Here is a 122,052-nt window from a genome sequence, read left to right as displayed (position 1 = left end):
CAAATCCTTTGTACATAGTTTGAGCTAGAATCGTCCCTGATGAAATTGCCAGTTGATGAAATTAGGACCATATAAAGCACTATACATGCAACCTATACTCGAGTATATAGATTATTTGTAAAGAGCCTTCAGTAATACACACAGCCAAGGTAATCTTGTTTTTGTGTGTCAAATTACGAATACAACTGAATGTGAGGAATATGCAAAACGTGTTTACACTTCAAATACGTTACGAGAGAAGTTCATTATGTTTATGATTCCCTTGTGGAACAGATGAGTCACTCAAGGTTTTTCTCTCCTGGCAAAATAGTTTCTCTGTAAAGTTTATTACAAGCTTTGCTGTGTTCAACACACAATGTGACCGTGATGTGCTGCTGGATGTGGATTCAGGCCTGTCCTTGAGTGGGTGGATAACGAGATGAAGCGTTTGCAAGGATGTCGGATCTGCTCCAGTGATTTCCTCCAGTGACATATTGCGCTCGTAAGCCGCACACAGTGTGTCTCGCCATCATCATTCCCTTTCATTTGCTTGTGTTTTGATCAGTTTCCTGTCAGTTTTTCAGTGAGGTGTTGGTTGGTGATAAGTGGACGGTTACTCTGCAGAGCCTGGTACCTGACTTGACAGGATCTAGCTGGATCACCCATCGTTCTCTAGTTTCTGTTTTCCAAGCTACTTCACGTTACTACTTTACAGCAGCACGCAAGCACAGTCCAAAGCTAGAAGAGGCATTTAGAGGTAAAGCCGAGTTGCTGTATTAACTGGCCCTTGACGTCAGCGCAGCACAATGCAAAGAACTGATGTTCTTTCTGAAGGGGATAGTAGGTATCAGCTTGCAAAGTAAAGCAATACAAGTGCATAGAAGAAAATTCTCTTTAAATAAGTGCTTGAAATTGGCTTTTTCCTTGTGCATATACGCCTTTTTTACAGGAACAGCAGCTGAACCAGCAGCCCACAGAGGGAGGAGCTGTCTGGTTAACCGATGAGGTCAGATGCTCCTGCCCCTCACCTCCTCCCCCTCCTCTCAGGCACAGAGTTGAAGTAGCGGTGGACGACACACTGGAGGAAGAAGATGAGTGAGGGTCACGGTAAGGTGGCAGGCTTTAAGGTCAGGTCGCTCACTGAGGAGAACAGTGTGCACCCAGGAGTCAGAGTTACAGTGCATATATTACCCTGATGCATCATCTGTTGTGAGGAAACACAGTCAAATACCTCCGATGTTTCCATTGTGGTGATCTGATGTTTTTTTATGTGTATGTTTGTGCAGCAGATGGTGCTATTGTGCAGTGCTAAATACATCCCATCAGGTAAAGATTTTCAACAGCTGTTAGTACAATGGAAATTAAAAACACTTATTATGAATATATAATATGCTGGAGTCTTTGTTTGCCTGCATCTCTGATATCTGTTTGTTTATTCGAACCAACTGTGACGACCCCTCCTTCCCACTAGGGGTGTGTGTCCTGGTTGCATGTCTTTCAGGATGTTGATCAGCAGCTAATGAGCCACACCTGAGCCTGATGTGGTGACGGCTCTATAAATCCACAGCTCAACAAGGATCGGCCCCTCTCCTCTCTGACTCTTGTTTGGATGACACGGCTGCTTATTTGGCTTTTTGTTTAGTTTAGTTATTTGTCCTTAAATAAATGTATATTTATTACTTTTTCCACTCGTCTTGTCTCCCTTTTGTTACAGCCTTGGGGCGGGGTTGTGACACAACTCATACTAATATTAGTATCACTATAATTAAATGAAAAGGAGTTAATCGCCACAGCATGGTGAAGGCTCAATCCAATGCAAGGATGCAACACTATCAAACACTAAAACCATAGAACTGGAAAAACCTGCTATAGTGACTGATAACTTAATAATACAGGAATTAAACCCAACTAACAACTGCATGTTAAGTTATGAATGTTTCCTGATGCTTTTAAAGATGTGTCCGCATCATTTGTAAATATTGCAGTCCAAAAAATTCTATTTAAAATTGTGATTAAAAAAAATGCCGATTTAATCAATTGGTGAAGTGAGGACGCGCTCATGCAAATTAGTGGCACACACACACCATACAGCCATATTTAGATTTGATCAACAATGTGTTTGATTTTACAGTTGAAATAGTTACTTAAGCCATTGTATTAGGAAAGTAGAGAGGTCAAAGAGAAAGCTATCAGGATTAGCGAACACATATTGTATCGCCTCGTCACATGATCAAATGGAGACTTTGGCCATTGGACAACATCAACGTACATATTACCCAGAAATCATCATCACATCTGTGTATATGACAAAGAATATCGTTTTTTTTCTTTTCGTTTAACTGTCAATTGGAATTAATCACAAGGCCCCATTCTCTTCTCAACACATTGTTTGAGGGCCCGCCTCTCTCTACAGGCCCCCTCCCCCGACCCACTGGCCCCAGTGCAGCTGCACTGTCTTTGTCTGTATTTAAGCCGCTGGTGCTGATTGAGGTAAGTGTGACATTGCAGATGTTCAGCCAGAAATGTTGGGCTTTGGATGCAAGATCATTCACCACAGTTACACTGTTATGTCCCGCAATCACATCATGTCATTTGTTTCCTTTTTTATTTTCTGATGCCATCTTTGCATCTTTACACGAGGGGTGGATATTTCACAGCTCTGAACCAAAGTGCACACATCATCGTATTCACTGTCTGAGAACTCATTGAAAACATTTTTACCCTGCACATCAGTCAAAACCCTGGGCAGGGCCGGCAGTGCAGAGTGTAAGAACTCCCTACGTGAGTTTATAAGATTATATGTAGCGTTCATCGCCTGTTTCCACATTCAAATACAGATCCAAATGATTGTAATTCACACAATGATTCCGCATGCGTAGGTGTTTTAACTCAGACAAGGACTATAGCTCTTTCTATCCAGCTGTTCTGTACCGTAGGTCAGGTTTAATCTTTTGGCAGCTTTGTATTGGAGATTAGATGGACAAACCTGTGTCCAAAATCCTATTACACCTAAATAAATCATGAGCGAAAAAGGAGCTGAATGTCTAAATGCATTATGGTCCCAAATCCTAATCAGTCATGAATGCTCTTTTCCAAATGCCTACCGTACATTTTACAAGGTACAACACTACAGGAGGATGAGTTATACGTTAACGAGTAACTACCTTACACCACTTTAAGAGAGACCCCATCACATTCACCACATTTGAGCTCAGCTGTGTCGTAAAATCCTTTGTCTATTCCCTAAGAACACTGTGGTAAATGACATGCTGATTATACTTGCTGAAAGCTGAAGTGTTCACCAGAGTTGTCTTGTGCAACTATGCGAAGAGTGTGAATGCAGACTAAACACCCCAATAGCTGTGTGCAGTTTAAAGACAGTGCTAGTTTTGTTTGACTCATACAATGCGTCTACAATAAAAATAAGCCTTTCACCTTGGTGTTTTTTTAATCTTTGACAATATTTATGTTGCAGGCAGGTTGCACATTTTTATCGCATTGTCAAATAAATTACATGGCTTACAAAAATCCCTTATGTAGACTAATTAGCCAGTTAATTACAAAAGATGGAATCGCTGCTCAGGTGTCCCTCAGGGCACAGTTCTCTGAATATTAACACTGATTGTCTGACATGTAATTAGCCGCGCTCGTATCACTTCAATAACCTTCGATAACCCACCTATTGTGGCAGCTGTGACTGTTTTGACAAAGTGTGCAAGCCGTGTAGATGATGTTGATGCGTGCCAAGTGTTAATACTAATATTTAAAATACTTTAGGCGATACATTTTTAAGTATATGTGTATTACTCAGTATTGGGCAGCTTTTTTTTACTATCAGTGTTTCTACAACGTCATTACACATTCAGAGTGCTAAGCACCAAGCAGCTCTTTGGTCATGTGTCTGTTCTAAGCATGTGTGTGTGTGTGTGTGTGTGTGTGTGTCCATGACCACACCCCAGCTGCCCTGAAAGAAAGTGTGCGCTTCAGCATGTTCCATTGACCAAAGCAGTACTGCAAGCCTTTGCACATCCACAGTTCCAGAACGCCTAATAGAACAACAGACGCGGACTGCGGCGCAGCGGCCTCCTATCTCAGACCCTCCCCCATCTCCATCCAACACCATCACCCCTCCCCTCTCCTCTCCCCCGACCCCCCCAAACAAATACTCCCATGTAGTTCAGTGTGAAAGAGTCACGTGGCCTTTGGCCCAGCAGCTCAAGTGCATTTGTTCTGTGCCGATTGTTTTAAAGGATTTTGCCTCCATCAACAGAAAAGTGGAGGGGATAACTTTTTGGAATTCAGCCTAGGGCTTCCTCTTTGACGTTTCGCTCACTCCTGGCTTGCACTCTCTCTCTCTCACTCTTTCCCTGAGGAAAGGCTGATACTTAAGAGGGTTGATTTATCCTGAGGAATTCAGGTAAGATGATGCCGGGTTCTTCTGTTAATTGCTGAAGCCACTTGGATGGCAAGAATGTGGAGTAAATGAAATAAAGTAGAATGCATATCATGGCTTAATGAGTGTGTGCTTCACTGGTGGGCCGAGAGGACCTTCACCATGTGATTTTGCATTAGCGTCACTTAGATTTGTTGTTTTGTTCAAAATCTGAAGTATTACAACATTATCCCTCTCGGATTCTTTTTACTTACTTCATGATGCACAGGACCATGTGCCGAACTTTAATTTGAGATTTGTCTGGCTCCTGTCATGTGATAAATGGTGTTCAGACCCTCCACCTGGTTTACACGATGTTTGACATGCCTTACTGTGAAATGCTGATTTATTTGGCTGGGGTCATATCACTGTGTTTAGATTATGGCTATTTATAGTCAGTGCAGCTGCATACATGTAGGGGACCGGGGTTTAACTTGTTTATATTTCTAATTCACCCCAATTTAACCCCATTGTTTTTTGTTTATGCTACTGTCATTGTCCGCGTTTTAAAACCCTCTTCAATATTTAATTAATTTGTATCAACCGTCACCGTCTTCCAAAGAATAGTGAGTTATGTGTGGGTTGACTGGTGTTCGTATGGATATTTTCTGATTTCTGGATTCATGTGGTTGGACCAGGAAATGAACATACTTGGCTTGTTTAACTGCAGTATAAAAAAACATGTTCAAACAAAGAGAAAGAGAGAGAGAGCACATGTTGCTATGAGCTGATTGTATTGTGGATGGTATGATTACTCTGCTCAGCAGCTCTCATGATCAGTTCTGTGCTTTGGTGTTACAGCTACCTGCGTAGTACAGACAAGCTGATATGCATATTTATATACTTTTATACATACACATTGCTCTGACATCCTCATGTATCTTTGAGTCTAGTCCTGGAGGGTAAATCAATCCTTTAGGCCATTCCTGTCTCCGTAATCCATTTCCTACTTACTAAACATTAAAACCAAAGCAATCCTTGTTTTATAAAATGACTGTATTGACTCCCATCTTCTTCTCTTTTTGCACAGTGCTTGAGCCTTAAACGCTGTCATAGTGTCACTCATGATGCACAGCTTCATGGGAGGGGGCCTATTTTGTGCCATCGTGGGGAACATCCTGTTGGTGGTCTCCACAGCCACAGACTACTGGATGCAGTACCGTCTGTCTGGCAGCTTTGCCCATCAGGGCCTTTGGAGGTACTGCATGTCTGGCAAGTGTTACATGCAAACTGACAGCATTGGTAAGTGGGAAAATATCTTATTTGGACACCTAAATATTCCCTTGGGTCTCCCTGAGGCACAGCAACTCACACTATAGTCTAGGTTTACTTATCTGAATACACTGGTGATTATAACGAGTGTCTTAGTTCAAATCCAAAAGTTCAAATCCAAAAGTTCTTGAGGTGACGACAGCAACAATAGTGAAAGAAATATGGACAAATATCTTTCACCTAAAGGAACAGTGTGTAACATTTCTGGGGAGGTATTGATAGAAATGGAATATAATGTGTTTTCTTGTATTACTTTAAAATGAGCCGTTTATATTTACATACGGAGTGGGTCCCCTTCATGGAGCCGGCCGCCATGTTTCTACAATAGCCCAGAATGGACAAACCAAATAGAAGGCTGTAGACAGGGAAATTTGCGTTTTCCCCGTCTGTCACCCTAATTCTTCGACACGCTTGGCACACGGGAGAAGTTTAAGTTGGTTGCACTATATAACCACAGCAAGATTGGCGCCAAATCCTAAACTCTACTAGACCTTTAACAAGCCAAGCTAGCTGTGTTCAGTCGTTGTGCTTTGAGCTAGATGCTAATGTTGGCACCCTAACATGGTCACAATGACAATGCTAACATGGTGATGCTAACCAGGTGTAATGTTTACCATGTTCACCAAGTTAGTTTAGCGTGTAGCATGCTACAATGCTAATTAGCTCTAAATACAAATAACAGATGAGGCTGATGGGAATGTCATTCGTTTTGCAGGTATTTGGTTAAAAAAACAAAGTTACATTTTGGCCTGATGATGGCACGAGAGGAAAAATTTGTGGATCCCCAAAGTCATAAGGATGCATTGTCTGGAAACCATCAATTTATATGGAGAATGTTAAAGAAAACCATCCTATAGTTGCAGATATTTTATGCACCAAAGTTGTGGACTGATCAATTGACAGACCCTTGATTGATACGATTATCAAAGTTGTACTTCAAATTGTTCTTGAGTAAATTCACTTCCCTGTGCAACTTGACTAGTTGACGACAGTGAACTGTAAATTTCACTTTATACGTATACCTTTACTGTTTTCTGATTGCTTGGCTACAAACAGCATGACATGGCTACTGTGTCCGGCAGTGCACTGAAACAATTTTCAAGTTCAAAGGCAAAAGTTACGTGGAATAAAATGTCTGACTTCCAGTTTAAGGGGTCAATAGAAATATTAGGAAATAGATTCCATTCCAGCCAATTTTCTAATGACATTGAGTGCTTTTTGGTATAAAAACGGTTCATATCAAATGAAAGGTTTATATGTTTTTATTTATCTTCCTGCACATATATTTATAGTATGTTCTCTCCCTTGTTTTACTCGTCCTCAGCCTACTGGAATGCCACTCGTGCTTTCATGATCCTCTCTGCCATGTCATGCTTAGCTGGCATCATCGCAGGAATCCTCTCCTTTGCCCACTTCTCGGGCTTTGAGAGGTTCAACCGCTCATTTGCTGCTGGGATCATGTTCTTTGTTTCAAGTGAGTTCTGTATACAGGGGATTCAGATTCATTCGGACGCTCTGCTATAGATGAAATAGCAACCAAATGGCGTCTAATCATTTTGTTTTTTATATCACATCTGCCATAAATTACATTTTGTATTTGTTGAATTTTCATATCATGTAAATCCCAGCTTTATAGCAGGTACCTCGTGACTTCCAACTAAGATGATCTTTACTATCACAAATATTTGTTTTAATATGTGCCACTCTCTGTCCACCACGCCAGCTCTCTTTGTTCTGCTTGCAATGGCCATTTACACTGGAGTGACTGTGAACTTCCTGGGCAAGCGCTTTGGTGACTGGCGCTTCTCTTGGTCCTACATACTAGGCTGGGTGGCTCTGCTCATGACCTTCTTTGCAGGTTTGTTAAATAAAAGTGTGCAGCCGAGTTCGGTGTAACTACTTCTTGCTGACAGGAAGCAAAATCTGTTGTGAATATGTGAATATTATACACAGTTATCGCAGACCATGGAAAAAAGTGAACATTCCAAATTCGTTCAACAGTTCTGTCAAATCTAAAAAAAACAAAAATCATGATAACACCAATACAATGCTTTCACAGGAACATTTTCATTTTCTTGAAATTTTATGTACAGAAATTCCTCAGTTAGTACAGCTCATCTCATCAGATTTGCACTCATTAAAATGTCCACTATACATTTTCAATCGAACATTTATTCACACCATTGACTTGTACTTGATGTGTCCGTGGTAATTAAACGCCATTTGACTTGTGTTTTGTTTTGCAGGTATATTCTACATGTGTGCCTACAGAATGCATGAGTGCAGAAGAGTGGCTGGCCCACGTTAAACTAAACAGGAGATAACGTGTCAAGGGTGCAAAGGATATCAATTCCCATTGCAAAATAGAGAATTTACTGTAAAATAATAAAATTTGGAATTTTGCAAATGCACAAAACATGTCCTATGGTTTTTTCATAAAATAATCTATGATTGTTTGGTATGGAAAGCAACCCAGTCCCGTTGAGCACGATTCGATCCCTCTTAGAAACAAACATTTTTGTGGCCAAGTAACCAGCAAGGTCTAGATGTGAGACATTGTCTCGTAAATGATTCTGGTATACATCATTAGATATGTGCATATTGTATGGACATGTATTTTACTCGTTTCTAATGCTTGCGGGCTGAATTTCTAATCCTGAAACAGTGAGTGCATGCTGCCTGAAAATTGACTTTTTGCTTGTGCAGTGGAAAGAGGAGGAGGAAAAGTAGAAGATGATGGGATCAATACAGGTGTTGAAGGTGCTAAGCAGCAATGTGTAGTGCCTCCATTTCGGGCTCTCACCCTGGAAGTAACCCAGTAAATGAGAGAAGTTGTATGGCAGCACACAAATGAGAAACACAGCTAGAGTCCCCAAGGCCATGCCAATGGCCTTCTGCCTCTGCATCCGGGATATCCTGGGGCGGCTGTACAGGATCATAATGCAGCGCAAGTAGCAGAAAACACAAATTAGAAGAGGTGCGAGGCAGAGCACAAAGAAAAACTCCAAGCGTACAGGGAGGAGGATCTCCAACTGCTTGTCAGTAAAGTTCTCATAGCAGACTTTGGAGTTGTTGGCGACGGATGGGTGGTGCTGGGTGATGAAAGTGATGCTGCAGTGTGCGGCCGAAATGAGCCAAATAGCAGCACTGATGACTATCGCGTACACAGGTTTGAGCAGCCGATGATAAGCGACGGGGAAAGCTACACCGATGTAGCGAACCACGCTGACCGCCATCAGCAGCAGGGAGCTGGTGTAGATCGTGGAGAAGAACGTGAAGGAGGTGATGGAGCACAGTAAGATTGGCAAATGCCATTGCATGCCTGACGCTGCCTCGTGCATCTTGAGAGGCAGGGTGATCAAAAAGAGCAGGTCAGAGACAGTCAGGTTGAGCAGCAGGATGTCTGTTGGAAGAGGCCTGGAGTGGATCTTAACGCTGAAGGCGTAGAGAGCCAGGAGGTTGGCCGGCAGGCCTATGAGGAAGGAAATGATGTAAACTGAGAGAATGATCTCACTCCACACCATTGACTCCATTGCCCTAAACCAGAGGAAGTAAACAAACAATCAAAATGATAAAATAACAGAGACAGGTGGTTCAAGTCTACAGATTATCTTGGACCAGTGACAATAAAGGTAAATCAGTGAAGTTTTATTTGGTCCAAATAAGAAGCATTCAGCTTGTTTCTGATACATAATGAACAGAGGTTATTAGGGAATATAAAACATCTTTTAACAACCTGATAATCTTAAAGTCACACAATTGGAATCTGCCATCAATTCAAAACTGATTGAGAGGTATTAACTGCACATATACAGTCGGTAATAGTGACTGTGCACCGACACAATGATTACATTTGGTGCAGTTGTGGGTTTATTTACACCAGCAATTACTCCATGTGGTCAAACACTTTACTGACTGAAAAGAAGTGAAATCACCATCTTTAGGTTTCTCTCAGCGATCTTGTAGATCATTGCAGTACCTCGTGTGTTTGCAGGTGACTTTTATTGTATATGAGATTTAATAAAGCCAGTTAGGAAATGGCTTTTCGTGACTCCGATCACAGAACAATCAAGAACACCAGATGTGTGAATTTCAAAAAGCATCTGCAATGTTAGGTTTGATAAATAAACATATTCACTTACCTACAAGTAGAAGTTTTCAAAATGTTAAGGATAAAAAAGCGTTTATAGCTCCTGAGTTCAAAGATGAGCTGATATAAAGTGTTATAAGACGGTTCCAGCCCCAGTACGACTCGCTGCTCTCCCCTTTTTTATGCTGAACATTTTGCAGACACCAATTGGTTAATATTTCCTGAAATGCAAAACTCACGCTCATGTTGACTTTCATATCGGGTATGTTGATAAAGCACTTCCTCCCACTAGGTCTCTGCAGGAATAAACTCTGACATAATTACGTTTGGATTTCACCAAGCAATAAGCCTGCATTTGTTCAAAGTTACGCCTACACCACAAACTCAGAGCATCAATTCAGTTAATAAAATGATTCTTCCACACAGACATTCAATTTAGGACGTCCTTTTTTTCTTCCATAGTGACGTCATTGCCAGAAAGAAATCGAAGAAATCTTTCCGCAGCAGAACGTAGAATATTAGACGTGTATTCCGACCCGACAGCAGATCTGTTTTCTGTTGCTTGGGAACGGCTTGCATGTTGGTTTCCTCTTACACTATTTACATTAGCATCAGTTACCACCGCAGCGGAAACAAACATGGACCCCTTTATGTTTAAAAGTGTCACAGGCACTACTGTGTATGTGCGTTTGTTTACAAGTCAATACGGATGAAAAGTTCAAATCTGAAAATATATACTGTACAACTCAAGTCTGACGAAACGGTTTAATAGGAAACTACGCAGCACACAAATGTGGCACCAATCAGTTGTTTTATTCAATGCAGTTAAGTGGGGCTGTAACCTACTATGTGAGAGCAGCAGCAGATGCCCTCTGATCAGCAGCAGTCATCTGTGTTGCAATACACACTCTGTGGGAAGCCAGAAGTAAAGTTTTAATAACTCTCAATGCATGAGCAATACAACAACAGAACAAAAACCTAGAAAGATTGGGAAATGACACTTAAGATTTGATCATCAGTCACATTCACCGCACCTCGGCCTGTGGCTGTGCTGTGTCTTTTCTCTGGGGGGCTGCTACGTATATCTGCTGTAACCCTCTGCTCATTTGGTCCACAAATTGATTCTCATAAACACAGGAAAGTCTGTCCACCTCAGGGTTACTCCCACGTCTGCATGGTCTCGATTGGGCGTCCTCATCTTGTGATCTGATGGCAATGTTATATCAGTACACAAAGACAAATGTGTGTGCTGATATTGAGAATAAATGAGTTTACTTACATTTGTTCTTGTCGGACATTGTCCGGTGAACTTCGTAGCCTTAAAAAGAAAAAAAGATGTGATTTGAATTCAGCAAATTTGAAATAAATCGTTCTCAAGTATAAATTCCAGTTTCATCCCTGAAAAGGACACCAGTGTTGCACACAAAGCCCGATGTCGGTGCTCTATGGGTAATATGATAACCATAAAAAAATATGAATCATAGCAGAGTGAAGTCTACCAACCTGTTTCCAGAATGTTTTCTGTAAATGAAAATCGCACACCCAAACAGCAAACCAATCACTGGGAGCATTAAAGCTGACATCAAAGAGACTGCAAATGGAAAACAGCTTGATTAGTACACATGATCTCGTCTGCTTTTGAGTGTATAGTTTGGGAAACGGCAAACAGTAACTTACATGTTTTGGAGAAGTGTACAGACAGCTGTTTGGTGTCTCTGCCCAGAGAGTTTGTGGCTGTGCAAGATATGTTCGATTGCCTTTGAGCTGGCCCATACATTTCCCCAGAGACGACTTTTTTTGTATTTGCGGAAACAATGCTGAAGGAGGATGGAAGAGTGGCATTTCCATCAACGGTCCAGTGTATAGTGGCATTAGGGGAGGCCTCAGCCTGGCAGACACACTTTAGAACTTCCCCTGTCAGGTGACAGGAGGACTCGGGCAGGATTACTGGGGCATCTAGAAAGATGGAAAGTTATTCAAAGTAATCAAACCTCTCTGACATCTTGAATTTGCTGCAGCTGGTGGATTATAACTAATATTGGGATGTTCTTGTGCTTTACGCGAGTATTTCCATTTTATGCTATTTTTCAGAGGGAAATATTTCACTTTTTACTCCATTACATTCATCTGAAAGCTTTATACTTGTGGCAAATTCAGCTTGTTTATAAAAAAAATTAATTAACTATTAAATGATGATGTATTATTGTGGATTCAGCAACCCAACAATAAATAAAGTAATTAAATTGTCGAAAAATACATCATAATGAGTATACCTTTGTATGTTTAGATGAAAATACTTTTGTGCTTTAAATTAAGAAAGATTTTGAAAGCAGGACTTTTACTTGGAACAGAGTATTTTACACTGTAGGAGTTTCCTCCTCTCACTTTATTTCAGCACAGAGAACCTACGCCTCACATTTTGTCAGCAGTGGCGATGGAAGGGCCTAACTTTAGTCATGTAAGATTCCATAAAGTTATTTTCCCGGCATTATGAAGTTTAGTGTTCCAAGATTAAGATTAGAGTAAAGTTTTTATCATTGCCTTCTATGTGTATATTATTAATTTTTTTTATTACAATTTCTGAAGCCACTACATGAATTGATGGTTCTCATCGAGACAAAAACCCTGCCCTAAAAAATAGAAAATAAAATAAACTTCAGCGAGACATAAGTGCCATCTTTGAGCAATGTTTTGGCTACAGAGCATGCTTTTGTAATGGCTGACTCACATGCAAGGTGCTGCTGCTTGTTAAGTGTTACTGGTGGTGTGAATGTTTATCTCTGTATTCCCGCATTAAATTAAGATTATATCAGTCAATTCTGAGGAAATAGAGGATAGTTGTTGTTTTTTTTACATTGAACATCCAGATCCACCCAGTGGGACTTCCCCGTGCCGATGTCGTTGTCGGCGATGCAGCAGATAGACGTGTCTCTCATGATGTCGTTGAAGGGCCTTTTTCTCTCGGTTGAAGTTATTTCGTTGTTCTGACCCATCTGTCTTTTGAGCCATATGTACGTGTGCGGTTGTGGGTTACAGTCAGCCGCACACTCCACGGTGACGCTGCCACCCTCCACTATCGGCCCCTTTTCCAGTGTCAGGGTCACAATCACAGGTCCATCTGTGGACACAGGAAGTTATAACATACAGTAAAATAGTAAACCCTGGCAAGAAAATGTAGTTTCCGTCATTCATTGTGTTTTGAACGGGTAAACAACTGTATCACTTACATAAAATGTTGAGTGCTATTTGTTGACTTTCTGTGGTGAAGGTTCTGAACTTCGCAGAACACCACATTTTGCTGTTATGCATTTCATATGTGGCTGGTCCGCGAAGGGTCTTTGTGTACCACCATTGGCCCTGCACGTTCTCACTGAAGGCCGTTGAAGTGGATTTGTTTAGAAATGGACTTGTGTTCCAGTGAAGGGATGGAGGTGAGAAAGGGCAGGAGTACTTAATGCTGCAGTTAGCCTGGAACATTTTACCATCCACCATTTGCTTCTGAATGGAGATTATGGGAGCTGCTCTCTCTGGAAGTCAAAGCAAAGTGTTAACAGAACGAAAATAGGAAAATATAAAAAAATTCTAGATGAACAACCGTGTACAGAAATGTGCTATGTGAAGAATACATTGACCACAGCTTGTTGAGGTGAAGTGTTCAGGATTAGTAACTGTGTAGCTCTCAACTGTAGTCAGCATCTTAATAATGTGGAAATGCATGTTCAAGTATTAAGGGCCCATAATGGCAACACAACTGTCTTGTTAAGATGGTTTAGCTGCAGTGAACTGAGGTGCAGTAGTGTTTCCTGGACTCTGTAATAAAATGTTATGAGTTAGGAAGAATTGCTGTTTTTTTTCATGGTACTCCTGCATCGTACAGTATATTTTGTATTAACCTGAAAACCGCTGAATTTTGATTTTTTTTGCATTCAGGCTTGGATTTCCTAAATTCAGTTCAAGTTTACAAATACTTACTTACCAACAATGATAGTTACAGGTTGGTGATAGAATGTCTGAGCTGGTTTGGAGTCTGGGTTGATCCAAACGTAAACGATAAGGTTGTTGTCTGCTTTCTGTACATTAGAAATCATCAGGGTGCAGTTGCCCTCTGCAGCTTTACCCAGCACTGAGGTGCGTCCTCTGAACCGGTGGTCCACTTTAGTTGGGTTGCGCCCGTCATACACCACAGGATAATGTATGTTATGGTACTGGTACCAGGCGACCCGAGAATGAGATTGTGTCTGACATGGCACCTCAACACAGCTCCCCTCCACAGCGGTAACTGTTGTGGGCACAGTGATGATCCAGCTTCTCGCCTGCTGGAGCATTGACAGGCCTTTGTGGGGTCAGAGGAGGCGGGCGAGAGGGGAAGTAGAGGAGACAACATTAGTTGTGGTTGTTCTGTTTTTGTGACGCTATTTTTGGAGACGAATGAGAAATTTAAATGCGTGACGCGACTGAATGTTCTTTTGCACGGAAAGATGTTACTGTCCGAGTCCATTAACCACAAAGCTAAACCACAAAGTGTTTAGAGCTGTTAGAACATACCAGAGCGACTTCTCGGAAACAACGTTTTCACCTTTTTTCTTATATGCATTGCAAATATGGTGTTTATGTATGGCAGTATTTTTTTTACAATATCCGGAAAGCTGTAAATCATTTTTTATTGAGTATAAAATATTATCCAGTAACGTACGTTACACAATTAGGACTTTTTGTTTCAGGTCGTGACAAGTAGGCTGAAGTCCACTCAAAAGAAAGGATACTACAACAGTGTTCTAATAATAATCTTAGTGAAAATGAAGGGTCGGTATTTTCTATATTAATTTGTTTTATTTAGGCCAAACTCTCAGAAATTAGGTATCGTAAGATGACTCTAATATTTGAAATATTAGCATATTGCATTATCTTCTCATGTTGAAGATGTTACTCAGAAACAAGAACAGAGATACAAACACATGAAGTAAAATATTACCAGCAAACAAGCTTAGCAGCCGAGGCAGATGAGCAGTCCCCATGAAGAGAATCAGCTTTTCACCGCCTTGATTTCAGAAACACAGCAACTGGAACAAATGTTACTCAAATTAGGTTTTTGAGAATTAAAAAAAAAGTCGCTGGATTCATATTTGTCTTTGATAAATATCAATATAAATATATATTGATAAGAGCGCTTACCTCGCAAGATGAGCTGCTGCCTGAATGTGTCTCCAATGGCTCACTAATGTGTTACTGTGCACAAGTCTACCTTTTTACCACAACCCCAATCCCCTCCTCATCCCCTCTGTTCTGTTCAGTTTCAAACAGGAAACTTGCTGAGCTCATTTAAAGCAGTCAGCCTGAGCGGTGAGATCGCCTGAAAGAGAGGCTTCTCTTCTCCTGTTTTCTAAAATCTGGCGTACGAGACACTTCACACCTCTTGTTGTACAGTACAAGTTTAAAACACAGTAGCAAGGGCAAGCTTTAAAATGTGTGTTTAATACAAAATTGAAGATCGATGGAAACGTTCGGCTTACATACACGACATGGTCCTGAAGAAGAATGTAGACTGTTACTTTTGCAAAAACCAAACAAAAATACATATTCACGATTGCACTTTCTTTGTGCTCAAATAGCTACACACACACTTCAGTTTGAACAAAAAAAGAAATGTTGACAATAATACAGTTAAACAAAACATGGCACACTGCTAAATAAATGTGAAACAGCAGAGCTTCTCCTTCAATTTACACATGGCGACATCATTATATGAGTGGAAAATAAAGGTGAATATGCAGCATTTTATATTATCAAGCATTAAGTAAAAACTGTTCATCATCAATATTATCATTGTTATTATGCACTTTAATGCGATCAAAATATCTGCAGTGACAAAAAGCCTGTCAAGATCTTAAAAACTCCATAAACTTAAAAACAAAGGAACATAATACCACAATCAAAATGTCCATATCACAGCTGACGAACAAGAAAACATACATTTAAGAGAGGAAGACATTCGGAATATTTTTCAAAACTTGACACAGCAATATAGACCTGTGATCTATTCATGCATAGCACGCTTGTCTTTAAATTTAACCTGAGCATATTCACTTTCCACCTCTTTCTGCACATTTCTGGGCTCCATGTTGTACAGACTTCCCATCTCCAGTGCGTTGCTCACGAACCCTCTGAGCGTGCCTCCCTCCGTGCACATCTCGTCCTGCAGATAGGAGCTACCGGGCTGATGCACGTGCATCGAGTCTTCTGCCTTCTTCTTCTTGCTCTTGGTCCTGCAGTTCACAGTAGCGTAAATCACGCCTTTGCCTTCGTCGTTCGCCTTCTCTGAGCGTTTGCGGGCTCCTTCTGCGTTGTTTGGTCCAGAGCTCGGCAAGGTGGTGCTGTTCGGCCCGGAGGTAGTTGCAGGGTGGGCGACATCTGCGCGAGTCAGTGCATCGTTGTTGACATAAATGTCCTCTTCTGCTGCGTTTGGTACCTATGCAATTAAAGAGAAAACATCAGTGGCACACATACTCCGCGAATCCGCTTTTATTACGTAAAGCAGAAAACTGCCTGGCTCTAAGAGTACCTCATTTCCTTCTCCACTTGCTAGAAGATGGCTCACAGTAACTGGGCCGGTGTCACCGGTGCACTGACGCTTCAGACGTTCATGGTGAGTCTTCTGAGCCCTGGAGAATACAGTAGAGCATTTACCTTACAGTTACATGTGTATATTTGACATGAAACCCATTCTATGTGTGGCTCTGGATTTATCGAATACAAAGGCAAAGTTCATTATCTACATATTTTGTCTGTAGTCAACAGATGTTAATATATAACACATTTAATTCCACTGGCAATTTGATGACAATAATCTATTGCTTGTGGACCTCAGGACCTGGTCCACTCATACTGTAACTCAAACATGTAATGTTACATTAGTTCTGATGGATGAAGACCCAAACAAACGCTGCACAGTGTCAGTATTGTATACATGGGCCAAGTAAAAGTTACAATAACTGTATGAATACCTGTTAACAAACAGCAGAACACATACTAGTACAAGTAGAGCGACAGCGATGGCGATGAAAACTGGCAACACCACTCGGTCTGAAACGTACAAGGAACAATAAAAGATCAGCATAAAGAAGTAACTCAGACAAGAGAGATACTTGTTGTGGTAAAACCTTGGAATGCCGTAAAAATAATTCAGCTTGATGTGTTGTAAGGCCCACTTCAGTTCACATGAAACACACTGCGAAGTAAAAACCTCTCTTTTATCACGAAAGAAATATGGTTTGAGTCATTTAAAAAGTTATGTAAACATACTAAATAGGATGAAGTGGGGTGTTTTAACACCTTCAATAGTCACACCAGATATTTCCACACACTCACCCAAACACCCTTGAAATGTGTGAAATTGATCAAATAACGTCATAGCTTTAAAAAAATAGTCTTTTCTAGTGAGGCTCTCTTCTCTCTCTGTTTGTGGTCCCGGCCCATTTGTAATAATAAATAATAATAAATAATAATAAATAATAATAAATAATAATAAATAATAATAAATAATAATAAATAATAATAAATAATAATAAATAATAATAAATAATAATAAATAATAATAAATAATAATTAATAATAATAAATAATAATAAATAATAATAAATAATAATAAATAATAATAAATAGCGCCTTTATTCTTCATGAGCGAGTATCCCTGTCCCACTAGCTGCTGTGTTCTGCAATAAGATGACTACTTTCAAGCCTTGCACCTCTTGAAAAAAAGGAAGAAATGGGTGGCACCACAAACCTCGCTACTAAGTTAAGAAGGTGACACGGAAACTGATGGTAAAGTTGCAGACACGACAGCCAATAAAGAGAAGTAACGCCAGCATTAAGGCTTCTACAAGAACGCCCTGGCCCTTACCTCCGAACTGAAGACATACATGGTTTCATTTAAGAGCTTACACCAGTAAAGCATTGTTGAAAACGCAGTGCACTACAGTGTGCATATATGTAGTCATTAGCTGAATTTAAAAAAAGTTCACCAGAATATCTAGAAATTCGTACGGCTTCCATCTTACCAATAACATTGACAGTCAGTGCACAGAATACAGACCTTGACTTTGAGCAGATGTCTGAGCCTCAAGGCTGTAGACATAAAATCGTTGAGTTGCAGATCCCAGAGAGTTGGAGCTGTGGCAGAGCAAGGTGGAAAGATCCTTCTCCTGCGGTCCATTCACAGTGATGGTGCTCCACAGACCTGTGTCATTTAGAGGCTCATTGCTCATTACAAGCTTGTCAGAGTGATTGACAGGTGACCCATCCAAATACCAGAGTAAAGTGGGAGAAGGATTTCCCACAGTCCTGCAGGAACAGTTGAGCTGGTCTGCAGCTTTGATGCAGTCAGATGAGGACAGGATCTGAGGAGCAACTGCAATGCATTTAGAGAAGACAGACAAGTTTAGTCTCAAGTCATTTAGGTTAGGTTAGTTTTACCTGTAAGTACAAGTAACATTTGTTAATTTGCCGATGTATTTATATCATTTCGTCACATTTTTTCTTCTATACAGATGAGGGGCTCCGGTAACATGAACTCAATTTGCCAAATTGATATAAAACAAATAGTAAAAAAAAAATATATATATATATATATATAATGTTAATTAGAAAGCGATCACAGAGGGACGGACTGACACTGTGGTGTCTTTGGGTGAATCTGAAAAATGAAGAATAAATAATTTGTATAATTTATAGATGTAATATAATCTGATATTGTATTGAAACAAAGGCAGATTCAGTCACGAGAGAGAGCGAGAGAGAGAGGGAGAGAGAGAGAGAGGGAGAGAGAGCGAGAGAGAGAGAGAGAGAGAGAGAGAGAGGGAGAGAGAGAGAGAGAGCGAGAGAGCACACTTCATGAAACCTCAATTTCGAGCTCCCCTACTAGAATTTCATGGAGCATATTTAAATGGTTGTTGCTGTTTCCCAAAGTGACAATTTTGACCTTTAACCTGGAGCTGCAACTAACTATTATTTTCATTATCAATTAATCTGTAAATTACTGTTACGATCAATCCATTAATGGTTTAGTAAATGTAGGAAAACTGTGAAAAACTACATTTTGAACAAGATTTAACAAAAGTCTAAAAAGCTAAAAGACAAGATCATTTCAATTAAAATATGAGGATGAGATGAATGAGGATAAATGAACTCACATGAGATATCAGCTGTTAAACTTGTACTACCAGCTGACTCAGTGCTGCCATCTTGTTTGTTGTAGGTGGCCGTACAGGAGATTGTCTTTCCATGATGGTTTTGAGAGGCAGTGAAGGTCATAACAGAGGTCTTGGCTTTAGTTTTGTCCTGATTCTCCTGCAGTGTCTCCACACTCTCACCCAGGACGGGGGTCCATGTCAGAGCTGGAGGAGGAGACAGACAGGGAGCTGGAGCAGAGCACGTCAAACTCACTGAGGTTCCCTCCTTCTCCTTCAGCGCTGACGGAGTCAGAGTCGGTCTGGGAGGAACATCTGGTGAGAAGGTACATTTGAATCAGTCACGAAACAATCAGTTCTCCATTTTGTTTACGATTTGACAAATGCAACGAATGCAAAACAAGGTCAGAGCAGTTCTACAAGAGAAATGAACGAGTGAAATGTAAGTAAACAGTCTTTAATACCTGTGACTGAAATAGAGATTTGATCAGGAAAAGTATATTTCAGGCCTTTGTCACATTCCAGCCTGAGGAAATAGTTGTTGCTGTCAGCAGGTTGCATGTTGTTCAGGGTTGTGGTGCAGTCTTTTCTTCTCAGGTCTCCTCTCAGTTCTCCATTCTTTGTACTTGTTTGTGGATTACTGCTGTCAAACACATGAGTCCTCTGAAAATTCATCCATAATGCTCTACATGTGTTATCTAAGTGTGATTCATATTGGTCCGTTATCTCAAAGGAGCAGGGGATGGTCACACAGGATCCTCTCAGAACCTCTATAGTCTGCGGCATAGACACCTTAAACTCTCTACACAGGGCACCTGAAACACAAGAAACACATCTTCAACAAGAACAAGTGAATAATACTTTACAGTCATGAGGACTTTTACTGTTTGGTTGCCTTGCTAAAATCTTACCACTATACCTTATTCTAGAATGAATCCAAAATGATGAATGTAAAGATTCTGCTTTGTTCCCACAGTGTTTATTTTTCTCGATGTTTAGATTAAATAAATTATTCAGCCATCAGATTCAAGTTTTAAGAAAAAGGCAGCAGAACACTTTTGCAGCTCACTGGGTTCTTCATTTGCTGCATGTATTACAGATACTGTTGTACTGCGGTGTGAAGAAGTAACTCAGACAAGAGAGATACTTGTTGTGGTAAAACCTTGGAATGCCGTAAAAATAATTCAGCTTGATGTGTTGTAAGGCCCACTTCAGTTCATATGAAACACACTGCGAAGTAAAAACCTCTCTTTTATCACGAAAGAAGTATGGTTTGAGTCATTTAAAAAGTTATGTAAACATACTAAATAGGATGAAGTGGGGTGTTTTAACACCTTCAATAGTCACACCAGATATTTCCACACACTCACCCAAACACCCTTGAAATGTGTGAAATTTATCAAATAACGTCATAGCTTTAAAAAAACAGTCTTTTCTAGTGAGACTCTCTCCTCTCTCTGTTTGTGGTCCCGGCCCATTTGTAATAATAAATAATAATAAATAATAATAAATAGCGCCTTTATTCTTCATGAGCGAGTATCCCTGTCCCACTAGCTGCTGTGTTCTGCAATAAGATGACGTACTTTCAAGCCTTGCACCTCTTGAAAAAAAGGAAGAAATGGGCGGCACCACAAACCTCGCTACTAAGTTAAGAAGGTGACACGGAAACTGATGGTAAAGTTGCAGACACGACAGCCAATAAAGAGAAGTAACGCCAGCATTAAGGCTTCTACAAGAACGCCCTGGCCCTTACCTCCGAACTGAAGACATACATGGTTTCATTTAAGAGCTTACACCAGTAAAGCATTGTTGAAAACGCAGTGCACTACAGTGTGCATATATGTAGTCATTAGCTGAATTAAAAAAAAGTTCACCAGAATATCTAGAAATTCGTACGGCTTCCATCTTACCAATAACATTGACAGTCAGTGCACAGAATACAGACCTTGACTTTGAGCAGATGTCTGAGCCTCAAGGCTGTAGACATAAAATCGTTGAGTTGCAGATCCCAGAGAGTTGGAGCTGCGGCAGAGCAAGGTGGAAAGATCCTTCTCCTGCGGTCCATTCACAGTGATGGTGCTCCACAGACCTGTGTCATTTAGAGGCTCATTGCTCATTACAAGCTTGTCAGAGTGATTGACAGGTGACCCATCCAAATACCAGAGTAAAGTGGGAGAAGGATTTCCCACAGTCCTGCAGGAACAGTTGAGCTGGTCTGCAGCTTTGATGCAGTCAGATGAGGACAGGATCTGAGGAGCAACTGCAATGCATTTAGAGAAGACAGACAAGTTTAGTCTCAAGTCATTTAGGTTAGGTTAGTTTTACCTGTAAGTACAAGTAACATTTGTTAATTTGCCGATGTATTTATATCATTTCGTCACATTTTTTCTTCTATACAGATGAGGGGCTCCGGTAACATGAACTCAATTTGCCAAATGTATATAAAACAAATAGTAAAAAAAAAAAAGATATATATATATATATATATTATGTTAATTAGAAAGCGATCACAGAGGGACGGACTGACACTGTGGTGTATTTGGGTGAATCTGAAAAATGAAGAATAAATAATTTGTATAATTTATAGATGTAATATAATCTGATATTGTATTGAAACAAAGGCAGATTCAGTCATGAGAGAGAGCGAGAGAGAGAGGGAGAGAGAGAGAGAGAGAGAGAGAGGGAGAGAGAGAGAGAGAGAGAGAGAGAGAGAGAGAGAGAGAGAGAGAGAGAGCGAGAGAGAGAGCAAGAGAGAGCGAGAGAGAGAGAGAGAGAGCACACTTCATGAAACCTCAATTTCGAGCTCCCCTACTAGAATTTCATGGAGCATATTTAAATGGCTGTTGCTGTTTCCCAAAGTGACAATTTTGACCTTTAACCTGGAGCTGCAACTAACTATTATTTTCATTATCAATTAATCTGTAAATTACTGTTACGATCAATCCATTAATGGTTTAGTAAATGTAGGAAAACTGTGAAAAACTACATTTTGAACAAGATTTAACAAAAGTCTAAAAAGCTAAAAGACAAGATCATTTCAATTAAAATATGAGGATGAGATGAATGAGGACAAATGAACTCACATGAGATATCAGCTGTTAAACTTGCACTAACAGCTGACTCAGTGCTGCCATCTTGTTTGTTGTAGGTGGCCGTACAGGAGATTGTCTTTCCATGATGGTTTTGAGAGGCAGTGAAGGTCATAACAGAGGTATTGGCTTTAGTTTTGTCCTGATTCTCCTGCAGTGTCTCCACACTCTCACCCAGGACGGGGGTCCATGTCAGAGCTGGAGGAGGAGACAGACAGGGAGCTGGAGCAGAGCACGTCAAACTCACTGAGGTTCCCTCCTTCACCTTCAGCGCTGACGGAGTCAGAGTCGGTCTGGGAGGAACATCTGGTGAGAAGGTACATTTGAATCAGTCACGAAACAATCAGTTCTCCATTTTGTTTACGATTTGACAAATGCAACGAATGCAAAACAAGGTCAGAGCAGTTCTACAAGAGAAATGAACGAGTGAAATGTAAGTAAACAGTCTTTAATACCTACATGTGACTGAAATAGAGATTTGATCAGGAAAAGTATATTTCAGGCCTTTGTCACATTCCAGCCTGAGGAAATAGTTGTTGCTGTCAGCAGGTTGCATGTTGTTCAGGGTTGTGGTGCAGTCTTTTCTTCTCAGGTCTCCTCTCAGTTCTCCATTCTTTGTACTTGTTTGTGGATTACTGCTGTCAAACACAACAGTCCTCTGAAAATTCATCCATAATGCTCTACATGTGTTATCTAAGTGTGATTCATATTGGTCCGTTATCTCAAAGGAGCAGGGGATGGTCACACAGGATCCTCTCAGAACCTCTATAGTCTGCGGCATAGACACCTTAAACTCTCCACACAGGGCACCTGAAACACAAGAAACACATCTTCAACAAGAACAAGTGAATAATACTTTACAGTCATGAGGACTTTTACTGTTTGGTTGCCTTGCTAAAATCTTACCACTATACCTTATTCTTAGAATAAATCCAAAATGATGAATGTAAAGATTGTGCTTTGTTCCCACAGTGTTGATTTTTCTCGATGTTTAGATTAAATACATTATTCAGCCATCAGATTCAAGTTTTAAGAAAAAGGCAGCAGAAGACTTTTGCAGCTCACTGGGTTCTTCATTTGCTGCATGTATTACAGATACTGTTGTACTGCGGTGTGAATACTTGACTAACATTGTGTAGTGATAGTTTTTGATCATTTTTAATACTCAATGATTCAATATGTGAATGAACTTCCGCTCACCTTGCAGCAGAGAACCAATGAGAAGGAGAGTCAGAGCTGCAGCCATCTTTGTGTGTCAGGAGAGTCAGAAACTCTGGAGATTACACAGGAAACAGTTCACTTGTTCGAGCATTTCATCCCGAATTAACGATTTAAAGATTATTTAAGATTTTTAGAGGAAGGTTTATTAAAGAGGCAACTATTGAACACAATATTTGCAGAGGTTTCTGATGGAGAAATGTTTTGCTGAGCTTGTATTTGTTTTTGATCTTTATCAATGTGAAGACTGTACATGATTCTGAGACAATGAAACTAAACTGAATTCAATTATTTTTGGTGTGTCAACACAATCACACAATTGAACAATTAAGTTAAACATTACTAATTCTTTTTTTTTTTTTACAATTTTGCCAGGCTTTTATGAAAGCTGCTGATGGAGATATTCAACAAAAGAGTAATCCTGGTTTAGTGTTTCGACTGAGTGTGAGAGAAACACAAATAATTGTTTGTTATGCTTTAATATTCAGTTCATCTTGCAACAACATGCTGCTATTTATAACTTGTAAGAAGAAATGATGATGAAATGGAAAAACAGGAAGATAATTGCTGAAAGCAAAACCGACAAACAGTTTATTTTTTATTATATGTACTAATATCTTTTGTTTTAGGCAAATCTTTTCAACAGTAACAATGTCCAAAACCACAACCAAATGACGGATTAAAAGTTTCAAAGTTTTGAATAGAAGTTTTGCCCCTTTTGACAAATTTATATAAATTTTTACTTTTGAAATTGTTCATTGTTCTAAAGTTTATTTACTGAATGTTTACGTCTTTAGTGTTTAGTATTTTACTTGAAGTCAGTTTTGATGATTTATATTTGTCATAGAAAGATATGATGACTTACATTTTCTTCAGGTCTTTCGTGCAGATAGATGGAAGATGTGTAGAGAAGTGAAGTTCCTTAAAAGTTGTGCTGCTTTTTCAAACAACAGCAAGACTTGAAAATGAGGAAGTCACTAAAGGGCGCATGGGTGCGACTATGAAATGTACTTATTTATCAGAAATGATTTTAGACAGTCCCACATTTTTTCTAAACCGAGCTTTTACTTTACCCACAAATATATTCTTTTTTTTATCCAAATATTGAATCTTTTTGCCTAAAATGAAACAAAATGTTTGCATGACCAACATGGTCAAGGGAATTTCTGCAAATGATTAAAACACAACAAAAACCTATAATGAGCCTTTATTGTCAAAGCAATTTGCACAGATATTATAAAACATTAACATATTCAAACTATATACTGAAATCACACCAATTAGACTGATAGTATAATCTACAGACTGACCAGTACATCTGGATGGAGAAGGCGATGACATATACTCAATTAACTTTCCCATGATAATTAACATGATCATAAAACAGTAGAGATCTTGCAGCTATGTAAGTTATTAAATTGCTTAAAAAAATATGGTGATAGCAAATTCATCCTCAGTCAAATTCAATTCAACACAAAAGTCGAATATGATTTCATGCAACACTTAATGACATTATTTTTAAAGCGAAGCTGCATCCAAGAGAACATCAGTAATGCAAAGTTAAAGACAATACAGGACTGTTAATTATTCTCATGTATGAGAGGGAAACAGTGATACAACATGTTACGATGTGAAACAGTCAAACTCAACAGCCCTACATGAACCTCAGAATGTGAGAGAAGAGTTCACCCAGTTCAGTCGTTTGCTGTGTTGATGACATACCTATGTGCTGTACCTTTAAGAGACAAAATACAATACAAAATATAATGGAATTATATGGAAATATAATACAGCACGAAACAAAAACACCCCCAAAAACTACACCAAGAACAAAAACACCACCAACTCAAAAGTGACAACAAAGTAAACTGAATACCTCTGTGATCCAGTTTCAGTGATACTTTAACAGTGTAGCCCCACAGAGCTAGCATCTCTAGTATTTATTGCAGTGCTATGTTGCATTGCTTTGTGTATCTGCTCATGTTACTGTGTTATTGTGTACTGTGATTACACTAAAACATAAATATATGCCATGTTGGAGTACCTGTCGAAGTGTAATGAATTCCAGGAAATATTTCTGTGTAGTCGCCGAATAATCATCAAGGCACTTAGTGGACGATGTCACCGTCATTTTGTAATGACTCTACACTACTGAGACTGGTCTGTTTGATCCAATGCTATGTAAACCGTGTTCTCTTCATCTGGCTTCACGTTCTTTCTTTATTTCCTATGAAGAAAATCCTTAGAAGGAGATGTACATCTCCTCAGTCAAAATGTATTTTCTGTTCTTTATAAAACTACTCTTGATCAACAGAACCTCAAACATTTAAGAAAGTATTTAAATGACATTGTTTGAAGCCCAACCGCCCGTAGAATATTGATTTAATAGCGCTCAGATCACAAATCACACGTTTGTCTCAATAAATGAAATACAGAAATCCTTCAGTCACGTTATTTGATGATTATGAAGATCAGTGGATGTTTACGAAGATCAGTGGATGTTTACAGAGTCATCTTGAACTTTGGGCAATGACATCATACTCTGGAGATCTGTCTCTGGGATCCAATGACATGTAAGTTTGGTCCACTTCTTTTGGCTTCACTCTCTTTCTGGATTTCCTTTGAGGACAACAAAGAAAAATCCATATATGTAAATAAATATATATTTTGTTTTCTAAAAGCAGCACTGTTCTTCCATCAATAGAGCTTTCATTACAAAAAGTACAATCCAGTGAAATCACATACCAAAGGAACGCCATGCAGACTGTGTACAAGACGTTCACACTGAGAGATACACCAGCAACAGCCAAGAGAAGAACTCCACTGTACGGTCCACAATGTTGATCTGAACCTGTCATGAGAAATAACACAACACTCGACATATCATATCCCTGTTCAAGTGTTTCATTCATTCAACAGTGGTTCAGTAGCTGTGTTTTAGCCACTCATCCCCATTCATACCACAGGGCAGCTGTAAATACTTCAGTCAGGACACTTCAAGGTTTTAATCAGGTGTTGCAACCCCAACGTTCACTTTAGTTTGGTAAATAGAAAGACACGTCATTTCTAATATCAGTACTGCTGCATGTCAGGGTCACATTACTGCCCTCTGGTACTGGACCAGAGGGACGGACTGTCACAATTGTGTCTTTGGGTGAATCTGAAAAATGAAGAATAAATAATTTGTGTAATTTTTAGAAGTAATATAATCTGGTATTTGTTTTGAAACAAAGGCAGATTGTGTCAAACTTCTTCTTGTAAAGTTTGAATGCTGACACCTTTTTGAAAATTGTCCCTTTTTTTCTTGTTCTTGGGGATCCTACCCACTGCACTTTGATTACTCAGCACGAGATAAAGCTTGGTGCAGAATCATTGGAGAGAGAGCGAGAGAGCACAGTTCTGCCTTTTGTAAACTGACTTGGTTCATCGTGGAATAACCCACTGAAGGCTGCAGACAACCTTAAATGTGCTGCAGGATAAAAACTGAATTGTGAAAAATTGTTCCAATACTTCCTTCTGAAGTGCAGTGGAGAAATCTATCACCAACATCATATATTTTGCACAACTTTAAAATCTTGTTTGTGCTTTACAATTTGCATATTAATTTGTATAAGCTGCAACACAGTGGAAGTGCAGAAACAGCAGTAGGAGAGCTTTAAATTAGACTTCAGCAGCACAAAAGAAGAGAATGTTAAATGAAGGTTATGTAATGTAAGACAAATCAGAAAAATGCCCGTCAGAATGTTCCAGAGGCTGAGAAAGCGTCTTCAAATGAATCAATTGCATTAAAACTATTAATCCTTGATCCAAATTGTTGACAATTATTATTTTGTCAGTTGACTAATGGATTAACCGACAAATTATTTCAGCCCTGATTCAAACTAAGTCAAAGAAGCTAAAAGACAAGATCATTTCAATTAAAATATCTATAATTACAATGAATGAGGACAAATGAACTCACATGAGATATCAGCTGTTAAACTTGTACTAACAGCTGACTCAGTGCTGCCATCTTGTTTGTTGTAGGTGGCCGTACAGGAGATTGTCTTTCCATGATGGTTTTGAGAGGCAGTGAAGGTCATAACAGAGGTCTTGGCTTTAGTTTTGTTCTGATTCTCCTGCAGTGTCTCCACACTCTCACCCAGGACGGGGGTCCATGTCAGAGCTGGAGGAGGAGACAGACAGGGAGCTGGAGCAGAGCGCGTCAAACTCACTGAGGTTCCCTCCTTCTCCTTCAGCGCTGACGGAGTCAGTGTCGGTCTGGGAGGAACATCTGGTGAGAAGGTACATTTGAATCAGTCACGAAACAATCAGTTCTCCATTTTGTTTACGATTTTACAAATGCAACGAATGCAAAACAAGGTCAGAGCAGTTCTACAAGAGAAATGAACGAGTGAAATGTAAGTAAACAGTCTTTAATACCTGTGAATGAAATAGAGATTTGATCAGCAATAAAATTAATTTGCAGGCCTTTGTCACATTCCAGCCTGAGGAAATAGTTGTTGCTGTCAGCAGGTTGCATGTTGTTCAGGGTTGTGGTGCAGTCTTTTCTTCTCAGGTCTCCTCTCAGTTCTCCATTATTTGTACTTGTTTGTGGATTACTGCTGTCAAACACAACAATGTTTTGATAATTAATCCACATTACTCTACATGGGTTTTCTAAGTGTGATTCATATTGGTCCTGTATCTCAAAGGAGCAGGGGATGGTCACACAGGATCCTCTCAGAACCTCTATAGTCTGCGGCATAGACACCTTAAACTCTCCACACAGGGCACCTGAAACACAAGAAACACATCTTCAACAAGAACAAGTGAATAATACTTTACAGTCATGAGGACTTTTACTGTTTGGTTGCCTTGCTAAAATCTTACCACTATACCTTATTCTAGAATGAATCCAAAATGATGAATGTAAAGATTCTGCTTTGTTCCCACAGTGTTTATTTTTCTCGATGTTTAGATTAAATACATTATTCAGCCATCAGATTCAAGTTTTAAGAAAAAGGCAGCAGAAGACTTTTGCAGCTCACTGAGTTCTTCATTTGCTGCATGTATTACAGATACTGTTGTACTGCGGTGTGAATACTTGACTAACGTTGTGTAGTGATAGTTTTTGATCATTTTTAATACTCAATGATTCAATATGTGAATGAACTTCCGCTCACCTTGCAGCAGAGAACCAATGAGAAGGAGAGTCAGAGCTGCAGCCATCTTTGTGTGTCAGGAGAGTCAGAAACTCTGGAGATTACACAGGAAACAGTTCACTTGTTCGAGCATTTCATCCCGAATTAACGATTTAAAGATTATTTAAGATTTTTAGAGGAAGGTTTATTAAAGAGGCAACTATTGAACACAATATTTGCAGAGGTTTCTGATGGAGAAATGTTTTGCTGAGCTTGTATTTGTTTTTGATCTTCATCAATGTGAAGACTGTACATGATTCTAAGACAATGAAACTAAACTGAATTCAATTATTTTTGGTGTGTCAACACAATCACACAATTGAACAATTAAGTTAAACATTACTAATTCTTTTTTTTTTTTTTACAATTTTGCCAGGCTTTTATGAAAGCTGCTGATGGAGATATTCAACAAAAGAGTAATCCTGGTTTAGTGTTTCGACTGAGAGTGAGAGAAACACAAATAATTGTTTGTTATGCTTTAATATTCAGTTCATCTTGCAACAACATGCTGCTATTTATAACTTGTAAGAAGAAATGATGATGAAATGGAAAAACAGGAAGCTAATTGCTGAAAGCAAAACCGACAAACAGTTAATTCTTTTATTATATGTACTAATATCTTTTGTTTTAGGCAAATCTTTTCAACAGTAACAATGTCCAAAACCACAACCAAATGACGGATTAAAAGTTTCAAAGTTTTGAATAGAAGTTTTGCCCCTTTTGACAAATTTATATAAATTTTTACTTTTGAAATTGTTCATTGTTCTAAAGTTTATTTACTTAATGTTTACGTCTTTAGTGTTTAGTATTTTACTTGAAGTCAGTTTTGATGATTTATATTTGTCATAGAAAGATATGATGACTTACATTTTCTTCAGGTCTTTCGTGCAGATAGATGGAAGATGTGTAGAGAAGTGAAGTTCCTTAAAAGTTGTGCTGCTTTTTCAAACAGCAAGACTTGAAAATGAGGAAGTCACTAAAGGGCGCATGGGTGCGACTATGAAATGTACTTATTTATCAGAAATGATTTTAGACAGTCCCACATTTTTTCTAAACCGAGCTTTTACTTTACCCACAAATATATTCTTTTTTTTATCCAAATATTGAATCTTTTTGCCTAAAATGAAACAAAATGTTTGCATGACCAACATGGTCAAGGGAATTTCTGCAAATGATTAAAACACAACAAAAACCTATAATGAGCCTTTATTGTCAAAGCAATTTGCACAGATATTATAAAACATTAACATATTCAAACTATATACTGAAATCACACCAATTAGACTGATAGTATAATCTACAGACTGACCAGTACATCTGGATGGAGAAGGCGATGACATATACTCAATTAACTTTCCCATGATAATTAACATGATCATAAAACAGTAGAGATCTTGCAGCTATGTAAGTTATTAAATTGCTTAAAAAAATATGGTGATAGCAAATTCATCCTCAGTCAAATTCAATTCAACACAAAAGTCGAATATGATTTCATGCAACACTTAATGACATTATTTTTAAAGCGAAGCTGCATCCAAGAGAACATCAGTAATGCAAAGTTAAAGACAATACAGGACTGTTAATTATTCTCATGTATGAGAGGGAAACAGTGATACAACATGTTACGATGTGAAACAGTCAAACTCAACAGCCCTACAGGAACCTCAGAATGTGAGAGAAGAGTTCACCCAGTTCAGTCGTTTGCTGTGTTGATGACATACCTATGTACTGTACCTTTAAGAGACAAAATACACCTGGAAATATAATACAGCACGAAACAAAAACACCCCCAGAAACTACACCAAGAACAAAAACACCACCAACTCAAAAGTGACAACAAAGTAAACTGAATACCTCTGTGATCCAGTTTCAGTGATACTTTAACAGTGTAGCCCCACAGAGCTAGCATCTCTAGTATTTATTGCAGTGCTATGTTGCATTGCTTTGTGTATCTGCTCATGTTACTGTGTTATTGTGTACTGTGATTACACTAAAACATAAATATATGCCATGTTGGAGTACCTGTCGAAGTGTAATGAATTCCAGGAAATATTTCTGTGTAGTCGCCGAATTATCATCAAGGCACTTAGTGGACGATGTCACCGTCATTTTGTAATGACTCTACACTACTGAGACTGGTCTGTTTGATCCAATGATATATGTAAACCGTGTTCTCTTCATCTGGCTTCACGTTCTGTCTTTATTTCCTATGAAGAAAGTCCTTAGAAGGAGATGTACATCTCCTCAGTCAAAATGTATTTTCTGTTCTTTATAAAACTACTCTTGATCAACAGAACCTCAAACATTTAAGAAAGTATTTAAATGACATTGTTTGAAGCCCAACCGCTCGTAGAATATTGATTTAATAGCTCTCATATCACAAATCACACGTTTGTCTCAATAAATGAAATACAGAAATCCTTCAGTCACGTTATTTGATGATTATGAAGAGTCATCTTGAACTTTGGGCAATGACATCATACTCTGGAGATCTGTCTCTGGGATCCAATGACATGTAAGTTTGGTCCACTTCTTTTGGCGTCACTCTCTTTCTGGATTTCCTTTGAGGACAACAAAGAAAAATCCATATATGTAAATAAATATATATTTTGTTTTCTAAAAGCAGCACTGTTCTTCCATCAATAGAGCTTTCATTACAAAAAGTACAATCCAGTGAAATCACACACCAAAGGAACGCCATGCAGACTGTGTACAAGACGTTCACACTGAGAGATACACCAGCAACAGCCAAGAGAAGAACTCCACTGTACGGTCCACAATGTCCACAGACTACGATTGTTATAATAAGTGTACAGAAGATTGTAAAGCCCTCTGAAGCAAACATGTGATTTGTGATTGTGGGCTCCCTGTCCCTCCTTTTCCCCACCTTATGTGAGGTTATTACCCAACAAAGCTGATGAAGGAAGAAATAACTATTAACTAATGCTGAAGGTGAAAGTGACAAACATACAGTGTTTTTTTATTAATTTATCTTCTTTGTATTTACAAAGCATTTATAAACGAATATGTTCAATGGTAACAATGTCCAAAAGCTCAATCGAATGTCGGCTTAAATGTTTTGCATTTGAATATAATTAATTTCTTTACTTCCTACTTTTAAAATTGTTTATTAATCTAAAGTTTTTTGAATTTTACATTATTTTCAAACGCAATTTTGATGATTTAATGTGTCATATAAGACGTTGTGATGACTTACATTTTCTTCAGGTCTTTTGAGCAGATAGATAAAAGATGTGTAGAGAAGTGAAGTTCCTTAAAGGTTGTGCTGCTTTTTTATAACAACCTGCAAGACTTAAAAATGAGGAAGCCACTGTGACTTTACATACTTAAAATTTTACTTATTTTTAATAAAAATGTATTCATTATTTTGTGAATTTATAATAAATTGAAAGTGTTAAACACTGGTTTCGGACAGGAGTTAGTCCACTCACAGAGCGGTGAGACTATATAGAGTCATTATTTCTGCTAAAGTTGAATGAACAACAATAACCTTGATGCGCAGAGGTAGTCGGAAACATTCACGGTGTACCAAGCTGTTACCTACCTGATAGCAAACAGTAGAGCGCATATCAGCGCTGCCGTTAGAACAGCAACTGTCACGATGAAGAATGTCAACGTAACTCGACCTGAACAATCAGTTTGAGAGAGAACGGAAGAACGTGAAGGTTAGTCAGAAGCATTCATATACTATTTTGAGGAAGTACATTTTGGACGCAAGTGAAGATTGATGTGTTGTTTTGGGGGGTGTATTAAACACAAAAGCGTAATTATAATGGCTCTGTTTTGAGGTGTTACATCATGTATAATGTAGTTTATAAAAGTATTATAGAAGAGAATATTTAATGAACACAAAATCCAAGAAATAGCACAAGTGAATAATTTACAGTATTTTTGTTGTTTAGTCTTAGTAGTAAGCAGTGTAGGTTGAAACAGACTGTGATGTTGTCGTAAATGCTTGACTGTTATTTGTAATAAATGTGTTTGTTGTTCTGTTGTGCAAATCTATCACAGACTTGATGGATCAATATTCTAGAAGCTGAAACCAAGAGTGAGTCATGTCCCCTCCACGTGTCTCCCCTCCACTACAAGGCAGTCAGTCTAAAATTCAACAAATCAAAAGCACTAAATAGAGGTATTATACATAACAGATATAGAGAATGTGGCACTGGGTTCCAGATCAAGTTAATTTCAAGTAATCCTGATAGTTTCCGACTTTTCATTAAGACTTGTTTTCAGCACAGAATACAGACCTTGACTTTGAGCAGATGTCTGAGCCTCAAGGCTGTAGACATAAAATCGTTGAGTTGCAGATCCCAGAGAGTTGGAGCTGCAGCAGAGCAAGGTGGAAAGATCCTTCTCCTGCGGTCCATTCACAGTGATGGTGCTCCACAGACCTGTGTCATTTAGAGGCTCATTGCTCATTACAAGCTTGTCAGAGTGATTGACAGGTGACCCATCCAAATACCAGAGTAAAGTGGGAGAAGGATTTCCCACAGTCCTGCAGGAACAGTTGAGCTGGTCTGCAGCTTTGATGCAGTCAGATGAGGACAGGATCTGAGGAGCAACTGCAATGCATTTAGAGAAGACAGACAAGTTTAGTCTCAAGTCATTTAGGTTAGGTTAGTTTTACCTGTAAGTACAAGTAACATTTGTTAATTTGCCGATGTATTTATATCATTTCGTCACATTTTTTCCTTCTATACAGATGAGGGGCTCTGGTAACATTAACTCAATTTGCCAAATTTATATAAAACAAATAGTAAAAAAAAGAATATATATATATATATATATATATATATATATATATATATATTATGTTAATTAGAAAGCGATCACAGAGGGACGGACTGACACTGTGGTGTCTTTGTAATATAATCTGATATTGTATTGAAACAAATGCAGATTCAGTCACGAGAGAGAGCGAGAGAGAGAGGGAGAGAGAGAGAGAGAGAGAGGGAGAGAGAGAGAGAGAGGGAGAGAGAGAGAGAGAGAGAGAGGGAGAGAGAGAGAGAGAGAGAGCACACTTCATGAAACCTCAATTTCGAGCTCCCCTACTAGAATTTCATGGAGCATATTTAAATGGCTGTTGCTGTTTCCCAAAGTGACAATTTTGACCTTTAACCTGGAGCTGCAACTAACTATTATTTTCATTATTAATTAATCTGTAAATTACTGTTACGATCAATCCATTAATGGTTTAGTAAATGTAGGAAAACTGTGAAAAACTACATTTTGAACAAGATTTAACAAAAGTCTAAAAAGCTAAAAGACAAGATCATTTCAATTAAAATATGAGGATGAGATGAATGAGGATAAATGAACTCACATGAGATATCAGCTGTTAAACTTGTACTACCAGCTGACTCAGTGCTGCCATCTTGTTTGTTGTAGGTGGCCGTACAGGAGATTGTCTTTCCATGATGGTTTTGAGAGGCAGTGAAGGTCATAACAGAGGTCTTGGCTTTAGTTTTGTCCTGATTCTCCTGCAGTGTCTCCACACTCTCACCCAGGACGGGGGTCCATGTCAGAGCTGGAGGAGGAGACAGACAGGGAGCTGGAGCAGAGCACGTCAAACTCACTGAGGTTCCCTCCTTCTCCTTCAGCGCTGACGGAGTCAGAGTCGGTCTGGGAGGAACATCTGGTGAGAAGGTACATTTGAATCAGTCACGAAACAATCAGTTCTCCATTTTGTTTACGATTTGACAAATGCAACGAATGCAAAACAAGGTCAGAGCAGTTCTACAAGAGAAATGAACGAGTGAAATGTAAGTAAACAGTCTTTAATACCTGTGACTGAAATAGAGATTAGATCAGCAAAAAAATTATAAGTCAGGCCTTTGTCACATTTCAGCCTGAGGAAATAGTTGTTGCTGTCAGCAGGTTGCATGTTGTTCAGGGTTGTGGTGCAGTCTTTTCTTCTCAGGTCTCCTCTCAGTTCTCCATTCTTTGTACTTGTTTGTGGATTACTGCTGTCAAACACAACAGTCCTCTGAAAATTCATCCATAATGCTCTACATGGGTAATCTAAGTGTGATTCATATTCGTCCGGTATCTCAAAGGAGCAGGGGATGGTCACACAGGATCCTCTCAGAACCTCTATAGTCTGCGGCATAGACACCTTAAACTCTCCACACAGGGCACCTGAAACACAAGAAACACATCTTCAACAAGAACAAGTGAATAATACTTTACAGTCATGAGGACTTTTACTGTTTGGTTGCCTTGCTAAAATCTTACCACTGTACCTTATTCTAGAATGAATCCAAAATGATGAATGTAAAGATTCTGCTTTGTTCCCACAGTGTTTATTTTTCTCGATGTTTAGATTAAATACATTATTCAGCCATCAGATTCAAGTTTTAAGAAAAAGGCAGCAGAAGACTTTTGCAGCTCACTGGGTTCTTCATTTGCTGCATGTATTACAGATACTGTTGTACTGCGGTGTGAATACTTGACTAACATTGTGTAGTGATAGTTTTTGATCATTTTTAATACTCAATGATTCAATATGTGAATGAACTTCAGCTCACCTTGCAGCAGAGAACCAATGAGAAGGAGAGTCAGAGCTGCAGCCATCTTTGTGTGTCAGGAGAGTCAGAAACTCTGGAGATTACACAGGAAACGGTTCACTTGTTAGAGCATTTCATCGCTGATTCATTATTTAAGGTTTTCAGATCAAGGATTATTTATGAGGCCACTATTCAACACAATATTTGCAGAGGTTGCTGGTGGAGAAATGTTTTCCCGAGTTTATATTTGTTCTTGGTCTTTATCAATGTGAAGGTTCAGAAGTAGCCTGTATGTGATTCTGAGACAATGAAACTCAACTGAATCCCAACAAAATTAGATTATTTCAGGTGTGTCAACATCTCATGAGGGCAGGCTGAAGCAGCACACCTATTTATTATTCACATGGAGAAAAAGGGAGATCTAATTATCGGTCGGTCTGGGAGGATCAGCTGGTGGGAATGTCAATGTTGATATTAACAAACAATAATTTCTCTCCATTTTGTATCCTATTTGCAAATTGCAATAATCGCATAAACAAGACCGAAGCAGTTCCCCAAAGGAAACGAGTGAAGTGAAAGAAAACTGTGTTTCAGGGGATTGTTGCATTCTACTCTGAAGAAATATGTTTCGCTGTGAGCAGGTTGCAAGTGGTTCAGGGTTGTGGTGCAGTCTTTTATTGTCAAGTCTCATTTAGTCATCATTTATTATCGCTGTTTGTGGATTCCTGCTGTCAAACACAACAGTCCCGCCATCATTTTTCCATATTGCACATGTGGCTTTCAAGTTTGATTCATGTTCAGCTGTCACGTCAAAGAAGCAGTGGGTGGTCACACAGGATCCACTCAGAACCATTATTCACTTTGGAAAGACGACCTTAAACTCTCCACGCAGGGCACCAAACACAACACACACATCCTGAAGAAGAACGTTTACTGCTCACGTGTCTGCTGAAGAACTTGTTTTTCTGACTTTTCGTTATCTTTGTGGTTGTTTGGCCACATATGAATGAATCCCATCTCACCTTGCAGCAGACTGACAATCAGAAGGAAATTCAGAGGTCCAGCCATCTTTCTTTAGAGCGGTGTTTATTTGAAGGCATAACGTGACTTCAGTATTCAGATGGACATTTTGTTGAACCTACATATTTTTTCTAATCTCCACTAAGATGACACTAATTCATCACAATAAAGAAGATAAATAATACATCACTATTTTGAAAATTATAAAACCAAAATAGAACAATGACATTGATCAGTAGTAATTTAGTCAACATGATGTTTCTGTACTGTAAACATTTGTATTTATTTTTTCGGAAATGGTGAAGAAATGTTAACTGATGTGCAAACACACATTTCACAACATGGTAAAGAAGAGACATGATGATAATCAAAAAGAAAAAAGGAAGTGATATGCTAAAACATACAACAATTGTATCTACTGATTTTATTTAAAATTATTTTTAATTAACTAATAATTGTAGAGCAGTGTCAAACTATTTAAAAAAATATAGAATTGAATGCCCTTCTAAACGTTCAACATTTAAAAAAATAATAATTTCTCAATAACCATCTGTTAATTATTTTTGCTCTCCTTTCAAAATTTGCAAATATGTGATGGTTGATTTAAAGCAGAGTGAACCAAACTTACATCCATCAAAAATCTTGCTATTTTAAACTTAAGTTTTGACTTATTCATATGCTTTCTTGTGGAAATGATAATGACTTACGTTTTCACCAGGTCTGTTTTACGGATGGATGAGAGATGTTCTGTTGAAGTCAAGTTCCCGAGAGGGGATGTTGCCTTTTCAGAGAGTTCGTAGAAATTTTTTCAAAATGAGGAAGTTGCACGAGTGCAAGCAAGTGAGTAATCTTTGCAGCACATTTTCAACAGAAGAGCTACACAGTTTGCTAAGGTAAAAATGTGTCTCCTAGCAGTAGTGGTCCTCAGTTATGAAAACAACACGGTGTTCACAACAAGTCAAAATTCAGGAAAGTCTGCAGTTCAATGCTGTTGAAGCTGAGAAAGAGAAAATAAGAGTCAACATTAACATTCCATTCTTAGGTTTGCAATGTCACAAGTAATGGTTGTTTTGAAATCAATTTGTCATTTACTTCCTCATTGTTTGGCCGACAGACACCGCTGCTGTATGTATAAAATATGTAAAAATCAACCATTGTATTTCCTTCAAATACACAAATGACCAAAATGCATTATTATTATAGTAATTAGGGAGCCATGTTTTAAATGATATCAGGGCTTTGCATCAAAACAAATACATATATATCATTTGTCTGTCAGAATGTGTCCAAAATGTGGAAATATATTATCAAACATGGCATGTTAGTTAAGTTTAATGTCAATTAAACCGCTTCGGGTTCTACCTCCCTGTTTGACAATGATTTTATACGACATAAGACCAAACTATCACTACACTTTAGGATCTGGGAGGTGAAGTGCTGCGTACAAAGCGTTCTCAACACCGATCTAACTGATACGTCACATTCTTACGTCATTATCTTCAGTCCTGATCAGTCCCCAGCTCCAAAATAACCCCACTGAACCCAAATTATTGCCTTAGTACAATATTAAACAATGAATGAGGAGAAGAATCATGTCGTGGTTAAGTATAAATCGTGTGTCTGAGACCACAAACGGAACATAGCTGACATCTGAAACATTTCATTTGTTCAAAATTGATTGTTTGTAAGCAATTCTCATAAAAGTCATGAAGAATCAAGCTGATAAAAGAATGTTGAGTATATTTTTGAGTTGTTAAAGAGGGTTCAGCTCTACAGGATCCCAAACAGAGCAGTCGGATTTATATGAATTCCACTTTTACAGATTGAAGTCAGATTGTTATTTGACTCATGGTGGATGATATGAAAGCATCTGCCCCCAACCCTTACACACAATCTGCTACATAACTTGTCTTCATCCAATCAGATTTGTGGAAGAGTTCAGCAACTCTTCAATATTTGCCCGGAGCTCCTTAGCTTTCTCTGCGTTCTGTCCTTTCTCCACCTGTTCTCCTGCCACCCGGAGCCCCTTCAGCACCGACTGCAGGGCATCGGCGTTCTTCACAGAGTCCATCTGGTCTCTGTCTGCCCGGATCTCCTCCACCCAGTCCAGGTACGCCTGAAGTAATCCAAGGTCATCCACAAAGTTTGCAATAATTCGGAGGTCCGGCCGACGTTGCTCCAGCTCCCTCAGCCTCCTCCTCCCCACCTCTCCGATGTCATTCCCAACAATGCTGATGAAGGAGAAAATACCCGGGTAAGAGCTCTGTTCAAGGCATTAACTCACACTAGATGGCAGTGTTTCCATACATTGTTACATTGAGAACACTGAGCAGAAGTTGATGTGTTTTAGGCTTACGTCAGTGTCTTCAGAGAGGTGTTTTTGCTGAGGCAGGCGACGATGTTTTCTGTTCCTCGCTCTGTGATGCCGGTGATGTCCAGATAGAGTTCCTCCAAAGTGGTGTTGCGCTCCAGAGCGTTCCACAGCACCAAAACCCCCTCTGGACCCAGGTTGTTGCCACACATGCTGTACACACGCGTAGAAAAATTGTGTCGCTGTTAAATACATAAATAGTATTGTGTCTAATGACTCATAGCAAGGGCTTTGAGCCAGAAGGATCAGCGTATCTCAAACCAAGGCATAGCCTAGATTGGTTGATTATAGTAATTATTGTGACATACTGACAAAGTGATATTATAATAGTAATGACTTACAAGAGCTTCTTAACTTGGCACTCATTTGATTTCAGAACCGCTGATTCTAAAATAGCTGCTTGCTTATCCAGGCAGTTGTATCTCAAACTGAAAGAGAGTAAACATGAGGTCAACGTTGTTCTTGGCAGTCCATTCATCCCTTTTCACGAAGGCATATTATGCTCAGGGTCATGCATGCTCGGGAACACGCAGCTTGTTAGTCTATCACACACGAACTGACAAGCATGCAGACACAAGAAGACGATATGAACTCTACACAGAAAGGAATCGGCCAGCCAGAAAATTTAAACGCAGACTTATCCAATTCAGTTAGTATTTGTCATCTGTTTGATGGGTTAATAATAGTCGAGTCAGTTACTCACTAGAGGGATTCACATCGGTGTAGGATTGGCATCAGTCTGTTTAGTCCTCTGTTTCCAATGTTGGAGTAGCCTAAGTTGAGCTCCTGCAGCGTGTGGGGCGAGAACTGCAGCACGTAGTGCATAGCGGCACAGTCCACAACACTCAGCTTCATTTTAAACAGGTTGAGATTCTTGATCTCCGGCGCTGCCATGCTGGTGGCTTCCTGCGTGTGGAACTCCATCAGGCAGTGGAGGAGATTCAGGGCTGCCCGGTTCTTGAGCTTTCTACCCTTAAACTGGTCTTGGAACCACAAACCCAACCTGGCGGGGATGCCAACCCCTCGCTCCATGGGGCAAAGAACAAGGCCATCCAGCTGACCTGCCAGCCGAGCTCGGAGCATTCCCATGAAGAAGCGCGTGAACATCTGGAGGCTCTCCAGCTTGTCCGTGTTGACGTCCGTGTTTTGCAGGGGTGCAGCTGTGGAGGATGGCGGAGGTAGCCCAAAGCACCAGAAGTCCAGAGCTTGGATTATGTCCTCCTGGCTGGAGAGGTTGATTGCGCAGTAGAGCCCAGCCAGATGCTCTTGAACGGTCAAGTGGAAGAAAGAAAACATCTCCACTGTCTCCTCTCTGAGAGGCTGGAGGATGTGACAGAGAAAGGTGCTCTGAAGATCAGCAGGCGTAACACCGAAGCTCTCCAAATCTGCTCTGCTGAACATGATCTTTTTCTGGAGAAGGTTTTCATAAGCCAGTTTTCCCAGGTTTGTCAGTTGCTGCTTTGCCAGTGAGAGAACCTCAGATCTCGGGGTGCCTCTCTCTGCACTTCCCCTCAGCGCATGGTGCTTGACTGCTGTAAACAGGTAGCATAAATAAACCTCGCTGACTGTCCTGGGCGGGTTTAGCTCCAGAGACTTTGAGTCACCAACATCTTGATATCCCGGAGAGAAGAACTCAGCCATGGCGGTGCAGATGATGTAGCAATAAAGAGGGATGAAGGACAGCACGAAAAGGTTGTCATTGTTCAAGATGTAATTGTAGACTTTTTCAGCAACTTCTTTGTCTTTGTAGAACTTGGTGGTGTATTCCTTCACCTGGTCCTCCTCGAAGCCCAGCACCACGCAACATCTCTGGAAGAAGCGCTTGGGAGCTTCAGTGGTTGGTCTTGTCGTGAGAATGACTGATGCCTCTGGGAGAAGGCTTCCCTTGATCAAAGCCACCATCAGCTCTGACACTGGCACCTTCGTACGGACGTCTATGTTTTTGTCAGGACTGCTCCAGTCCAAGGTGAATTTGAACTCATCTAATCCATCTAAGATGAAGAGCAGGGAGCTTGGTGACGTGAAAAGATCCGGCAGAGCTGCCTTCAGGTACCGGAACCGTTCTCCAAGCAGCGCCAATAAGCTCAGTGGTGCTTCAATCAGATTGAGCTCTCTGAAGCGCAGGTCAAAAATGCAGGTGAACTCACGCATGTTCTTCCCAATCGCCCACTCATAGACGAGTCTCTGTACTGCTACGCTCTTTCCAATACCAGCAATGCCCTTCACTTTAACCCGTTTGGGGGGCCGTCCCGATGTTCCTTGGGGCCCCAGCAGATGGCACGGCCGGATACGCTGGCAAGCCTGGTGGACATAGATGCGAGCTCGTCTGCTCGCCAGGTCAAAGTACTCATGTTGGCTGCTGTCAACCGAGTCGTCATCTTCTGTCACAAAAAGGTCAGTGTAGCGGATCTCGATGTGAGAAGCTGAGTTTGAAGCCGCACCCTCACCCTCTGAGTAGCACTTTAACTGCTCTGTGCGTTTCAGAAGGGTTGTTTTATGGGCAGAAATAGGAACTGCAGTGAAGGACAGGAAGATGAAATGTCTTGTCAACAAACAAGTTTTTCTATCAGATCAATACTTTTACTCATCTCCTTCAGTTCGCCTAAGATATTGACGTACCTCGGATGTTGGCCAGCTTTGCACTCCTGATGGGTTTCAGTTGTTCTTTAGCTGCACAACGAAGATCATTTAACTTGAATGTGTTTTTAAACATGTCAAGTCAAGTATTTTGTACCACTAGCAAGACAATACATTAGAAATAATACATATAATATTCTAATATCTCATTTTTGATAAGATAATAAATCCATACCTTTAGCCTCAGTAGTCAGGGTGAATCCCTTGCTCTTTCCTCTGAACAGTTTAGCAATGGGGCCTTTAGGCTTCTTCTCTGTGGATATAACATGATTCATATGGTAAATTATGCATTTGATGTATAAGATATGACAAAAGTGATATTACAAAGTGAAATGGAATCATCTGCTGGGTACTGGGTTATCCATCCACAGTTGTTCAGTTATTTCAGTCTGAACCAAAGTGGGGGGACCGGCGAATTCCTAGAAATCTTATCATAGCTGAGCTGAATATTCGTTTTCCATTTACACTCCTCCATTGCCAAAGTCAACGAAAATAACTTGGCAAGACATCACAGTTGATTGTACCCTGTTAATAATCTTCTCACACCTCTGTAACACAAGCAGTACAACTGGATTTCGTTCCAGTCTGTCATTTTGGACGGCAAAACATTGCAAACAATATTACCGGTATTCACAGTTTCTTGAATTTTAAACGTACGCGTTTATCGAAATTCTCCCAGTCATCACCAGTATATCAAAGCAACCTCACCTTCAACTTTTATGGGTGCAGGTGCTGGCTTACTGACGTGATCGTCCTTGCAGTGTCTCTCCACCCAGACCTGCAGATCTCTGCCGTAATAATCCTGCACCTCCCTCAGCACCTGCAGAAACTTTAGGCTGCTGTCCTCGGTGGCGCACACTATCTCTAGAGCCTGGGCCACGGCATTGGAAGGTGACCTCTCCAGCAGAGACAGGTAGTGGGCAGAGGACAGCACCTCAGCATCACGCAGCCAGCGCAGCAAGGGTGCTGGGTGGTCAACAGTCCACTTCAGCAGCAAGTCCCTCTGGGACCGGAGCAATTGCTGAGCTGAGTTCATGACTTCAGCAAATACTGTCGGAAAGAAAAAAAACAAATACACCACAAGATGTCAAGCCAATAACTTACACTCCGAATACTAACTATGAAAAGTACAGTTCAGTCAGGAATTATATGCCCTTCTTACCTTAAAGAAATATTGTATTGTTATGTTCTGTGTCACTTTCCCTCTCGTCTAGTTTTGCCATTGCAGTCGTGAGTGTTTGCAGGAGAGCTTTTGTGTTCCGTCTTAAGGTGCAGGGAGGCGGAGTGCCATGATTTACTGTAATACAACCTTTCAAAGGGTCCATAGTTCAAAGTGTTCACGTCTTTTTCCCTACCTCTGATAAATCGCTTCTGTTTGATCTTGCAGAAATGCGGCAATTCCCTCAAGTGACTTGGAAGTAGCACACAAGGTGAAGAAAATGATCAAACTGCGTGTATTTTCACAACATACTGTGACTTCAAAATCTGAAATGCTGATAAATAACACTGACTAAACAGTCTTATATTGTTTTTTTTAATATATGAACAGACCAGCAGTCTAAACAGTCTCTTGCTGAAGTACAAAAGTTCTAGCGTGACACTTTTCACCTTTGCTTCCACCCTCTTGCATAACTGTGGTGACCTACTTACGTTGACGGATATTTATTGTCAACTAAACAGCTATAGATCAGTGTCAGACAGAAAAGTGAATCATTAATCAGTTGTATTCAACTTTCAATGGAACTTTTATCGCCATCACTCTTATCACACTGTAAGAGGTTTGGTCAGGACGGTCGGTGTAGACAGAGGGAATCAGAAATGAACACATTCAGTTGTTGGAGCCTTTGAGGAAATGGCCAACAGCATGAGAGTGACTCAGCCGTTGTCATGTGTTGTCGCACAGATACTTGCTGAGGTCTTTCTTTCCAAACAGTTCCTACTTCCACCACTTGTATGAGCATCGGAATCTTTTGACAATAATTGTAAAGTTGGAAACCTACCATTGCAGATTTCGAAATGACAGTTTTAGCCATAATTATTTTACAAATTTATAAATTGTTATCATAAAGCCAAAAATGATGTATTTTACTATTGCACTATTTATTGTCACGTACCAATCACCAAGTCAAATGCCTTGTATGTGTAACGTACTTGGCAATAAAGCCGTTTATGATTCTGATAAGCTCAGCGGTGTAATGAATGGATGTAAACAAGATATCTAAGATTTTGGAAGAGTTTAAGAGCTAAGCAGAGGCATCAAAGTGAAGTCATAGTGCCAGCAGCACAATGAAACACTCCCAACTTCCCCCTCTTTGCTCCCTTGTTCATCCTGTCCTCTGTCTGTGCTGGCAGAGCAGGGTTGCAGTCATGCATGTGGACACTGTCTTTCTTGTGTGTCCTCTGATGTTTGGTGAGTAATTTAATCATTTATATAATATAGATTATCTTTAGATTTCTGTAAAGATGTCAAGGTTGTTCAGTCAAGTTAACCTCATTATATTATCCCCTGTTATCTCTGTTATTACCATAATTATTAATATAAGAGATGGATACATTGTGTCTCTGAATGTCTCCTGCAGAAGATAGTGTAGTGGATGATTACATTATATTCACAGATACCTTCTCTTGCATTATTCTTGTAATTTTTTTTAATTGTTTCATTATCTCCCTGAAGTTGATGACAATGTGATAACGCATATGCAAATGTTTCCTTAAATAATCAAGATCATTTTGAAGTATGGAACGACGTAGTAGAGTTTCCAGAGCCAGCAGTGCAGTTACCCTCTTCCCTTTTCTAAATATAAATCTGTTGCGAAATTGTTCTGGGTCATGTAATGTGTTTGCAGACAGTGCAGGAGAATACAGCGTAACCTCACGTTACCTCAAATGTATTCTTTGTGATGACCTTTCTGGAAGATATCAAGGGAATAATTCAGTTAGACCCGTGAGAGCTTTGTAGCTTCGAACACGCGTGTTTTAATCGGTCATGCACGCCGGAAGTTGTCGTTGGTGGCATGGTGGTCAGGTCAAGCACATTAGACATGAACAACATGAGGCACAATTTTACGGCTGGATGTCTCTTGTGATTTGAACCTGAGTTCAGAACAAGGCATGGTCACTTTAGATCCTGTGTATTGATAATTATCGTCTGCTCTCTGTCACAGCAGCAAGCCTGTGGAGGAGGGTCCAGGCTGTCTCTCCTGTGCCCTCAGTCCCTGACCGTGTCCAAGCGCTGGTGGGCTCCTGTGTGGTGATTCCCTGCTCTTTCACTCCTCCGGCGCCTCTCAGGGGGAGGAAGGAGAAGGTAGACGTCCGGCTGAGGTTCAGAGGTGGTGGCCACTTCTTTACTCTCCGCAGCACCGCTTTTAACAGTGAAGACAGAGACCAAGTGAGCCGGGATTTCCAAGGCCGGATGTCCTTCGTTGGGCGAATCCCAGATGGAGACTGCTCAGTGAAGATGGAGAGGATCAGCCAGGATGACTCGCGGATGTTTGAGATTGCTCTGAAGAGAGGTGGTGACTTACTCTGGGGGAGGCCAAGGAGCTTCAATTTGGATGTTTTGGGTGAGTGTGGGAGTCGCTGTGCTGCCTTATTGTTCTCATATAAAAGCTGTTGTTTGTTTTGGATATCTAACAATCAGATAATGTATGTGTATCCAAGCTTTAGAACTTGGAAAAAGTATAAATGCAAAAGAGCAGAAATACTGTATTTTCATGTAAACACAAAGTGGAGAATCACCAACACATGACTAATTGCACACGAAGTCCCCAAATGTTCTTGTCAATAACTTTTTATTACATATTGAGTGCAGAAGTGTGTGGTGGATATTTCTTCCCTTCAGGTCAGCTGCATGCCGGACATAGCAATAAATAAATGAACAAATCATCGATCATAGTCAACAAGTACTTTTTATATCATGAAAATAGGAAACAATAATCAAGACAAAATAAGAATTGTCGATTCAGCCACCTTAAATTAACCACTTTCACATATGGGCTGATTTATTAATAGTTCCTATATCTACATAAATACAAAATAATCCACAATAATGGCCATTGTTTGAGATACTGTACAGTGCTTTTGTAGATATTGTTATTTGTCTTTAATGAAATACATGTCAGCAGAAAAAAACACAGTGACGATGGAGATTTTCCTCACTCTCAGACACCCCTGAGGCTCCTGTCATCAGCGGCATGTTGTCAGCCACAGAGGGACAGCTGGTCAGCTTGAACTGCTCCGTCAGCTATCACTGCCCTTCCAGACCTCCTGCCCTGCAGTGGAGCTGGGAGAGAGGAGCCCAGCTGAACAGCACCGAGCCTGAGGAGGTACAGACACTCCACCCAGAGCCCCACAGGCCGATGTTGCTGGCCCCTCTGTCCTTCACTGTGTCTCACCAGGTGAGACCCAGGCTCAGATGTGAAGTCAGCTACCCGGGAGCAAAAGCAGTGGCCGTTTCAAGGGATCTGCATGTGACATGTAAGCATTACTTTGACAAGTATATTTGTGTTTCTTTGCTCAGTTTACACCTTTTTTCCCTTCTTTTCTCATGATCCGTAGTTTCACCAAAAGATGTCGTGGTTCAGGTCCAGTCCTTGATAGTGCTGGAGGGGGCCAATGCCTTGTTGGTCTGCTCCTGTAAAGCTGACCCCCCGGTGACTGAGTACCGCTGGTCCTACAGTCAACACGGCCGCACGGTGCACCTCCACCAGCGCACACACTCGGTCCGGGTGTTCAACGTGACCCGGGACATGAGGGTCCGTTGCACAGCACAGAACCTGATTGGTCGAGGAGAGTCTCGGCCCACTCCGCTGAACATACAATGTAATCCTTATTCCTCTAGGCCCACCTCAATGGCCATACACACATATATTTGGTCTATTTGACAGCACGCCTAACCTGCACGACACCAGGCTAAAATCTTTCACTGTGCCTTGTTGTTTGAAGTTTTTCGTTTGTTTCCCCTCTAACTGGTCGGGTGTGGTCAGAGTTGTTCTCTGTTGCACCTGTAACCACACCAAACAGCGATGTCACAGTGTACTGACCACACCCCGGAGTACACCTTGACGTCACTGCAGCAATGTGAGAAGTTCAAATGTTCGCAAAGAACAAGATTTTCAGCGGATGATAATTGTTCTTTAAGGTGTTAAAGTTTTCTTCAGAAATCTTTTCCAGGTTCCCTTTTCCACTACAATCTAGCCCAAACGTAGCCCAACCTTCGACATTTTGGGAAATACAGTTATTTGCTTTCTTTCTGAGATTTCTGAATGACAAAATTGATACATAAATATATATTTTCATTGATACGTAAATATGAAGCTATCACGAACAGGCTCGCTTAACTTGGAAGCAGAGAGTCCAGGCCAAGAAATGTTCTTGTACATAACCTCCACATGGTAAATTGAGAATTTCCATTTTGTACAGATTAAACAAACAAGATATAACGTGTTCATTTGTGAGCTTGCGAGGTGCATTTAAGCATTTTCTGTTTAATTTTGGACAGAGCAATACCAGCCCCTGCTATGGCTTCATATTTAGCTTCCAGACATGAGACTCGTATTGATCTGCTGATCTAACTCTTCTAATGAATAAGCGTATTTCCTCAAATGTTTTAACCGTTTAAGTAAATATTAAGAGTAATAAGTTAAAGAGTTTATATGGGCTCTTTCTCTCATACAGATAAACCAGCCATCCTCCAGCTCTCCTCCACCTGTGTTGTTGAGGATCTGGATGTGCTGTGTCGCTGTTCAGTTGACTCCAACCCGAAACCAGCAGTCACCTGGAGCGTGAATGGTACCGTTCCACCTCGTGACTACAATGTGTCAGTAACATCTGAGCCCGACATGCTAACGGCCACTCTGAGGGGCCGCATGGACAGACCTCAGACTGTGATCTGCTTTGCTATCAACGCACTGGGAAACGACTCCCTGATGTTGCTGCAGGGAGACAAAGGTGTGTTCAAAGTACATGTTCTTTCCACGCGAACAAAAAGCCAGCAGCTCTGCCTCTTGTTTGCTCACTCTAGTGCTGAAACATCTGTGCAACATGCCTGCAGCTTGGAAACACAACTAAAAGAGAATAAGCTGAAGAGTGCCGTAAAGACAACCTTATGTTGTTGCGCCTTTATTGTACTATGAGTGCAGCTTTTCAGTTGCTGCAGTCCATCTTATATTTCTTCACAATGCAAAGCTTTTAAAAGTGAATCCATTTCATCAGGCTTGAATGTAAATGTCTGAAAAGGCATACCATAATCTGTGTTTTTTCACCCATGGCTGGGAGATAAAATTGTATAGTATTGTAGTTTCACATCAGATGCTGATCCATCGCTGCTCTTTTTGTCCATAAACAGAGATGGCAGCTTTGCTGTGGTTGGTGATACCTGCTGTGTCCATTTGCCTGGCCATATTCCTTCTGTCTCTTCTTTTCTACTGCTGCCGAAAGAGAGCTAGAACGTATGTGAAAAAAAATCAGCCCTTTAAATGTTCACTTGTATTTGTCACACTTGCTTGTTGTGAGGTTGTAAGTACTTGTGCTCCTCTCAGACATGGCCTGAGTAGACGTCCAGCCGTGTACCCTGAAGGAATGGGACTTTATCAGGACCAGATGCCTCTCTACATTAACTGCACAGAAGTGACTCATATCTACTCCAACGGCAGCTACCAACTCGTATACCAGAACTGCACGCCTCTTTTTGTCCATAATAAGCAGGTAGGTTATGTCGTTGGCAACAGAGGGCATTGCATGAATATAAATCGCTAAATATCCAAAATAGAAGCAACATCTGTCCTTTTTTGTCAGATCCGTCCAATGGGGAGAAGAGGTGGAGAAAGAAGAAGAGGAGGAGAGGACGGAGGAATAGACCGACGAGTGGCTTTGGGAGTCAGAGGCACAAGAGAGGTACAGAGTACCGCTGTTGCCGATGCAGAGACGGCAATCTACCTGGAAATCCTCTGAGCTCACTGTGGAGAAGACTCATTATTCACTTGCTACATTAAACTCATATTAGACTTCAGATTCGCTCTCACACTGATGGTAATGCATAGGTTATGTAACTTTCAGCTATTGCATATATTGCACATCCATTGTTTGATCTCTGTAATATCTAGTGGTGGTGTATCCCTCTCCTAATCTCCATATTGAACAATGTCTGCCTCTTTGAATGTTTACCTGCCTTTGTGTTGTTTTTATAAAAGATGAAAAGGTTTGATAAATGAGGGTCTTATCTTCTTGTGTCTGTACTTCAATGCACATAAGCAGTCTGATTTTATTTGATCTTACCAGTCTGCTGCTCCAGTTGCATTTGTAACAACAGCTACAGCATGTCTAACACAAAGTGATCCTCAGACAGTGTTTTAAAGTTCCCTGGAGAGAGAAAATCTGCTCAGACAGCTCAACCTATAATGTTTATATATATATATATATATATATATATATATATATATATATATATATATATATATATATATATATATATATATATATATATATATATATATATATATATATATATATATATATATATATATATGTATGTGTATATATATATCAATATGTATATATATACAATAGGAATTTGGTGATATATTTGTCTCACTCACTAGATGTCTGTACACATCCTGAGCGGTTGGTGGCGATACAACTGTGACGGTGCTGCTATTAAAGTGCAGAAGAAGAACACGAAGCTCTGTCATTGGTTGGAAAGAGGAAATTGCGTCACAGCACGACACAGCCTTTAGGTGGGAATATAAGTTCGCCTCCATGCACAATTTCCTTAAAATTAAAAGCGTTACTATACGTCTCGTTGTGTTCAATGTAATGCCAAAGTTAGTGGCTGTGTTCCATATGCATAACAATTGCAAAGGTTCGTGCGTCACAGCCCGCGAGGTGTGTTGAAATCATCAGGAAAAGTTCACTCTTTGCTAGCATGCTATCACGTTAGCCGACGGTAGATCTGACCAGAAACAACGTGAATTTACTTTAGTTTTCGAGGCTACATTCACAGCCATTGAAAGAACATTTGTGTGAGATTAGTTGGTTATACATCGCTTAGTGGTAAGACACGAGCCCGTTTGTTTTCCTCCAGCTGTTTTATTAATCTGTAACCTGTTCAGAACCAACAACATGCCAGAAATCCAACTCAAACACGTCGTGTCTTGCAGCACCGAGGACACTGTAAGTTCACTTCTCACTTGCATTGAATTTGTAAAAACAATATTCCCCTTCTGTGTCTTCATAGCCAGCTTTGTATATATATATATCTTTAATTCAACCAAATGTGAGCCTTCCTGCCACTCACTTCTTGTCATAATGTGAAACAGACCCACAAGGCAGACAACCTGCTGAGCTCTGACACCTACAGAAAGTGGAAAGCAGCGCGGCCCGGGGAGAAGCTGACATCTGTCATTCTGCAGGTATGTTTCTGATCCAAATCAAACTCTGGAGCCCAAATCCTGTGTTTCACATTACTAGCAACTGCGTGACTGTAACAACCTTTCTATAGGTCTCCAATAGCCCTGTCTGATCCCTTTCATGCGTTCACTCTACGAAAGTAAAGCTTTGAATCCAATTTGCCTTTTTCCATTCAGTGATTAAGATTGTGCACTCGTGTTTTCTAATACATTCTGATGTGTGAGGTCATTTGCATTATGTCACCAATTTAAAATGTTGACTTTCGCTCCCACTTCTCCTTTGTTGACATATTTTTGTCCTTTTGGGAATCCCCATGTCTGCGGTTTTTAATGTTAATACCTTCTCCAACTTGCATGCACATTCTGCTATGAGTCCATTTCCTTTTTTCACAGAACACCTTCAAAACGGTTACAGTTGTCTTTGTTGTTTAGGGATTATTAGGCAGAAGTAAATTGCCTGTTTGACTGCAAAGCTTTTAACCAAGTCTGGGAGACAATGTCACAACATATTATGTTTATCTTTGTCTCTTTTCACCTCCTGCCTAAGGCTTTAAGTATCGATTATACCGATTTACAAAATATGCTAAAGGCACTTTGAAATTTTGATGATGAGGTCTGTATTACAAAGTATTGTATCCATAAGGAGCAGTTGGTCTATTCCCACATATACGTATGAATGTATTTCTTTAGCATCATGTTACAAAGCAGGGTATGGTTACTTTAACCTCTTTTTACTTTGTTTCTAGTGTGAGCTTCGTTAACTTGTGTTTTACTTTTCTCCCAGCTCGAGAAGGAGGAGCAGGTGCACAGCATTGATATTGGAAATGAAGGGTCGGCTTTCATTGAGGTGCTGGTGGGCAATTCTTCAGCTGTCAGAGACCAGGACTATGAGGTATATTGTTTCAAACCTAACCACGTACAACGTATATCACCTCCTAATTAGTGTAATTACTCTACTGCTGTGTGTTTTGTTCCTTTATACTTTGATATCAACCGTTCCTAGGTTCTTTTGGTTACGTCTTCCTTCATGTCGCCCACGGAGAGCCGTAACGGCACCAACATGAACCGGGTGCGTTTCTTTGGGCTCCACCAGCTGCAGAAGAGCACGGCACAGGAAAAGTGGGACAGAGTGAAAATTGTGTGTAGCCAGCCGTACAGCAAGGTGAGGGCCCCCGCCATCTGAATTAAGAAACAGAGGGCAAACTGACAGATCCATCTAACTTTGAATCAACAGAATCCAAAATTACTAAGGATCTACTTGTACTGAAGCAGCATGGCTGCATCTCTAGATTTAGATGTTGTTTAGTAGTTAAGATAACAACCGAATGAAAGTGTACTTCTGTGACAGGAAAGTGTTCACTTGTGACCAATTTGCTGCCCCGGTTAAGACTTTAGCTGTTGCCCCTCGCAATGCATCCCATCAATCATTGTGTTCATACACACACACACACACACAGAAACTACTTAGCTTTCTGTCTTTGACATTCTGTAAACTATGCAGAATTGTCTTTCCAACTTCCCCTCCTGAGTTTGAGTAACTGACTTTAACTGAAGCTATTTTTTAGCTGTGAGAGTGATGCTGCGGGCAAACTAGAAACAAGTCCGACTCAATAGGAAAGTTATGTTGTGGTCTTCTTTAGTGATATTTTGAAAATTGAATTAGTAGAAAATATAAAAAGGAATACATTCATTTGATTTGCAGATGGATGGCGGCCCAAGCATTTGCCCTTGTCGCCTTATTCCTAGTGCCGGCTCTACTCATGCGCATTCATTCGTTGTTACTTGTGAGATTAAATCTAAGATGATTTTGTGTGTGTACTTTGCAGAACATAGCATACGGACTGGCCTTTGTTAAGTTTCATTCGCCACCTGACAAAAATGATCCTCCTCCAGCATCCTCCCCGGTGAGTCACGCAAACACTTGTTTTCAAAAACTCCAGGCTGCCGATTGACGTTTTTTATTCCTTTTGATTTGAGGGCTTGAGGCGGTGATGATATTGTTGACGAGGGCTGGGTGTTGATTTATTTACGATTCCAGCTTTAAAGCAATACTTTTTCAAACCTTACTTTGGAAAAAAAGAAACATTCTCATTCATTTACAAAACCCTCTTTAAAAAAAAAAAAAAAAAAAAAAAAAAAAGGTAAACGTTGTGTGAATGATGCCAAATAATTGTCTGAATCAGAAAAGTGCCCGATCAAAAAACATGTAAACCAGATTATCTGACCAGACATTGAGGCACACTTTATATACTTTGGACAAAATCCACCATTCGGAGAAACCAGACAAGCCGGAGAGACCTCCAGTAAACAAATAAGAGTTATTCATTCATGTTCATTATAATTCTGTATTATAAGAATTTTTGTGAGCATGTTGCTGTAAGATTAACTGAGCGGCTGCACTGCTTTACTCTGACCTGGACATGTGTTATATTTATATTTCCAGCACTAAAACAGGGCACACCTTCTCACGTGTGTGTGTGCGCGCGCAGCACCTTTATAACTTGTGAAATACTTTGTAAATGTTTTGCTATATTAGCGATAACAAGAGAAAATGCACCCCGATCAGCCCCTCCACCTTGTCGTTTGGTATTAATCTTCTCCTTCTTGTCTCCTGTCAGAAACTGACAAAGTTGGGACAGTTCAGGGTGAAGGACGAGTCTCCTTCAGACAGTCCCAGCCTTCAGCCAGGCAGTCTCTTCTTCAGTCGGGACAATGCAACAAAGTCCACTACTCCACTCAAAGGTCAATCCATTCATTTCAGCTTCCCCCAATAAAATGCTTTCATGTTCTTGTAACAACAATCACATTGAATAATTTAAAAAAGGAGCCAATAGAGCACTGATTATGCTTTATTGAACGCTATTTGAGTGTGCCGGGGGACAGGAGGGAAGGGATGTTTCAAAGGCATTCTTCATCGTCAGGCTTCTTTGTTCCCTCACCAGCACTCTGCCCTTTTCTGTCTTTAGTGTCTCCTCAGAGCGAGAGGTTGAGTTACGCTGCTGCTGCCCTGCAGGCGGGAGGCAGCGCCCACTCGTCAGGCCAAGCTTCCTCCTCCAGCTCTGCCTCACCACAGGTACTAAACCTCCTCGTCATTTTCTGAAGGACAGCCAGCAAACAGCGGTTCCCTTAATGAGGAGCAGCTTAAATTGAAATCGGAAAACAAAAGATATTTTGTTTTCACTTCTCTTTCTTCACATTCACATCACAGGTCTGTCTTTAATCAAAATAAGCTTTTTGTCAGTAATGTATTTCAAAAATCCAAGGGCGTATATGAAAAATTCATTCATACATTTCAGCAGATATCTCACATTATCTGTGCTCATTCCTCTGTTTTTAAAAACCACTTTCTTATTTGGTAAAAATCCAATTTATTGAATGAAATTGTTGCGTGTGCCACAGTTGCAGCTTTCATCAACATTGAAAGAGAAAACCAGCTTGAGACGTTCCATCAGATATTAATGCATCAATGTAACGCTGCCTGAGCCCACTCTGGAGGAAGAACTCATCAGCTCCATTTCACTTTAAAAATATACACAGAGGCTATGGACCGGAAAGACGCATAAAAAGATGCCCCAGTAATTGAAGTTCTGTTTCCAATTTTCGAGTGTGACGGATTCTCCACCTCTTTTCATAAAAGCTAATCATATTCAAATCTGCACAGTCATTGTGTTTGCATGCTGAAGGGCCATTTTATGTCAGATGGCTCACCCAGGGCTAATTGCTTTCCACATTTTGAGTCTGGTTCATTAGATGTACTTCATTTGTCAGATCACCTTGTGTGGGCAACAGTATCTCCTTCAGAGCACCTTTCTTAGACATACAGGTGCACATTCTTTTTGCTTTTCATTCTGAAAAGGTGAAAAGTCATTGGTGACCTGCATTAATTGTTTCCCCATAGACACCAGCAAAAAGAAAATTTGAGTTCAGCAAAGAGCGCCAGCCTGCCTCCGGCCCTCCACCCTCGAAGAAAACCAGCCCGGCTGGCTCACCCGAGGGCAAAGCCGCGACCCCCAAACCCAAGCCGAGCCCGGCCGGCACGCCGAGCCCCGGCACCGCCAAAGGTAACGCACTTTACACCCGCGCCTGAATCGCAGCACGCGGATCAATTTCATCGCCTTCTTTGAACGCCGCATACCGTCTCTGCAGCTTCCCCGGCACAGAAGTCTGCCGACAAGAAGCGGGAGAGCCAATCCAAACCCGAACCCAAACCCAAACCCAAACAGCAGACCGCCGGCGGGCAGCAGGTCCCATTCAAACGGATAATGGACGGGGTGGTGTTTGTCCTCAGCGGCTTCCAAAACCCCCTCAGAGGGGAGCTGAGGGAAAAGGCTCTGGACATGGGAGGGAAATATCGACCCGACTGGACACCCGGCGCCACACACCTCATGTAAGTATCGAGCAGGACTGTGAGAACTGTATGCTTGAGATGTCCTCGCTTCACCATTGATGAATACTTACTTTTTCCCCTCTAGACGTATTATTGTGATGTATTGCACCACAGTGTCGATGCAGAGAATCTACCAAGCGTCTGTTTTTATTGTTACAAATATTTCAAAGGAGATGTGCAGCTTGTTTTGAAATACCGGCAGTAGAAAAGTGTTCCCCACACTGTCGTCTGACTTGTTTGTAGTGGCACTGTTGTTTCGTGTACTTGACTGTCTTTGCCAGTTATCAGATCAAAGAATATCACAAAATTAGTTTTTTACGTTTCCACCACATCAAAAAGTTGTTGCTGCAAGCAAGACAGTAAACTACGTCCTCTGCTGGCAAGGACAGCTCAGAATCATGCCTCCGTAAAGACAAACACAAGACATAAATGCACAGTGTGCACGGTGACGCTGCATGATGTTGGCGGACGGTAAGATCAAACCGTAATGAAAAGAATAAATACTTTATCACGGCCGATAAAACAGATCACTGACGTGATCATTTTTCGTGAACATTTTTCAAGTGATGGTCTCTGAAGAGATGTTCTTTCATGAGACTTTTATCTGCTGTTGATTATTTATCAGCGACAAACATTGTGTAACAGCCCTGTTGGCACTCTCTGTAATTCAGTTTGATTGTATCTTGATCTCTGCTGTAAGAGCAGCCTATTGCCCTTGTGGGATTCAGTAATGTAACCGTGTGTGTGTGTGTGTGTGTGTGTGTGTGTGTGTGTGTGTGTGTGACTGTTTTGGCCCACTAATCTGCAGCTGTGCCTTCGCTAACACGCCCAAGTACAGCCAGGTGAAATCAGCAGGGGGCACCATCGTACGGAAGGAGTGGGTGATGGACTGCCATAAGAGGAAACAGAAGCTCCACTGCAAACGGTAAGAGGGCGAAGTACGAAACAAGGATTTTAATCGCGATAACAGGAAAGTGAAACTGCAATGGCGCTGGTGTGGAAACTCTTGAGCCGTCAGAAAGGCTCCTGGTTTGGCCGCTGGAACATCTGGATGGGATTCCGTTTCTTGTTGCCACGTCTGTGCGTCCACGTGGTACGTTCTGTGCACAGCACTGGCGCTGATTGAAGCGTCCGCAAACACACCGCTCACAGCTGATGCCTGCTGCGATCACAAATTCAACCCATCCAGCTCCAGCAGCTCCCTAATTAAAGGCCTCATTACGCGGGGAGCTTTGGTAACGTCCTCCGCCATTGCCCCTAATGAGTCTGTGCTGAATAATGTAAACCAGGACACTCATCTTGGGCAACGGAAGGTCCAAATTAATCAGAGGAGTTTGGTTATGGTGTACTCCAGTGTGAAACTTTGCGTTATCGTTTCAGAAATTCCTTCGTACTTGTTGCTTCTGTGCTGATCGTGTCTGACCGGGCTCCCACACGGCAAGGTTACCGAGCGCATTAGTCTCCGGCTGCTGTTGCATTTATATTAAGAATAGGAATACTCAGAACTAGATATGGTAATAGCTGTCAAAGTGTCCGTCCAAGTAAAAAAAGTCTCGCGCTCAGCCCTTTAAATTGTTCTTAAGCCACTTTAGAACTTGGAATCAGTAGAACTGCTGTCTGCTGGAGCTGTGACGGTATTCCAGTTTTACTACTTGTCCTGGTGAAACGTATTGATGGTAACAACGTTTTTGTGACTATCATCATTTCCATGGGGCAGGAATACAGCACACTGCTGCAGTGTAATTATTTCCATCATTGATTACTCTGCTAACTGTTTTCTAGATTAATGGTTTGGTCTGTACAATATCCGTTAAATTGTCTTGTCAGTCCAGAACCCTAAACTATAAAATATACTATAATGTAAGACAAAGACGAGCAGCAAATATTCCCATTTGAGAACATGAAGCCATCAATTGTTTGGCATTTTTGCCTGAAAAGGGACTTTTATTGCTTTTTTTATGGCCGCTGAGTTTTATCGAATGTGAAGAGAGAAAAAGGTGCATTTTTTAATTGTCAAACTAATAATTGCGATTAACGATTTAATTGTCTATTTCTGTTCACTTTATGTGTGTGCGCTTTCAATTTGCAACTAGACCTAAATCTTGTGATCTCGTGAACTTCTCGTGAACTTACATGGCTGCTCATCGAAATTAATTTGTTGGCAAATCTCGCTCTGCTGCACAACAAGCCTCCAGCAAGAGGCTCTGAAGCCAACATCTGCAGCAGCCAAACTTTGGAATTACAACATCAGGGTGGGGCCCAAAAAGAAAGTATGGTCCTTTTGAAAAGCCCCATGTTCAAGTCATTAGGCCCTTAAAGTTGTGAAATGTACTAATAGCCGAATCCAGAGTGACTGGATGAGCCGGGAGGCGGAGTTTAAAGGAAACGCTCGTGTGCTCGCTCTAAAGGCCCAGAGATGCAGAAACAATGAGGAAGATCTCAGCAGTCGAGACATTTTGGCTTCATGTGCCACGAAGCAGCATTCATGACAATGAACGGGTCCCCGCCTCCAACGCTGCATCCAGTTCTCTTTACACACTAAAGTTATTTTGAATCATTTCAGATTACAGGCTCAAAGCAGCTAATTGCTGAAGCTTTCTGGGGTCTTGAGGATTTATTCAGAGACAAACTAAAACCTAAACTGTTCATTTACTTCTACGAGACAACTTTCTCAAATGACACGCTGCGGCTAACACCATGTTTCCATTTATGTGAATTATCGAGTTAGAAAAGCTGCATGAACACACCAACTCCAGCATTACTTTCCCCGGAGATGTCGAACGCACCGCTGCACCCGAACAGCGGAGACGCTCTATGAAGCTATAAATCAAGAGACCCGTCACCGGCACCTCTCCGTCATCATTTTGCGTCGGAGAGCAACAAATTCAGTCTCGTATGAGCCGAACGGTCCCGGTCCCGATTGTGGAATCTTAACGATTACGCAAAAATAATCACGGTCGGCTCAAATTTTTTGCAATCAGGTGATTTATGCAAATCACATCTAATTTCTCGGAGTCCATCGCTTTTTGGTTCTGTGCGCTTAGAAAGCGTTTAAAAATGATTTCATTTCTACAGGAGAAACTGAATGACACCGGCTTGGAAAATTGCCATTTTCAGAATGAGGTGTCTGAAAGGGGCTTAATATGGGTGGTGTTAATCCCATAAATATATCATCACTTTATAGCATGAAACCTTCCTGTTCACAGCAGAAACGGAGGCAAAACATGCTTCTGTCCGTCTGATGATTTGTCGTGTTTGCTGCGCATTTAACGCTTTGAAATTATGCTTTTTATATTTTTTCTGTTTTTTTATTTATGTGAATTCTTAAACTAACCTTTCCTCCGCGGCCCACTAGTCGGCGTTCTGAGGTTCACCGGATTAGTCGATCAGCAACGAATTATTTGGCAACTATTTTGAGAATCAACTTTCATTTTGCGAGCACAAAGCGGCAAACATTCGCGGACCTCAGCTTCTCAAATGTGAGGATTTGCTGCCTTTCTTCGTCTCATACCATAATAAATTGAATATATTTGGTTGTTTTTTCACTTCAAAGACAAAGCAAATCAAACAAGTAATTGACAGATGAATCATTAACGAGGTGGTTTTATGACGTCTGAACATTACTTCAAGATTCTCCAAAAAGATGCATTGAAATGAGTAGTTTCCTGCAGCCTGTGTCATCATTCTCCTCACGCTCGCCTTTCTCGGTCAATTCCTGATGGTACCGAAGATCCCTCACCCCCGCCCCCCCCCCCCCCCCCCCCCCCCCGCTCTCTTTCCCAGAATAATCCACTCCCCTGCCCAGCGACGCCATTGTGTGGCGTGTGCGGCTTTGATGCTGTGCTCTTTATTTAAAAGCTGCATCTGCGATGGGTAATTAAAGGGACCACTTACTTTGATGAAGACAAGTGCCCAAACAAATACGCGCACTCTCAAACTGTTGCTCCATCGTGCACACAAACACCGTCTCACTGGGCGCCTGGGGGCAAATGCACCGCTTCAGCTCTTGCCATGCATACGTACTGTGTGTATATGTGTATATATATATACACAGTATACATATATTAAAATATAGCGTAACATCAGCCAAGAACCCCAGAAATGCATTCTCCATATTGTTATTCTCCAATCAGTGAGAATCCAGAGAAAGAGGAGAGCAGAAACCACTCGAGCAGCTCTACAACATCCCCTCACAATGGAGCTGAATAATTAAACTCATTTCTCATTAAAACTCGGGCTCTGTTGCAACATCCCTAAAGAATAGGAAAATAGTTTGCATGTTGGAGCCAAAATATCAGATCTCCGGTAAATAAAACCTAATTCCACACGAAACCCCATCACGTGATAGTTATTGTCTGAAAACATTCACTGCATCCTTAATTGTACAGAGTCAAAAGTTTAAAAGTGTAGGGCTGCAACGAACGAGTCCTTTCATTGTCGATTAGATTGTTTTCTTGATTGTTTTGCCAGTAAATTGTTTTCCCGCGCCTTTCCTGTTAATCCATTATTTGAGTAATTGTTTCAGCTCCTTCGCCCTTTGAGACATTGTAAAGCTGTCCAGGTTCTCTCACCTCTGGCCTTTAATCATCCCGACACATTCTGTTCACCGGTCCTTTGTCTTCCTTCAGGTATTTGATGGATGGAGCAGAGTCGAGCTCGGACAGCGAAATGGAAGTGGACGACCAGAGTGAAGAGGAAATGAACACAAAGGTGGATTTGTACTTTAAGTGAGCCTTAAGTGAACAAAATGATCAAATGAGTAATGGTTTATTACCGTCAGTTTTAACGCTCTGTCTGTGATGTTGCAGACTCCACAGAAGCAGGAGAGACAAGTGACCCCCAAAAAGACGCCAGAGAAGGATGAAGATGACGAGTATGCCGGCTCCACTGATGTGGAAGAAGCAGGTTTGAGTCAAAGTACTCTCATAGAAATCTCCACTGTGACAAAAGTGCATTTGAACTACCTCGTTCAAGATTCAAATGCCATTTAAATGAATCCGCACTTCTCTTTATTTCTTTGTGTGCTACACAAACTGTCGGGATGAAAAAAGAAACGGTAAAATAGAGAAAAGGGAAAGATGACAGCCAAAATCAAAGAGGCACTTGGAGTACCGATGAAGTTCAAGAATAAAGGAATGAAAGAAAAAGTCCACAAAGTGAAATCCTCCCGTCTGTTGAAGCAATGATGTTCTTGTAAGTCATGCAGACTGGCTGACTTCCTTTGATTCATTGGTGAACGTAAAGGAAACACGTTGCTTTATGTCCCACGAATGACGGATGACAGAAGAAATACACGTAATAACTAAATGAGCGGTCTGTGCAAACAAATGCAGTCCGGACCAAAAACCTGAGTAGAAAGGGGAGAAACAAGTGTCTGCACTATAGTGCAGCACATTAAAAATTCATATATAATTAATATGTAACAGTACATTTCCTCTGACTTTCCACTCCATTTTAACAATAATACAGTGCTGCCATACTCGCCCACACCTCTGTGATCTTTTTGTCCTAACTCAGACGCTGTTCTCCTTCACTGAAGACATCAATCATTTGATTGATTTCTGTAGAATGTTGTGCATAGATGTGTTGTTTCCAGACAATGATTCTTAAAAGAGTTTGGTACTCCTGACTGTTCCCAGCAGCACAAAGACTCCTCATCTTTCCTCTCGATCCACCAGGAAGTCTAAATTGACTCTCATTCCCATCAGCCTCTGCTGCAATTTGTGTTCAGTGCTAATTGGTAAATTGGCAGCACCGCTAGCACGGCTGTGGCCTGTTAGTGTTTTACAATAGTTTGCTCTAAATTATCACTTTGGGCCACAGATTTTGGTAGAACAATAACAGAACATTATTATATTGTTACAGATAAGTAACGGCATCTTCAGATCAGAAAATGGAGACTTTGAAACTAAAAGTTCTAAAACTCCTCTTTTTTTGTTTTATTCATTTTTTTAATGAATTTCTTGTAAAATCAATTTTTATTAAAAAGTGGAAGTTTAGCTTTTGTTTCTCTTAGAATTTACTCAATTTACTGATTGAAACTGATAACACTTTACCTCTGCAATTAATAAGAAAAGCCCGGAAAACACCAATTCTCTGTCACAGAGGAGCAAACAACAAACCAGCCACAACCTGAAAATGTGTGATATATATATATATATATATATATATATATATATATATATATATATATATATATATATATATATATATATATATATATATATATATATATATGAATAATTAAAAGATCCATGAGCTGAATTGCAAGTGGCTGTGACTCATGTTAAGTGTTTCATTCTAACTAAGGAGGCAGAGAGAAGGTATCGCTGGAGCTGAAGAGGACTGAATGAACTGAGAGGGGCAAGGGGACGGTGTTGGGGCCGAGGCATTAATCAAAGAGGGACCACGTTTATGAAGCACTTTGGAAATGGATGAGTTGACAACACCACCGTGAAAAGGACGAGAACAACATACATACTGTAGATGCTGGTCGGGGGGGGGGGGCGCAGGAACGGAGGCGAGATGCAATCGCTGTGAAGGGACTTGTGCATGATTCTCATTTCTATGTAAATGCGAGGCCAGAAGTAAAGTGGCCGTGTGCATCAGTGAGGCCGCACAACAAACACCGAGCCCACCGACCACATAACAGGGAGACGGCGTTTTAATTAGACCTCAACAGCACAGGATTGTGTGGCAACGGAAACTACCGCTCAATCCTTTGAACCGCTAATACGTGTGTGCCATAGAAATGTGGATTCATCGTTTTCCTCCTCCTGCTAAGCATGCTGAACACATCATTTCGTTTTATTTTGTAGAAAATATGATAGCAAGATTGAGCTCTTTCAAAAATTACTAAGAAATAGATAAAGCGTGTTTAATTTTGACGATTATTATCATCGTTCTAAGTTCAGCGTGCAGTGATGGTATTATAAGATGCAAGGATACAGCAAAACCCTCAATATGAAAGTTATCACGCATTATCTTCTGCCAGGCCTTTTTTTAAGCACAACCAGACAAGTCTGCTTTTTAGGTAAATGTTTTACCGTATTGACAAATAAGCCCTTCATTTTACAGGAGGCGGTGATGACGAGTCTGCCGTGGACACGGAGGACGAGCTGCTGAGGTAAACAAAACAAATAATGACGATGATTCATCACGTTTGTCCTCTGCTCTCGTGTTGCCCCACGAGTCAAATGAATGACCCATCTATTCGTACCAGAATCAGTAGTTCCACGTTTACTCGAGGCAACTTCTGATTCATAATTACACCATAACGCAAGTCGGCTACAGGTCGACATCGGGTGATCTCTGAGAAAGCCCTCTGATCAAAGCGACGCCATCGGCCTTAAGATTGGTTCCCCTGAGAGCTTTCACGGTGTAATCCTGCAAGTGGGTTCGACTTTACTTTCGGAAAAAAAGGAACTGAGAGGTTCCAGACGAATGCGCATCTGTGATTTGGTCCGGCGATATCGGCTTCAAGCCTCGGTCAAACTTTTCACTCGGACGTGAGACCGAACGTGGAATCGTGATGAGGAATGAGGAAACGTGGGTCTTTTATTCTCTCGTGAGGGTTTATCCATACAACAGACATCCTCAAAGTTCTCTATTTCCTCCACTCATCCAAGTCTGTGTAGTTTGACAAATTCATTTGAGATGTGCACGGACTGAAAAATACCTTTTGTGTTCTGTCAATAACGCAGTAAATGCTTTCTGAGGATATCGCTGTACGTAATCCACTAACTACTACTATTGTCTTACAGCCTCTATAGAGTGACTTGCAGCAGTGCAATAGAAGCTTTAATTCTTTAACAGATGCATTAGTTTCATAAGAGACCTGCCAACGTAGCTGTGACCGAAGTGCTCAGACAAGATGAGAAAAGCGAGAAGCAGCCAGGTTTCTTCTTTTGAGAGGCAAACCTGTAATCATGTAGCATAAAGGATATGACGTGCGCCTCTTCTGCCCCTGTACTAGGGTGGAGAATGAGGGCCGACAGAAGAAAGCAGCAGTGAAGACGGTGAAGCAGGAGGATCCATACGGGGGGTCGACAGATGAAAACACAGACGCCGAGGCTGAAGAGGACCACCCTATCCCTGAGCTGCCAGGTCAGTCTCCGTGTCGTCTTGTCTCTTTTGTCTGCTCCTGTTCCCGGAACAGATGCCCTCCCTTACTCGTCGGCCGTCACAAACCCTGACAGAAAGTAATTGGATGGCTTTCTGCCTTTCAGGAACTCCACACGCAAACATCACAGTGTGTTCAGCTTTTCTCCTGTTTTCTTTGCTGCTTTCTCGCCTTTTATCAAAGAGCACCTCTAAGTACTCCTACATATTATGTAGTCGTCATCAGTTCCGCTCTTCTTCCCGTTTCTTCCAGACTTCCTGAGTGGAAAGCACTTTTTCCTCTACGGTAAATTCCCCAACAACGAGAGGCGCCTGCTGTTGCGTTACATCGTTGCCTTTAACGGGTGAGAATCACAATACAAGCACAATTACAACTTCGATTAGTCTCACTGTGAGAATCTCTAAAAACACGACACTGTCTCTGCTCCAGGCTGATTGAGGACTACATGGCGGAGAAGGTGCAGTTCGTGGTGACCAGTGAAGGGTGGCACGACTCCTTTGAAGACGTCAGTTGAGTCTTTGCTTCTTTCTGCGTAACAATGTCGTCTAACGCGACCGTAAGAACGTTTACGGTGCTGTGGATTCCAACGTGTTTGCATGCATGCTTTTATTTTCTGCTCCAGGGAACACGATGTTCAATAATACAAAGTGAAAGTCTCTATTCAAAAAGCCACATAGGGGGAAGAAAGGAGACTTCTTTTCTTTAAGCAGTAAGCTCTCATTTTGCAAGCAATGCTCATTCAAAAGCAAAGAAGCAAATTGAGTTATTTTTATCCTCTAAGTGACAATACAGCAGTGTTAGGACCGAGTGCCTTTTTATCAGTTCGACATTGTGGGTTAGAATTAGTTTGTCAGCCCCTGAATTAGCAGTTTTAGTTATAAAATCCCGAGCTTTCACTTTTCCAAAGGCTGTACACCTGGTCCTATCTGTGCATTTGTAACGCAACGAGATGACGTCTGTCTGTTCCTCTCGCTGTCTCTATCGCCTCCGTCACAGGCGCTGATGGAGAACGGCAATCTGAACTTCGTCAAACCAGCATGGATTTACGCAATCAATGAACGACAGAAGATACTGCCCTATCAACCCTACTCCGTCGTCCCCTGAACAACGCGCCGGATGCACACGCGCAGGTGTGCACAGACACACTTTACACTTCATACCCTGACCGATGGGGGAGGGCCACAGACGAGTTTCTTTTTTTTATTTTAGATTCCCCGCTTCGCTTTCATAAAAGCAATAAACTGTTCATTCATGACTTTCCACTGACTTTAAACTTGCCATTCATGAAATGTTTTCAGTCCTCAGGGGTTTTCAACACATGTTCTCACCTTTCAGCCAAGATGAGAAAACGTCTTTTTTTTTAAATGGTGTCTGTTAGGATAAGGTTTAGACGTATTGTTAGCTTTTCATTTGAAGGTTGTTTGTTCTAGCTTGGCGGAAAGCAACAGCTTCGCCATCAGCCGCTTTGGCTTCGTGGGCAAAGCGCACTCGCTCTCTCTGGCTCAGGACTTGTTAGAATTCCTCGGTTCCTGTGCTGCAGTTTGCTGCTGCTCACCTCGGCTACCTCAGGCGCCGTCTGGAAATGAGTTACCACCCGGTGCTGACTGCCAGCGGCACTGATAAGACTCTGACTTGTGTAAGCGGCCAGACCGTTATGAGACCGGCTCAAAGATAGGTGAAAAGTGCCATTTTTTGTTGAAGACCGCAGCCACCAAATGCAGAAATCAGGACAGCTGATTTCTTCAAATGAAAATGAATACTGGGGAGCTGTTTGTTTTTCTCCTTTTTATTTCATTATATGCCACGAGTGGGGAAAGTGATGGATTTCTGTGTGTTTAAAGTTTGATAAGTCTGAGTTTGGTTTTATTCTTGTTTGTGTAATTAATAATAAAATAAATGGACTGGCTCAACAGGTGTGAGGACGTACAACAGACGTCGGTGTTTTGCGTCACTCGAGATTGTCAGAATGCCTCTTAAGACACGAGGAGATGGTCTCAGTCGTGACCATAGAGACCTGTCAATCACTGTGTAGCCCCGCCCTAAAGCCTACCCTGCTTTATGGTCGATTTGACGATCCATGAAGTCTTGTAACACAATATAATTGGAACATTTCTAAAGGGGACTGCTCGAACTATAGTTATAAGCGTCTGTCTGTCACTCTGTCACCCAATTATCATGCAGGTACCGTATGATGTAGAAAAGAAAGTGAAAGGTCATTTGCACTGAATTTGTAGTACCAGTATTAATGAATAGACTGATCTGCTGCATATCCTGGATTATTAAAGTTGTCTTAATCACAGGTTCAATTGATGTAGGTTCCCCTAGAGCTGCGATATTTCCCCCCCCTCCCCCCCCTCGCAAAGGTTCAGATGCTCCTACAAATTTAAAGGAGAGAACCCTGATGGCTTGAGGCGCTCCAGAGGTGTTCGACGTCAAATGCTGCAGACCTGGATGGAAGCAGTCAGGCTCTTAGAAAGAAGAAGAAGAAAAAAGCCCAGTTTGAGATCAATTAGCTGGAGAATGGAGCGTTCATAACGATGGTTTTTGAAAATGAAACAAGCTTTACACAAAAACGTGCAATCAGCAGGTAAAGCAGGCGCTCATTTTAATAAAATACGACTACTTCATATAGTACTGCTGGGTAGTTGTATCTATAATAACACGAGTATTTGATTCACTAGTTTGTATTGATATGAATCTGTGTCGTAACTCGGGCTTTAAAATGAGTAGTGGAGTAAAACGTGCAAGCCTCTGAAGTGCAAGTAAAATGTAATGACTCAAGTATGTTCTCATGTGGAGCACTTCAGTACTTGGATATTTTCCAGAACTGTTGTTGTTATTCGCATCTGTTTTATCCTAATTCGTTTTATCAGGACATGTCAGTCAAAGCGACATTCATGAGTGTGTTGACATATAGTCCGGCTGACATTCCCTCTTCATCCTCCCTAATAGCTTTCTAAGCAACTGCTGCGCTCTCCTGTTGAAGATCATTTACATTTTCTTCTTCTTATTTATTCAGATTTTCACTTTGGCCCCAGTTATCTGATCGAAAGCATCGCCAGCTTGAAGGACGGTGCCTCTGTCTGAGATTTCTTTTCATGATGTATTGTTTATTATAACAGCTGTGACGGTTTCCCTTTGAGATGTCTTGAAATCAGTTTTGCCATAAGGGCTCATTTACTCATGTTCAACTCCAAAACATCTCTTTTTTCGATTTTGTTATCAAAGTTAATCCATCAGAGTCCACGAACATCTGACAACACATGTCACACAATTGCATCAGAGCATTGATATCAGTCTGGAGTTTTCCATTCTGGAGATGTTCGGCTTATTGCTTCATATTAAAGTTAAATTGGCAAAGATTTTCATTTTAATGAAACTCTGTGAAGTCACCATCACCGAAGGGTAACCATGGTGATTTTGACTATTCCTAAAGGGATTTCTTGACATTTTAGCAAGTACGCTTATTCTGGCAGAGAATTAACTTGGTGATGTTACCATTCTCAACTCTTACAAGGCTACAGCTAGCAACTGGCTAGCGTAGCGCAGTGCAAAGAAAAAGGGTAGAAACAGCTAACGTGGCTCTGTGCAAATGTAATCCGCCCACCCGCTATCAAAGGTCATTAAAGCTTCTTTCATTCTCATTCCTGACAGAAATCAATAAATCAAATGCTTTGACGAAAACACAAAAACAATGAAGGGACATGCTGTCAGTGTTGCAGGCTTTGCAACTTCCTCGCTAGATTTAGCAACTTTTGGAGCTTGTGTTGCTCGTTGCTTTCATTGGAACAGAGTTGACAACACCGAGCCGGCACAGGGTTTTTCCTCTCTTAAGTTTCCTTGAATTACAGCCGTTCATGAGCCTTTTTTTCACCTGGATGGAGACGTGTGATAACTTTGTCAGTTTCTTTGTGATGCTGAGGAACTTCAAACTGCTCACTTGCTCCACCTCTGAGCCATTGATGTAGACTGTTTCCAGTCATTGTGCTAAAAATATGATCATATGATTGATCATCTATTCCGTCCCTCCACCAGACAGCAAAATAGTGTGTTTCCTAAGAATGCTGAATTAAAGCTGGTTACTGAATTAAAACTTCTATCGTGACATGCAATCATGGGCACACCAGCATGCTCAGACATTACTCCTCTATATATTTACATTTGTTTGCTGCTCTGTTCTTGGTCATCATGTTAAACACAGCTCCTTTAAATTAAGTAAATTATTCCAATAATCCTGAGATGGTAATTTACAAAATAAATCTTCACTTGAATAAACTATAATTTTACATTCTACCCTCTTTTTAGATGAAATGTCCCCGTTTGAAATAAAAAATAAATAAACCTCATCTTACCCTTAAATACATGAACGTGAAATAACGTGTGTGTTTTGCGCTCCATCTCAGCCAACAGCAAAACAGTGTTTCTACCGCGAGAGCAGCTGTGCACTGATGATGATGTTCTTTTTTTCTTTAAGAGGGTTATAAACAACCGAAACTCTGCGTGAAACCTCCCTCAGCCTTCTCTCCTCCAACTATTTCCATCCATCCATCCATCCTCATTCCTCCGCGGCGCTACTCCCGCGGGGACTTCACGGGCGCGCGCGTGTCTATGTGCGGACCGTGCGCTGACTGACTGACTGAGGTCAAGGTGGGAGGTTCGGTCGTAAATTGTTGGACGGGATGCTGCAGCCCGACAGCCAATCTGTCGCCGGGTGTTGTTGAGGACAGAGGACCTGGATGTGCGCGGCTCTGCCGGGGAGAGGGTAAGTGATCCAGACGCTTTACACCAGGGCGAAAAAAACCCGAGTTGCATTGCGATGTGAGACCTGAGTCTATTAATTCAGGTTAAAGTCGGAGCTCATTCATTGGGAAAAGTGTCGCTGTGACTTTGAAACGTTTCGATGAGGGGATATTTGATGGTGGTGTTGTGGAAGGATTGACAAGTTTGTGCAGGAGCGAAAACAAGACAAAAGTTATTTTGATATCGACTCATTTGACTAAATACGACAACAATCGTGCATGTTTTTTTTTATACTGAACACTAAAGTACAGGTATAGGAACATCAGAGATGGCACAAATCCAAAAAGGAACATTTACAATGTTATAGTTGTCACTGACAAATTGTAAAGACCATGAAAAATACACAGGACAGGACAGATGTCACTGACATGTAGATTCAAGGCTCAAACCAGCTGATTACCAAAACGTAGTAAATAAATACCTATAAAATCAAACCATAGATTAACATATTCCACAATACAACTGTTAAACCAGTAGTTTGTGCCTCAGACATTTTAAAATGTGTCATTGACGTGATACAGACTGAGGTGAATATGAGTAGTGCACCTTATTTTTCAGCTAAAATCAGTGCAGATGGTGTGTACAGGTGACTGCAATTAGTCACATTAGACCCATGAAACTAAACTCCTGGATCATTTATTTCATCTCCCTCCCTTAAATTCCTTGAATGTTTGAATTTCATCACTCGCCTTCATCTGATTATGTTCCTCTTTTAGTGTTTTAATGACTGTTTTTATTGTTTCAATGAATGTTCTTAATTGTTTTTAAATCTCCTTTTCTTTTGCCTTATGTTTTGATGCTTTTAATGGTTTTATGTGTAGCACTTTGAATTGCCTTGTTGTTGAAATGTGCTATAAATAAGCTTGCCTCTATGGAGATGCTGCACATGTTTGTATACTGCTGCCTTTTGCACAAACACCCCCAATATACTTGTATGCATTTTCCATATTCTGTTTTTATTTTGAGGATAGTCTACTATATCCACTGAGGCTAAGGCTGGTAAATATAGTGATATAGTATCGATACGGTGAGATGAGACTAAGATATCGTCTGAGATTTTGGATATTGTAATATTTCACGAGTGTTGTCTTTTCCTGGTTAAAAGTAAAGCGATGCACTTTCCTTAACTTACCAAACTCTTGTAGCTGTTCTATTATTTGCATTTAACCACTTCGTCATCGCATCCACATTTCTGATAATTATTTATCCGAAATATCAATATGTAAATAATTTGTGAAGGCACCAATAGCCAGCCCTATATATTGTCTTAAATTTGCAATATCAATCATGAGGTGTCTGGTGAATTGTATTTGACTTTCTCCACATGGCCCAGCCCTACCTGAGGCCCTGACGTGTACAGCTTGATGAAATAAAAACCATCTTGCCTCCATTTAAATCGCAGAAAACGATAATAAAATGCCCCTTTTCATTGAACTCTCATTTGTGATGCCCTCTGGTGGTCAAAAGGCTGCACAGTGTCAGTGTGTTTGGTTTGGAGGCGTTCTCTCAAGATAATGAAACCGACTGTGAAATCCCCTGACTCGACTGAAATGAGATTGAAAAGGGCAGAATGAAGTCATCTGGCAGTGAGACATGTGGCTAAATGGCAAACCTATTTCTACCCTCCTCCGTCTCCTCCGTCTCCTCCGTCTGTGTCCGTGTGACAAATCCTTGCCTCAAGCATCTCCGACAGCAACTAGCGAGAGTTACACATGGCTTTGCACTGAAGCACTTTTTCCTCAACAGTCGGTGTGTGTGTGTGTTTCATCGTGTTTACTTTGCGTTGTGGTTTAGTCTGTGCACATCAGGCACACATCACTTGGAATCGACTTCCAAAAGCAGCGGTCTCTCGTGATAAATAAAAGATGGAGACGATGCAAAAAATTGGATGAAAGCTGCTTGTGGTTGGTTTCGGAGCGTCGCCGCCGAGTGGAGTTCTCCTCGTGTGACCCGGTGTTGAAAGGGTTCCGATCAGCCTTTTTTCTTGTCTTTTTTTTCACACATACAAAAGAGAAAACATTTATCATGTCAGAGAGTGCGTCCTCGCTCCCGCTCTGCGTTCCTCTGTGTCCAATCTCATCTCTTTCATCATTTCTCTGGCAGATTACTTTTTGCAGGAGAGGTTCAGATGGAGATGATGCATTATTGATTATTGTCGGTCTCGATATCTTGCCAGCACTTAACATTAACACGTGAAGCACAAAAGATCCACCTCCCCTTCACTCATTTAAACTGTACTCGACGTACACATGCTTTGTGTTTAATGATGTGAAGGCGAGCCTTTCTCTCCGTTTCCCCTTCTCACGCGCTGTAACACTAGAAGTCAAGAAGTATGAGGTGTCACAAACCACAGCATAAGTGGTTATATCCTAAATGGTGCCATGTCTCTGCGCAGGCTGCTGATTGACTGTATATTACCATATGTATGCTCCAGTTTTAGCAGCACAGGGGGGAGAAAAAAACCTCCTAATTAAGCAGCTGTGCTCCTGCTCATCCAAATCTGTCTTGAGAGAAGAATTGCTCCATGAGGAGACTTCACTGTCTTTCATTGCTTGATTGATTGATTGATTGCTCCAACAAAACAGGTGCATTGACATATTTTTGGGGTGAAAAAAACAACTTGTGAATTCTCCTCGTTGTAGAACGTAATTTCCTGAACATGGGAGTGATTGAGAGTAGAAATGAGGGTCGAGAAGTGTGAGACGAGAGTGAATAATTTCTGCCCCAAATTCAGCGGAGAGCTGATTACACTGCAGCTGAACATCCACATCACTCGCAGTGGCCGTGACTCTTTCCTGCCTCCTGAGTGAAAGAGATGAAAGATTCATCTCAGGACAGCTCGTAGCCCTCGTCCAAAATTTGAAGGAGTCTTGTGTTGTTCTTTTTTTTTTTTTTTTTCCAGTGGTGTTGGCGGCAGGCTAGGCCAAGGATGTAATATACCTGTCAAAATGTCTCCAGGGAGGATCTACAGAGGAGGAGAAGGAGATAAGAGGAAAAGCTGTGGAGATGAAGGCCGCTGGATGTTATTGAGGGCAGATTTAGGACAGAAAGGGCATCAGACAACACAGAATGCGAGGTCAGGAAACCGTGATGTTACTAAAACGAGATTATAAGTTTGTCTCTTACAGGAGAAAATAAGACAATATGGTTATAAACGTTTTTCCCAGCACAGACCGTCCTTGTTTCATTATGCATTTCATCACATGCATTTTTAAAGTTGTGGGCCAGAATGAAAAATGATGGCCCAGAGGCACAGCGCGAGGCAGTGGTGGGAGCAGTGACGTGAGGATGCTAAATCGACCATTGAATTGGCTCTTTATTTGAAGTCAAAGGTCACAAAGTAATGAGCTGTGTGACTTGTTAATAAAAAGGTAGTTGAATTATGTTCCCCACACAACATTAAAAGTAACAATATAAACTGAGAGATTCATCACCTGGAGAGTACCGTACTTTCCGGACTATAGAGCGCACCGGTATATAGGCCGCACCAGCTGATTTTCAAAAGAAAAAATAATTTTTACATAGATAAGCCGCACTGGTCTATAAGCCGCAGGTGTCCCCGTTGAACAGCAATATGCTTTCAACAGTACTAAAGTTGTCTTCTATGAACATCATAACATGTCGCTAGCTTCTAAGCTAATTTTAACATTATGGCCAATGGGGAAATGCTAACCGCGATTAGCATTAGCGAATATATAATATATCTTTGTACATCTTTTCATGCAGACATACTTGCATTACAGACTAAGGTCTCTCACGGCTACCAAACGAAAAGCAATGAACGGTAGTTAATAGAAGTCAAGCTTGCAGTGAGTCACTAATGCAAACACAGCGGAGCGACTCCTTAAGTACCATTCTTTATTCCTTAAGGCCAAGCGTGTCCGCACTGGGACGTGATCTCGTAAAGTATGACCTTAAGAATCACATCTTAGAGAATGAATTGATCTGAAGCCCTAACCTCAGGGACCGTTTAAGACGTGCTTTGGTGGCCATGTGTGAAATTAAATTGCCATCTCGGAGCAGGGATCATCGCACCCTGTTTTTGAAAGGAATAAATTAACGTTAATCACGGCCTTCCGCTGACCATCTGTGACAATGCCCATGATGTCACTGTAGTTAGCAGCACATACAGCTCGTCAGAGTCAACTGAATCCCTTCAAATGTTGCCTCTCCATTCTGCTTGCATATTTGCTTCCAGTGTGTTTCGGTTGCATTCGTCCATGAGCCGTGAATTCTGTAGCGTAAAAAAATGCGACTCATATTTCACATGAAAGCTGTTGGGATATTTTGAAGGTGAAGAAAAGCTTCAGTGATCAAAATGATATTTTAAGAAGTGTAGAAAGCAGTTTTGTTGCTGCGATGAAGAATGCTTTTATGGAATTAAGATGCTGTGGAACGGACCAGCAGGTCCTTAGTCTTAAAAAACAACATAGGTCGTTTGATAATTCTTTCAAAAAAAAAGGACCTTATAACATGTGTGCATTTTCTGATTCGACACCTCTATGGCAAAGGTCTGACAGCGTTTAGGAAACTAAAGATCTTCTCCAGACGTGTTTTAAAACATGTGGAAAGATGTAACAGATGAATGTGGTGTCAGACTCTGCATTTCATTTCATTCTGCACAGTGAAGGCCAAACATCCAAGTGAAGCAACAATAAGCTAAACACATGTATGAGTGGAGGGGAACTTTGATTATTGAAGCTAATAAAAAAAATAAAAAAAAACACTTTAGAAAATTCCGTACAAAATGCAAACTGTCTTGCAGTTTATAGATGTTGCGTCTTCAGTCATCTGATATTAAGGAAAACCCTTTTATAGGACAATATCACTGCGTTTGAGCCTTGGTCTCCTATACCTTTTTAAATATGTAGTTATTTTGTCCTTCAGCAGAAGTAATACATTTCAGAGGACTTGCGACCGGAATTTGAACAGATTCGACAAACAATAGCTGCTTTTTCATATGTGATGAAAGAGGAAAACGTGGGTGAGCACGACCAAGGACGTTTTCGTGGAGCTGATAGGGAGGAATCATTGGAAGACCGTTCGATGACGTCACAGACGTTGTGCTCAGACATGAGACAAACTTGAAGTACGTTTTTATCGTTTTCACCACCACTTCTACCGCATGTTTTTCTTTTTGTTCTTTGGTCATTATTGTTGCAATGAGACAGTTTCCGTGTGCAGCATCTCAAAGTGTGATCTCAGATGTTCGCTGATGATCACAAGCACAGATGCAAGACAGCTGTTTTTGCTTCCTGCGTTAGGTTCCTGTTGTAATGCAAGGAAGACTTGACTTTGTTACTATACGCAACCGTTCAAAAGTTTGCAATCAGCTGTTGAATTGATATTTTACTGATGTTTGTAATTCAGAAACCAAATGTGTAATTTACATTTAAAATAGTTTTTTGTCCCAAAAGATGAATAAACTAATCAAAACTTCCACTTAGTCAAATTCGCCACAGTGATGCATTACAGGACAGAATCCTGTAGAACCATTTTTTCACCACCTAATCCACTTTGATTTCCAATTTGTTTTCCTTCCCAGAAGAGCGTCTGATACACTCGATAATTAATGAACCGCAACGGTGCAGCTGGGCTCTAAATATTTTGGGAAGCCGGGTTTCCTATTTCATTCTGCTCACATTTTAATGCTAAGCCTCCAGTTTCTTTTACCAATAATTTAACAGTACAAAACCCAAAGATATATGTCCTATCGTATGACGAACAAAAGATGACTGAAACATCTAATCCATTATGGAATGTTTGCAGATTTCTGTCAATTAATTAATTGATTAATCGACTAATAATGTCAGCTCTAATTCAGAATTTTTGCAACTCATTTTTTCACATTGCAACAATTCAGCTATTTACTCATGAATGACCATCTAGTAGGTGCAGCCTTGGGCGGCGCTTTGGCCACATGCTCTCTTGTTGTTTTTGTTTTTACTTGAGTTTTTCAGCAAATAAATTGGCCATTAGCCGCCCTACAAGTTACTGAATGACACTTCTGCGGGCACGTACTCACAGAAACGAGCTCCTCCAGCTGAAGGCCGGCCCTCCCCTGCAGCACGGCCGACCGCAGGTCAGGGTTTAGAGGAAGAAGTGATGAGAGAAGCATGGTGGGGAGTAGATGCTCACTGAATTTATTCATAAAACTGGGACCGGCCGGGAAGTTTAGACAGGAGAGATATTGCAAGCCAGTAGTCCGTTTCAACTTCCTGTCGCTGATAAATATTGGATGCAGCTTTTTTGTTTTTGCATGCTATTATAGCGCCTGGTTGTTGGAGTGTGTCAGAGAAGAGGGATAGCGAGAGATAAGAGAGGGGAAGAAAAGTTCTCATACATCCTCATCATGTCTCCTCTCTGCAGAAGCACATAAACCTTCAGTAGCGGGTCACTAATGGTGAGTTTGCAGTTTTCTGCAGATAATCTATTGTAATTGATGGACTCTTGGTTTAAGCTGTTTCTCTGTGTTTATCCTCTGTGTCTTACTTTACTGTGAAAATCTTTGACGTCAGATAAATGCTGCATCACAAAGCGACCCCACACATTTTGCTTTACTTGTGGTCTGACAAATTTCAATCAATTTCAAAGTTTGGGACAGGACCAGGTTTACAGTTCTCTAAATGTGATATTCCTCCTCAGTTATCTTCATACATCTGTTTCTGAATAAATATTTAATGCCACTTTAAGGGCCAGTGTGTAAGATTTAAGGGGATTTATTAGGAGAAATGGAATATCATTTCATAACTATATTCTTATTCGTGTATAATCCCCTGAAACTAAGAATTGTTGCGTTTTTATTCGATCAGAATGAGACCTTCATTTCTACATTGATCCCGCCATGTTGCACATTTTTTGCGTTACCCGCAAAGACAGAAGTTAGGTTTGACGAGTCAAAATGATTTTATTTGTACAAAAGCAGTGACAGTAGTTTCCCGTCCATGAACATGAGTCACTTCCTCTCAATCAACCGTTTTAGAGCCGCAGGAGCCAAAAGAGAGCACGTCGAGATCTGAGAGCTCTTTCATCTCTGCCTCAGTCAGTGACCATGACTGTGTATGTGTAGGCCAGGTGTGGTGATTGCATGCATTACCTGTGTGTGGTGTCTCTGAGCTGAGACCAAAGACCCCGTTTTCAGCCCGGTGCAACAATAACCTTTTCTTTTCTATTCCTCTGTTGTCAGAATCAGAAGCCGAACTGTTGGATCTACTGTGAAACGCTGAATCGAGCACACAGCGGCCCATGAACTCTTCCGTGGTCATTATTTCTCTCCTCCTCTTGTTTGTGTCATCAATTTCCAGCCTGACTATGTCCACTGGAGCAAGATCATGACTTCGCTCAACGAGTCAGACGAGACCTCCCCTCCCTTCTTCCCTCTCTCCTACGTTGAGCACAATTCCTCCCACTTTATCACCCACGACCCCTCATCCTTCCCCACCTCCTCCTTCCCCACCTCCTCCTTCCCCACCTCCTCCTCCTCGCTGACATCCTCTAACTGCACCAGCTCCCCGTCAGCCCCCTCTCCTCTGTACAACTTCTACGCGGTGCTGCTGGTGCTCCTGATCTTCTGCGTGGTGTTCGGTAACGTGCTGGTGTGCGTGGCCGTGTCGCGGGAGCGCGCTCTGCAGACCACCACCAACTACCTCATCGTCTCGCTGGCGGTGTCCGACCTGCTGCTGGCCACGCTGGTCATGCCCTGGGGCGTCTACCTGGAGGTGTGTGCGTGTGTGTATTCTTTTTGAAAACACCCTCGGCTTGCTGCAGTGGGATCTAAATATGGAAAAAAAAAATGTTGTAGATTGTGTGCTTGTTTCTCTAAAAGTTTATTTTCCATTGCAACACATGCAGAACATCTGCACGGCGGATTTCTGTGCAGCAGTTACAGAACAGATATTAATAGCAGATGGCAATTTCATGTAATTTGATATTTTAACAATATTTATGTAGCCGACCAGGGCTGCAGCATGTCATTATTTTCTCGGTTAGTTGGTAAATCATTGTAGAATCTAAATAATTGGCCTCTTTTTTGATAATTGATTCACCATTTTAGAGAAAAACTGTCAACACTTTCTGCTTCCAGCTTTTCTAATGTGAAGACTTGCTTCTTTTCTTCGTCATATATGATAGTAAACTGAATATTTAGGGCTTAGACTGTTCACTAAAACAAGTGACATTTTCACCTTGTCTTCCTGACATCTAATACACAAAGTTATTCATCAATAATTAAGAAAATAATCAGCAGATTCATTAATAGTGAGGCATATTTGTTCGTTGTAGGCCGAGAGATCAATGAGTCTACAAAATGTTAGATGATACTGGAAAATGCCTTTTATATCACATTCAAGGCGATGCCATTAAACTTGTTTGTTTTGTCCAGCCAAGAGTCAAAAACCCAAAGAGTCAAACACCCAAAGATGTTCAGTTTATCACATTAGACAAAGAAATGCAGAAAATCAAAAAAAAAAAAAAAGTTTCATAATAGCTGCAGATTAATTTTCTTGCTGATTTACTGCTCTGTAACAAACGGCTGAATACAGAGAGCAGGAGGAAGGCGTCACTTTGAGGTGTGAGAACGACGAGTGAACCTGAAAATGTAGCGACATTTGACACTATGTTTGAAGACATACGGTTACAGGAAGACAATGCACTTACATGCAAGGTTGAACTCCATAACAAAGCGCCTGTCACATTAGCATATACGCTCACTGCCAGCTTTCTGCCAGCATCGTAATGAATCGTCCCTGTGCCTGCAACATTTATGGCACGTCCTTCATTCTTCCAATCCGGTTGCAATTTCTACATCATAAACACTCATAAACACTCATAAACACTGCTGCACTTTCCCAGAGCCTGAGGGGAACATGTTCAGATTCAGATTTCAGACTAAAAACCAAAAGAATGAATGCAAATCATCTTTTAGAAGATGGAATCAGCAAATATTTGGTCATTTTTGCACAAGAAGTGACTCTAAAGGTCAATCTATTTTCAAAAATGCCGCAGGTTAATTTCCTGTTGCTTGAGTATATAGTACCAGTTGTAATTACAACTACTAATTGTTTCAGTTCCAGGCTGTTGATGCCAATAATCACCGAAGCAGTTTCAGCTGACTTACTTAATACATTTGCTTTCAGATGATTACAAACAATGTCTCACAGGCTATGCATATTTAAGGATACAAAGAGTATCCTCATTATATTATATTTAACCCTTTTATTGTGATATTGGAGTTTAGGGTTGAATTGGGTGAGTTCAGAAACAACTCATCGTTGTTGACAGTAAAGACAACTGAATGAAATATTAAGTGCCTCAGCCTGGTTAATATTGACACTGCTCCGCCGGTATTGCGTCGCATTAATGTCGGTGTGTTTTGTTGAAGGTGGTGGGGGAGTGGCGCTTCAGTCTCATCCACTGTGACATCCTGCTCACCCTGGACGTCATGATGTGCACCGCCAGCATCCTCAACCTCTGCGCCATCAGCATCGACAGGTGGATTCTCCCTTTAACGTTCCCCTCCACTGTACTTCCTTCACTGGGCGACGTGTTTCTCTTTCCTTTCACTCTGACTTTCAGCCAAAACGAAGACCGAAAAATATCAAAGATGACAGTGTGATTTCATTACTTTGTATCCTCCCCTAACCTTGGTCGGGAGCAGTGCAGGTTGGGCGCGGACAAAAAGCAACACATGTAACAAACGCACATCAAAACTTGTAAGATGCATCCGTCACCCAACTGTCACAGAGCAGCAGGACAGAAGCCCCACGTTCTGTAGTCGTCTGTCTTTCAGCGGGAAACGACAGGCTTCTACTGGGTCTTTTACAATCTCCTCTGCTGTCATCATAGAGTTTATTCTTTGTGGATGAAATAGACTGCGTTTGGTGATTTGACGTTCCACCTGATGCCCTCTTCATGGGTCTCGAGGAAGGCGACCAGATGCCGATCAGCAGCTGCACCCTAATTACTCTGGCACATTGAGGCTGAACCAACAACTAAGGATCGAGTTTAATTGCTTTGTCAGAGCCGTAGACCATAAAATACACACTGCAGTTAGAAGGTTGTCCTGGCTTCATGCCCTGGCAATTAAAAATGTGGCCTGGAAATGTGGAAAATGTGGTCATCATATTAAGTGTTGTGTACGATGCGCTCTCATATGGCTGTGCCCAATGTTTGTCTGGGTAACTCGTTCTAATGCAGGCACCACGAGTCAGTGTGTGAGAGGCATGCTAATGTGTTTTCTGTGTGCTTTATGTATACGTGTGTGTGTGTGTACTATTGCAGATACACAGCGGTGGCCATGCCGATGCTCTACAACACCAGATACAGCTCCAGGAGGAGGGTGACGGTGATGATTGCTGTGGTGTGGTTTCTCTCTTTTGCAATCTCCTGCCCTTTACTGTTTGGACTCAACAACACCGGTAATCTGACACCCTAACCCGCAATAGTTGCCACGCAGCCACACATTACAAAACTTATTTTCGTATTTCGTGAGAGAATATTTGGGATCTTCCAGTTCTCTTCCATTAAAGAGCCTTGTTGCATCGACTGTCGACGCCACTGGAAGGGAAGCGTCTTTGGGCGTCAGGATGTATTCATCGCGCTTTGGTCTGTTTCACACCAATGCTAGTTGAGGTTAAAGTTTCTTCTTTTTGATTCATGCTAGTTTGGAAGATTGGGTCCTTCATGGGTAGTTTAATCCACAGCTGTTGAGGGATGTTTTCTTAATTCAGCTGGGTGCCATCGTTCTGTGAGGTGTAACTTAACTCACTAATAGAGCAACGTTCACGCCGTGAACCTGCTCGCCTTGAACTGAAAGGCCACTTGAGAACAAGTGGACAACAAGTAGTTATGTGAGCTTCAGTTGTGGGTCCGAACACAGCAAGATCCTGAATGATTTAAACTGTGGAAAAATATTTCACTCCCCTCAGTAACAGGGTGCGCATAGATTACACACCATGCTGTTCGAAAGGCAACAAGGGGGAAACAGCTGGACTGGCTCTGTCGAGAGGTAAAAACAACTTCAAGCTCCTTTAGGCTCACTGATTCCATGATGTATCTCAAATCCGTACAAAAACCAAAGTGTAAAAACTGGCGCTTAAGAGCTGGAATATTTCTTGGCTGGGCACTGATTTATCTTTAACCTTTGGACAGGGTCAGGCCAGGCTGCTTCCAGTCTTAATGCTAAACTCGGCTAACCATCTTCTGGCTCAATATTTAACAGACAGACATGAGAGTGGTATTGATGTCCTCATCTAGCTCTTGGCCCGAGAGAGAATATGTGTATTCCCCAGAAACTATTCCTTCAACATGTTTTGGATTAGACGATAAAATTGGCAAAACATGTAATGGATTTGGAAGTTTCTGAACAATGTTCATTTTTTCCCCCTCTGTGCATTAGCCAGCCGGGATGGCACCACGTGCAGCTTTGCCGATCCGGCCTTCGTGGTGTACTCATCTGTGGCCTCCTTCTACGTCCCCTTCATTGTCACGTTGCTGGTGTATGCGCAGATCTGCGTGGTGCTGCGCAAGCGAGGCAGACGCACCGCGCCGCCGCACAGACACGGCCTGCACGCACAGGGCGCGGCTGAGGCGGGAGAAGGTCACCGACACAGGAAGGTAAAGAGTCACGGATTTGGCCGTTGACTGAAAACCAGTGTTTTGATGATCCATTGATTTTATAGACTGTTTGTCTGTGTTCTCCCTTTCCTCTTCCAGCAAATGTGGGCATTGATAGATATTGACCCCCCTGGCCTGCACCAACATTGATTATACCACCAAAGAAATTTAGATAAATTCCATGACTTCCATGTGCAAAAATATCACTTAGAAGGTTTCCAAATCTGCTTTTCATTGAGTGTTTGCTTTATCCATCATCCATATTTTAAAACCTCTGACGCATTCCATATTCTGTATCGGCTTGTTCCAGCTCTTCGTTGCAGCTCTAGGGTGTGTACACACTGACTGAAATGTTCAACCTCAAGACTCTGCACCGTTCTATCAAGTAGCAGTAATCTTGACATCTTGTGTGTAATTGTATCCACTTTTCTCCAAAATCCAGTTTGACATATTTGGTGTTTTTGGAAACTGTGGCACCACCACTATAATTTAATATAAAGTTCTGCGATTTTCAACAATGTGCAAAATGAGTTTGTAATAACTGGGCCAGTAAGCAACTTGATATTTCAAATAGTTTCATCAAAAGGACAAAAGCTTTTTTTTTTAGCAAACTAATGTGAATGTGCTACATGTGCTACATACCGATCAATACAACGGCATGTTCACCATATTAGCTTGATTTAAATTAAGTAGGTAAGTATTCAATTAATGAAGTTATTTTGTAAAGTAGTAAAATATGCATTTTGTTGTAACAAATAATCGAAACAAATGTATGAGACCCTCATCAAAAATGTTTGTTTATCTATTTATTCTTCCTCACAAATATATTTTAAGGGCTTTTTCACGATTTTTGCTGTTCAAATATCGATATCAGTCTGAGCTTCAAACATCCAGTACCGGTTGGGCTTTTCCCAAGAACACACATGATATGCTACTTCCTTCCCTTTCAGAGCAAGTGTACACAACCAGAGGATGTGAAGCTGTGCTCCCTGATCCTGAGGCCCGCCGCCGCTGGCCCACAGCGCAAGAAGGTGGTGAGTCTCAGCATCATGAATGGCCTCTCTGTCTCCGCTGTCTCTTTTCTGTTGCCTCTGCAGTGATGCTCTTACATCCATAAATGCCTTTGTTCCATGTTTACAATCCAGCATCCACACCTTTGTCTGTCCCCCAACACGTACTTCCCTCACCACCCTCCTTCCTCCCTCTGTGTCAGACCCTGGTGAAGGAGGCGGTGGTTCACCCCCTCGAAGTGGAGCCGGGTCGGTTCCTGCCGCGGACCGAGCAGAGCCTGGCGCCTCCTCCTGCTCCCCAGACCGCCTCCCACTCGGGACGGGCCAGGATCTCCCTGGCCATCTCCGTCGGACCTGCCCCGGTTCATCCCTCCACCGTGACACGATCGGCCCTGATGCCCCGCCCCCCCACCCTCGAGGACGGCATGAGGGGGCGCGAGGGATGGAGGGAGCGCAGTGGAGGGAGAGATAAATGGGGGATCACCAAGGAGAGGGTGAGAGGGAGGCTGTCGCAGCAGAAGGAGCGGAAGGCCACACAGATGCTCGCTATCGTGCTCGGTGAGTAGAGGGGGTGCCAGACTAACTGATGAGGTCTCCATCTTTACACCATGTACGCATACGATACCGTATAATGTGTTCAGGCTAATAATATCTGGGGATGTTGCATGTGCAAATACAATGACATAACTGTAATTTCTTAAATCTCACCTCACATTACCTTCCGTATGACGTGCGATTCCTTTTATGTCTTCATCTAGAGTTCATTTTCTAAACTTAAAAAAAATGTAAATTGCATATGAGAAAACCAATTTGAAGTCACTTTCTGTTTCCAGAGGCGTCATGTAAGCTGGGCTCATTACAAGATCATCTCGTTTTCATCTGTGTCTTCTATCTCGTTTCTGTAAACATTGGTAAAATGGGTTTTGAATGCATATTTGAAAAAAGTTGTATTTATTATATATAGTAAGACACACCTTGTCAAATCGAACAAATCATCCAATGGCGCCAATTGTTATGGCCTCCATTATGGCTTTTCACTGAAATTGTAGTTTGTTTCTCGCCGACCTCATCTGTTTTTTGATTAACGTGACACCGCTACCGTGATTGATGAAGCTCACGACTTATCTATTTCTGCAGTGTTTCAGCAATTTCATGGTTCCGTGTGAAATAAAAATGCAACAGTCGGCGGGTTATTTCATTAATTATATCCCTGCAGAATCTGTGCCACATACATAGCGCTAAACACCTTCATTCACTGGTCCTTTAAAACCACTTCCTGTCTCTGTTTCCAAGGTGTGTTCATCATCTGCTGGCTGCCTTTCTTCCTGACCCACGTGCTGAAAGCCCACTGCAGGAGCTGCTGTATCTCGCCCTCACTGTACAGCGCTGTCACCTGGCTGGGATACCTCAACAGCGCCGTCAACCCTGTCATCTACACCACTTTCAACATCGAGTTTCGCAAAGCCTTCATCAAGATCCTGCACTGCTGAGAGCTGTCGGGGTTTTTAAAAAAGCCTGACGTTGGTTTGACATCATCAGAGGTGAGAGAAAAACAAGTAGTCTGCAGTTTTGATACGCAGGAAGGGGGGGAGGGGGGCAACAGATTGGCAACTGATGCGTTAAGTAGTTCAAGTTTCATGGGAAATTAAAGACGAGAGGAATGTTACCAGCAGCTCAGAGAAGAGAAGGCTGAAGAACAACAGGAAACATGGCATTCAGAGAGAATGAAGACAGGAAAAGACGCTGCTAGACGATGATATAAAGAGAGTGTGACAAGTAAAAGACAGCTACAAGAGCACACACAAGGCTGGAAATATGTATGCGGAAGAGATGCACTGTGCTGTGTACATACAGACTCTAAGGGGAATGTGTGAGGACTGATGTCTCCACAGCATCCAGACTGAAAGACTCCCTTAGACGTGACTGCTTTTCTAATACATGAGTTGTGTCAGACTTCAGCTGTTGTACTTTCTTGTAATCCTGAACAATCATCGTCTCGTTATTTGTGCGCATGTGCTCGTCTTTCTCGGAGGACTGGAACAAGTCGAGGCAAAGAGAAAAAAAACATTGACCCAGGAGTCCAGTACAAACGTTTCTTTGTTTGTTTGACTCTCACGCTCAAGACTCGATCATCATCTACACTTTTTGGAAACCCACTGAAGTTGGATCACGGCAGAATTATTCATTTGGTGATTGAGCGCACATTCGAAATCAGCAGACAGTGAAAAAAGCTTTCACCTAGTAAATGTGTACATTTTTTGCTTTAAATAAATGTAAAATGTAGTGTAGTCAATCATTTGACTGGTTTAGAAGAGAGATTGCAAGCCTTGTACAAACCATAACAATAAATACGTTCTGTCATTGCTTCATTTGTTACATTTTCAATCTTTATTCGTCCCAAAGGATTTGTTTTTCTACAGATGCTCACTATACGATTTTTATATGAGTATATGATTTTTGAAACTTAAATAAAGGTTTGAATGAATGGATAAAATACAAGCAATTTGCAAATCCTGTATATATAGGACTGAAAAGTGCCTCAGCCTCATAGTGTCAGAGAGGCAGTAAATCAAACACTAAGAGCTCAGTCAGTGGCTGTGTGAAGTTATCCACATATTACGCATATTTCAGCACTTCAATCAGGAGAGACTTGTTTTACAATTTAACAATGATTTATTATACAAGCGTCAAATATGAAAAGTGCAAAGTCTTTGGCGATTGGACTCCATCCGGAAGTACTATCAGCGAGGGTAGGGATACAGAGGTCCAACAGGCCCAATCCCCCCTGGAGTCCAGACACTGGTGGTGGTGGTGAAAGGAGTTGTTGCATCTGATGAAGAATCAGGAGCCTGACTGTGCTGCTGACTGGAGGCGACTGGGGTGGAGGCGGGTCGCATCTGCTTCACGCTGAAATGACAACTGACAGCAGCAGAGAGGAGAACGCTTTAAAGTTTGACAGCAACGATATGATTGGCTTAAGGAAACCGTGTGCCGAATCTGGTTGGTTGCTTAACAGTGCACGCCCCCAATCAGCTGATATTACAAGGAGAGGAGAGACAGAGATCACAAGTGAATGTCTTCCTGACTGAACTTGAGCTTGAGCTACATTTAGTATTCAGACAGAACTCTCAAGCTAATTTTTATGGATTTATGATGTTTTATTTAAAGCCTCCCTCCCTGCTATTAATATGATGAAAGATCTCACCATGGGCTTTTTCCCTGATTTTTTTTTTTTTTTTAATATCGGCCGCGACATGTATTTGTTGTGTCTGACAAGTTGTCTGTCCACATCTTATCTCACAGCTTACTGCTGGATCCATACGTGTTATATTCTTTTGTTCACATGCATGCTCAAGGACCTCTCATGGTTGCAGTGATTCACACAACATATTGTATTGACATGTATGATACCATCATTGACTGCTGTCTTCTCTCAAATTGTGCACATGTGCTTTGGCTCCTTGGTTTATACTGTGACACTAATCAACACTATTGCTAGAATTTAAATTCGGCAAAACACAGTTTGTGATCAAAACTAATTCCTTTAAAAGAATAGTTTTACACTTGGGGAAATATGCTTTTTCATTTTCTTGAGAGTGAAATGAGAAAATTTTTTCCACTGTCCCGATAAATCTGAAGCTGGGGCCAGGAGATGCTTAGCGTAGCTTAGCATAAAGACTTGAAACAAGGGAACCCACACACCTGGTTCTTTCTGAAGGTACCACATGTGAAAGGTTTCGAGGCAAACCTACAATTGCTAATCAACAATTCAATAATGGATTATCATCACGAGCCATAAGTCATGAAAGATTCAAGCACTCAAGATTAGCCGTCACAGGAAAGGATATAAAAGTTGAGTTTACTGTCTGTCAGTAACTCTGCTCGTCCTGTCAGTGAGCCCCACTGATGTGCCTGTCTGCACAGGATAAAACAAATGCTGGTAAGTTGCAAATGCTGTTTTACCTCAAGGGCTGCTGCTTGCTTGAGAGCTGTATGTATCCGAGGAGTTCAGATTGATGCGAATTGCCACCAGTCAGCCTGATTGGTGTAAACAAGAACTCTGACACCAATATGGGAGCAAATGAAGCCTGCACACTTTATTTATTCATTCAGCCAGTCAGTCAGTGTCATGTGCGACTCTACACTCATGTTGTAAACAACAAGCAAGCAATACTCAGTCATTTTCAAAACTTAAGCGTTGGATGCAGTCATGTCTATTTGAAGTGAACTCAGCAGCGTAACCGAGAAGATGCTGAGTAACACCATGACTGGGGTTCCTTGTTGGGGCCAGCACGTCCCACTGTCTGAGACGGTAATGTGAGAGGACGAACAAAATACCTTTGAGAGGGCTGGACACACACTCACACACACATGCACACACAACACACACATAGAAACAATTACGCCTCTTCACATTCATAGTAAGGGTATGATTATTGGATACATTTCTTTCAGCTTTGAGAAACTTAACTCTTGGACTCTGTGCATGTGTGTCTGTCCGTGCTGCCATTGTGTTCCTCCGTACTTGTGAGTGGGAGCAACTCATTGGTTTGGTGTGCATTACCCTCTGTCGTTAAACTCTTACCGAAGCTCACAATTATCCCCATGCATATTTCATAGAAGCCCGATGACAAGAGTGCACGTATCCGTTACTGACCTGACCACAGCCTCGCCTGCTCTGACCACAGGAGAAAGATTGAGTTGGAGAGGGAGGAAGAGTCGAAGGAAAGGAGAAGGAGGACGATGATGAAGGGTGTCATACAATGACAGGATTAAGTGGTAACTGAAGAGAAGAGGAGGAGGAGGAGGAAGGAAAGAGGTCGAATCACAAGAGAAGAGGTGACAAGCTGCAGAAACCTGTGCCATGTGAAGATGATGGATTCCTGGTAACAGATGACATATCTTTGGATTAAAGATGCTCCAGAGCAAGCGGGCGTCTTCGGTGTCTAGTCACTGACGGTGCGGCTGTGATGCATCTCCTTTCCCCACTAAGGTATAAAGCTGGTTTAATAAAAAAGTGTGGAGGAGACACACTCGGATGAATAATCCCGCGCATACAAATGAAGCTGAAATCTGTACGGCTGACATTCAGGTGAGAGCGCTTGAAGTTCAGAGTGCACTGATGTGGTGAGATGTGAGGGTGTGAGGAGTGTAGTGGATTGAACAAACAATGTATGCGATGACAAATGTCCTTTCCTGCGGATAATAATCGATGGAGGACGTACAGCTTTAGTGACAGAACTCTTTATTCTCACGAGAGAAGACAGAGTTTGGCCTTGTTTTGCATTTCCTCGTGAATTTCTTATTTCTTCTTTTTTCTTATTGTTGTTCTCAGAGCAAGCTTTTCATTTGAATGTTATCTCAGCCTTTTGGGAAATCATTTTAACTCTGACTCATAACTTAACAAAGTTTAATTGCCAAGATCCAATCTGACATTTACTTAAAACGATGTAATTTACTAAACTTGTTTTTTGAGCATTGAGACGTATTAAAATGCACTTTTAAAAAGCCCTTTGAGACTTCTTTTATATTATGTGAGCATATCAGCACTCAATATCTTAACATTGCTCACAGAAACATTATCCCAAGCTCATGATTTGCTGTTGCTTTTGTTTCTTTCGCAGGACTCAGCTGAGGTTTCAGGGTTTCCTTCCACGTCCGTGTCCCTCCACTCAGCTCAGCCATGTCTGATAGCGAGTAGATCTTATCCAGACCGGCGCACACATGCTGCTAACTGGACCCCACAAGCTATCACGCCAAAGAACATGAACCCGAACTTTGAACAGACTTTGCATTTCATGGCAGCTACCAGTATGGATTCGCAGGTCAAAGCAGGCAGCACCAGCGCTTCTGATGCAGTTGTTGCGTCACTCTATTCGTCCCTCGAGCACTGGACATCAACGTCTTTTCAAAGTCCAACCGGTCATGAAGTATTGAGTGTGTCGTCTCTGGTCCCTTCCACAGTCATCACACTCATGCCTCACTATAAACCCTCAGCGAATGAAAACTTATACCAAGAGCCTCCATCTTGTTATACAGTAATCCCAGAGGCTCAACTTTCAGGAACTTCCTCTTCTCCCTTTGGTTCCTCAGAACCTCAAGATCAAAAAACCCTGCCTTCACCACATCCCTGTGCTGATAATCCCCAGGTAGTACAGCAGGGGAAACCGTCAGATGGAGGCCCACTGGAGGAGGGATCGGTAGTTCTCATGCTACCCAAAGCTGATGAAGAACAAGGTAATAATTCAAGGTTTTGGCCCAATGCTTTAATCCAACACAGTCTTATCCCACTGAACCCAAACGCCATTAAAACGTGTATATGTGAGTGAACCACGACACGGACAGCGAAACATTACACTCACATGTGATAGTTGACAGTTTCATTAAAAAAACATGGGCATTAATCTGCTGCTAGAACAGCTCCCACTAATCATGAGATGTTGGAACCTGCAATCTTCACTGCATGGCCTAAAGTACGTGGCAACTTTTTGGTTTTGTCTCTTATTAAAATGATTCCGAGGCATTTCTTTATGGGGCAGATTGGAGCTAGAACTTTGGTGATCCTCTAACTTTTAGTGCCACTTTTATGGATGGAATAAAATTGCAGAACCTTTGAGGATTTAACTTTTGATGTGGTGTCATAATCCAACCCAATGTTAACCTTAATCTTGACGTGGCAGACTGATTAACGAGATCATTTAAAACCGGGACTCCATGTCAAAGAGGTTGCCGAACCTAGTCTTTCAGTCCAATCATTGTGACATCAAAATAATAATCTCATACATATCTGTAACTCTATATCTGTCTGCTGGCACCTTTAATACTGTGCACTGCTCTCTCACTTCTGGAATTGTCTGCAGTTTCTTGATGTAAGCGGTTTTTCAGCCTCCCCCTAGAACGCAGCCTTGACCCATTGTTTCCACAAAATAACAGAGCCGTCCATATGCTCCTGACTCCTGTTCCCCTTTCTAAAGTGGTTTCTTATCAGCTCTCGGACAAGATAGATACAATAACATTTCTCAAGAGTTTCACCAAAACACAGAGTGCTGAGGAAGCTGTTTTATAGCCTCAGTAATAACACCATAATGTGACAGAGAGCTGGTGTGCAATCTATTGTATTACTATTCAACCTCAATGGCCTTTGATGTGATCGATCACGGTGTTTTTGTTAAAGGACTCACGGCAGTGGATTCCTTTCCCAGAGGGCTATTCTACGACCTATTAAATATCCCCCTTGGGTGTATCGTATCGTAATTGTGCTAATAACCAATGCCGTGTCCGCTATGTTGACAGTTAGCTCGATTTATTCTATTATTCTATTATTCTATTTATTCTAAATTCGATCTATTTATGTTATAAGTATCATGTTATGTTTTAAAACATGTACCACTGAAAGTGTTGAGCACAGACAGACACAAAACAGTGTCTGCCCTAATCCGATCAGTTTATTGCTTCATGATTTAGAGAGAAATATAAAGAATTAAAGGCTTTCGTCTCATTGTCATTCATTTGTTTGAACCAATCCACTGTGTCGGCATCAGGCGCAAAGTGGAGGATAAACCCAGCTCATCAGTCTGTCACACTTCTGCCTTTAGTTTGGTACACGTTGTTATATATTCAAAGTATACAATATGTCACAGCATGGAGCATCAAATATAACTCATACAGGGAAAAGATCGCTGCGGTGAAGAAGCATAAATTACTTTCCAGAGTTCACGATTGACTCCCCTTAATTAATATTTACCACTCCATCACTGTCGGTCCTCCTGCCGCTGCAGAATGCTGCCATGAGGCTTTTATCAGAGAACTAGTGAGAGGTTGACCATTACAACAGCGCTCGTCCGCCTCAGGCTGTCAGTCAAGCATCAAGTTGATTCCAACATTATTATTTTTTTAACCTACAAGGCATTGAATGCAGCTCATGCTTTACCTCAAATGTGATGTGTCCTCAGTTCACTCTGGCCTTTTGAATAAGCTTTCTAACAAAGACCCTCCGGCAGCTCGCCTCTAATAAATGCTACACTGACCAGCTCAGTCTCTTGTTTTGGGAAATGACTTCCATCACACCTTCTCTGTCGGGCATTCTCCTCCACCGTGTTTGAATACATTTTGTGATGTGTGTATATATATATATATAATTAATTAATATAATTATTTTAGTTGATTTCTTGCAATGCAGCCTTATTTAGTAAATCTTGTTTTTGAACATAGATATGGTTTAAAGATGTATTTATTTGTTTATTTATTTATTTTTAGACTCACTGCCTCAAGCCAGTTCCTCCCGTGAGCTGCTGCAGATTGTGAGCTTCCTCATCATCATCAAGCTGGTCATCGCCTCTGCTCTCTTAGGTAACCCACTGTAGCTCATTTTAAATGAAATATGGAGAGAATCTAGCTTAATGGGTTTTATACATTCAATATGCCAGCCAATACGTCCTCTCTCAAACATCTCTCAACACAATTCAAATTATTCATCAGGAAAACTGAGAAGTTCAAAGTGATGTCCTTATTTATAGTGTGTGGTCATTTTGAGAACCTGTAGTGGGTGTTTTGATCATTTGTATTCAGCGACGATTGTGTAATTGAATTATTTACTGTTCAAGTAAACTTAGTGTGTCATGACACTTTTTTCCTTCTCTCTTGAAATCAGTCAAGTTCCTGGTATTCCCCTCTGAGTTTGGCGAATCGTCTCCTCTCTGTGGCGTGAAGGGAAACTGCAGTGTCCCAACTCAGCCGCCTTTTCTGTCGAAGAATCCAGTGAACCAGACAGGCAACATCACTGCAGGTAAAAAAAGAAATATATTTTTTGTAAGTACACTGATTAAGGGCTGTGGGGGATTCTCTGCTTATCTGTCTTGGACAGAAGATTATTGCACAATACATCCATCTGCTGTCTGGCAGATATGGCCGGCATCAGCCATACATCACGGAAAGGGCTTTACTGCAACATCACCAGATTCATTCGCTATGTTAAACGGCTAGTATACTTTTACTGAATTCAACTGTCTTTGTGGACTGATATAAAGCGAATTCTTGCACGCGTTATTGCATGTGTCTGATTTTCATTTGCATACATCCCTTCTTGTCCATCTCACACCCAGAATGCCCAGTGCTGCTCAGTGATGGCCGGCGTATTGTTGGGGGGACGTTGGCAGCCAAGGAGAAGTGGGTCTGGCAGGTCAGCATGCACTGGAGAGGGAAGCACGTCTGTGGAGGTGCCATCATCTCCCCTCGCTGGGTCATCACTGCAGCTCACTGCTTTGTTGAGTAAGAGGTGGACATGGGGGAGTGGAAGTAAGAAAGACGGGGAAGCGCAACCAGGCAGTACACCCTGTCTGCATGTTGACAATCCTCAGTAGGGGAGGGCTGGTCTCCAAATTCATTAAATGCAAGTTAATCCCATGTTTTCATCGAAGTCAAGAGCAGGAACAAGAATAAGTGGGAGCAAATCAATTCCCCCATCAGTGCATTTCGCCCATTTTGCACCTGGAACAATAGATTTAAATGAAAATCACAGTTCTGTCTGCAGGGCCTCTCTACGGCCCTTGAACACTTATTTCTGATTTTGGGCAATCAATCATTTTGAGCATCACTTCATACTAAACGCAGCTCATTAAATTGAAGTGCTGAAGGAAAAATGAATCATTGTTGACCAGATTTGAGTGCAGTTTGAGAGTGACAAGCAGTTAGATAAAGTAATTGCATTTTAAGGGTTTTTAGTGTAATGTCCTGCTTAAAACGATCAACTATAAACGCTTAGTTTTTGAAACCTCTTATCGACACCTCAAAATACAATTGACTTTTTCCAATGTAATAAAATAGAACTTTTAAAGGGGATGTACAACAGCGTGTGCTTGGCTGGCAGAACTTACGATTCCATAGAGTTTTGGACTCAACACCTGGACGAGAGAGGTGTGTGTGCGTTTGTGCTTGTTTGGTGTTACGTTTAGTGTTGTTTCAAGTGCTTGTTTCCACTTGATATATAGATCAAGATCAGACATCATCGGAAGAAAAACAGCATGACCATACAGTAGATAGCTACACAATCCCTCGCAGTAGAAAGACAGACACTGATCATTGCACGTTGATCCGCTTAACTTGAGCTCAGACTACAAACATCTGTGTCTCACTGCTGTTCCTGCAGGAACAACATGCTTGCAGTGGCTGACTGGCTGGTGGTGGTGGACACGGTCAGCATCGCAGACAACTCTCTGGGGAAACGCTACAGAGCACTGCAGGTCCTCTACCACCCTCGCTTCAACAGATACAACAACGACTATGACGTGGGCCTGCTGCGCACCATCACTGACATGGACATGACAGGTTAGAGGCGGTGGCTCCATCTGTCGGCAGGGCCCGGCAAAAAACACATCATGTGTCATGTTACACTGCTTTAATGCTGGAGGGTTATTTGTCTTTACATCGATAGAAGAATTTAAAAAATAGGCCTCGCAGGAAAGAAGTGGTTAAAGGACTCTTTTTGAGAAAAAAAGGCAGTTAGGAGCTGTTGAAGAATGTGCTAACAATGACTACCCTAAAATAGCTGATATACTGCTAGAATCCATAATTCTGTAATAAAAAGTAATAATAATATTAATTATAATAATAACCTTTATTGTTTATGGCAATTTTCGAAAAACAATGTTTACCATTTGCAATAATGTATTGGTACCAAACCTTAAAAAAAAAAAAAAAAAAACATTCCTAACGCTAACTAGCTAACTACCTTTTTTAATCTTAACTAAATTAATGTTACATAAAAACTATGATACGCCTGTCTTGGAAGAAATGAACTACTCATGGCACGGTTTGCTCATTGTTTCCACCATCGGTCTGTTTTTACCCACTATGGACTGGCTGGGCCTGAATATGTGAACATGCTGGTGGTGTAACATATCCTTACATCACTGTATTTGCCATCAATCTAGTACCACCAAATAAAATATTTACTTTCATAGACACATCATTGATTATTTACATATTCAAATTCTTCAACCTTGACGTAAACTAAATTACACATTTAAACTGCACAAACAATGTTTATACCAAAAAGAAAGAATATATATATTTAAATATACTGTATAAATACAGCTTACCTGTGTTGATTATTAATTTCTTTGCAACATTTCTGTTTTAAGACATGTAAGACATGTTTTAAGACAGTATAAACAGTCCAACAAGCAACTTATATATTTGTACAGCACTTTTAAAAGGCAAGTTAAAACCACCTCACAAAGTCGAATACAAAAGACAAAGTCAGCTGTAAAGCTTGTAAAGAGTGGAGTGGAGTGGAGTGAGTGTGGAGAGGAACTTGACAACTTTCCAAAAATGGCGCCGTAAGAGAAGCACTCGTGTTAGGTTTTAGGTTATTTATTTAGGTTTTATGGTACTTAATAGGATCAGTTGTTATGTTACTTATTGGTGAAGCAGTTCTGTGTAGTTTTTGTATTTCACAGTAAAGGATCTCAGCCCTCAGCGTTCACGACAACCACAAGCAACAATGCAACCCAACCCCTGTGTAATATGCAACGTTTATTGTTGTTTTGATGGATATTTGTATTGCTTCTATTTTGCTGTTATTTGTATTGTATATATCGTATGTTTTTTTTTATATTTACACTTTATTTTCTTTCTTTGGTGGAGTGTCCCAGTGAAAGCATTTCACATGACTTTACTTGTATAACAGGAGAGGCAATAAACAAGTTGAATCTTGCAACTGAGAATAGAATACGTGGTCTCATGACTGTCCTGTGATAACCTTGATGTCTTTATTGCTTTGCTTATCAATCTAAGATTATTTTACGATCTGATTACTGTGTGCTGTTTTGTAGGTGGGGCGCGACCGGTCTGTTTACCCAGTCCGAGCGAGTCCTTTCCTCCTGGAGCGGCCTGTTGGATCACAGGCTGGGGATTTATCCATGAAGGAGGTGTGTTACACTGACTCAAACCCTCTGTTTGTGCTTTTTTTTGGGTTACATCTTCACTGTAATAATATACTCCTTTCACCAAATTAGGAGCGTCAATGCAGCTCCTCAACTGATCCCACGTCCGATGGGCCTCATGGTTGTTCCAAACAGTTTGACGATCTAAAAATAATTTGACTCCACCAGCCACCTTTAAAAGTTTCAGCTATAACTCATCACATCATCCCCAATGATTATTGTCGTTGCTTCCACTCCAAGAAACTGTAAACAATAACTGTACAGCAAAAATCAGGAGCCACGTTCAACTCAATTTAAATCAGTAAAGGGAACAAAAAAGACACTGTGTTTCAATTCAAGAATATAGTTTAAATACAATTTCCTTCTGGCATATTAGAAGTTCTGATGCAAATATACTTGAGAAGAAACATTTAAATGATTACACCAATTTAAAAGCAGACTTGTAATTTGCTCCAGGCAGCTACAAGGCCTGAAGCAGCTGCTTCATTTATGGTCGTGCTTTTAGTCTTGTCGGCTGCAGTCCGTCTGAACGATGAAAAGTCATTTCCATAACCTCCCTTTGACTTATCCACTCGCATCGCTATTACTGTCTTTCTTTCCTCCTTTCTCTTCCTGCTGCCGCTCTGCCAGGCTTTGTGTCAGATGAGCTAAGGCAGGCTCAGGTCAAGGTAATAGCTCAACCCGTCTGCTCCCACCCGAGCGTCTACGGCATGTACCTCACTCCTCGGATGATTTGTGCTGGCACCATGGACGGAGGCGTGGACTCCTGCCAGGTATTCACCCAGTGATATAACACCTACCTGATACCGATTTAGGAGGAACGTCCTTTTAACTTTACAATAGATTGCCAAAGCGAATCTTGCATCATGTTTGTCACCATTAAAGGGATTGTTCACCCGAAAATAAAAAAAATACATATTTGCCCTCTAACCCGCAGTGCTGATTAGTAATCTAGTTTTGGTGTGGGTGGGTGATGAGTAATAAATGAGTTATAAATGAGTGGGTCTTGTTTTAAGGGAGACAGTGGTGGACCCCTGGTGTGTGAGACAGCCAGTGGGGACTGGAGGCTGGCCGGGGTGGTGAGCTGGGGGGAGGGCTGTGGACGGCCCAATAAACCAGGCGTCTACAGCAGAGTGACCCAACTGATCACCTGGGTTAAAGGACATATGGAGGTAATTTATAAAGCGACCCCCCTCTCTGTCTTTCACTATATGAAAGTGTCATGATCACATTAAGTCAAGCTTTGTTCAGTGATTACATAGTTATATCTGTGTCAAGTAAATTGCATTGTTTGTGTCCTGCTCTTACATTTTTAAATGGAAATCATATCAGCCAGTGCCCAAAATGTATTGTTTTTATTTAGAATCAAATATTATTTACTGACATTATATTATTAACGCCATAGCATATAATATTATGTGCACCTCCTTCACAATATCCAATGTTCAACCCAGGTTAAATGTTAAACAGGTTGCACAAGTGTTGTTGAAATCAATAAACAGAAAGGACAGTAAATACACATATTGGCTCAGACATGCTGGGTGCCAGCAATGGATTCATGGTTATACAGACGGTGGGCTGTAACTTTGTATGCCTTGCTGAATTTATTTTAATGGCAGAGGGTACACAATACATTTATGAATACACTTCTGTTATGGTTTAGAAACCAAAAGGATGAGAGCCTGCAGGCCACAGGGACTTTTCTGCTGCGAGCTTCTTGGAGCGCACGCGCATCAGAAAAATGGACTGGATCCGGTTCACAATCAATAACAATATTTAATGTACTCCACAAAGTTCACTTACTAACACATAATATCTTCTATAAGTAAGAATATTGTAAACATATTGTGACCAACATATTATTATTGTGACACTTCTACTCATCAATAGGGGGGTTATTTAATCATACTTATAATGCGTTTAATTCTGAAATTCTCCACACTTCCTTTATGGACATATACAACTATATTTCAGGCCAAGCTGTCATTTTCACTTTTCTATTTTTGCTGCAGGACAAACCAGAGGAATTGGAGACCACAACGGCCGTTACCGACACCTCACAAGAACCGGACACTTATAACTGAAGGCAATTGACAATAAAGAATCAAATTGCCTGTATCTGCTTGTTTTTTATGAAATAAAGAAACAGCTAATATTGAGTGTATTGTTATGGCAGTAGGCTAAAAAAAAGTACACGTCTTTGTCAGAATTTTGCAAAAATAATTCACAAATATTAGGGATGTCCTGTGTTTAAAAAAATTAAAAAATATTCTAAAAACAATCAGTTTCAGTTTTCAACTCTCAAATATAGATCAAATATCTGGGCATCCTGATAAAATGTCAACAGTCACGTAGGCCACTGCTGCAGTAGGACGCTACTACAGTGCACGTGGTGGGAACGTGCATGCGTTTATGAGCAAGCACTGGTGATGCTCGTGCACTACAACAGACCTTCAGTAATCCCAAATGTCCCCCTTAAACCCTAACTCCTGAACCCTCAAAGACTTAATTGACCTCACCTGGTAAGTGGTTGAGTGTGAGAGACTGTGAGGGCTTGAGATGGTGTAAATAGGAATGGGACAGCAAAATAATATGTACAATTGTAGGTATTTATTTTATACTTTGTACTCCCTGATTTGAAAGTATTCCAGGCTATTTCCTCACAGGTTGAGAGGTAATTCATATAATATATTTACTCGTTTTTGTCAAAACAGCTTCAATGACAAAATCAAATATTTGATGAATAAATAAATGTCCTCTGATATCAAGTTTGTACTTTGTTCCATCTTTAACCCTTAATGTTTCTGAGTAAATTAAATTGAATATGACATTGCAATGATTTGTGGGTAATTCCCAGGCAAAGTCTGCGTCTTGCGGGAGCGCGCCTCAACGTCCGTAGGGGTGGAGATTGGGCCAAAGGTAATGCCTCGTGACTTTGCTGTAACCGTTAAGTGTGAAGAGCAAGGCTTCTTCTCCTCGCGCAACAACTGTCATAGCGCCGCGCTTCCGCGTCCAGCGTGAACCCTTCAAACGAATCTGAACTGTGACTTTTCTTGGGGGGGGGGTGCACGCACATTCCCGACACAAGACATTTGTCCCAGTTGAGATAAAACAAAAAAGAAAAGATATAGTCAGGCAGTTACTATAGCGAACAAGAATGTGCTCGGTGATTCGCAGGGTGAAACCGGTCCAGCTGGCTCAGGCTGTGACGCTTCGTCTCCGAGCAAACACCGAGGGCTCGGCCGACAACAGACGCTTCTGTCCAGGCATAAGTGCTGGCATTGGCCCGCTACGAGCGACCAGCAGATCGTACTGCTCCAGGATAGCGCTGACCGAAGGACTGCTCTTCAGACAAGTATGTGCACATTAACGTCGTTTTGCTTCCGTTGACGGTAATGTTTTTGCTTCTATGACGTTAGGAAGTGAGCTAAGCCGAACTAACTTCGCTAAATGTTAGCTCAGCGTTCGCTATGCTACTTGTCGTGTTGTGGCTGTAACATTATGGCACTGCACTGGGCATGGAGGTGTGCGTCTTGTCCAGTCTGATACAGCGTTAAAGCAGATGACAGCTATTTCTGAGTTGTTTATTTTTGCCTATTATTATTTTTTATTTTCCCACCCAGCTGTTTGAGTTGGAGAGCAGCACCTACACCTACCTGCTTGCAGACACAGAGACTAAGGAGGCAGTCCTCATCGATCCTGTACTGGAGACTATTGACAGGGACCTGACGCTCATACATGAACTGGGGCTCAATCTAAAAGTGGCAGGTATATTGATTAACCTCCTGTGGTTGTACTTAGCATTATTGTATCACCCCATGAAGTCAACCAACTTTTAAATATCAGTGTCCCATCTTCGTCAAACCTCACTTTTCCCAAGACTATGAACTCAGTGAAGTCAGGCTCATAGACAATTGTACCGAGTAGGTTGTGAGTTACTCATGTCAATAGACTTCTAATGCTGGGTAATATGACTAGATTCATGATCACAATGTTAACATTTTCTGTCATTGCTATATGTAACACAATATGGAAAATGTATACAAGATTACAGATGACACAGGTGTTCAATGCAATGGCCTGCATGTCATCACAAAACATTCTATACTTGACATTATTGATTTGTTGCCATGCACTGTGGGAAAACATCTTATTTTCTCCGTCTGATAGTAAACACCCACTGCCATGCGGACCACATCACAAGCACTGGGCTGATGAAGAAGCGATTGGTTGGTCTGAGGAGCGCAATCTCCAAATTCAGCGGTGCCTCCGCAGACATCCACCTGTCAGAGGGAGACAAGATCACCTTTGGAAGACATGTAAGAAGAACATACAACTATTATTACTACTATAATACTCCAAGTGTCACGACCAGCTTGAAATTCACAAAATCAGCCCAAAAATAAAGACGATCTGAAACGACTGCACGAGAGTCTATGGAGCAGCCGTGCTACGCTGTGATTGGTCAGTCTGCTCTGGAGGGGCAGGACTTGGCGACGGGTCAGTTGCTTGATGAAGTAATTATTACATGCCTTGAGTTGATCTCTGTCTCTTGTCCCCCTGTAGTATCTGACGGTGAGAGAGACCCCGGGACACACTGATGGGTGTGTGGCGCTGGTGTCGGGGGATCAGAGCATGGCCTTTACTGGAGACGCTCTTCTCATCCGAGGCTGTGGCAGGACAGACTTCCAGCAGGGTAGACACACACACTTCTACTTTGTCCTTATAATCTGTCAAATGCAATTCTTTTTTTTTTTTCTGGCCCAAACAAGAAAGCATTTATATTTGTAATGCTGCTTGAGGAACACAAGAGGGCAGTATTGTGTCCGTTTTCTTTTGGAGTTGGTGTAACCTTAAAAATACAATGTTGTCTCTCTAATTCAGGCTGCCCTGAGAGGCTCTATGAGTCAGTCCATCAGAAGATCTTCACTCTGCCGGACCAGTGCCTCGTCTACCCAGCACATGACTACTTAGGTTGGCTCAAAGAAAACCCACACACCTGAATGTTTCCCTAACATCTGATGGGAGTCACTGTTGTAAAAACTGGTTGTGCAAATCGACAGATTTTAAGCACCAGCATAGTGTTGAAAAGCTGTTGCCCGTATATTCCAACCAACACTGATGTGATACACATGTTGTTACAAGAGTGTTTGTACAAATGTACAAAGTGCATACAGGTCAATCTTTTCAGACATACCTCTCATAATACAAGCAATACAGTGTAAAAATACTCTGTTAGCATTAGCAACAAAGTACTGAAATGTAAAGTACCAAAAGTAAAAGTACGTATTATGCAGACTGGCCCATTTCAATATAATATATATTATTTGATTGAACGTATTATTTATCACTATTGTTGCAGCTGGTAAAAGGTGAGGATACATTTAACTACACAATACTGCTATAGAGCCTTACCTGTGATACTATCTTTTTCGATACTGTAGTTTTTTATATATATATTTATATTTAGTTGCTTTGATACTAAATAGATCAGAAAAATGACATTCTTCAGTCTGTCAAATATCCATCAGAAATTATATTTTATGCACACTGATTTGTTTTAGCTGATACAAATTGATACACTGTATCAGTCTGATACAGTATATATATTCTCTGATACAATCAGAGTATATCTGTAGTATGAAGTATTTGCAGTGTGTCACATTCTATCACATCTGCCAGCACCATGTGATTTTACTGCATTTACTAAATGTTTTCTTCTCTTTGTTTTAATGATCAGTGAGATTCAGCGTCTGGCAAACATTTAGATGACATATCGGGCTGCATCTGTCTTTGTGTTTCAGGTCGGACTGCATCGACGGTCGGTGAGGAGCGCAAGTTTAACCCGCGCTTGACCAAGAGCCGGGAAGAGTTTGTGAAAATCATGAATAACCTGAATATTCCCAAGCCTAACAAAATAGGTATCAAACAGTATTACACTCATGTTCTGTTGGGTAGCAAAAACGAATTCTCTCAATGCATAGATTAACATAAATAGTTGGAATATGTTTGCTTACTTTCAATTCTGAAAAAATGTTTTCTTTTCTTCCTACTCTGCAGATACTTCAGTGCCTGCTAATTTGGTTTGCGGAGTCCACGAAGTCTGAATGTCCCGCTAACGGGAGGATTTCATTTTTATTCTTAAAGATCATTTTTCACCATGCAACAAAGGTACTTTAGGATGTTGCAGTTATATGACAGAAAGTGAGGATTTTAATCAAGTCAATTACATATAGAATCAGAATAATTAATACTCGCTAAATATGTGCACATAGCAAACGCATATCAAAGTTTGTATGTCGGCAGAATTAACCAAAAACTGCTTGCCAGAAAGTGCTTTTCTGTTTGTATTTATGTAAATGTCAAGATGTATGTTTTCAAATAAAAAGGCCAACTTGTCCTGATACACAGTATTGGTGTGCTGCATTTAATCCGATCCTGTTCCTTTCAGCTACACTTTTTGTTCTTTCGGTGGGTCAACACATGAATATCTTTGATGTTTTTGTGGGGAAATGCCTGCAAGGTTTTAAACTCAAAAGATGCACAACAACTTTGTTGTAAGTAAAAAAAGACGACTTCTTTATGAATGAAAGAAAGTCGGTGGGTGTTGGCTGGTTGCAAGTTAATACTGTCAACACACACACACACACACACCATCTACCAGCTACCAGCTGTCTCTGTCAGCACTTGAGACAAACAAGATGATTTAGACCGCCTCTGCCTCACCTAGTGTCCCCACCGACAGACACCTGCATTGTTTTGTCTTTTTAAAATTCAAAACAGGTTTGTGTGTGTGTGTGTGAGAGACCGTTGTCGCCTTCAAGCTGAAGATATGTTGCTTGAGAGAGACAGTGGTTTCCATATAAAATGTTCCGATTCTCTCGACCCGGTTTTGCTGCTGGGAAGCAGAGTTGCCAGCTGTCCTTTCACCCAGTGTGTCACCCATCTGCCGGCCCTCTTACACTGTGCCACCATGAACCTGCTGCCCATTCTCCCTCACACCGTCCACATGTCACTGGAGAGAATCTATTACACCACAAGCTCATTCAGGGAGAGCCGTAAAGAGGCCAGTCGGGGCGACGAAGCCCTCAGAGTGAAGAGCAGATTCTGCCCAACAGACCTGAAAGAAAATACTCCGAGGGACTTAAAGTATATCTCTGTATAGTATTCAGTCCAAAATGTTTTGTTTTTTTACTGGCATTTGCTACATATATTCACATTGCTGTGGTACTCCATGGTACGTTTACAGTGACTGTAATACTTTATGGTATTTTAATCTCTACTGGGCTCAATATAAGACTGCTGGAGGGACTTACACTGTACTGTGACTCATTATGTGTAATACGTACCTTATTTGTCAGTAAATGTATAATGCTCTCAATAAATATAACAGAACAAACAACCTTTCTGCTAGCAATCCCACAATGCATTTTATCCATGTAAAAATCAGGGTTGTGCAACTCTACAGCTGAGGACGATTGTGTTCGAAATTTCAGTTAATTGCTCATTGTACAGTAAACTTCTGATTGTCTGTCATAATGAGAGTAGTAAATGAGGGACTGATTTACGGAGTTCTCTTCTCAGAGGCATATTCACCCATCTTCAATCTGAGAAAAAATATATCAGCGAGAATAACTGAAACTTCTGAGTTGTGTGTATGAATTGGAAATTTCCAATGTTGGCGCCCTCCAGTGATAGTATCAAAAACACAAGTTCATCATTGTGTTAATAAACTCTAAACCAAAACTCTTACTCTCTTCCAAACACATTTTGGGAGAAAGTCTGAGAACCAGGTCCAAACACATCTCATTCAGTGGTGCATAATAGTAAAAGTCTTCAGGCTTAATTAGACAGCTTTGATCGAAGTATCAACGGTATTTGCAGGCTTACAAATCGACACTTGAACCCCATGCCATGCTTTATTTGACCCCATGTGTTGGTGAAGTTCTACGTTGCAACATATTGTACGATTTATAAATACATTGATTTTACCGTACTGTAAATACTTCACTACATTTTCCACTTTTGACTTGACTACATTAGTAATACAAAACAAAATCAACAAATTAATTTAATATGGTGTTTAACGTTCGGTTAAAGTAACTTTATTAATTGGGCAAAAACGGACAGATTTCCAGGAGTACAGTAGTTAAAATGGGAGGTCGGAGTAATGGTTTTAATGTCAGTGGTGGAAGAAGGCAGCTCAGGATTGAAGCAAATTGCTTTTGTTCCCTTCAAATTTGAAGTTGAAATTTGAACGACTTAAAATGTTGCAAGTGACCCCAAGTCCCCCCTACTCTATATTATTAAAAGATTCCCATGGGAGCTTGTCATGAAAAGTATTTAATTGGCCTTTTACTTGACAGCGTGCTGGCAATATACCGGAATGACTCTTTAGCTGAGCCGCTTCACAATGAGAAAAGCTCCGTCAGTTCCCAGAATAGAAATCCCATGTCGGTGCAGGGACGTGAACGGGACTCCTCTCACTGTTTGTCCATACAGCACGGGAACCGGGCGGTGAAGTTCGCTCGGACTGGAGGAACACGGGGCTTTTCTTTTACGCCCGCCACACAAAACAACTTGTATTAGTCGGCCCCGCCTCCTCCGTCGCTTTCCTCTTCCGCGCGTGCTTTCAGTTCAACCTCACCTGTTGAACAGCAGCAGCAGCAGCTCACGCTGCTCTGTCAGTTGTTCCTGGGTGGGATTTAATCAAACCACGTGAAGATAACAACAAAAAACCGGTAGAAAGTATAATATAACGTAGCTGTCAGCCTCACAGCAAACAGTCGGCGAGCTCGAAGTAAGGTAACGCGACTCTGACTTGAGCGTCTCAAAGTGAAAGCGCTTTAAAAGTTTCCTGAAGTGACGTTTCGCTACAGTTTTTGTATTTTTGCCGCGTTTCGTCTCTTTAATGTCGCATGGAGTTGCCACTATGCTATGAATGAGGACCCACAGCTCTCAACCCTCAACGTTTTCCAGGTAAGAGCGGTTGTTTGCTTTAATTCTTGTGTTTTGTTGTCATTACCAAACAGCTTCTCCCACCTTCAAACTACTTTCACAGAGCTCGCGCAGTTCCTGGTGTAAATAATACATCTCGCACGAGACAGAATGTTCGCGTGAAGTCGCCCTGGCATGAACGTGTTAAATGACATGGGGATGTTGTGAGTCCCTCAGTTTTAGACTCAACCGAGTCTACATTTAATCCCTCTGCACCCAAAACAACAGGAGGAATTAATCCACCTTCCTGATTGTTCAATGCATTCTCAAAGCAAACTGCCTGAATCTAACTCTGTGGTCGTGAGTGTGAAGTAGTTCATTAATTCATTCTCAATTATGTTTTTGTCCCAACTTTGTCCCATGACCAGTGGTGGATGCAGGATGTCTGAGGGGCATATGTGGGGACAAAGATTAATAAAAAGGGCTCCAGCTACATGTGGTGGGGAACCAGCTTGCAGAAAGTGTTTTTAGCATGTAGAGCAGCACTGCATCTTGTTTTCTCCAATTAAGTGCACCCATTAGTTCACTGCATCTTGTTTTCTCCACTTGAAGAGCTGCCTAGAAGGCACTTTATCATGTTTTATCTACCGTAGGGGCATCCAAGAAGGCACTTGGGGGCACCAAGGGGGTTATAATAATAATAATCATAATAATAATAATAGTTCTACCTTACAAACACTCCCCCCTTTTGTGTACACTGACCCTGAGATATCTCGCCTCTTATCCTTCCATCAACACGCACAGGGTACACAGTGGGTGGGAGAGTGGGTTGAGAGACTGCCTCGGGTTTGGGAGGGTTGGCTGTGGAGGGAGTTCTGCCGCCACAGTTATTGTCGGTCACACACACTCGCGTCTTGTTTTGACTGTCTTCTGGACAAATCTGTGTCTGAGCCCTGTCATTAATGGATCACTCTTCTTTCATCACGATTCCCAAAGATTGACTCAGGCCTAATGAACGTGTGTCAGTGCGGTTGAACCAGTACTGATGCCAGGAGTTACTTCCAGTTGCAAGGATGGGGATTTATTACAAGAGATTTTCTCACAGTAGACCTTCAACTCTGCATTCGTTGTTTCCATCAATGAGCTTTTCTCATGTTAAGACCTAACTAAAGCCTACAGGTAAGTAGGGCTTAAAGGGAGATATTTGCTGCATTTCAGTTGGGCTGCAGCTATTCATAAGCCTTTTTCACCACAGATATTTTCACTTGTCATGGTTGGAAAGTCACAGTTGTTACTGATAACATTAAAGTCTCCCTGCAAACTACAACAGTAAGCCAGCATGCACAATACCAGGACCCTGAAACTGCTTCGTCAAATCTTCAAATTTTATTTTTCACTGTTTTCAAGGTCTGCAACCGGGAGAAGATCTGCTTTTAATTGCATCTAATTCAATTTAATTGCAATACTTTGACACAGTTTTTGCACACTAGAAAATCTTATAGACAGACGTGTCTGACAATAAATTCTGACTGAAAGAACCAGAAGCTTCCTGCTCACTGTTCATCACTGGCACTCACTTTATTGTCAACGTTTCTTTCCTCAGACCTTCATCGGGTAAAATCCATTTGTACATCGGTTTTACCGGCTGAAATGTCGCAAATATACCGAGTACAACGGTTCGACAGTGTGCAGGAGGATTTTGGTTTGGTTGGTTTAACGGAAAACAAAATGGAGTTCGTGGCGAGATCAATCGTTCCCATTTTGGGCCAAATTGGAATTTCAGCTTCAGCCCACAGAGCTAACACACATCACCTATCTACTGTTTACACTGCAGTGCACAGTGACCCCGAGATTAGTCCCTGTCGGTATCAAAGCTCAGTTCATCTGTGTCACTCAGACCTACTTCTTGCCACATTATTATATCATTGAATTCTACACAAACCTCCGTTGATATCCGATAGATTGTACGTTTTAGTTTGAGTGAACTGAGAGCGGCTTGACCTCCTTCTGTGGATCAATCCGGCATTGTACGTGGGCCGTCTTTACGGGGCAGTTCTGCTCACATGCTCCGTGTGTGACATGTTTGTCCCTATACTAGCCCTGGTATTAAACTCATAGTGACAGGCTGTAATCGGCGTTCACACCCACACAGAGCATACCACCGTCAGAGCTCCTTTGTCCTGTGTGTTGCTGATGGAATATAGCTGTTGACTTTATGAGTTTGTGTACACAATGCTTAGCCACTCTTTTCCTTTCAGCCTCTCACCATCAGCTGTTCATGTAACAAACAACATGGCAGCTAATGTGATGTTCTGGATGAAATCCACTGGTGTGTCTGTGTGTGACTGACCACTGTCTCTGAAAGTGGGATTTCTATCTTCACTATCAACGCACACTTAAAAGAGACCCTGATGAAGCAGCAGCATTGAAAGGTGTTTGCTTGTACTGGATTTAGTCGCTCTTCTCATGCAGCAGAAAGTGTGTTTATTGACTGACTTTTATCTGGATTATTTGAACTCAAACACACAGGTGATAAGAATGGAGAAGGCTGAAACTCCAGTGGAGCCCCGGACTGAAAGGAAGCGAGACGAGACTTTGCTGATTTGAGCTCATGGTGAGACAATATGACACGAGAAGCATTCTGCTGCGCTCTTGAGCACACAACACTGGTCTGACTGTGACCGTGTGTTATGGTGAGTCAGCTGTTGCCGGTTATTGCTGATCTGTGGTTGATAATTGGCACTGCAGACTGATACAGAGTGCTGAACTCTTCCAGGTTTCAGTTTGAGGGTCTTGTGTTTCCTCTGGGTAGTCATTGCATAACTCGTGCACATAAACACACATGTACGCTCTGTTCACTCCCGCTCCGCCGTCTTATTCTCCAGAGGCGCTCCCCTCCCCGCAATCAAGTCCAATTATTTTGTGCACAAAACTGTGTTGTTCTTTCCATCCGACTCTCAGGCTGAACTCTGCCCTCGTTATTTCTTCTTTTTTTTGTATCTGTAGTCGACTTGTATCTGTCTTTCTTACCGTCTCCTACTGTGTCCCTCTCTCTTGTGTTTGTTTAGCCTGTTTGTTGCATTTGACAAACCACTGTGTTAACATGAACACGTGGACTTTACTCCTGCATGCGCCCCTCACTCACTCTCTCTCTCTCTCTGTCTCGGCTCCGTGGTGTTGATAGTGTATCTGAGTGGACTTTAGCTGGAGGTCAGATAGCGAGCGCCTGCACTGACGTGTGTTTGGAAGTGAATGTAACTCGGTGTGAAGCTCTCTCTGCCTTGTTTTCCCCAGAAGTCGTCAGCTTTTACAGAAATTGTTAGAAGTGGGACAAATGATCAATACAGTAATCTGGTGTTTTTTTTCTTCTGAAAACTCACTTTTAAGAAGTGACAAACAATCGAAAGCCAATTCCATATAGGCCTCATACGTCATGAGAAGAGTGAATTTGTGTGTAAATCAGCGTTCCTTTAACATGTTTATTGCGATTTCCACATCACCTCATATTTCCTTGAATAGTTAAACCAGCCATCTTGAAGAGATGTACGTTTTTTTGCATCCGCTATTGAAAACGCATGTTAAATGCTTTATAAATGAGAACAAATAAATGCATTTAGGCAGAGTTAACAGGCTCTTGTTTCTTTCCTCTCATCAGTAAAACAGACTGTGCGCTTGCTTTTAATATTCGATTCAATGTGTTAAGTAGGCTACAGTTATCACAACAATACAACATACGTCTTTGTAACAAACTATTTTATTTCAGTCTTTTATAGCATTCAGTGACACTTGAATGACTTAATTATGCACTAAATTAACAGCATCAGCTAATTTATGTGATTTTATTTGACATTTTATGGTTGCAAATGTCTCTTATAGTAACACTAAAGTGTGTGTATCCATATGTACATGGAAAATTCATGGTTTTTTTAGTAGCTTCCGTGTCATGAGACCTTGTGTATCAGTTACTTACTGCATAGACCATGGAAAATGATCACGGATCATTAATACGTTGTTTTTTTCATCTTTCATGTCACATCAGTGACACAGTATGTGATAGCCATGTCAGTCCTGAAAGTGAGAGAGCTGTTTACATTGTAATGTCCTCCTGATCACTTTCTCTTGGTTTGTTTCAGCAGTCACAGAGCAGAAATAATAGTCTCATTATAAGAAGATCAGATAAGTAATAGTTAACTTGTTTGTTCTTAAATTCCCACCACACCTATATCATAACAAATAATCGTTGAGAACAGACTTCACTCTTTTTCACCTGGACCCCAGTTTATGCAGCCATAAGAATAACCTCACATGAGAACATGATGCTTTATCCATGGACACCTCTGCAAAGTTGCATATTTGGTGCAAGTCCTTGACATTTTGCACTGTACTTCCTGCTGTTTTTTCTTTCCTCTGTCTGTCCATGCACCCCCCCCCCCCCTCTCTTTCTCTCCGTGTCAGTATGCCAGTCGTTGTTTGGAAGCCCTCACTCATATCTCGGCTGTATATTTATCTCTGTGCTCCCACTCCGCCTGCATCCCCTGCAGCCTAATAAGGTCTGGATACAAGGAGAGGGAGGGAGGGCATAGAGGGCGAGGGAAGATGGTGGGAAAAGGTTGGACAATGGCAATCAAAAGTATTTTCCCACAAAATAGGTTTAGGTCTGTGCATGTGTATTTTAGTGTAAAGAGAGACTACACAGTAGAGGACTGAAGGACACAATAGAATAAAGAGAACAGGATGAAATGGGCCTTAGGTTGACACATTGTAGAGCACTTTGATGCAGAGCAGTGTAAACACTATGCAGTGACGTTTGCTCTGGTACATGCACATGAATGTGACAGATGGAACAAATAAAGTACAACATTAAAGTACTTCAAAGTCGACCCTGATGTGCTCCAGTATTTTTGTGGGCAATGTCCCCTTGTAGTGTTTCATTGATTGTTGTCTGCCGATGCACATCAAAAGCCTTCAAAGAAGACTATTGTTCATCACGCTTTGTGCACACACACACACACACACACACACACACACACACACACACACACACCAGAGAGCTTAAAACACAACCACAAACCACCGCCCACATCCTGAACTCTGCCCTCGCTTTCGCTATTGTTTCCTCCAATGTCTGGAAGCCGGGGGGGGGGATTTCTGTGTTTTAAAGTGCTTATGTAGTTACTACTCTGCTGTGAAATCCCCTCTGTGAAAAGTCACCCGATCTCTAATACGCCTTCAAACATGCAGCAGATTACATTACCACTATATTCACCAAAGTAAGTAGCTCTCATTAACTGCCTCACCTGTCTTTGCCTTTTTTTTAAGAAATGCCCCAACATAACATGGGGAGCACCAGGAGCCCGTGGCAGCAGGGGCTGCGGCCGCCGTGGATCACCAGAGTGGCTGGAGTTCAGAGCCTCGCCTCCTCGGGGGCGGAGTCGGATACAGAGAGTAGCAGCACGGAGAGTGAGCGGGTAAGTGAGTGAGATGAAGCTGTTGATGATGCTGATGCAGCTCTTTCATGCCAAACGATGGGGTGTTGGGACATGAATTCATAATCTGTAGCTGCATGTTAGAAGAGATGATGCATCTCGCTCCATGCAGTTAAACCAGTGAATCCTGCCCCATTACTAACCTGTTTACTGTTTTAAAGCCTGCATGTGGTCACCATCTACTTTTCCCCCTTTTGTCTGTCAGTCCTGCATTAAAAAGCTGGAGGTGGGCTCACTGAGGATCCTGCCGTCGGCGCCCTCAATGCTCCAACAGCGAATCACAGAGATCGACCAACAGAAGGAGGAGCTAAAGATCGAAGTGAGCATGTTGGACGTTTGTGGCCCAATCATAGACTGGCACAAAAACAACTGATGATTCAATTTGGCGTAAAATATATAGCAGACTACTGAATGACTTAAAGCTGAAACAATTAGATGATGAAGCTTGCTAAAACGAGTTAATCAATTTTGAAGATGGTGGCTAATTTATTTTCTCTGTCATTTAGTCAAAGCAAAAATGCCAAACAAGCTCCAGCGTGTCAAATGAGTTATTTGCTTCTTTTTTTTAAATATATTTTTTTCTTACAGATATGATGGTATGAATATCTGTGTATTTTGGACTGTTTGTTGGACAAAACTAGCTATTTAAAGATCTACCTTAGCTCTACCATTTTCTTTTCTGACATTTCATAGACTTAAAGATTAATAAAAAAAAAAAGAAAACTTGAGTTAAATGAATGTGAAAGTATGTTTCAGCCCGAGCATGAATTTAAGAATATGCAATCTTCATCAGGTGGTTAAAGTAACACTTAAATCTGTGTTCCCTAGATATCTTTAAGGAAACGGTACTCGCAGGGACAAGTCGTGAGGCTGTTAATGCAGAAGTGTTTTTAAATAGTACGCTTTTAGTGAACGTGCATGTGTTTGGGAAGTGGTGAGCATATGACTGGATAAAGTACTTCATATAGTTTCGCTGCTAAACGCTGTTTTACTTCAGTTCAACAAGACTTTCTCTGGTTTTTTATTATTTGTTCACCATTGAGGTGAACTAAGTTTTTTCTTTAAGAATTTAAGGTAACACAGGGGGAGTAATTGGTATACGACTGGTCATTTTGGGGGTGACGTATTCTTTTAAGGTTTCATTTAAGTGTTATTTTAACTCTATGACTGCCGCTACAAATTAACAACCCACAGTGTGTTCAAGGAAACAGTGAACTGACTTTGATTGTGTTTCTGCTGAAGTCTGCACATTTCAATCCCCAAGCCAAACATCGACACGGTCACGGTAAAGGAATGCATATCTGTGAGTTGCTCAGGCTCTGGTCAATATGATTAAGCTCCGTGGCGTCTGCTGTCCTTTCAGCTGCAGCTGGAGATCGCCCTGCTGCAGGGAGAGCTGCAGACGGAGCAGACCCAGCTGCACAGACACACACAGAAGCTGCAGGTTCTACAACAGGAGGTCAGACAGAAGGAGAAGCACAGACATGCCGGCAGACAGAAGGTATCCTGTAATGCAATTCATGTCCAAGGTTTTCACTTGTTACGAATATGCTGCATTTCTGATGTGTTTTGCCATGACTGTTCTTCTGTCCTCATTAATGACCAACGGAGTGTTGATTGTAATATTTAAATGACTTAACATTATGGAATTTCATTCAATATTAAATCGATGAATAAACAAATGCCTGTGAAATACACCCTGAAGTAATAAATATATATATATATATATATATATATATATATATATATATATATATATATATATATATATATATATATCTCAAAAGGTTTTTATTTAAAAATATTTTTTCTTTATTTCAGTGGACTTTTATTTCATAATTCCACATTTCTGACCCCAATCATTTGAATATAACAGACAAAAGTCCCCTTAAAAGAATAAATGTAGTCCTTTTGAAAAACGTCCTTTTTATTGTAATAAAATCATGTTTTTTTTTATTTTTTTAACTATGTTGACACATTTATAAATTTGTCTCATTTATATATCTCAGGATTTTTTACAAAGCCATATTTTTTAATTTCATAGGCTTTTTTGTTTATTTGCTTACTTATTTACTTTATTATTTTATTTATTTACGTATTTGGAGTGAAGTTTGAGTTCACAATCACAACAGAAAAAGGTTGGCTGAAGGAATTTCACACATAGAAATGTGTGGGCTCAGTAATAGTCCATCAACACAAGATCTTGTCAATGAAAAGTCGATTCCCATGAAACGGCTGTTTGAGGAGCGCTGGTTTGAACACGGTCTGTAGAACAAACTCTGTAAACACGGTTGGGAAATGTATTTGTTAAAGTGTTATTTTTTTCTTTGAATTAGTATTTGTTTTGCTTTAAATAGTTTGGTGGTGACTCTACTGTTGCTTTGCCATCTGTAACTGCAGGAGCGAGAGAGTCTGGAGGAGGAAAGGCGGAGGGTGGAGGAACTGAAGCAGAGGTGTGAGGAGAAGGAGAAACTGATCCCCAGTCAGCCAGAGAGCCAGAGAGAACAGCTCACACTGCAGCTGCAGCAGGTGAGTGGCTGAGCTGCACACAGCCTCGTATGAATGAAGCGTCATAAGAAGACGATGGTGTCTTTGACATATTCGTGTTTCAAAAAGTTCAGCTCGCTCTTTTTCAAACTAGTCTCGTTAATGTGATGGCAATTTAACGTGTCTGAATAAGCACCCTGGTGACTTTTATGTTAAAGGTCATGGTGGACCCTGTTGGACGTAGCAACTTAGAAAATAAAATCTGTTATTAAATTATGAAACACTGGAAATGAAAGTTGTTGAGGAGAAGCTATTTTACCCCCCCAGCAGTGCAAATGGGGCAAAAAAAGGTTAAAACCCCGTACAACAATAATAATCTGCCAAATATCACACACTCTTTATTCATGTTGAAAGAAAACCAAAGGAACAATAAAGTAAAAGACACCCGTGTCTGAATCATCTCTTTAACAGATGGAAAATGTCTGACATATCATCATTATTACCTGTTGGACAACGGAAACTACTCATTGATAAATGTACTAAACACAAACATGACAACACAAGTGATCAGTGCAGCTGTATCTGGCTGTTTCCGAGACGTTTTGGTCAAACTAAGAAAAGAAAAGAACACAAACTGTTTTGAGAGGGTTTAAGTTGTGAATTGCATATATAAAAACACAATCGGCTGCCCACAGCTGTAACTCCAGAACTGAACCTCAATGTATTGATTTTCAAACACCAATTGACCGTGTCATGTGGCGAACGATCTAATCTTGCTGAACTTGCTTACGGTATTTGGGAGGAAATGCAATAGATGACGTTGTTGGCAGCGATCCAATTGAAATCTGAAACTGATACTTGAGCTGCGTTGGCTCACGACAGCGTGTCTCAGATGCAGGGTGTGTTACTGTGGCACAGGTTCAGACTCCTACACATAAAGTGGGTTTTTTGGTTGCACAAAAGTGTGATTGTTCAGTACCTGTTCAACCTGATGTGTCAACGGTTCAAATGTGTACACGCACACACACACACACAGTACATGGGTTGTTTATTTTTCTCTGAGAATGTGACAGAACAAGATGGGAGACCTCCTTGTTTTAAAAGCTTTGTTTAATGCAGTCCAGCAGCCGTTTGTTACTTTTTGTTTGACAGGACAGATTTATTTGGAAAGATCTTTTTAGAAACTGCTTTGTCTAAAATTGCGCCACAGAGGAAAACACACACATGCGCATAAAGAGGGGACACGTGCACTAGATCAAGAGCGCAGGTATTTTGGTTATGTGTCAATGAGGCTGTACAAGTTTTACTTTCATTTGTACTTGCACTTTTATACACAGAACATATTCCGACTCTTTGAAAATGCTCTTCAGGTTAATTTTCGCATTAAAACCAGTGCTTGTATAGACGGAAGTATCGCGAAATACGGATTCCCAGAAGTTAATTTGTTTATATCTTCTGTTCATATAAAGTATTTGATTCTGTAAGATAGCATCTACCTTGAGGCAACGTCTGCGCGTTGCTGCACACAAACTCATCTGGCATTAAAGTAAAAAAAAAAAGAAGAATCTGGAGATTTTCTTTAAATTACTAGCTATCTTAAAATAAACATATACTTTTTGGAAAGACTTAAATTTTTAGTGAATATTGGATTTATCACTATTTTCATACAGAATTTTTACACGAACAAATGCTGTCACAAACTGGTCGTATCAGACTAATTGGTCGGTTCTGAATGCAGGAGAAAGAGGCGATGGAAGCAGCCGTTCGGACCTTTGACGACTGGGAGTTTCGTGTTCTGGAGCAAGAGAGCGGCATTGAGGAGGACGCGAGCGCGGTGGACGAAGAGAAGGAGGGGGAGCGTGATAGGAACATGGAGAAGGAAATCTCTCAGCGGCAGCATGCGGTCAACACCTCGCAGGTAAATCACTGCTTCTCCTGACGTGTTCTACAGGTTTGCAGCTTATCTGCATGTCACATGCTTCATCGAAGTATGTACCCCCGCAGGCTGACGTGGGATTAACCCTCCAACAAACTTTCCTTTAATACAGACTCGTGATGTCAGACTTGTACATAGAGCAAGTGGACAAAATAACAGGAACAATAACATCCAATACAGCAGCCCTGCAGAGACATCTGCATTTTGACAAAAGATTTGTAAATGTCCAATTTACAAGCTCGACAGCGTTCATGATGTGTCGGAGACATGTGGTGCATTTGTTTTGGAGAATTGCAAATGAAGGTGTTCCTGTTATTTTGTCAACCCCTTGGACATGCATACAGTGCTGTAGAATATTTCATTTTTTCTTGATAGTAGTGTAAATGTTCACTTGTTGTAAAACGCTCACTTGTGTTCATGAAGTTTGTGTCAGACGCAATTGTATCATTAATAACTCAATAATAATTAACTTTTAACAACCTCTATTCCTACAATCTTGAAGGATTTTCTTGCTCAGCCACCCATCTCTCTATTATTTGTGTCCATTAATTGACACAAGTATGTGTATTGATGAATGGGAAGAGAAACACAAACTATCACAGAGATCCAACAGAAACATTTACTGAAGCTGCTTTTTTTTCCTTCCTTTTGTGACTTGACAACAAGTTGTTTTTCTTGCTGAAATGTTCTGCACCATCCTCCATTTGTAAGCATCTGAAATGAATCTTCTTCTTTGCAGAGTTAAATTAAGGAGAGGACAGACCAGAAAGTGAACTTTTAGAGCCACAAATCTGAGCTCCTCCTACAATAATCACAGAGTTGTTTGCAGTTATCAACAAAGCTATAAATCTTGCTCGGATCCTATTTTTGCTCTGCAGCACAGTGAAAATCATCATTATTGGCTTATTGGCCCTGAAGGACTCGCAACCACATTATTTACAGTATGCTCATCTACATGTACACAATCTCCTCAACTCACAGCCCATGGTTGGTACTGTAGACTAAGACTTGCCCTCCTTCCCCCCCCCCTCTTAAATCTTGACAAGAGCATGAACTCTTTTCCTCATTCTCACCAGCGTCACCCTGACACTGTCACATGACTCTGTACAGCAAGTCTAATTACATCAGAGGCCACCATGAGAGAGAGAATCAAAAGAGCCAAGCAGAAAGGAAGGCAGAGCAGCGACAACAGTGGAGAAGATGGAAAGATAAAAACATGATTAGGAAAATTGTTCAGATAAAATGACAATTCAGGATTATTTTTATTTATCCATATTTACCCATGTGAAGAATTGAATAGTTGTATCGCACTTGAGGATTTTGAATTGGCAGAAAACTACTGCTTATTATTTACAGGTTGATTTTAAATGATGCAATTAAAAGAAATATTCTTGAGATTAAATTGATTTCTTTCAGTACAAAGTACAAAACATTTAAAGACAATAACAACAATAGTGTCACCATATCATGCAACTAAATAAAAATGATCTATCCACGGCATTCGCCATCAACTTAAAACTCTGTTTCTTGGAAGCGGCGTGCATGAAAAAGGCCTGTGATTGGCCAGACAGTTTTAAACCGAGTAGGCTTGATTGGACGCACCAGAAAAAGCAATATACCGCCTCGTTAATCTGATTTACTGTGGACACCAAAGATAATGATTGTCATTGTTAAACAGTTCATTCTGCAGCTTTGTGATGGAGGGAGTCAAGAAATGGAACAGATTTGGATTCCCACGGTAATTTGAAGAGGCCTGGAACATGTTGGGACTTCCATGATAAAACCTAAATGTATAACTGCCGTGTTGAGACATTAGTACCTGACTGTGTTCTTTGTTTGGATAGTGATTCATTGACGTGAACATGTGTTTTCAATGTCTTGTTGTGTCGGGAACTTTCATTTGCACATGCTCGTCCCACTCACATCTACAAAAAACGCCACAATGAATGTCTGTACCGGTTTAAAGGCAATAAGTCCAATTGTTTTCGAGACATTTAACTCAAAACCACAATTGTCAACGTCATAGTGGTGGTACAGTGAAAGTCCGGGGATACCCAAAGTAAGAGGGGTTCATCCCCTGGGGACCATGAATGTTAGTACAGGTTTAAATGGCAATAGTTGAGATATTTCAATCTGGACTGCAAGACAGATTACCATCCATAGAGCCGTTTACCAGTAGCACGGCTAAAACAGGGTGGGTAAAAAATGCTAATGATAGCTTTATCGACAAACTCTCTTTTGTCATTCTCCCGTGTCATGAGTCCAAAAGTCTGAAAAACATGTCTCGAATCTCATGTTTCTGAAGCCTCCACAACTGGGAGCAGCTTTTCACTTGTGATCTTTGTTTACACTCTGACAGGAAGTTCCAAAATGACTGTTTTTTTACGTTCACATGTCCAAGAACACATGGACATCGACAATAGATTAGCTGGTGAAAATAATATCGAATTGTTCCTCAATGAGCTGGAGTATGTAGGAGGAGGAGCGCAGCTTGGGAGAAGAAGGGGGGGATTGTGTGAGAGGGATGGTAGTTGACTCAGCTGCAGTGAGGCCAGATGACAGCTCCTCTCTATACCCTCCCTCCGTCCGTCTGTCTGCCTCTCACTGTGTCATATTTGCTGTCCTAAGGTGCTGATTTATTATCGCGTGTCCCTCTTGTGCCTCTCATTGACTTGCAAAATGGATGTTTGATTTGCATCGTGTCCCGGCTGAGGAGATCGGCTCGGGGCGCCGCACTTGCTCACACATCGGGGATGTCTTCCCAACGTTACACCACAACATGATGAAAAGATTAAACTCGGGGCCAGCCCAGATGAATCGGATACAGCGCATGCCGTTCCCCTTGAGGAAAAGAGACCATATGGCCGTCCACGCTGACGGGGATTGTGTTGTGAATTTCCAGGAGCGAGTCCAGCAGTTACAGAGACAGCTGAAGGAGATGGAGAGGGAGAAGGAGAGGGACCTCAACGCCTTGAGGAAGGAGAGGAGAGACCTCGTCCACACCAATCAAACCGTAAGGGATTCATGATATTGTGGTCTATCACTATTGTCTGAGTGTTTAGTGGGGTTTATTAGAACACATTGTATTGTTTACCTGGTAAGTCTTTTGAGATGCGTCATCTGGTTTTCTAGAGAGAGAGAGATCGACATTTTCACATTGCCTCATAATGAGTTGGAAGTTAGTGATTTATTTTATTTTGTTACAATAGTGATTGGTTTCAGACACCCTTAGGTTGCTAAGCTTCAGAACATAATGTTACTGTGGACAGCCCAACCTGCTTTAACTGTTTTATTATGAATACTTGCTTCTCTTTTGTGATTCACCCAGTCACAGATTTGACTGAGCTGAGACTTTATCACACAGCCAGTGGTTTACCTTTGATCTGATTAATGGCAGCACAAGTTGAAATGAGGAGGAGACGAGATCTGGATAAGGAAAAAGCAAATCAGACATGGAGAAGAGAGGAAGAGGGAGGGAGGGAGGGAGGGAGGGAGGGAGGAGTAAGCTCTGCGAGGGAGGGTGCTTCCTTTGCGAGTGTGTGTGGACATGTGAGTGTGTGTAGATGTGTGAGAGGGAGAGAAGGCAAGCTGGGAGAAGTTCCACATCCTTTTTGACGAGCGGTAAGCCATAAAATAAAATATGCACTTCAATGGATCTGTGTGGGTGACGGGCGTTCTTATTGCGTTTGTCAGAAAAGTGAGTGAATGTTTGGTTCATCTGCTCTAGTAACTGAGAGACTGGGGGAGGTCAGAAGGGAGTGGCAGTACAGAGGAGGAGAGAAAGAACAAGTGTGTATGACTACATTATGACCTCGTGCAGGATGTGGTTTACTTCTGTGTCGTGTCGTGAACTTTAAATACCGAGACGTAGTTGTATCGGATAGAAAATGACTTGCGTAGTCGATAGTTTGGGCAAAATGAATCTGATTTGGATCTCCTTGTTGCAGAAAGGGACATCATCAGTAACTGTTGTATAAGTCTTCACTGCCCACACATTCCCTGTGGGTATGGACCGGTGTAGAGCAGTGAAAGAGACAGATAAGGGTTAAACGGTGCACTGCATGTGGAGACTGAATTGCTCATGTGCTAGTGAGTCAAGCAAAGAGGGAGGGGAGGGTCAGAGGGAAAGATAGAGAGGCGATGATAATTTCTTCTCTTTTTTTTTTTTAACTCATTACGATCCCTCTTGGAAGTGGAGTTTTAATTCTCAGCCAGATGCGGTATGTCGAACGCAGCAGCTTTCATTAGTCACCGTGTTTGTCATGTTCCCCGCCGCTCCAATTCATTTAAACTGTTACCTGTGCCTTCCAGTTTTCCATTTCAAATGAAATCTAATCTGGTCCTGCAGGTTCTCAAAGAGAAGAAGCCGCTCAGCGATTGGTCCAACATCACCGGCTCAGCCCCCTGCATGATGTCATTTTCCCCTCTGACCGTTCACAAGCCTCCTCAGGTGTGCAGCATGTTGCTGTGGATACAGCATGTGTTAGAACAGTTTCGATTCATTTTATCATAATATTTTTTTTTTCTCAAGGAAGCTATCGATTCGTTAGTCTAGGAAATGTTGACAAATGTCCATTACAATTTCCCAGAGACCTTGAAAACGTCTTGTTTCGTTGAAGATACTTTAAATGAGTTTAATGTCCCGTAAGAAGACCGAGACAACCAACATTTATTTACATTTTAGAGGCAGGAAGCTGTGCACTTTTGCTGTTGGTGCTTAAAAAGCGGCATCATCGATTATAGAAAAAATTGCAGATTAAATATCTGTCAATAGACTCATTGTTTCATCGCCCACTCGCTTCAGCTCTGGTTTACAAGATTTAAGATGACGTTGAAATGTTTCATTATCTTTTTAGGAACCATGCAAAGAATCGACCAGTTTGCCCAGAAGACGGAGCTCGCACCGCAGCAACAAGCTCCACGACAGGCCGCTGTCGGCACAAGGTGAGCTACAGCAGCCGCCTTCTTTCTGTTTTCTATTTCGCTCGTGATCGCTTAGGCTGCGAGCCCCACGATAGAGAACAATAAACTCTCTTTCTCTCTCGTCACTTATTTTGTCTGACTGTTTGTTCAGTTCCCTCCCTATTAGTCAAATCAAAGGTGTGTCAGGGGAGACGGCAGGCTGTTATTACGTTGGTAGAAAGCAGGATTTTCCTGTACAGACCGGATGAGCCAGAGAAGAGTCGATATACTTAATGTCCTCGGTAGTATCTATTTTTCACACACACACACACACACACACACACACACACCTCTATCAGTCACCAAATATCCTAGTAGTCTGATCTACACGGTCCCGTCTTGCCAGGTGTGCTTCTCCTTAGTCCCTTCCTGAAAGCTGTAAACAAACTGAAAATTCTGGATCAAATGTGATTCATCGCACTCAATTTTCTCACGCCAGATCTTGTATGAAGTTTTTTGCGCTGACCGATGCATGTTTTCTTTTCCTCGTGTGTCTTTCTCTGTCTCCTTCCTCTCTCAGGGCTGGTGAGGACGCTTTCAGACAGCCGGAACCCTGAGGCTTTCACTTCCCCCCTCGCCTCCCACAGGCTCAGCAATGGCCACAGCAGCGACCACAGACATGGGAACAGCAACAGCGGCGGGTTCCTCACGCCGTGCAACAGCGCAACAAGCTCCCGCGCTGCCAGGTCAGCAACTTCACTGCTCGTTTGATGAGCTCTTTTTTTTTTTTTTTAAAGAGTGAGAAATGAAGTGTAGCTTTGTAATATGCTTACTTCAGCATGTAAATGCAACAGTAAGGGCATTTTCGTAGTTTGGGCCGGCATTGGTTGAGATATCAATGTGCTCAACAAAGCAATTGCTCTAGACATGTTGCCTTTTCTGCCAGATCTTAACGCAGTCTGATAGGGCAACAAACATGAGCAGTCAAGACGATCAGATGGATGGAGAACAAGCTCAAATCGTCCAATCCCAAAAAACAAACTACCTACGAAAAGTTGAATATTCTGGCCCAGCCCTACTTATTTGGAAATAAAACTAAAAGTGAGCAAACTGTAGAAGATTAATAATACTCTGGGTTTACTGTAATACCAGTTTTGTTTAGTCAAAGCAAACACAGTTGATGTGCTAGATGTGGAATTTTGGACTGATCTCAGTGGCATGTTTGTATCTCAGGAGCAGGACTGCGCTCCAATTACTTGAATAAACACTGAAATTGCAGTTCTGCTCCTGATTTTTGCTGTGTCATACCCTTATCCACATATTAGGGTATCTCGACCTTAACTGTGTTTAGCCAATGCAGTTAATTTTGATTGATTTGATGAATCCTCCTCTCACAGCCCGTCTCTGTTGGATCTTGTGGAGATCGAGAAGAAACTGAGGGAAGCCAAGGCAGAGAGAGAGAGGCTGCTCAGAGAGAGGGTGAGTCACCTGCCGTGGGAAACGCTCGCCGACACCTCTAATCGCCCGCGACACACTGCGTTACACACGGCTGTCTGATCACTGACACCCACTCAGCTCGCACATGATGGTCCGAGAAAACTGCCAGCAGATGTGTGGATGTTTGTAATACATGTTTGCAGCATTGGCGAATGCCAATACTGGAAGAAAATGTGAAGCCAGATGACTGCGTGTTAATGTGATGTTTGAAAGGGGATTGTTCACATTTCTCTCTTTGGATACTCGTATCAAATAATTCATCGTACATACAACTGTGAGAGCGGTATCGTCTTTCTAAATTCTTTACCCTGAAATAAGTCTTCACATGGTATTCAAAGATGATTAGCTAATACTGTTCAATGTGTGCACCCAGGAAGAGCGACGGTGGTTGGTGTTGGAGGAGAGAAGGCAGCAAGAGATAAACTCTCCCAAAACAGAACCAGAGGAGCAGGAGACCCCACACAGACCAGAGCCAGAACCAAAGGAGCAGCCAAAGGCCAGTTCTCCCCCAAACTCCCCAGAGGTATGTATGAAATGACAACCATGCTCTGCCATTACCTCCATCAGCTATTCTCAAACTGGGCCGAGGCCTCAGAGCGACATCTAGTGGGCGCTGGAGGTATTACCAAGTGGTTCGATTAAATTGATCTTTTATGGTTGTATACAAAGGTAGTTTCTTTTCTAACAGGCAGAGTTGTGTTGGGTTAGTAGCAGCTAATGTAGCCGTGAGCTGCTCGCCTGATGAGGAGTTGGCTGCAGGGGTCTCTTAAAGTTTCTCTTCTTTCTAACTCCACACCTCCAGATTTATTTCATTTTCACACTTTGCAGTCTTGAACTCCACGGAACGCTTCATACAGCAGATGCAGCAGTACTCCCTAAAACCTGGAGACACACTTTGATGTATTAGATTTGTGGGATTCCCCTTAAAACAAGTTTTCAATCCTTATCAATTGTTACTTATTATTTGAGAACGGTATCAGGAATATTCCATTAACAGAATGTGTCTCATCTGACAGCAGAAGGACGTCCAGCAGCACAGCCTGCCCCTCTTCCTCTCTCCCAACTTTGACCTCCGGGCCCACGTGGAGTCTCTGGGTCACGGAGTGTCCGGCTGCACGGACCTGCGGCTGACGCCTCGACGCTGCGCAGGCTTCCTGACCAAACGAGGGGGGAGAGTAAAGACCTGGAAGAAGAGGTGGTTCCTGTTCGACATGGACCACAAACGACTAGCCTACTATACAGGTTAGACTGGCTGGGAGAGTGGTGTGTACACATACTTATTGCTTGTTTGCATGAATGTGTGTCGCACTAACTCTGTAATGTTGTGATGTTTTTCATCTTTATCCTCCATTTGTTTTTGTTGTGCATTCTATTGTATTTCCCTGGAAAAATAGTTTAATTTAAGAGAAAACAACTTAAAACTGGCTACATTATTTACTTATATGTAACCTCTTTATGCAGTCAAAAGAACGAGGATTTAAGATGATTATAAATCATTTTAAAATTCATAATAAAGTTGCAGAGTATTCATATCTTTTCTGACTTGAATAGGTCCATCGAGTCCTAGTGAGTATGTTGTCGCCACTTTTCTTTCCTAACTTGTTTCTCCCTGTTTGCTGCAGATTGCGATGAGAGGAAGCTAAAGGGAGTCATCTACTTCCAGGCCATAGAAGAAGTTTACCTTGACCATCTACGAACGGCCGCTTCTGTGAGTTCTACTGCACCAACACACCAACTGACTCAGGAAAATCTCTCAAACCCTGTGAAGTGATTCACAGTACAGTAATTCAGTACAAGCCAGTTTAGCCGAGTCATGATCCCAATCCCAAAAATAAAAAAAGGTTTGTGCCTCAGAAAACATATTGTTACAGCTCAGTGCACATCTTCGGTTGAGGCCGCCAGCTGAACCAGAATCACCTTTTAGAATCTTTTGTGGCGTATCCATAACACATAACGTTTGAGGTTGCTCCCTCGTCAAATGGGTCATTGAACGGATTCTAGACGTGGCGGATTTGCTTGGGATTAAAGACACAGATGATCTCTGCAATTAGCGCATTAGAAATCAAAGGCCGGTGTCGGGTGACGTAGTACTGCTGAGTAGACTAGAGCTTTATTTCCCGTCGGCAAGTCTCGGGTCTTAAAAAGGTGTCACATGACTCCAGGTTCACTATCGGGTTAACAAGTACCACTGGAAACCTTGTCATTTACATTTTATAGCTGCTCAAGTAAAACAACGAAACAAATTGCCTGCAGGACATTTGCAGTTGTGGTTAACCAAGACGTACATGTACTCAAGTATTGTACTATGCATTAGTACAATGCATAGTACTTTTTACTTCAGTATTTCCATGTTTATGCTCCTTGCATTTCTACTCTACTGCATTTCAGAGTGAAATATTCTACTTGTTACTCCTCTACATTTAGTAGACAGCTATAGTTACTTTTAAAATTTAGATTTTACACTAAAAATACATAAGGTTATGAAATACTATACAATATACATTTTTTTAAAGATTAAACAAGTATTTTGACAGACTTTCCCCTTCAAAACGTCTTAGATGGTTTCATTAAAAATAACAGTTTAACAGAGGCGGTGAAATGATCCAATGTTTCTCAAGAACAGCAAATTATATGAACTGTTTTCTTCTTTCCAGCCTCATTAATCATCTCACGACCCCTCAGATTTATCTTCTGACCCTTTGAAGGGGCCTGACCCCTACGTTGAGAACCACTAAACTACTAAACAGTATATTAAGTAGTTTTAATATATATATAGTTATAAAAAATAATTCTTTCAAACTAAAGCAGCCTCTTCTGCTTCTGAGAAAAATAAAGACAGAACCTTGAGAGCAGGAATGATAAAAAAACGTACAAAAGATTTGTCATCAGTCATTTATTTTTAATAACTTTTGTGTTTCAAGTGAAAGAATGCAAAACCTCGATGGTGAGATTCGTGACATCGTTAAACAGCCTTCAGTCAAAATGCTTCTTCTCCCTCATGTCTTTGTTGTCACTGTTATCATTGTCACATTGTTGCTCGTCTGTCCCTTCTCTTCAGTCTCCGCGGCCCAGTATGACGTTTTGCGTGAAGACGTACGACCGCCTTTTCTTTCTGGTGGCTTCCAATCCGGTCTCCATGCGGATTTGGATGGACGTCATCGTCACGGCAACAGACGAGCACAGCCGTTATTGACCTCTTCCATAATTGACTGCAAAAACCCTCGAGTGAAGCCACTGAGCGGACAATGCAGTGAGCCGTTTCACTCGCCCCGAGGAGCTGGTTTGGCTGGAGATCCACCTCAGGCTCTGATTCTGCACCTGGACTGACGGATCTGTGCAGTGGTTCGAGATGCCGGACAGATGTGCTCGAATCACAGCAGGGGAAACTGTTACTTGATGTGGCGGCAGAGGTTCACCGCTGAACCGGCTGCAAACCACAAGCAACTTAACACACTGCACACTGGGAGTCTGTTACTGGGAGGTTTCACTCTTCTAACCCTACCTCCCCCTGCTGGACATAGTCCAGCATCACAGGACTGGTGGACAATACACGACGACACACTACAACAGGGAGTGGACACAATAATAGCAACACTGTACAATATAATGCAATCCAATTAAACAACCCAGCAATAAAAACACCATGTTGGAGAGATATTACCAGAGAGGTGTTGATTTGTGCTGTGATACATTTTTGTGTTGGATTGTTTTATATTGTCGGGTGTTTCCACTAATATGTCCATATCATGTGTCTTTGTTTTATAAATTACATTTTCACGACTTAAGTTATTATTTGGAAATTTATATGGGTTTGATATGCAAATAAATGAAGGCATACGTTGTTATGAATGCACTATTAAATGTTTAGTCGTAAAAAAAGGTTTGGTGTACTTTGCTCTTTTTTTAATGTAAATATTTATTGGCATCATCAAATAATAACAAAAGATATTTTACTTTTTTTTTCGATCTTTCATGCAGTCTTCATGGAGTAATATTTCGCAGCGTTGCAATGTCTGCATTTTGGTACTTCCAGTCGTGCTTCTTGTAGTCTCAAGATATATATAATATTTCCACAATTACTAGTCATTGGTTTGGTGTCGAGTGCCCTATTGTTCCTCACTTTTATATAGTTTTAACCAAATATCTCGATACACATTCTTCCGAGAAATTAGGGAAATCCCATCCAACTCATAGGAACCTTATGTCCTACAGGAATATTTACTGTCGAAGTTTACAAACTATTTCCCAAAACACTGTTATTTGCTCTATTTTCTTATTCCCAAAAAGATATAAGAGTGATCTATTTCAAATGATGCACACCCACTCTAACATACCGGGCATCTGTGTAACTTCATACTTGTTTTCTTATTTGAGGTATCTGAACACTATCGACTAGTTCCTTAACGCAGTGTGCACATTGCAGCACCAGTTGAACAACAAGCTGTTTTCTTTATTGACACACAACACAAACCAAAAATGCAGTGTACTCCAACGTGAAGGACATCATGTCTGAGATTTGAGGACTGTTGCATGGTGGAGTTGCTTGAGGATGAAGTGTCTTTGCTCTCATCAGTTGTGATGGATTGTTATTCCAGTGAATGAATGGCGGTCCTGTGAACGGTTTCTAACAGCTGCGGTCTTCAAACGCCACATTCAGCCTGTGGCGAAGTGACGGAGACGCTTCACACCTCTACATGTTAGGAGCTTTGTAAATCCATTCATTCAACTGAGGGTAACCTGGAAGTTGGACAGTTTCCTTATTCAAGTGTTATTGAGCTTAAATGTGTTGACTTTTCATAAACCTCCCAAATAAGAGCGCCCACATCCATGAAGAAGTGGACTCCGCTATTCCTCCACTGGCGTATAAAGAGACAACCACCTCCGTCCTGCTGCTTCTGAGAGCTGAAGTGAGATATATATTGTTTAACTCGGATAAACATGTGCCTTAAGTCAGATGTCTCTATTTCAGCGTGGCTCTCGGGATGACAACATCAGTCTGTTGATTGGTTTGTGTGACCGCTGTGGGCCAGACTGAAATATCTCCACAACTGTTGGATGGATTCCCATGAAGTGTTATTCATGTTCCCCAGGGGATGCATCCCAATGACTTTGTTCATCCTGTGACTTTTCCTTTGCTCCACCATCAGGTTGGCATGTGGTTTTGAATGAACTGTTTAAACAACTATTGGATGGATTGCCATGAAATCTGGTGGAGACATACTGTATATGTCCACCTCAGGATAACATGTTATTAACATTGGTTATCCCTAAACCTTTTAACATATGAACAAATACCTGCAAAACTAAGGACTCCGCTGTATGTTTTGTTTAATGCCAATTAGCAAATGCTAGCATGCTAGCATTGTACTGTAAGTAAGTTAGCATGTAGCTTAAAGCACCACTGCACTTGACGGAGCCGCTACGTCTGTAGTGTCTTAATCGTGTTCATTTAAAGTGTCTGCAGCAAAGGAACTCAAAGGATAGGTTGACATGTTGACATGTCTGTCTCAATACAATGCTGGAAT

The 122,052-nt window shown here is 41.3% G+C and overlaps 11 protein-coding genes across 12 annotated transcripts; 6 read left to right on the top strand and 5 right to left on the bottom strand.

Moving 5' to 3' along the window:
- Nucleotides 1-5,472: 5,472 nt before the first annotated feature.
- On the top strand, nt 5,473-7,991 carry lim2.5 (lens intrinsic membrane protein 2.5; the record flags this gene model as incomplete). Its single annotated transcript, XM_079275137.1, has 4 exons — nt 5,473-5,653; nt 7,008-7,157; nt 7,407-7,541; nt 7,930-7,991. Exons 1-4 carry the CDS (start codon nt 5,476-5,478, stop codon nt 7,989-7,991), a joined length of 525 nt encoding a protein of 174 aa, XP_079131263.1. The 5' UTR covers nt 5,473-5,475.
- A 310-nt stretch (nt 7,992-8,301) lies between these two features.
- Nucleotides 8,302-9,225, bottom strand: LOC306782688 (free fatty acid receptor 2-like; the record flags this gene model as incomplete). Its single annotated transcript, XM_079276132.1, has 1 exon — nt 8,302-9,225. Exon 1 carries the CDS (start codon nt 9,214-9,216, stop codon nt 8,302-8,304), a length of 915 nt encoding a protein of 304 aa, XP_079132258.1. The 5' UTR covers nt 9,217-9,225.
- A 1,573-nt stretch (nt 9,226-10,798) lies between these two features.
- LOC306782687 (myelin-associated glycoprotein-like) lies at nt 10,799-14,776 on the bottom strand (the record flags this gene model as incomplete). The annotated part of the gene is made up of 6 exons (XM_079276131.1): nt 14,746-14,776; nt 13,750-14,106; nt 13,001-13,300; nt 12,628-12,891; nt 11,549-11,729; nt 10,799-10,979 (listed from the first exon to the last, which is right to left on the bottom strand). The coding sequence occupies exons 2-6, from the start codon at nt 14,096-14,098 to the stop codon at nt 10,799-10,801; spliced, it is 1,275 nt and encodes a 424-aa protein (XP_079132257.1). The 5' UTR covers nt 14,099-14,106; nt 14,746-14,776.
- A 602-nt stretch (nt 14,777-15,378) lies between these two features.
- On the bottom strand, nt 15,379-19,675 carry LOC306782031 (uncharacterized protein). Its single transcript, XM_079275177.1, has 6 exons — nt 19,420-19,675; nt 18,959-19,270; nt 17,863-18,177; nt 16,775-16,853; nt 16,333-16,432; nt 15,379-16,239 (listed from the first exon to the last, which is right to left on the bottom strand). The coding sequence occupies exons 1-6, from the start codon at nt 19,628-19,630 to the stop codon at nt 15,808-15,810; spliced, it is 1,449 nt and encodes a 482-aa protein (XP_079131303.1). The 5' UTR covers nt 19,631-19,675; the 3' UTR covers nt 15,379-15,807.
- A 5,946-nt stretch (nt 19,676-25,621) lies between these two features.
- LOC306782686 (uncharacterized protein) lies at nt 25,622-35,042 on the bottom strand (the record flags this gene model as incomplete). The annotated part of the gene is made up of 8 exons (XM_079276130.1): nt 25,622-25,881; nt 26,008-26,113; nt 27,224-27,535; nt 27,685-28,038; nt 32,717-33,031; nt 33,793-34,104; nt 34,482-34,607; nt 34,997-35,042. The coding sequence occupies 8 exons, from the start codon at nt 35,040-35,042 to the stop codon at nt 25,773-25,775; spliced, it is 1,680 nt and encodes a 559-aa protein (XP_079132256.1). The 3' UTR covers nt 25,622-25,772.
- Nucleotides 35,043-37,907: 2,865 nt separating this feature from the next.
- On the bottom strand, nt 37,908-42,039 carry LOC306782685 (NACHT, LRR and PYD domains-containing protein 3-like; the record flags this gene model as incomplete). The annotated part of the gene is made up of 7 exons (XM_079276129.1): nt 37,908-38,226; nt 38,352-38,519; nt 38,708-38,794; nt 39,070-40,879; nt 40,986-41,036; nt 41,179-41,256; nt 41,712-42,039. The coding sequence occupies 7 exons, from the start codon at nt 42,037-42,039 to the stop codon at nt 37,908-37,910; spliced, it is 2,841 nt and encodes a 946-aa protein (XP_079132255.1).
- A 1,316-nt stretch (nt 42,040-43,355) lies between these two features.
- Nucleotides 43,356-48,147, top strand: LOC306781855 (sialic acid-binding Ig-like lectin 5). 2 transcript variants are annotated; one of them, XM_079274906.1, is made up of 8 exons: nt 43,356-43,413; nt 44,171-44,566; nt 45,168-45,479; nt 45,561-45,824; nt 46,680-46,952; nt 47,350-47,452; nt 47,543-47,708; nt 47,799-48,147. In XM_079274906.1, exons 1-8 carry the CDS (start codon nt 43,371-43,373, stop codon nt 47,952-47,954), a joined length of 1,713 nt encoding a protein of 570 aa, XP_079131032.1. In that variant the 5' UTR covers nt 43,356-43,370; the 3' UTR covers nt 47,955-48,147. The 2 variants fall into 2 exon arrangements, with proteins under 2 accessions (XP_079131032.1, XP_079131031.1); XM_079274905.1 differs by having other exon boundaries at nt 43,361-43,413; nt 44,168-44,566.
- A 562-nt stretch (nt 48,148-48,709) lies between these two features.
- Nucleotides 48,710-63,846, top strand: xrcc1 (X-ray repair complementing defective repair in Chinese hamster cells 1). Its single transcript, XM_079275125.1, has 18 exons — nt 48,710-48,736; nt 49,112-49,172; nt 49,319-49,411; nt 50,193-50,300; nt 50,412-50,570; nt 51,235-51,312; nt 52,027-52,150; nt 52,375-52,481; nt 53,307-53,469; nt 53,555-53,795; nt 54,604-54,720; nt 58,424-58,505; nt 58,604-58,700; nt 60,873-60,921; nt 61,771-61,901; nt 62,170-62,260; nt 62,347-62,422; nt 62,914-63,846. The coding sequence occupies exons 2-18, from the start codon at nt 49,122-49,124 to the stop codon at nt 63,019-63,021; spliced, it is 1,875 nt and encodes a 624-aa protein (XP_079131251.1). The 5' UTR covers nt 48,710-48,736; nt 49,112-49,121; the 3' UTR covers nt 63,022-63,846.
- Nucleotides 63,847-66,649: 2,803 nt separating this feature from the next.
- On the top strand, nt 66,650-80,830 carry drd2l (dopamine receptor D2 like; the record flags this gene model as incomplete). Its single annotated transcript, XM_079276006.1, has 8 exons — nt 66,650-66,679; nt 74,022-74,435; nt 76,097-76,206; nt 76,996-77,132; nt 78,113-78,330; nt 79,281-79,364; nt 79,544-79,898; nt 80,634-80,830. Exons 2-8 carry the CDS (start codon nt 74,049-74,051, stop codon nt 80,828-80,830), a joined length of 1,488 nt encoding a protein of 495 aa, XP_079132132.1. The 5' UTR covers nt 66,650-66,679; nt 74,022-74,048.
- A 13,411-nt stretch (nt 80,831-94,241) lies between these two features.
- On the top strand, nt 94,242-97,688 carry ethe1 (ETHE1 persulfide dioxygenase). Its single transcript, XM_079276019.1, has 7 exons — nt 94,242-94,637; nt 94,906-95,050; nt 95,453-95,601; nt 95,849-95,978; nt 96,167-96,256; nt 97,087-97,203; nt 97,343-97,688. Exons 1-7 carry the CDS (start codon nt 94,440-94,442, stop codon nt 97,387-97,389), a joined length of 876 nt encoding a protein of 291 aa, XP_079132145.1. The 5' UTR covers nt 94,242-94,439; the 3' UTR covers nt 97,390-97,688.
- A 2,464-nt stretch (nt 97,689-100,152) lies between these two features.
- phldb3 (pleckstrin homology-like domain, family B, member 3) lies at nt 100,153-120,367 on the top strand. Its single transcript, XM_079275607.1, has 16 exons — nt 100,153-100,261; nt 102,749-102,833; nt 105,539-105,687; nt 105,911-106,024; nt 107,069-107,206; nt 108,106-108,234; nt 109,931-110,110; nt 113,031-113,141; nt 114,477-114,578; nt 114,985-115,072; nt 115,611-115,776; nt 116,428-116,509; nt 116,901-117,050; nt 117,544-117,769; nt 118,150-118,235; nt 119,586-120,367. The coding sequence occupies exons 3-16, from the start codon at nt 105,541-105,543 to the stop codon at nt 119,718-119,720; spliced, it is 1,854 nt and encodes a 617-aa protein (XP_079131733.1). The 5' UTR covers nt 100,153-100,261; nt 102,749-102,833; nt 105,539-105,540; the 3' UTR covers nt 119,721-120,367.
- The last annotated feature ends 1,685 nt before the right edge of the window (nt 120,368-122,052 follow it).

Source organism: Melanostigma gelatinosum (assembly GCF_949748355.1).
Source record: "Melanostigma gelatinosum genome assembly, chromosome: 9".
Taxonomy (NCBI): Eukaryota; Metazoa; Chordata; class Actinopteri; order Perciformes; family Zoarcidae; genus Melanostigma; species Melanostigma gelatinosum.
Note: the sequence above shows the minus strand (reverse complement) of the source record. Positions and strands in the feature narration are given on the sequence as shown.

Bases quoted from the DNA above. Each gene is read 5' to 3' on its own strand.
- LOC306782031 (XM_079275177.1), bottom strand. From the start codon at position 19,630: ATGAATTTTCAGAGGACTCATGTGTTTGACAGCAGTAATCCACAAACA. The intron at 19,271-19,419 runs GTATTAAAGACT...CCTTCTCACCAG, and splicing joins AATCTCTATTTCAGTCACAG to ATGTTCCTCCCAGACCGACT. The intron at 16,240-16,332 runs GTACTCTTAGAG...TTAATTGCATAG, and splicing joins CAAGTGGAGAAGGAAATGAG to GTACCAAACGCAGCAGAAGA.
- LOC306781855 (XM_079274905.1), top strand. From the start codon at position 43,371: ATGCATGTGGACACTGTCTTTCTTGTGTGTCCTCTGATGTTTG. The intron at 43,414-44,167 runs GTGAGTAATTTA...TCTCTGTCACAG, and splicing joins TGTGTGTCCTCTGATGTTTG to CAGCAAGCCTGTGGAGGAGG. The intron at 45,480-45,560 runs GTAAGCATTACT...CATGATCCGTAG, and splicing joins AAGGGATCTGCATGTGACAT to TTTCACCAAAAGATGTCGTG.
- xrcc1 (XM_079275125.1), top strand. From the start codon at position 49,122: ATGCCAGAAATCCAACTCAAACACGTCGTGTCTTGCAGCACCGAGGAC. The intron at 60,922-61,770 runs GTAAACAAAACA...CCCCTGTACTAG, and splicing joins ACGGAGGACGAGCTGCTGAG to GGTGGAGAATGAGGGCCGAC. The intron at 62,261-62,346 runs GTGAGAATCACA...TCTCTGCTCCAG, and splicing joins TACATCGTTGCCTTTAACGG to GCTGATTGAGGACTACATGG.
- ethe1 (XM_079276019.1), top strand. From the start codon at position 94,440: ATGTGCTCGGTGATTCGCAGGGTGAAACCGGTCCAGCTGGCTCAGGCT. The intron at 95,602-95,848 runs GTAAGAAGAACA...GTCCCCCTGTAG, and splicing joins AGATCACCTTTGGAAGACAT to TATCTGACGGTGAGAGAGAC. The intron at 97,204-97,342 runs GTATCAAACAGT...CCTACTCTGCAG, and splicing joins TCCCAAGCCTAACAAAATAG to ATACTTCAGTGCCTGCTAAT.
- phldb3 (XM_079275607.1), top strand. From the start codon at position 105,541: ATGCCCCAACATAACATGGGGAGCACCAGGAGCCCGTGGCAGCAGGGG. The intron at 115,777-116,427 runs GTCAGCAACTTC...CTCCTCTCACAG, and splicing joins ACAAGCTCCCGCGCTGCCAG to CCCGTCTCTGTTGGATCTTG. The intron at 116,510-116,900 runs GTGAGTCACCTG...GTGTGCACCCAG, and splicing joins AGAGGCTGCTCAGAGAGAGG to GAAGAGCGACGGTGGTTGGT.